Source organism: Squalius cephalus (assembly GCF_949319135.1).
Source record: "Squalius cephalus genome assembly, chromosome: 4".
Taxonomy (NCBI): domain Eukaryota; kingdom Metazoa; phylum Chordata; class Actinopteri; order Cypriniformes; family Leuciscidae; genus Squalius; species Squalius cephalus.
The window spans coordinates 9511296-9655474 of record NC_137125.1 but is presented as its reverse complement, the minus strand read 5'-3'; the positions used below and the strand labels follow the sequence as shown (position 1 = coordinate 9655474).

At 39.1% G+C, this 144179-nt stretch overlaps 1 protein-coding gene across 3 annotated transcripts; it reads left to right on the top strand.

Moving 5' to 3' along the window:
* Positions 1–93707: 93707 nt before the first annotated feature.
* On the top strand, positions 93708–141110 carry LOC307157242 (NLR family CARD domain-containing protein 3-like; the record flags this gene model as incomplete). Of its 3 annotated transcripts, XM_079869100.1 has the most annotated exons (7): positions 93708–93907; positions 95711–95995; positions 96104–96196; positions 96983–98798; positions 99041–99214; positions 108838–109011; positions 140686–141110. In XM_079869100.1, exons 2-7 carry the CDS (start codon positions 95731–95733, stop codon positions 140750–140752), a joined length of 2589 nt encoding a protein of 862 aa, XP_079725226.1. In that variant the 5' UTR covers positions 93708–93907; positions 95711–95730. The 3 variants fall into 3 exon arrangements, with proteins under 3 accessions (XP_079725226.1, XP_079725225.1, XP_079725227.1); XM_079869099.1 differs by lacking the exon at positions 140686–141110 and having other exon boundaries at positions 108838–111464; XM_079869101.1 differs by lacking the exons at positions 108838–109011; positions 140686–141110 and having other exon boundaries at positions 99041–99218.
* Between the last annotated feature and the right edge of the window lie 3069 nt (positions 141111–144179).

Genomic DNA, 144179 nt, shown 5'->3' with positions numbered 1-144179 from the left:
TGCATGCACGCCTGTGTTAAGTGCGCTTGTTTCTCCATGCGCGCTGATGCACTCATCCTGTTGACATTTCTGAATGCCTTCCAGTTGCTTAATAAAAGCGGGCTTTCCACACAAACAAACGTACATGTGTCATTAGTATGAGAAAAAAAATGGGATTTTAACTTTCGGTCTCGGGTCTGGCTCGGACATAAATATCTTTATGCCTGTTGGGCTCGGGTCGGGTTCGGTTACTGCTCTGTCTGACGCGGACCTGGCTCGGACAGAAAAATTCGGCCCGATCCGCACTCTATTGTGTCACAGTTGATGTGCACATCAAGACATTTAAAAGAATATAAATAATAATAGAAGTTGGTAAATAAACAAGTAGCCTATATACATGTAAAAAGTATAAATATAGGCTATAAAATATGAAGAAGAATTATACAGGACTATGGATATGCAGCCTACAAGATTTACAGTACTAGTAAATAATTAGAAGCAGAACTGCAGCAAACTATATTCACACTGAATATTAAAACAGAGAATATTGCACAGAATGTGAAGTATTGCACTACAGGGTCCAGTTTAATAACAAAAGGTCCATGTGTCAGACACTTTACTATCTTGAGGCCACGAGTTACTATCTTGAGGCCACGAGTTACTATCTTGAGGCCACAAGATACTATCTTGAGGCCACGAGATACTATCGTGAGGCCACGAGTTACTATCTAGAGGCCACGGGTTACTATCTTGAGCCCACGAGATACTATCTTGAGGCCACGAGATACTATCTTGAGGACACGAGTTACTATCTTGAGGCCACGAGATACTATCTTGAGGCCACGAGTTACTATCTTGAGGCCACGAGTTACTATCTAGAGGCCACGAGATACTATCTTGAGGCCACGCGTTACTGTCTTGAGGCCACGAGATACTATCGTGAGGCCACGAGTTACTATCTTGAGGCCATGAGTTACTATCTTGAGGCCACGAGATACTATCTTGAGGCCACGAGTTACTATCTTGAGGCCACGAGATACTATCGTGAGGCCACGAGTTACTATCTAGAGGCCACGAGTTGCCACAAGTTACTATCTTGAGTGTTGCGTCTGTCGTCATGAAATGATGAATGATCATCGTTACCAATCAAAATGCGTGTTCATTTAAATGCAATGTGTGTGTTTTTTTTACATGGTCCCTTACCTTACATTTGTCCTATTTCCATTTAACAAAACTCATTTACATTTATGCATTTGTCAGACGGAAAAAGTTTTTTATAGTGCATACAGTTTATGAGCACATGTGTTCCCTCGGATCAAAGCCACGATCGCATGATCACATCATTGCATATCACTGAACAATACAATGATCTACCAATTGAGCTACATGAAACATGAATTATGAAGCAGATAAAAGGGTAAAATGCACTAAAATGAATGTGTCCTCTTGTCAATAGGGGCGCAACTTTAGTTAACGCTCCCATGGGTTGTATTTCAAGAAAGTGACAAATTACCTATTTGGTAATTTACACAATTACATAATCATTCAAAGGCGCAATAAAAATAAATAAACAAAATGCTATAGAAGAAAACATTTTTAATGTGTTTAATGAGTGTTTTCAGCTTGTTTATATACATTTAAAAATATGGCATGCAGTTAGTTCAAACAATGGTATAAAGCTAATCAAGTATTTATAGTGATTGGAGGTATTTATGATTAGAATCTTTTTGTGTCACTTTTTCTTTTTCTTAATTGATGCTTTGCTTTTTCTGTTGCAGATGGAGATGCAGCAGTGGAGGTGGATGGTGGGGACACAATTAAAGTCACCCTACAGAGTGTCCTTGTGTTTGCTTCTGGGGCATCTGCCATACCCGTATTTGGATTCAAAGAGAATCCAAATATCACATTTCTACATGAGAACATAAATGGCAACCGGCGGATGTTCCCAGAAGCAAACACATGCACCATTACTTTGAAGTTGCCGATTGGACAGGAATATGAAGAGTTTTGCCATTTCATGACATCCGGTGTTATTCAATCGCCAATGTTTGGGGTAGCGTAAAAACCCGTTCTACCAACTCTTATCACTATTGCCATGTGGCTGATAGCTCTCCTGCTGGATGGCTGTTATTTTTAACTTGAAATTGTAATTTTTTTGTTAAACATTAAAGTTTTGTTAAACTTAATTTCCCTGAATTTAAACTTGACGTGCTGCATGTTTTGGATGGAGTACATCATAGCTTTCAGTTTCTCAGTAAATGTTTTTCTGCAAGTGCTATAGCCTATCGTCCCCTTTTGTCAAAATTGAGTTATTCACATATTCCAAGGTGGCGATATGTTTGAGTCGATTACAATTATCATTTGGGAACACAACACGTGTCAAACATCTTCCCAAATTCATAATGAGAATAATTTATAAATCTGTTGTTGTCAACAAAATTAAGCACTTCAAGGTCTTCCTGCGTGTTTCCGCCAAAATAAAAGCTCTGTTTAATGTTTGAAAGAAATCAACATTTATTGTTTTTAAAAGAAGTCTCTTCTGCTTACCAAGGCTGCATTTATTTGATCAAAAATACAGTAAAAACTGTTATATTGTGAAATATTATTCCAGTGTAAAGCAGCTGTTTTCTATGTGAAAATAGCTTTATTGCCAAGTGTGCTTGCACAGTGAACACAAGGAATTTTTCTTGGTACTGAAGCTTCCAGTGCACATACAAATACAACAAGAAACATAATAATACAAATTCCAAGAATAAAATATGAATATCGTATAAAAAGGTTTAGTCAGAATAAACATTTGCAGATTATGAACACATTACAGTATTTTGAATAGTATGAATAAATATAAATATCACCTGAGTTTAGAGGTATTGCACTAAACAGTGGGAGTATTGCACTTACAGGAATATGCCTTGGGGGGTATTTAACTGTTCAGAAGGGAAATGGCCTGTGGAAAGAAGCTGTTCCTGTGCCTAGATGTTCTTGTGGCCAGTCATCGGAGACGGTAACAGTTCAAACAGGAGGTGACCAGGGTAAGTGGAGTCTGTGAGGATTATACCTGCTCTCTTCCTCACTCTGGAAGAGTACAGGTCCTGGAGGGTTGGCAGGGGGGCACCAATAATCCTCTCTGCAGTCCGGACTGTCCACTGCAGTCTCCTGATGTCTGATTCGGTAGCTGAACCAAACCAGACAGTGATAGAAGTGGATAAAACAGACTCAATGATGGCTGAGCAGAACTGAATCTGCAGCTCATGTGGCAGGTTGTGGCATTTATTCCTGTGATCAAAGCTGAATTTTGAAAACAGTGTAAACATTATTTTTTAGGATTCTTTGAAAGCTTTCTATTTAAGGTAAATGCTGTTCTTTTTAACTATTCATCAAATAATCCTGGGAAAAAGTGAGCATATTCAGCATAAGAGACTACTTAAAAAATAATGAAAAATTGTACATATCCCAGTGTGAACTGCAGTACTGTAAGACTTTGAATATGAACACCTGACCAATCTAGTGGGTTTGCTACTGTTACAATTAGAAACCTTAGAAGGGAAAAAACATGACAGGCAGACATTGGTATGATGTAAGCAACACAGCTACAACTAATACAAATTATAATGGGTGTCCGAATTATCAAGAATTGACAATAGTCAATCGTGTATTGGTGACACCGAGGGGCCCACAAATAAATAAGGGCTTTGGCCGGCCCTGATCATGAGCATTGTAATATTTTAACTGGATGTCATAACATGTCAGACCTATAAAACCATAGGATAGTACCTTTATGATGGCGAGAGCTAAAGAAAAATACAAACCGGAAAACAGAAGAGAACAAGCTCAGCCAACAGTCCAGCATCTATTTATATAGAGACATATACAGGCATCTAGTGGCTACAAATTGGTATTACAGATAATTTACCTTTACTTCTTTCCAACAGACTATGGTCATATTCACACATCACTGCAGTTTTTAAACAAAGAACATATTTTTATAACCTTTTTCAGTTTACTATAATTTTTACTTAATTTTGTTGATTTCATTTTTAGAAATAAAAATCGAGCTACATGCCTTTAAGACTCATGACTCAGAAAACCTCAACAGGCACAAATCAATCTTTGGACAGGACCTAACTCTGACTCTTCTTTCGGACTCTGGCGAACACCAGGTGGTTCATGCCACAATACTTGTATCATTAAGGTCAACTCTCGTCCTTTAAATACTTTAATGTTTCTTCTTGTTATTTCATCTGTCTACAGCTCTGTATTTTCATGGCAAGTTTAAATATTTTGGTTCTGATGTTGTACTGACAAGCACAACGACAGACAAACACATTTGAACCAATATCAAACATGCAACAGTACTATCACAATGTTTTTACACAGCTAAGATGGCTTTGTGACCAATCTAAATTATGCATAAATATGCAATGCCGCATAAAAGGCAGAAAGAATAATGTCTGCTCTGACCCGTGGAAAATGATTTATAAAGCCCACACTTTATTCATGAACTGGCAGCCTGTCTATAATAATGAAAGCACCACCCTAGTAACATTTTACTTTGTTTTCTAGATATTGGTGTTTTGTTTTTGTCTTTTGCTGCCCACCTTGACAGTCTCTCCTTGGTAGAAGTCACACTGTATCTCAAAGGGTCATTCCAGGTTACATAAATTGACAAATAAATACATATTGTTACATCACTAACAAGCCCAATTAAAGACTGCTACCTGTTATTTTGCCTTGTTACATTTTGGGCATTCACTATGCCATGTTTGTTTGTTCCTGGAGGTGTTCCCTCTCAACACACTGTCAGCTTATGAGAGTTTATAATTACATTTACTTGACTTCAGCTTGTTTTTTTGTGTGTCTTCATTGCTTGGTTTGTAAATTAAAACAATTGCAACCAATACATTTAAAAAAAAAAAAAAAAAAAGGTTCTAATTGAATGTAAATATTGTCAGTGCACTGAACGTGAAAAGTCTTTACATGACTATAATAATAACAACAACAATAACATACTGGTTAATGCAAAATTTTAGCCAAATAATCCAACGATTAATATTTGTGTAAACAAATGTATTGGTCAAAACTACTAACACAACAACATATAGCAATAGGTCAGTGATATTCACACATCACTGGGTTAGCTTCAGGGTAATTTTTAACACCTTTTTTAAACTAGGCATTTCATTTAGCCATGTTTACTAAATGTATAGTTTTATAAAATTGCTGTAGGCTACATTAAAATCTGTCAAATACCAACTGCAAGATTTAATTAATTGATTTACCTTTTTCTAACTGGCAGCCTTAAGTAATATATAGCTAGCTAACACTTTTTGCAGTCCCGGGGCCCGTTCTTCGTACGTTGCTTATTACATCCGAGATCAAATGACACATCCAAGATGATATCATCGTGCGAATCATGATCTGGCTAACTCGGTTCTTCGAACACACTTTCCGGATATGATTAGTATCGCTGGATTGAGTTATCTGAGATAATTGCGCGCTCATGCGCTGGTTTAAACAGAGGCGGACAGAGTACACAGCTACATTACTTGAGTAAAAGTACAGATACCCCTTGCTAAATTTTACTCAAGTACAAGTAAAAGTACTACAGTCAGATGTCTACTTAAGTAAAAGTACTAAAGTACTTGTTTTTAAAAGTACTTGAGTATCAAGAGTACAAGAGTACATTTTCTAAATATTGCATTACTACTGCCACAGTGCTTGCATTGGTAAACACAGCAAACACTTGAAGCGAAAACTATCATTAACTTGTTCAGAAAATTGTAATAGTCTGGCAAGGTGGGGCCACGGCTTGGCACGTTCGCGGGATGCGATTTTTTTTTTTTCCCAGGATGGTAGGGGAAGACTTATGAATATTCATTAGGGAAGTCATCCCTGATTGGTCTGATGACCTACCCCTAACCCCACCCCTAAACCTACCTGTCACTGGGGGTCTTATGACCTCCATAACCCCGCCCCTAAACCTACCCGTCACTGGGGTTAAGACCAATCAGGGATGACTTCCCTAATGAATATTCATGAGTCTTCCTCTACCATCCTGGGAAATTTTTTTTCGCTCCCGGGATGGACCTGCTGCGTCTTCATCCATTGTTTCGTCCATGGTTTCGTCTCTTATCTAACTCTGACCATGGAGTTGACTTTGGCGGAAAGCTGAAGGTGATTGCTGATAGGCTGTCCCAATCAGTGGCGCCTGCACAATCCAATCACATTTGAGAGGGTTTCCGAGATGTTTCTTTTTTCCTTTTTTTTTCAATTTTTTTGGGTAGGCCTACTCACAGTTATGGATAGAAATGTAGTGGAGTAAAGAGTACAATATTTGCCTCTCAAATGTACTTGAGTAAAGTCATGAGTACTCCCCAAAAATGATACTCGAGTAAAGTACAGATCCCGCAAAATTGTACTTAAGTACTGTACTCAAGTAAATGTACTCAGTTACTGTCCGGCTCTGGGTTTAAAAGGGGATATGTATCGATAGTAGAAACATTAATCAGCAACGCTGCTATTGGCTGCTCAGCGTGGCCAAAGAGCGCGCTCAGTTTTTCTCCTCAGCAGAGCAAGAACTAATAGTCGAAGTTTATTCTGAATTTTAATGTTTAAAGGTCCCATGACATGCTACTTTTTGTAGGCTTTAATATAGGCCTTAGAGGTCCCTAGTACTGTATCTGAAATCTCTTTTCAAAAATTCAGCCTCGGTGCAGAATTATAGCCACTACAAGCCAGTCCCAGAATGAGCTTCCTTCAGACAGGCCGTTTCGGTGTCTGTAGCTTTAAATGCTAATGAGGAGGAGAAAGGCGGCGCAAGGTGGAGGGTGGGTGTGGCCTTGACCATCTTGCGCAACGGTACCGGTCCGTGCATGTTTACGTTGGATATAGTAGGGATGGGGAAATGAAGCCTCATGAATCACTGAGGCTTTCCCCTGACTGTTCCGGGAAAAGATTCAAAGCTTCGAGAGTATCGAGAACAGCGCCATCTGGTGCTTATTTAAAATAAAGCAGCCAGAAGCCTGTGTTAGAAGCTCTGGCAGATGAAGCAACCACAACACACTCCATAGTTTCAGTGTTATGTGTACAAATAAAAGCCTTACATGTTTGTGTTTGATTTGTTCATTAAATAAATTAATTTTCCCATTAAAGTGTGACAATAAAATATAATAGCTTATATGATTCAATACGATTTAATGTAGGCCTACTCTCTTTCTCTCTCTCTTTCTACACACACACACAATGAATAAGGACAGTCTGATAGGATCATCTGTTATTAAATGTCAATATCAATAATTGTAAATATCAACCAGACTGAGGCAACAATGACTCGTTGAATACGATCTGAAGTTCGAGCCTTCTGACACCCAAAGCGAAACGCGCACGTGACTGGACAGAAAGTGAGGCTTCATTTGTCATCGATCACGTGACTCTAGTAAACCAATACACGCCTCGATATGGGGCTTCACTACAAATTGTGTCGCTTATGTGATACGCGCATCGAAGCTTCAGTGTCATATGTAACATCACTAGGATATTGAAAGTGAGGAGTCACGTGCCGACTTGGGTTGATTTGGGCGGGGTCTGAGCCTGTCGGCCATGATGGAAGGAGACGCTATCGGTTGCCAGGGGCAACGCCTTCAGAACTTCACAGAAGCGCGACTAAACATTCCAGAGCTCTTTAATTTTTGCGCATTTATTAGGCTATTATTATTAGGCTATTTAGTATTTCGGCGGGACACAGACTGATCTACGAATACGAAAAAGAAAAGGAAGAAATTAAAGCAATGCAAAAAGATAAGGCGAAAGAAAAGGGACCTTACATGAACAAGCTCACACCAAGCGCAAAACAGCGGTATTTGGAGAAGATATAACATGAGATATAATTCGTCTTGTGTTGACCTAACGGGCGATCTTTGGTCTTGTGAATCTTGTTCCCTGGCCAAACTGAGGGCTAAGTGAAATTTCATAACTTTATATTTAGGCTATTTAACTTTACCATTGTTGTAACGTTAGACTAGAGCGCTGACTTTGTATGTTTTGACTGAATTGTTTGCTTTATTTCGTATTGTATAGTTTCTTGTACTTTTTACTTATAGGCTACTTTTATAATGGCTATTGATAAAACTGCAATTTAACAAAAAGAGACAGGGTTTAGTTTTGTATTTTTTTAATTTTATTACAGTGATGATCAGAGTACAAATGCACATAATATATTGCCTGAACCAGGGGCGATTCTAGGATTTTCATTTATGGGTGCTCAGCCCCCAATGAGGGTATGATTAAAAAATCTTTAGTTTATGGTCTAATGCTCATTATTAACTAGTTTCATTCATTCATCCAGTAACATGCATATGGCAGGGTTTTATAATCACCGAGGTCCCGGATGTGAGGTATTTAGGGGGGTTCGGGGCATGCTCCCCCGCGAAAATTTTGATTTCTCTGATCTAGTACATATGTGCATTTTAAGATGTTTTTGAAGGCCAAAAAAATTGGATAACAGTAGCTTTAAAACCATGCGTGGGTAGCTGTTTTTTTCTCACCTCATCAGCATCACACTCTTTGGGGGCTAGGCAGAACTTAAAAAAGGGCCTAGTGACGCCTATGGTTCTCACTCTGCGTGTGTGTCGATCTGGATGACGGTCGTGCTGAGCGGTGCAGGTACAGAGGAGAAAAGGAAGAAGAGAAGAGGATGACACCATTTGCTAAGCGGGGATGTTTTCATTTTCATCCATAACACATACATTTTAAACCGCAAACTACGGAGTATGTTTTGGACATTATTATTTGACCTTGTCAAAGACGAATACATTTTTTAGAATAACAACATTTCTTACTCCAAGTTTTAGGGGTGCTGAGCTGTTTTTTTGTCAGGTGTGCAACCCTCAGAATTTTCAGACACTGAAATCTTCCCTTTAGTTAGCCAAAGTTCATTTCATTGTGTGCCCTTGTCCTGGCTAGAGCTGCATTGTAACTGGTTTGGGTCAGGGAATGGGGTCATAAAACACCTGTCTGCAGGCAGGAACATGTCATAATCACCTATGAAAAAATGCAGTTCTGTTAGGATCAGCATAAGTGTAGGTCTATGTAATACAGTGAGCTTGATATTTAATTGTGGAACTTTTCTTACCACTTTCAACTAATGTGCATAAATGTGAATCTCTGAAATTACTTAAGTCATGCACAGATCCTGGCCATTTTGCTTTCACATTTGTGATATGGAAGATTTTAGTCAACTGTTTTTTTTTTATTATCTGATATAACATTACTAATCTGGAATATTAAGAATCACAATAGTAACTGGGCTGCACATTTACATTGTGAATCCCCTTTCTGTTCACATAATCCCCTTCATTGAGGCCTTGATGGCAGTCTATGGTAGCCTATAGTCTATGGTACCAATCTTGTTAGTGAAGCCTGAGTGACATATCTGTAATCGGCCTGGTCATGATTGTATGATCTTCATAAAAAATTATGATAGCCTAAAAAAAAAAAAAAAAACTGCTTTACAACATTGGGTCTTAAATGGCTTGGAAATGCCACAAAAAACAAAAAAAAAACTAAAACTGTTTTTTAAACATAAAAGCGACAAAAAACGACAATCTCACGAATCACGAGAAAAAATATATATCTCAGAAAGAAAGTGCACTATCGCGCTGCGCTGGACTTCCCGTATCAGCTCCGCTTATGAAGCCGGGATCTAATCCTGTTAACATGAAATAAGCCTGCTCCCGAGCAGGTTTAAAAGCTTATTATTAGGCTATACTGATTACTAATAGTGTCTACACTGTTTCCCAACCCACAAAAAAATGAAAACGTGTGTGTTATGATCATATCCAAAATTAAAAAGGTATAATAGTTAAGATAAAATAATATAGCCTAAGTATTAATCCAGGCGTTTATCCACACGTACAATATCACACGTCATTGGTCACGGCAAGGTAGGCGACGTTCGACACGATGATTGCTTAGCTTAGACGAGACGCTCGGCAGACGCAGACTGCCATTCATTGAGACGAGTGCATGTTGCAAAGTCTGTATGAATTTCTTTCTTCTGCTGAACAGAAAGGAAGATATTTAGAAGAATATCAGTAACCAGGCAGTTTTTGGGTCCCATTGACTTCCATAGTATATTTTTTTCCTACTATGGAAAAGTCAATGGGACCAGAAACTGTCTGGTTACTGACATTCTTCTAAATATCTTCCTTTCTGTTCAGCAGAAGAAAGAAACTCATACAGGTTTGAAACAACATGAGGGCGAGTATATGATGACATAATTTTCATTTTAAAGTGGAGTAACTTATCCCTTTAATGTTTGAACAATTGCAACAGGTAGGCTATTTTTTTTTTTATATATATATATTTTAAAATCGGCCTGTCGAAAATCCTTATACGTCATTGACCCAAATCAGTTTTTTAAGTATATCTATTTTTTATGAGTAATATAATTTAATCTAAAAATACTTTAAATAATTAAAAAAATACATTTGTCTAGTCATGTGATCTCAACATGTCTGTCCACATGAGGCAACCCACACCATGTCAAATAAAACCACTTTAACTTTAATTTAGACTCACTTCAAAAATATATCACTCATTTCTGTAGAGCTGGACATTTTAATAAGGATCAGATGACTTGAGTCATCTTGAGTTCTCCTCTTTAATAAACGCCATCTTTATGTCTTCACTCTCCTCTTTTATAAAAGCCATCTTTATAATAGTGTCACATGGTTCTCAGTCACTTCACCAGGAGTTTTTCTGTTTGTCCTATTTAAGATGAGAATTATTAACAGAAAGAAAAACACTCAAAACTAATTATCTGTGTGTGTCTCAATCAGATCTAATTCAGTAGTTCAGTTCACTGGTAAGAGTCAGTCAGAGAGAGAGAGTTAATGAACTTAATGATCTGATTAGACTAAAAACACTCTAAACTAGCATTAGAAGCTGATTAGTAGAAGTTATCATTATTGTTAGATAAAGCTTTAAAAAAATTGTTACATTCAACAATCAAACATTCATTTAACCGTTAAAGCTATGAAATTGCGTGAATAGTTTGCACACAAACCTTTCTTCTTCAGCCGAATCACAACAGATGCAGCGCAGCCTTATGACGTCATACACACAGACCAAAATAAAAGTCCTGTTCACAAGCTGAAATTACAGAAGTATAAAACCTTTGTTTGCATGTAAACTGAACAAACAAAAATTGAATCAAATTTTTTATTGCGCTATATTTTTGTGCTGAAATCGTATCGCTTTCTTAGGCTTTTGAGACAATAAAAGAGAGAAATTCAAATGCCTTTCATTTCCCTAAAAAATCTAACCAAAACTGGAAGTCCATCCCCAGTCGAAATTCACTCCCTGAACTTCGGTCCAATGTCCAGTGTAGCAGCTCACCGATGCTCACATTTGTCTATTTGACAAAACTGAGATAATACTCTCGAAAACAAAAAAGTTTGAAGAGAACATGGGGAGACTTTGTGGTCCAGGTTCACTTGCAGGCCAGTATCTGGTGGTCACTAAAAAATCAATAAATCAAGCTGACATCTGTGAGCTGTAACGTTGTAGTCCGATGAAGACAATGAAGATCCCAAAAGGCTCAAATAACTGTAGAATTTATTAAAGGGGTGGTATAATGCCCTTTTCACAAGATGTAAAATAAGTCTCTGATGCCCCCAGAGTGTGTATGTGAAGTTTTAGCTCAAAATAGCCCACAGATACTTTTATATAGCATGTTAAAATTGTCACTTTTTGAGGGTGAGCAAAAACAATAGAGAGTATATAAAATGGACAATGCGACCCCATAGACTTCAACGGAGAAAAGTGAAGCAAATTAGAAGCATCGCTTCCTGATGGCTGAGCGTACTGCGCAGACTCAAACTGAGCTTGACGACGTAGATGTGATGTGAGCAACCCGTCTGTCTTCTAGTAGCTGTGCCGAGAGAAATCTGAATCATTCCCTTCCGAAACTTGCAGAGACGGAGAACGTGAGTATGAGCAACTTTATGACTCTCTATGGGCTTCTCCCTTGACTTTATCGGACTTTATGCCTCCACGTCCCATCGATTGCCTGCGAGCTTCTCCGCCTGTCTATACGGTAATATCTCGACTGTGCAACAGAGAGTCGAGTGGTTATGACGTTAGCCTATTATAATCGATAGCCTATTTTTACAAAAACTGCTTCTACAGGGCCATAACGTAAGATACAAAGTAATGGAGCCTTTTATACATTGTCGTGTTTCTTTAGAAATAAATAATGGACAAATGCAGTCTTTAAACACCTCAGATGTAAAGTTATTCGCTGTCAAAGTGACGCCAAAATGAATGGGAGTCAATGGAATGCTAACAGCAGGTGATGGTCTACTACTGTACATTGGCGGCCCCCAAGGGAAGCTTCAGTTTCCGGCGGATGGATTACCCCCTCTGTCCCTTTAAATGCAAATGAGCCGCTGCTCCCAGCACAGGGGGCGGAGCTTCAACAGTTTGTGTCCTTTTACCTCACACAGACATGCACTGAAAATTTCAATGTTTAAGTTGAAACCGGAGTCAGACAATGATGTAGAGACCCAAGAAGAAGTGACAACATGTAGAATCCAACGGGACATTTCTGAATGGTTAGTTGATGAATTTATGTAGCTTATGTGTAGTTATCTTCTAGGGCCAGTTGTTCAAAACATTTAAAGTCCCTGTAAAGGCAATTCGAAAAAAAAATCTAAACACATTAAAAAATGTTAGAAATGTATTGCTAAAACATATTACAAAGACTGTGAAGTGCTGAATTGTGGAGTTAGACCATTAAACAGTTTTTCACCATTGCTGTGTTACGGATTTTCTGGGCGGGGCTAAAACGGGGGCTCGATGACTATTGGACACGCCCCTGAGCTATTGGACACGCCCCTACTTGATGACACACTGGAGCCCCTGAGCTATTGGACACGCCCCTACTTGATGACACACTGGAGCCCCTGAGCTATTGGACACGCCCCTACTTGATGACACACTGGAGCCCCTGAGCTATTGGACACGCCCCTACTTGATGACACACTGGAGCCCCTGAGCTATTGGACACGCCCCTACTTGATGACGCACTGGAGCCCCTGAGCTATTGGACACGCCCCTACTTGATGACGCACTGGAGCCCCTGAGCTATTGGACACGCCCCTACTTGATGACGCACTGGAGCCCCTGAGCTATTGGACACGCCCCTACTTGATGACGCACTGGAGCCCCTGAGCTATTGGACACGCCCCTACTTGATGACGCACTGGAGCCCCTGAGCAATTGGACACGCCCCTACTTGATGACACACTGGAGCCCCTGAGCTATTGGACACGCCCCTACTTGATGACACACTGGAGCCCCTGAGCTATTGGACACGCCCCTACTTGATGACGCACTGGAGCCCCTGAGCTATTGGACACGCCCCTACTTGATGACGCACTGGAGCCCCTGAGCTATTGGACACGCCCCTACTTGATGACACACTGGAGCCCCTGAGCTATTGGACACGCCCCTACTTGATGACGCACTGGAGCCCCTGAGCTATTGGACACGCCCCTACTTGATGACACACTGGAGCCCCTGACGCTGGCCCCTCCCCTAACAATATAAATAGAGCACATTCACATAATTTTGCCGCTCAATCGCGAGTTACTGTCAGTACTATTAGTTACTACAGCCTACAGTTTGCTAGCTAGCTATGCCTTCATCACAGAAATGCGTACTACCTGGATGCGATCACGTACAAAACAGATCGGTGTCCTTATTTAAATTTCCGAAAAACGATCACATCAAGAAGAAGTGGATTAATTTTGTGAAGAGCCATCTTGATGGAGAGCTGAGGATCACCGCCAATACCCGCCTCTGTAGTGATCATTTTACACGGGATAGTTAAAAGGAAACTTTAGTCGGAGACAACTGGGATTCACTGATAATCCGCTGTTACTGGTAAATGGGAGGACTTCATCCTCCCGTCGCGCCGACAACTGGTGCCATTATCACCACGCAGTGCGTGCCCACCAATGAGTGTAAGTTGCCTTGTGTGCTTATGTTATAATTATAGTTGGTAGTCCACAGTAACTACTAAATTGTGAAACTCTCTAACGTGATTTTATTTGTTTATGCATTAATGATTCCTTAGAATAGTAAATTCAACTATTATCTCTTCACAAAGCAGTCGCTTCCAACCACAAGAGAGACAGAGTTCCAGTGTGACAACATGCAGAAAGTCACCCGAGAAGTTGAATGTCAGACAGATTACTTTGTGTACAGGTATGAATACAGGTATGTTGAGAGGTAAAGTGCCTAGTTTGTCTTTTTGAAATTTGCATTTGTTTTGTCTTGCTTGTTTTCACATTCAATAGATTTTAAACTATTTCATCGCTAAAAGAGGAAAAAGATACGCGCACACCCGAGGAACGTTTCAGAGAGCGTGTGAACTCCGAATTGTATATATATATTTTTTAGATTTAATTATTAGATTTTTGTACCTGAAATAAAGAGTTAAACCTTACTTTATTTGTAACTTCGATATACTATATTGTATTTATCTATGCTTGTAATTAATGCATTTTTTTACTGATTACTTGCTTTGATAATGTTTAATAAAGCTAGGCTAGTAGTTTTTGCTGTTCTATCAGAGTAAAGCTTTAAGTATGAATTTTTTTCTTGTTAATCCGAAAAATTATGATTTGTGGCTCATAAAAAGTAATATGTGACCCTGGACCACAAAACCAGTCTTATGTGTAATTTTTTTTAAATTGAGATTTATACATCATCTGAAAGCTGAATACATAATCTTTCCATTGATGTATGGTTTGTTAGTGTAACCAAATGAATGAGATTGACATTAGTGAGCACCTATCAGCTGGGAGTCCCTCCTATTTAAGAGCTGGTTGGCTGTAGCCTGGGATGCATCACGTCCGACTCCGCCTCCGTCCGTTGTTTGCAGTGACTCCTGTCTCTTCTCTCCGCCTGGTCCTTGGCATTGTCTTGATCGGGACATTTGTGCGCTGCTTTACAATCAGTGTCCCTGTACTCCAGCTGAACAGCTGATCACACGAAATCAGAGCGTCTGTGTGACGAAAGGGAAACGCACTGTGCGTTTGTATCATCCTCTTTCGATTCACTTCTCGTCCGTGGTGTCGCTTTCTATACTGTCGCTCCAGTTAACATTACAGCCTGGTTGTTTCTCTGCTGCTGTACGGCGAAAACATCGTATCTTCCCAGTATACGGAGGGAATTGTTGCTGTCTGGTTTGCCTGTTCTTTTCTGATAGTTTAACTCTGTCAAATTGAGTTAAATTGTTTTCATTTATTTAAAGACTGTGTATTTCAACTTGCACCGGATGCCATCAAACTGTGGCTGCTTGTATTTTTATGAGTATCTGTTTCATGATTACACCATGACAAACTGTGAGTTGAATGTATGTTTTTAAAAGTCTGTTTATAAATTTAGATTTACTTTCAGGCGCTGGGGTCCCACGGTTGTAGGATCTTCTATGGTGGTGGTGCTCCTCTGAACCTTTGCCGTGTGATACTTTTGAAGTGTTGTGGTGTGATCTGAAGTGCACAGTGTTGTGTGTGTGTGAGTGTGCTTTTGGTTGCTCAGCTTAGTGATCTCTCCTATGGTGGACCTCAGCCCTGTAAGTTGTGTGTGTTTTGTGTCTTTGTAAATTGTGTATCAGCCAAGTAAATGTTTGAGTGTGGTTGGGATTTTGTTCATTTTTAAACTGTCGGCCTAATGGCTTTTTGAGTCTTCGGATGCTGTCCTGTACAATCATTGCTCATTATTGTGATTTATCATCTTGCTCTAAATTTTGTATTAATAAATATTTTGTACGTTTTCATATCCACGTTTCTGCCTACTTCATTAAAGAGAGTCGAACCTGAGTGACCTAAGAATTATTTGAGTCTAATCTATATTTCCCGGGGCGAAATTCCCCGGGTGGCGTAGTCGCAAATTTTTCCTGTAATAGGATAGGACAATATTTGGCCGAGATACAACTATTTGAAAATCTGGAATCTGAGGGTACAGAAAAATCGAAATATTGAGAAAATCGCCTTTAAAGTTGTCCATTTCTATTGGCGATAGTGCTGCATCCATTCACAAAAATAAATGTTTTATATATTTAAGGTGGGAAATTTACCAAATATCTTCATGGGACATGATCTTTACTTAATATCCTAATGATTTTTGGCATAAAAGAAAAATCTATAATTTTGACCCATACAATGTTTTGTTGGCTATTGCCACAAATATACCTGTGCAACATAAGACTGGTTTTGTGATCCAGGGTCACATATGATCCGAACTGTGAGTTTTGTGATTCGTTGGACCACTATCTCACACCAATGGACACAGACAGTACGGTTATCGTTAATTTTTACTTCCAGTAACATTCTGATGAATGGCATGCGTCCTGTATGAAATCTTGTAAGTACAGAGATGTTTTTTAAAAAATCTGTTCTATTTACATAGCTTTACCTCTCTTACAAATATAAACGCCATACATAACTCTTATTACTATCCTTATATTTTCCAGGTTCTCAAGCTACGGTGGCCACAAAGAGTATTGCTGTTGGCAACACCACAGCCAAGCTTCTTCCGCTCTGCTCTTCAGCTCCACTTAAGCGGAAAGCAGGATCACCTGATAGACCACCAAAGCGTTCTTTCTTGGAGTTTCCCTCTTTTCAGGAATCTGTAAACAGTTTCAACATGGCAGATCCTGATGACTCCACCGACCTCCCCAGCATGTCTGAATTGGTTGACACCACCAGTGAACAGTAAGTTAACTTTTTGTTGTAGATCCTTGTTAATCGAATATAATATGAACAATCTTTTCCTCAGCATAATTTTAATTGATGCTGATGTGATTGTTTTGTAATTTTACTATGAAGTTGAGAAATTAGAAAAAATACAAACAAGTTAAACAAGTTGTAACAAGTTGTTACAAACAAGTCTTTTTTTGTGGTTTCCTTTGTCAATAGAGCACCAACCAAGCCACCACAGGACATAGTGAAATACTTGATATATGAGGAGTGTCTGCTTGAGCTTTTTAAAATCTACCCCACCTGCTCAAGAGTCTGCAAGGTGATCAAGTTTGTAAAAGGAACATTCCTTTCTGTGACCCAGAAGTGCCTCCACCAGAGTTGTTCATACACCAGAGAGTGGAAGAGTCAACCACTTCTGGGCAGCTCTCCAGCAGGGAATCTGCACCTATCAGCCGCTGTCTACTACACTGGCTCTTCTTTCATCCAGACTAACAAGGTTTGTAAAAAATAGTGACCTTATTTTTTAAAAGTTTATAAGGCCAGTGCATAGCACAATGCCACGGTGAGATGTAGTACATGCTATTTCTGATTTTACTTTACAGGTGCTCAATGCAATGCATGTGAGAACCTTCAGCAGAATGACACATCGAAATCATGTGCACAACTACATTCTGCATTCTGTGCTGCATAAATGGTGATCACACCAGAGCGACCTGCTTGAGGGACTTAAACAGAGCCAAACTGTATCTCTTGGTGGTGATATGAGAGCTGACAGTCCAGGCCATTGCGCAAAGTATGGCTCATACTCACAAACAAAATTGTTGATATCCAGCTCATACAGGTAAATAGATTATAAAAACCAAGTAGGCAGTATTTGCAAGGGAAACTCTTGGGACATTTTGAGAAATTAATAAAATTTCAGACTTTAGAAGTCTGTATTTAAAGAAATGTTATGTCTATGATCCACAGAGAAATGAAGTGGGAAGCAGTGTCCGTATGGAAAAGGAAGGGCTTATCCGGAGTCTGGAATTTCTTGAAAAAGCTGGTGTCAAAGTAGCTTCCCTGGTGACAGACCGACACACCCAGGTTCAAAAGTTTGTCCGGGAACAGAAACCAGACATTGACCACTTTTATGATGTATGGCATTTATGTAAAGGTAGGATGATTTTAAAAATGTAGTTAATTTTAGATTAATTATTTGTAGCACAGCTAATCCTGTGCAACATTAACACCCACTGTAGAACAAATGTATTACATCTTTTTAAACTGTTCTCAGCACTCATCAAGAGGGTGGATGCCATGTCCAAAGAGAAAGACTGCAACACGGTCAAAATGTGGCAGAAGAGCATAAAAAATCACCTCTACTGGTCCGCATCCGGTTCATCAAATGGAGAGGAAACCATGGCAAAATGGACATCTCTTCTCAACCACGTCCAGAATGTACATGTCCATGAAAATCCACTCTTTCCCAAGTGCCTCCACCCTCCTTCCATTGACAAAAACAAGTGGCTGAAACCCGGTACACCAATATTCAATAGCAATTATGCTAATCCTGTAGTATACTCGCAGCTGCATTGCACTCATCATCTTTTATGTATTGGGTTATTCTGTGTCCTCTTCTAGCAACAAAGGCCATCTACAAGCTGGAGAAGGTGCTGATGAACAAGTGTGTTCTTGGTGATGTGAAAAAGCTGAGCCCTCTCTATCAAACATCTGCCTTGGAGGGGTTATACAGTGTGATTCTGAGGTTCGCACCAAAAACGTGGTCTTCTCATACTTGGGGATGCTTTGCAGGTAAATTGTATAGTAATCATGTTGTCAATATTGTATAGTAACAACACTTTGCCAACAGCCAAGTCATACTGTCTACATGAGCGGTGTGTGTGTGCGTAGTGGAAGCTTTTCATTTTGGTGTCCATGTTAACAGATTAGAGCAGCCACACAGCTAGAGAGAGAGGGGCAGTGTGGCCATGACGTCATTATGTTGGAGGAATCCCATACAAATCCTCATTTCAGACTTTACCTGGCTGCTTTGCATTTCAATGAAAATGCTGGCTGTACCCAAGCGAGGACTGCAGCCGGAGAACTGCGGTTTAAAATTAATTTTCCCAAGGCCAAGAGAGGGGAACATGTGGTGTCCATGGCGAAGACCAAATATGCTACTGTTAAATTAATTCTCAATTGTCTTTTGATATCTCCATACTAACATATACATAATTTTGAATTTTTGCATTTACCCCGCTGGCAAGATTTTGGCACCACCTGATAGAGAAAAGGTGTAGCATGTTTGCCAGTGTGACAAGCAGTAAAAACACAATTTCTATTGCAGTTACTTTGTTAACATTTCGTCAACAGTTACCATATGAATGTTACCATATGAATGACTCAAACTGTATGCTATGTGCTCTCGCCTGTGTTTTAGAATATGTGACTGAGCTGATGGACATCCTCTTTGACAAGGTCATCCAGGACCCTGCACCGTTTGTGGCTAATATGAAAGCGGTGGCTGTTCATGGATTCCTGTGTTCAAAGTATGAGCGACCTGGGAAACCCGACGCAATTGCTAGCCATGTATCCAGGTTCAGCTGTCCCAGTTGTGAGGAAACAGCTCTAACAACACCCATCTAAGTCCACAATCCCTTTCTGTTTTCTGCCAACATATAAGTCGCCATCTCCACAGTACTATTCTTGCCCTTACTCAATTTTTGTTATTTTGGTAATATATACAGTACATTAGATCTGTCACAATTACATTATCAACTTGTTGCACAATATATATGGACATGATAGTCCAGATTTGACAGTTAGTTGTGACGCATACAAACATGTCATTACTCAAAAACTGGTTGATAGTTGTCCAAAATGGCTATGAAATTTGTGTATTGAATAATTGTGTACATGGCACATTCCCAAACAAGTACAATATATACAGATTTTTTTACATTTAAACGGGAGGCCTAAAGCCTGTGTACTCCCCATCTTCATCCGAGTACTCCTGGTGAATACGGAGCACAACACAAGAGGGTATGACAACCCTGTTGTGCTTTCCCAAGTATCCCCAGCACCAGGAAACAAAACGTCTGTAGGCCAGGTAGCGAGCACGACTGTAATGACAAAATAAAAACAAAATGTCATGTCACATAATAATATAATATTTATATAGGTTTGTATTTGGTTGGTGGTCTTCTGTCTGATAATTGCAATAAAAACTGACATTGTGAAGTTATCAATATCTGGGGTCTTTGTACAACAAAAACAGCCTTTGTCTTATTTTTCCTCTTTTTGGTCAGGTCTAACAGAATGGGACCCCAGAAGATGACCGTTTGATTCATCAACCTGCAGTCTGCCTCATATCATTCATGTATACATTAATAAACATTTCCTAATACAGTGCTATGCATAAGTTTAGACACCCATGCTAAAGTTGACTAAAAAGAGGAATAAAAAATCATCTTTTGGAAATTGACCTTATTGCCTTAATTAAAAAAATTAGGAAAAATCCAACCTTTAAGGACACCAATTTTCTTTGTGAATGAATAATGTATCGTAAATAAATAAATGTTCTTCCTTAAAATACAGGGTGCATAAGTCTGGACACCCCTATGTTAAATTCCCATAGAGGCAGGCAGATTTTTATTTTTAAAGGCCAGTTACTTCATGGATCCAGGATACTATGCATCCTGATAAAGTTCCCTTGGCCTTTGGAATTAAAATAGCCCCACATTATCACATAGCCTTCACCATACCTAGAGATTGGCATGGTTTTATTTCAGTTAGCCTAATAGCTAGTTTGATTTGCATTGAGAGATGATCTTATGGAAAGTACTCCATGCCAATCTCTAGGTATGGTGAAGGCTATGTGATGGCAACATAATTGCTATGAGAGACTACTGCTCATTTTTTCATGATTTTGATAGCTTATTTTATGTACTTGCCAGCTTTTTTATCATTCAAATTTGGCTGGGTGGCTAATAACACATTTTTCTGTGGTGTGACAAACACGTACTTACTTTTGACTTTACAGGGACTTTAAGGACTACTTTTTACTTTTTACTTTTCTGAAATTTTTTTTTCTTTTCTGCTTCATTCTAACACAAAAACTATACCTAAAGTTTTAGGGCTGGACGATATGATATATATATAACAAGTGATCACCCGGACTTAGACCTACCTATTAGGGTTGGGCGATATGCTCCATTTTCATATCGTCCTATCGTCAGCCTGTGAGATCGGCGATACACGATATTATCGTGAGGGGGGCGGGGCTTACTTATTTGATTATTAACTTGCTTATTTACTCATCAATTTGCTTGTTTTATTACTTCGTTTTAAATGAGAATGTTTTACTATTTTGCTAGCAAAGGTGGAGTGTTTATTAATAGGCTAAATCAGGTTATTTCCTAGTATAGTGAGGTAAAAAAAGATCCTAATCATTCTTGTATCTGACTTGGAGTATTTCAACATGTCAGCGGGAAATTTACGGACACACATTATCCTCTCATGCCGTTACAGATGCAGCATTTTGACTGTAGGCTACTTCTGCACGAGATGAGAACACGTTTTAATTTCTTGGGTCAAGAAAGAGTCGGAGTCTGCGATATATGTCCTCCTACCAGTGCTCTCTCTGTCTGGATACACTTCACATATGCGCACCGCACCGCACCGCACTTCAATAACGCGGGTTAATGTGTTTTAAATGCCGGGAGAAATCAGAGGCAAAAATCTAAAAGTCGATCGGTTATACGCCTACTTAAACTTATGACTTTACTCTGATAAAGGAAAACGGGTTAATGCGTTTACATGACCACATGCATTGTCAGTTGATTCGGCATAATCGAGTTAATAACGTGCATGTAAACGCGCTTATTCCCTGAAATGAAAGCAGAAACGGACTGAGCTTTCACTGCATTAACGGCGCGTTCTCTCAGAGACGACGGTGGATATAAGCAACTATCTTAATTTACTGGCTTAATATTTCTCTTGTGGACTTACATTATTGACAGCGAAAAAATTAGAAGAATATTTCTTGTTAAACAATTTTGAAGTTGCTTGTGATTTTCACAGATGGCAGAGTTTCACAGATGCTTCGTGAACTAAAGACTTTTATTAGGCCTAGGCGGCCTATATAATTTTATTGATATTATTATTTTAACGAGTTTGCTTGCCCATAAAATCTTTCAGATATTAGGTTAAACTTATTTGGCTTGCTGTCCACTGAAGAGGGGCTCGATGAAGCAGCTTCAACTCGAGATCTGATATACCCCCCAGTGGCTAAATGTAGGATATGATAATTGAAGGGCAAGGTACCGGAGATGAAGGTGGAGTTTGGGGAGGTGGAGGGATACTGGAACAGCTTGATGCTAGAGAGAGGTAAGCGGCTGCTTGTATACTCAGGCTGTTGATTGAAAGATTAGATGGGCTCACTCCTCCCTAACTTGCGTTTAGGAACTTCATATAATTAATATTTTGTAATTGTATTGTTTTTAGTGTTATTAGTGTCATTAAATATTTTGTTAATGTGCTATGGAAACAAAATACTGACGAACAACGATGCCGCGTCTTCATCTTGGCTCTGTATAAGAATGATGCGTCTGTTAAAACAAGCACTCTTGACAATTTGTGAATGGATCACCTTGCAATTAAATTTCGTTGTGGGATGTAGTTTTTTTTTTTGTCTGTTTTAAAAACATTTTCTTTGAGGAGTCCTCATACGCATGTGATGTCGCAAGTGTGGTTATGTGGTGATGTCGCAAGTGTGGTTATGTGGTGATGTCGTTATGAATTTAGGCAAGGCAAATATAATTGTAGTTCCTAATTAATTTAATAACTATACTAGCTTCATAATAATAATAATAATGATTTAATACATTAATGGGAAAACGAGCCAATTATCGTATTGATATCGTCAAAGGCATCTGCCATCGGCGATATCTCTGTCGTCGATACACGATACTATCGTCTATCGGCACAACCCTACTACCTATATTGTAGTTATATAAAGCGTTCACAGGCAAAACATTTTTTTATTTCCCCGGTGTTGAAATCAGGCTCATATAAATGTCAGGAAACATGATTCCTGGCTGCATGTCAATATCCACGATCACTGGATCTTTGGTAAGTTGTAAGGAACACTATATCGAGTCGAACCTTTAGTTTAAACTGATAATTGTTTGTTTTACTCGTGTTTTCGCAGTTTCCGCTATTAAATCCAGTCACACAGCAGCTCTACCTTTCTGGGGATTAAAAGTGATAGTTGTGTAGCTGTCAATGGAGGGACAGAAATCTCTCATACTCATCTAAAAGATCTTTATTTGTGTTCTGAAGGATGAACGAAAGTCTTACAGGTTTGGAACGACATGAGGGCGAGTAATTAACATTTGTGGGTGAACTAACCCTTTAACAGCAGGTGTAATGACTAATTAGAGTGACCATAATTTAATTCAATAAAGCACTGCTTTGATGTAACTTTTTCATAATTTAACACTGTTGATGTTGTCACAGTGCATGCCCAGCTGAACTTTATTTATTCTTTTAAGGTCGGAACTTACATGGTGCATTACCTGAACAGTGAGACAAGCCGGATCCGCATGACTTGATGCTTGGGGATGAAGAGAACTCGCAAGTTTTTATCATATTCATATTCTTCTCATATTCAGTGTGGAAGCAGTTGAACAGAAGACTTTATTTCAAGCAGTGGATGTGTTTAAAAAATGTTTTACATCTATGACATAAACTATTTCAAGACCTCTACACCCATTTTGGGAGTTTTTGTAGCATGCAAACTTTGTTTTAAATTTAGTGTTCATTTTGAATTTTTGCGTGCTGTATGTATATATTTGATGTATTTGTACTCTATGTACATTTTTGTGTAGGTTTTGAATGTATTATGTGTGTTGTATATACACGAGTATTTTGAATTTGTACACAATTATGTATATTTACATTAAATGCTAGACTCCCTGATATATAGTTTAATTTAAAAATATATTTGTTGAAACATATGTATTGTTTTATACAAATAAACAATCTGTATTTGAAAACTATGTATTTTATTTATTAAAATAAGGTCAAAAATAAAAATAAATATTTAACTCAAAATAACCCACAGTTGGGAAGGTGCTATACCAACCCATAGTTGGGTTATTCGTTGGGTTATTTTTAACCCAACATTTTTAAGTGAGCACACATGCATAAACAGCTTATTTTTGTCTCTCACAAAAGTCTATAAGCAAGCCAACTTTATTTTTGTTTTCAATGGTGCTTTGCAGTGGCTCCTGTCTGCATAATTCTGCACCGCTCTGCAAAATCACACAGTTTCTGTCCTCTTTGGAAGATGCCTCACAAATTTTTGTAGGCCTCTGTCACAAGCGTGGAGCTCCGCGATTGCAGCAGTATCAGACTTTCTGCACGGCACATTTGAAGAGTGCCTGGGTTTTGTTGTCCCACCTTTGAAGTAGTCCAAGACCTTGTTGTACCTCTTGATGTCTTGCTCTGGAAGAAAGACTGACAAAGAACGGAGAATAAACCATGTGTGTTATGCTAATGGGATGTATATTTTATAAATGATTTGAAGTCAGAAGTCTGCTACAGGGAATTACAGCCTAAAGGTCTTTGCTGAGTTTGGTGGTTGTAGGTTGAAGGCTCTAGGACAGGGGTGGGGAACGTCGGTCCTGGAGAGCCACTGTCCTGCAGAGTTTAGTTCCAACCCTAATCAAACACACCTGAACCAGCTAATCAATGTTTTTATGATCATTAAGTCTACAATCAGATGAGTTTTTATCAGAGTTGGAGCTAAACTCTGCAGGACAGTGGCTCTCCAGGACCGACGTTCCCCACCCCTGCTCTAGGAGGAGTTTCTCTTGCAAAATGTGAGTTTCGAAAGAAGAATAACCATAATAATAATAATAATCAAGTGCCCCTATTATGCTATTTTAAATATTCATAAATTGGTTTTGGAGGTTGGGTTTACATGCAACCAAGGTAAAAAAAAAAAGAAAACACTGTAATTTTCATTGCAGTATTGTCTCTCTTCTCATACATGACTCAGTCTCTCTAAACCCCTCTTTTCTGAGTAATTGGTCAGATGGCCCAGTCTGTTGTGATCGACAGTGCATATCAGAAATTAAATTACATTACATTACACAGTAACGATGGCATCAGTTTAACCATCTAAGTCCTTTGCCAGAAGTAGCTGATCAACTACTATCGCAAGCACGACTTGAGCATGTTACTAAGTGTTACGTTTTTATTAAGTTTGTCAAACACTGTCGCTGCAGTTTGAGGGCCGGTCAAAGTAGACATTGTTCACGAGCAGCCAATATACAAATCTGTTACAGACCTACGTAGAGTCGAGCAGGAAGAGAGACTGGAATTACTGAAGTATTAAAAAAAGCTGAATAGCAGCACTTTAAATGGTAGAAGAGTATGTTGGCTTACTCAGCATAATACTACGTTTAAATTAAATATCACTATATTGTTGTGACATGTATGGTCAGCACACATTGTTTAAAATAATTTTAACCTTGCCAAGTTAAACATTCAACCGTAAGACGAGAACGAGAACTCGCGTGCGCTATGAGATGTGAGTGTGTGAGGAGATGTGTGTGTGTGTGTGTGTGTACTCATCCGAAGCGCACACATGGAGAGCCGCGTCACAGCGTGCAAATTCTCTTTCAAGTCTTGCACCTGAACGGACAAATTCACATAAAACGATGTCAACATGCACGTCTTAGCAATTATCCTTGCAAACATAGAGGTTATGTCTTAAGTGAGAAAGACAACGCATGTGTTCAGTAACAGTAAACTGGCTCTGTGAATTGTCTTAAAATGACAGAAGACTAATTCCTGCATGCTCTCTGTGTTTTTAATGTTCATCTAACAACAAAAAGACAAAGAAATCACTCACTGCTCTTGACTGAATAACTTTTGTAACTTCAATAATGTTTAATCTTTATTTAATTTATACAATGAAGTTTATATGCAGTGTTATTTTCTATATTTGATTCCTTTATTACATTTCTGTACCTGAAAACTACAGTTAGACACTTGATCAACCCGAAAAGCATTGCTTATTTTATTTGTATCTTTGCGCTATTGTGTTCATTTGTGCTCTTTTTTGTAGTTTGATTATTTGTTCTTATTTTCTTTGTTTTTATTTGTCAACTGACCAATATGCATAGAACGTTCGTAAGAATAAGCCAGCCGGAAAACGTCCGGTGAAATGTCACTTGTTGATGTGTAGGTATCTTCAATGTTCTGAGGAAGCTTTAACAGCATCAATAGTGTAATACTTAGTTTATAAACAGAATATAGCCACTTAAATAGTCAGACCTAGCATTAATTTAGTTATTCAAACGAATAAAAAGCCTCAATTGTCCTATGTTTTACTGAACATACCACATACCGTAATGTACCGAAACCGTGACCCTAAAACCGTGATAAAAACCCGAACGGTGAGTAATCTGAACCATTACATCCCTACTAGGGTGGCCCAAAAAAACTTTTTTCTCTTTTCTCCCAATTTGAACCCTGCATTTTGGTCTACCACCAGTTTAAGTTATCACATAAAAAATTGGCTAAATTAAATGATATTTAGGGGTTGCACAAGACAAAAGAAAAATCACCTATATCACTTGATTAGCGATATATAAATATATTTGCTAAAATGTCAATCTCTATGTTGTTTATTCCTTAAACTTAACATGGAGCTACATAAAGGACATATAAGCATAAACTGCAACTTATTTGGTACATATTATTGTGAACTTACTATTTTAATAGTGAATATTATTACACAACAATCTTATACTAATGTATTTCTACAAGTCTGTTCAATTTGCTAATTCAGAAGGAGAACTGGCAAGACCTTTGACAATTGTGCTTTTGTTTGAGTCAGGATAGCTTTCTCTGTGGCGTTTAACCACCTGTAGTAAGAATTGTTTCTGTTCTTCTGATTTGGTTAATATAGCATTAAAGTCCTGTATCAACTTGATGCCCCTTTCTGCAGTGTCATTCACAACTTTTAGGGATTGAAAAAAAAAAGACTTCTCTGCACATGTGAATTCCTCATTTTCCTTCCATGTCTCAGGCTGTGTTTGTAAGAACGACTCTCCAATTCAAATTCTACAATTTATAAAAAATACACCAAAATATACATGCCAGTAATATCAGTATTTTATTAATATCAAGTTGACTCACCACTTCACTGCGACTTCAGCTAGCAAGGAATGTCCCCCTTGACCAATCTGCGTCTAATTGTGCAAAGCCTTCTCTGATTCTTCATTTCTTGGCTTTCCATGGCTTTCTGTTCTTCCAGAGTATTTCCTCAGCAGTCATATACTTTTGACTGAGGTAACAAGTTCATCTTTGCTTAGGCAGCGGTCAGCATTTGGTACACTATTCTGCCTTTTGCTGCCTTGTTACAGCTGTTGTTTAAATCATTCAATGGCACATTGTACATTTTTCATGAATATATACCAGATTACAGGGACAAGCAATGTAATAATCTGACACGGCTTTACCATTTAACAGTGTTTAAGTGAAAATTCTCAAAACTTCAAGGGGCTTGTGCAACCTCTTAATCATCTTCAATTTAGCTGAAATTTAAACCCTATTCCTTTTGTCTTTATGGTCCATGTTTGCAAGGTTCAAATCATAGAATTTATCACTTTTTTTTTTTTTATGGGCCACCCTAACCCCTACTGTACACAACGGTTACTGTAAGGACATCTAAAATACACACCTCTTGTGAATTTCTGCTTTTTGTTTGCATTCCTTCTCTTGGTTTTATCCTTGTTTTTACTGGATTTACGGGGTGGAGATGAAGAGAACTGAGATGAGGATGAGGATGATGATTCACAGGAGGACGAGGAGTCAACTTTGCAATGTTTTTTTTTTCCTCTGCGCTTTTCCTCTTCTCTTTGCCTTTTTCCCCCTTTCCGTGTGAAGGTCATCTTCCGTACTGGAAGACTGTGATCTCTCCCATCATGCCTTCCTTTGCTGATAAGGAAAACAAACCAAATCATATTAAGATTACATTTCATTTCTTCCACATTTACCAGCTTTAGTTTTCATTGTTAAATGTAAATATTCAGCTACCTTTGTTAACGAACACCACAAGATCTAACTTTAAAACAACAACAAGAACAGATAGGCCAGGGTTCGAAATGACTTAGGACTCTTTGGGGGTCCCCTAAAATTGAATTATTAAATATTAAAAATTCTGAAGACTACCTTGCTACACTATATACTGTAGGCAAAATTATATGGACCAATGTTGAAGGTGGGATAATGGTCTTGGGATGTTTTTCATGGTTTGGGCTAGGCCCAGTATTGTAGTGGTGTCTGGAGAAGTGGCTATAATCTAACAGGTAAAACTCTAACTCTGGAGCAACAAAGTTACAAGTTATTTTTCCTCTTTTTCTCTCCATGATGCAGGATTCTAAATAAAGAAAAATAATATTAGCTTCCTAGATAGCTAACCAAGCTCTCATACTTATTCATGCCCAAATCACATTCACTTTAATCAACTCACAGACTTGAATTAAGTCCTGGTTATCTTTCGTAATCACTGACTGGACAAGTAGGTTGTTAAGCTAGCTTTGAATAACTAGTCTAGCTGCTAGGTCTTCTATGGAAGCTTGTTTTCGCCAATAAAACATTTTAAAAGATAACTGCGACTTTTTATCTCACAATTGCTAGTTTACATCTCACAATTCTGACTTTATTTCTCAGAATTGCGTGACATAAAGTCAGAATTGTGAGAAATAAAGTCGCAATTGCGTCTTATAAAGTCAGAATTCTGACTTTATATCACGCAATTCTGACTTTATAACACATAATTGCAAGTTTATATCTCGCAAATCTGACATCTTTTCTCATATATAATTTAATATAATGTCCAATTCTAAAGGAAAAATATATATTATTATTATAATATATATTATAAAGTCAGAATTGCGAGATATAAACATGCAATTCTGAGAAAAAAAGTCAGAATTTCAAGTATATTTCTCGCAATTGCGAGTTTATATCTCGTAATTTTGACTTAATAACACACAATTGTGACTTTATAACCTGCAATTGCGAATTTATATCACGTATTTCTGAGATAAAAAGTCAGAATTGTAAGATTATAAAGTCTCACTTTTTTATTTTTCACTCTGTGGCGGAAACAAGCTTCTGCTTTTAGCTGGCAGATGATTTGGCTTCATACACATAAGTTACAGCTTGCAAGAAACGTTGACAAACGCACTCTTCTAATCATTACACTGGGTATCTAGTTAATGCAACTTTTGATATGGAAACTTGAACTCCTAATATTTTACTATAAGCGATTATGGAGATATAAACATAATCGAAGCACTTACAGGATTTCCACTCAGGATTTCACTCTTTGTGAGGTTTCGTTTTGCCGCGTTCAGCTACAGTGCGTGTCTGCGGGAGCACCACAACAACAATCTGTGACGCTCTAGCAACTCACACGGCTAATAGCTGCCCTGACTGCTGCCTCGCGCTAGGAAATAAATAAATTACTGTTATAAATATAAATCGTCACTAAAGACCTATAATTTTCACAATCATTTTTAATGTTATATATATTTGTAGGGGACCCCCCAAAATCCAAAAATAAATTTTTATGGGGGGTCCCTAATGACTTATGGAGGGTCCAGGACCCCCCCAGACCCCCCTCATTTCGAACCCTGAGATAGGCCTCACACTACAGTACACTGTACCCTTTTATGCCAGGATATGTTATAATGTAGACTATGGAAACTTGCCACAGTAAAAAGTTCATTAATATCACTTTTTAAACACTTGTAAGAGATGAAGATTCCTATCACGCCAGTGGCTTGACATGTCAAAAGCTATTCTTAATGTGCAAGAGGCGAATGTGCGATGACCATTTACTGTACAGTAGCAATTATGAGCAGACTAAATTAAAAAGCAAATTAAAAATGAGGAACATCAAGCAATTTCTCATAAGAGCCAACAGTATTTGTAGTACACATTACTGAGTATAACTTATAATGGGTTGTAAGGTATAGTTGCTTTTAGAGATACAGCGATGTACCATTGGTCAGACTGCGACATAGGAAATCTCTCTCAGTTTTGATGTCCTTGCATTTATCCTCAAGGAACTTAATTTTAGCTTTTGAAAAAGCATTTTCTTCCTTCATTTTTTGTAGGGACACCTGCTGAGTTGGTGCTGTTGCTGATGCTCCTGGTGGAATATATAAAATAAAGAAAAACACTGTAAACACCGTTGCACTTTAACACTCCATCTATCTAAATAGCTATATTATATCTATATTAGTCTTGTGAGTAAACTAGAACGTTTTCTAGCCAATGGCGATGCTATTGCCAAGGTGTGAGATAATGCATGACGCATGATTGACTCTAAAGTCAAGATCATAATACAGTAATGACTCAAGTATTACCAAATAATTTAGAAGGAATTACTAAGAAATGTATTTTTGTTTAATAACACAAAATAATAAAAAAAATAAAAAAATAAAGAATGAGAAAGCTTTGATTAAGGAGATCCCATTAATGTAGTAACAATGAATATTGGGGGGTGTGACGAGATCGCATGCCACGAGATCTCGCGATATTAAAACGTGACATTAAAACGTAATATTTCTTGTTGAGGTGAAAATCTGTCCCGTCACACCCCCTAATATTTATAATATCATATTTTTAAATATGATGGTTTCATTATAAATATGGTGATTATCTCTATGATGGACATCCAACTTAAATTATATTAAACATCTGAATCTAGTCATGCCAACAAATGGAAATTCATTTTTAATGACCTTTAACCCTCAGGGGTCTGAGATCACGCCGGCGTGATCTGCTCGATTTTTTTCCTTATGAGTTGATTGAGACCCGAAATTCTCTTTTGACTTTGAAAAGTCATCAACTAAGATGTTAGCTGTTCCAATGTTGGCTATATTCAAAGTAATGAATACAGATAAAATGTAGGCCTATAATCTTTTTTTTACAAAGAAAGAGTACACTTGAAATATTGTTGAAATTGTAATTATTGTTGTAATTGTAACCTTTTTAATAAAATAGCAAAACATATTTACAAGATAGATGTAAGCAAAATCTTAAATGGTCCTTGCATTGTGGCTCAGTCAGTTGTCACACCTGTGTGAATGGCTCATCATTATGCAGAGTGGGTGGTAATTCAGGTGAAAACCACTCCTCGTTCACGCCCCCCTCGCATATTGGCTTTCCAAGCAAAACCTGTTTTACATCAATTTAAATCAATGTATGGTTTTATGTGAACGATAAAGCAAGACTATTTTCACATAATTTTGAAGAAAAAAACACTAGGCGATGATATCCTTTAGTCAAAAGTCTTATTGACACATATTTACTATGTGTTTTGTGGCCTTATTTCTGCAACTTTCATTTTTATTTTTTCCAATAACCACGCATAAACATTATTCTCTTAAAAATTCAAACATATACATGCATGTTGATCAGATATTTTGGTAGCCCTGTTTGTGCTATATAGAGTGAATTTACACCTTTGCCATTAACATGTTTATAAACAACTGAAAAAAGCACAAATGTCAGAGCATGTCAGAACACCTCCAGGGCCCAGAAAACAGCTCAGACTCCAGAGGGTTAACAAAATATTAACAAGCCTTTGACTCAAAATATCACGTGAAACACGGATGTTTAGGAAAGTGCAGCAGAATGGTTTTGTGGTTTAGAGGAGAATGAAATAAAATATGCAATTCAGACCTTTCCTTGATTTCAAACATTTCATTAACAAACATTTAATTAACAGGTAGGCCTACCTTCATTACTTAAATAACAAATCTGAATATTGCTGAATGAAATATTGACCCAGTTTTGCTAATGAACTATAAATTGCCTCGCCAATTGACCCAGCTTGTCAACTTGCATTTGCTAATTATAGACCTACTATATGCTGCTAATCATGTGATAATATGCATAGAACTTAAAATACACAAATTACTGGCAGTATCATCATCATTTTCCTATACTAGGCGATTGGGTGGTGGCCTTTTACGCAGAATTCTTCGATCAGCCATGCTTTCTCCTGCTTAACTGTGGTGTAGTGTTTACAGTTTTTTTCAATTGTTTACACGCAATTTTGAAAACCGGGTTCTTTTTTTCAAAACAGAATCACAATTATCCAAATACCACACTCAATTTGCATAATTCCTAGATTGTTTTCAAAATGACACACTTCAGTCAAAACATATACACATATTTGTGAAAATGCTATTAGTTTTCATTTAACCAACACAGTCCTCAATGATCAGACACTATTGCAGCCAGTTACACACAGCTGTGATAAATATAAAACACATTTGTAAAAAAAACTAATTTTAGGAAATAGCATGTGCTAGATTTTTGGCCAGACATTGTTATGTAAGGGATAATTTAGATGACAAAAAAAAAAAAAAATAGTGACATACCCACAACATTCTTCATGATTAGTTTGAGATATAGTCAGTCAAGTCAAGTCAAGTCATCTTCATTTATATAGCGCTTTTAACAATGTAGATTGTCTCAAAGCAGCTTTACAGAGATAAGCGTATAATTTAAGGTAACAGAGATTGTTTCGGCTTTACAGCAGAGTTAAGTTATTTCCATCTAAAGTTAGTTTTAATTGATTTGCTTCCGTCGCAATGATCATTTGTTATTAAATTAGGGGTCGCTAAGACGACACCATTCCCTCTACACAGACTTTAAACGCGAACCTGTGAGAAACACTGATGGCGTTCACATGCGCATTTAGAATGGGTTCTATAGTTATGTGCGTTTGAATATACGTAGGTTTGGAATTCCCTACAAGCCAAGCCTAAACAAAATACTTGTCTTTCCTTATAAATTTTGATAAGGAATTTTATTTTATTTGTTGCTTTGGGGTAGGACCGCGAGACGAATTTTCCCGACAACGCCTTATCTGTAGAGTGGTAGTGGGATCCTCCATAGGGAGAGACTAGTTGGCACTTCAGCACTGCGTTGTCATCGGTCCAGGCGAAGGTCCTTCGTCAGATCTGGATACGGCCTGGATCCGGCAGGCTGCAGGAAAACCTCGGGATAAACACAGACACTAAAATTAGCGTAGATGCCATTCTTCTCATGATGTAACGAGTACATCTGGATTTTTGGGAAGTGTTCCCGGTTCCGGCTGACCTACTATATGCAGCCTAACATTAAATTATAGAAGTCTATAATGTATTATGTGAAAGCTAGGTCAAAGAGATGTGTCTTTAATCTGGCTTTGAACTGACAGAGTGTGTCTGCTTCCCGGACAATGGTAGGAAGACTGTTCCAGAGTTTTGGTGCTAAATAGGAAAAGGATCTACCGCCAGCAGTCGATTTTGATATTCTAGGTATTATCAACTGGCCGGAATTTTGAGATCGCAGTAGACGTGACGGACTATAATGCGTTAAGAGCTCGCTCAAGTACTGCGGAGCTAAACCATTCAGTGCTTTGTAAGTAATCAGCAATATTTTAAAATTGATGCGATGTTTAATAGGGAGCCAATGCAGTTTTGACAGAACTGGGCTAATATGGTCATACTTCCTGGTTCTGGTAAGAACTCGAGCTGCTGCGTTTTGAACCAGCTGTAGTTTGTTTATTAAGCGTGCAGGGCAACCACCCAGTAGAGCATTACAATAATCTAGCCTTGAGGTCATGAACGCATGAACCAATTGTTCCGCATTTGTCAATGAGAGCATATGGCGTAATTTAGATATATTTTTAAGATGGAAAAATGCAGTTTTACAGATACTAGACACGTGACTTTCAAATGAAAGATTGGTATCAAAGAGCACACCCAGGTTCCTAACCGACGACGAAGACTTAACAGAGCAGCCATCAAGTGTTAGACAGTATTCTAGATTATTACGTGAAGAAGTTTTTTGTCCAATAATTAGAAACTCTGTTTTTTCAGAATTTAGAAGTAGGAAATTACAAGTCATCCAATTTTTTATATCCGCTATGCATTCCGTTAATTTTGTGAATTGATAAGTTTCGTTAGGTTTTGAAGAAATATAGAGCTGAGTATCATCGGCATAACAGTGAAAGCTAATGCCATGTTTCCTAATGATATCTCCTAAGGGTAGCATGTACAGAGTGAACAGCAGCGGTCCTAGTACTGAGCCTTGTGGTACGCCATACTGAACTTGTGATCGATGAGACATCTCATCATTTACTGCTACAAATTGATAACGGTCAGATAAGTATGATTTAAACCATGCTAGTGCATTTCCCGTAATGCCAACATAATGTTCTAATCTATTTAAAAGAACGTTGTGGTCGATGGTGTCAAATGCAGCACTAAGATCGAGTAACACTAATAGCGAGATACAACCACGATCGGATGATAAGAGCAAATCATTTGTGACTCTAACGAGAGCTGTCTCGGTACTATGGTACGGTCTAAATCCTGACTGGAAATCCTCGCAGATATCATTTCTTTCAAGAAAGGAACACAGTTGTGAGGATACTGCCTTTTCTAATATCTTTGACAGAAAAGGTAGATTCGAGATCGGCCTGTAATTGACTAATTCTGAAGGATCAAGTTGCGTTTTTTTAACAAGCGGTTTAATCATAGCCAGCTTAAAGTTTTTTGGTACGTATCCTAGAGACAAAGACGAATTAATGATACTAAGAAGAGGATCTATGACCTCTGGAAGTATTTCTTTCAGTAGCTTAGTCGGTATAGGGTCTAACATACATGTTGTAGATTTAGATGATTTAATGAGTTTAGTAAATTCTTCCTCTCCTATAGCAACGAATGAATCAAATTTTTCCTCAGGGAGACTACAATGCACTGCCTGATGTGATACTGTAGTGGACGGTTGCATAGTTATAATTTTGTCCCTGATATTATCAATCTTATAAGTGAAGAAGTTCATAAAGTCATTACTGCTGTGTTGCTTGGAAACTTCGGTGCTTGAAGCTTTATTTTTCGTTAGTTTAGCCACCGTTTCAAATAAATACCTAGGATTATGTTTATTTTCTTCTAATAGGGTTGAAAAATAAGCAGATCTAGCAGCTTTTAAAGCCTCTCTGTAAGTAATTGAGCTCTCTTTCCATGAAATGCGAAATACCTCTAGTTTTGTTTTCTTCCAGTTGCGCTCCATTTTTCTGGCTGCTCTCTTAAGGGCCCGAGTGTGCTCGTTGTACCACGGCGTTGGACTATTTTCTTTAATCTTCTTTAAGCGCAACGGGGCAACTGTGTCTAAAGTGCTGGAAAAGAGAGTGTTAAACGTTTCTGTTGTAATATCTAGTTCTTCTAAGCTATCTGAGATGCTGAGATGATGAAACTGATTAGGAAGATTATTAATAAAGCAATCTTTAGTAGCAGAAGTGATAGGTCTCACATATTTGTAACACGGAGTCGGCTTTGCAGCCTTGGCTAAATGAAGTTTACACGAGACTAGGTAATGATCTGAGATGTCATCGCTCTGCTGCAGAATTTCAACGGCATCCACATCTATTCCGTGTGATAATATTAGATCTAGAGTATGATTACGACGATGAGTAGGTCCTGACACGTGTTGTCTAACTCCAATTGAATTTACAATGTCTTTAAATGCCAATCCCAATGCATCTTTTTCATTATCGATGTGTATATTAAAATCACCAACAATTAGTACTTTATCTGCAGTCAATATTAATTCTGATAGAAAGTCCGCAAATTCTTTGATAAAGTCTGTATGGTGCCCTGGTGGCCTGTATACAGTAGCCAGCACAAATCTCAAACGTGATTTATCTTTTACACTATATATTTTTACATTAAGCACCAATGCTTCAAAAGAATTATATTTAAAACTTGATTTCTTAGTGGTTTTGAAACTATTACTATAAATTACAGCAACACCACCCCCTTTGCTTTTCAGACGAGGCTCATGTTTATAACAGTAATCTTGCGGGGTGGACTCATTTAAAGTAATGTAATCGTTTGGTTTTAGCCAGGTTTCTGTCAAACACAGCACATCTAGGTTATTATCTGAAATCATATCATTAACAATGAGTGCTTTTGAAGTAAGCGATCGAATATTCAGCAACCCAAGCTTTAGCATTTGCTCATCTGTATTATAGCTGTTTTTTATTTGTTGAACATCAATTAAATTTTTAACCTTAGTTGGGTTTAAACGTTTTTTGGATTTCCAAATTCGGGGAACAGACACAGTCTCTATATGATGATAGCTAGTTGAAAGAGGCTCTATGTGATAGGATTTATCTGATAGGATTTATCTGACCTTGGTGAAGCGAGGCCGCTAGCAGACGGTCGGTTTAGCCAGTCTGTCTGCTTCCTGACCTGAGCCCCAGATTGTCATGTTTGAGCTCTAAGACTATGAGCCATATTACTAGAGAGAAGAGCAGCACCATCCCAGGAGGGATGAATACCATCTCTTTTCAACAGGTCAGGTTTGCCCCAAAAACTTTTCCAATTGTCTATGAATTCTATATTATTAAGCGGACACCACCGAGACAGCCAACCGTTAAGCGAAAACAATCTACTGACTATCTCATCACTCCTGCGAACAGGAAGGGGGCCAGAGCAAATTACAGTCCTTGACATCGTACTTGCAAGTTCACACACCTCTTTAATATTAATTTTGGTGATCTCCGACTGGCGGAGTCGAACATCATTAGTGCCGACATGAATAATGATCTTAGAGAATTTACGATTAGCATTAGCCAGCACTTTTAAATTTGCTTTGATGTCAGGCGCTCTGGCTCCCGGCAAACATGTGACTATGGTGGTTGGTGTCTCTATTTTCACGTTCCGTGTAATAGAATCGCCAATAACTAGGGCACAATCATTCTCAGTGGGTGTTTCACTGAGCGGGGCAAATCGATTTGTTATGGTAATCGGAACGGAAGAGTGGTTTTTAGATCCGCGACTAGAGCGATCCCTCACTGTCACCCATTTGCCCGGCTGCACGGGCTCTACTTCAGCCGGAACCACGCCATGTAAAGTGTTCACTAGATGCGCATCCAAAACATCTAAAGCACTAGCACTCTTACTATCCTCAATTAAAGTTTGGATGCGTGTTTCTAATTCTGAAATCTTCTCTGTCAACCTAACTGTCTCCTTACATTTATCACATATAAATCCTATATTGTCGACAGAGAAGGCTATACTAAACATGTGACATGAAGTGCAAGTGACAATAACAGGACAAGACATTACTCACTGTGTTTGTTGACTGATTCTTACTCACCTGAGCTTTTTATGAACTCAAAGGCGCGGACGCGCGAGAGAAAAATAAATAAATAAAATAGCTAAGCGCATGGGTGGCGCGTTAACAGGCTAGCGAATTACTAGCGTTTTGTGCTAGTAGTACTAATAACAAAAGCTAGCGATGTCAGGTTAATCTGAGATGTTGGGTAAAATGTAGTAGTATAAACAACTAGAAATAGTAGTAAAATGATGGTTCAAAACAAAGAAATATAAGGCTAAGACGGAGCTTACCGCACCGAAGCACACAAACACACTCACAGCAGGCAGCGAGGCAGACAGGAGCAATCGATCAGCGATTCAGCGATTCAGGCAGGAATTCCCTATATAGGGAATATAGGGAGAATGTACACAAATAGGCCTACTATAAACTTACCAAGCACTGCACAACACTGATGCTGCAGACTGAATATTTCAAGTATTTATTTCAATACTTACACAGTATTTCTTACCATAATCAGTTACAGTAATCAACTGTGGCGAGCACGACGAGGTCGAGGGCCGTGGGAGGACGGCGCGAGGCCGGTGGCGCGATTGATAATGAGCGACACGTGCGCGACGCACCGGTCTCGCATCTCTCACGGAGGAGCGGAAGCATAAAGGAGGAGCGACGACAGTGAAGAGCGAGAGAGGACAGGCCTGTGTTTTAGTTGATGTTTTGTTTTTGGTTTGTGTTGCCAGCAGTCGTCCGTGAGGGGCTGCTGGCTTTTACTTTCATTTTGTATTTGTGTCATTTTATTTATTAAATATTGTTGAATGTTCGCCGGTTCCCGCCTCCTTCTTCCCATAACATCTAAACCTCGTTACATCAACCAACAATGAAATCAATGAAACAAATAAAATCTGTAGAGAAATAAAAATTACTGCATGAAGTACATACACTTTGACTCTGAAGAAAAACTACTGTAAAAGCAGTGGTGTGCCGTCAGAGCCAGCAGGGCCTTCTCTGCTGGCCCTGTCAAAATAGAAAAAAAAAATTTTTTCTAAAATTAAATTAATGTGTGTCTGAACATGTCTAAATTCAATTACTGTCTATCAGTACGTTACGATTATATTTCCAGAAAGAATATGGTTATTTTTTGTGAGTCTGAGCTAAACGCAGCTCCGTGGACCAGCACTAATAGTATAGCTAGCCTTCCGTTGAAGCTGCCGTTTTCCAATTGATCATAACTTTGACTGACGTGTTTTATCAGCCAATCAAATTGTGATGCGTATGACAGAACGCCCCAGAGGCCCAGCGATGTGTCGACGGCTAGCCCGCGCTGATGTCATCGACATGGGTGGGCAGATACAATACATGTTTGTGTACAATAACAATTTTCAGGAAAAATAACATTACGATGTCCAGAAATAAGTTTCATTAGTACATTGGGTCATTTTGGGCACATTTGTCATTCTAGATTTACTAATTTTGTTAGTACCGAGAATTTCCACGTGACTAAATCCTATATGTAAATTTGTAAATATATTAATTTTGTATTCTACGATGATCTAGTGGTAGAACTTTTGCCAAGCGTGTCAGAGGTTATGGGTTCGAATCCACGCTCGTATAGTTTTTTTATTTTTATTTTACCGAATATGTTCATCAGTGGTTGTATATCAAGCAGGGCGTTTGTGTGCATTTTGTTTTGTAAGATTTCAACGAATAGAAAGTCTCCGCAACGGCGATAGATTGAAGCGCGCATCTGAGTGAAAACTGTGCGCGAGCCACAAGAGAACACTCTATCCGCGCCACTGAATAACAGCGGCAACGAGCACTCAGCTTGAACAACACATTTCAGCGCTAGAATGCATCTAATTCAACAAACGAAAATGAATGTCCTGCTAGTTAACCGGAGATGTTTTATTTATTTGTATTAGGTAACTTACATCCGTGCGCGAGATGTTTCAGCTCAGCTTTTATAATGTACAGTGGTGTGCGTGTGCGCTGAGGTTGAAGATCAGCTGTCTCGTCGTTGATGTTACGCAGTGCATACAGTGCATGATTGTATTTTGCATTTGGGGGGGGGGGGGAATTAGATCGTTACTGAAGGCCCTGACTGAAACCCCACGGTACGCTACTGTGTAAAAGCAACATCATCTCTCCGTCTGGCTGGATCAGGCCATAAGATTTCATCCACATCACAGGCTATGTCTTCAATGGCATAAGTCCTTCCCTACCTCTTCCTCTACCTAGGCCTCTTCCTCTACCTCCTTCTCCTCTTCCTCTACCTAGGCCTCTTCCTCTATCTCCTTCTCCTCTTCCTCTACCTAGGCCTCTTCCTCTCCCTCTTTCTCCTCTTCCTCTACCTAGGCCTCTTCCTCTATCTCCTCCTTCTCCTCTTCCTCTATCTCCTTCTTCTCCTCTTCCTCTATCTCCTTCTTCTACTCTTCCTCTACCTGGGCCTCTTCCTCTACCTCCTTCTCCTCTTCCTCTACCTCCTTCATCTCCTCTTTGAGCTCCCCCTCACATTCTCACTCTTCTTCTTTTTCTTCTAGCTCTTTCCATCTTTGTTGAAGACAGGTGAACTCACCTGCTGCCTTTTATAGCACACCTGAGTGCTGCGTTTTCAAATTAGCACATGTGTGCTTCCACACCTGGTGGTTGTGTTTATCCAATTCGTTCATTAGTGTTGTCATTGGCAATCCGGGGCTTTGTAATGACAAGGAAGTAACCTCACAATCCTTAACTGTGTCTAAGGTGTGAAAATGTGTGTAGAGTTTTACAAATTACTGTGTGTAATGTTTTGCAAAAAGGGTGAAGCAGACATTGTGTGTAATGTTGTGCAAATCTGTGGAGATGTTTTGCTCCTTGGAGTAGAATTTTGCAAATTGTGTGGAAATTTTTATTTTAGTGTGTAAACAATCGTAAAAAACTGTAATGCATTTATGATGTAATTACATATTGACTCCACTAGAGGGCCACCGAGGGTTACGGGGGTTGGAGTTAGACGGTGAAGTAGACATGTTTGAGTGCGTAGAGTAGCTGATCTGTTCTGTATTAATAAACATTCAGTTCTGAGATATAACTCTCCGTGTATGTAGTTTATGGGATACACTGCACGAAAAGAAACACTACATGAACTTTCTGCCGAATCAGGTCGCCGTTGATCCAACGTCTTGTAAAATCTTAACGTCTAGTAGAAGCAATTTCCGTCCCTACAGACGAACTACTGCCGTAAATGAATAACAAATCTATCTTTATGTTTTTGCTTAAACAAGACAGAATCACTCTTGTGGTTGGTTAGTAAGCACATTCGGTTAAATTTGAATTACTTACTATTACATATTTACTTATAAAGGATTAATACAATATTTTTCAGTTCAATTATTTAATATGCTTCCTGACCATTTTAAGATGTAAAAAAATACAAATGTATCAATAAGCGCACATTTAAAGTCCCTGTAAAGGCAATAAAAAAAAAAAAATTCTAAACACATTATAAATGTTAGAAATGTATTGCTAAAACATATTACAAAGACTGTGAAGTGCTGAATTGTGGAGTTAGACCATTAAACAGTTTTTCACCATTGCTGTGTTACGGATTTTCTGGGCGGGGCTAAAACGGGGGCTCGATGACTATTGGACACGCCCCTGAGCTATTGGACACGCCCCTACTTGATGACACACTGGAGCCCCTGAGCTATTGGACACGCCCCTACTTGATGACACACTGGAGCCCCTGAGCTATTGGACACGCCCCTACTTGATGACACACTGGAGCCCCTGAGCTATTGGACACGCCCCTACTTGATGACACACTGGAGCCCCTGAGCTATTGGACACGCCCCTACTTGATGACGCACTGGAGCCCCTGAGCTATTGGACACGCCCCTACTTGATGACGCACTGGAGCCCCTGAGCTCCTGGACACGCCCCTACTTGATGACGCACTGGAGCCCCTGAGCTCCTGGACACGCCCCTACTTGATGACGCACTGGAGCCCCTGAGCTCCTGGACACGCTCCTACTTGATGACGCACTGGAGCCCCTGAGCTATTGGACACGCCCCTACTTGATGACGCACTGGAGCCCCTGAGCTCCTGGACACGCCCCTACTTGATGACGCACTGGAGCCCCTGAGCTATTGGACACGCCCCTACTTGATGACGCACTGGAGCCCCTGAGCTATTGGACATGCCCCTACTTGATGACGCACTGGAGCCCCTGAGCTCCTGGACACGCCCCTACTTGATGACGCACTGGAGCCCCTGAGCTCCTGGACACGCCCCTACTTGATGACGCACTGGTGCCCCTGAGCTCCTGAACACGCCCCTACTTGATGACGCACTGGAGCCCCTGAGCTCCTGGACACGCTCCTACTTGATGACGCACTGGAGCCCCTGAGCTATTGGACACGCCCCTACTTGATGACGCACTGGAGCCCCTGAGCTCCTGGACACGCCCCTACTTGATGACGCACTGGAGCCCCTGAGCTATTGGACACGCCCCTACTTGATGACGCACTGGAGCCCCTGAGCTCCTGGACACGCCCCTACTTGATGACGCACTGGAGCCCCTGAGCTATTGGACACGCCCCTACTTGATGACGCACTGGAGCCCCTGAGCTCCTGGACACGCCCCTACTTGATGACGCACTGGAGCCCCTGAGCTCCTGGACACGCCCCTACTTGATGACGCACTGGAGCCCCTGAGCTCCTGGACACGCCCCTACTTGATGACGCACTGGAGCCCCTGAGCTATTGGACACGCCCCTACTTGATGACGCACTGGAGCCCCTGAGCTCCTGGACACGCCCCTACTTGATGACGCACTGGAGCCCCTGAGCTCCTGGACACGCCCCTACTTGATGACGCACTGGAGCCTCTGAGCTATTGGACACGCCCCTACTTGATGACGCACTGGAGCCCCTGAGCTCCTGGGGCCGGTTGCACCAGCTGTGCGTAAGTTATAACTTAGCCTAGTTTTGGACACCAAGTTATGACTTACGCACTTCTAAATATTTTTACGTTGCACCATTAAACTTAGTTGAAACGTAACTCTATGCATAAACTAAATATTTATGGCAGCCTCCGATCAGGAGTAACGAATGGAATAAAATATCAGACAGACTGAACTGCGTCAATAAGCTCTCTTTTACCTGACAGACTTCAATTCTTTAGACATATATGATTATGCTGACATTTACACTCGCTTACATTTTAAGAGAGAGAACATCATGTGAAAAGATTACTTTGTTAGCGGCTATCTTTAACATGAACCCATCCTAAACAGCACGCCGCTGTGTGCATCGGTCCATGTGCATGTCAAATATCAGTCATAATCAATAAACGTAATTTCTTATGTTTTTTTGTATCAATATTTATTTATTGATCCTTATTCATTTAATTTCAAATACAGTTTATGAATGTTATTTACATATAAAAACACTTATGCTATTCATGATCAAGTATCGTATTTAATGGAAACTTATTTTTACCGTTAGTAACGTGAGGCAAAAGAATGAAGGATAAACTGAAATTCACAGCATTTCAACACAACATCTGCTCACGTATTTGAAGGCTGCTATTGGATCATTGAGGCTAAACGTCATATTATGCGACTACGCATTACTTTACGGAGAGCTTACGACCTACTAGCTACGTTCTGCCTTACGAACAAATGGTGCAACGGAATAAAGTTCAGATTTAGTTACAAACTAGCTAGTAGTTACTAAGCCTCTAGTGTGGACTTTACGTTCCAATTTAAGAAAGAACTTACGAACGGCTGGTGCAACCCTACCCTGGACACGCCCCTACTTGATGACGTACTGGAGCCCCTGAGGCTGCCCCCTCCCCTATCAGTTCGCCGCTCAATGGCGAGTTACAGTCATAGACATAATAAATACATAGACGCCCTATTGGCCGCTTTGGAACATTGCTGCGATACGTCAACGCACATTTTGCGGAGGGCAATACTGCGCTGCAATCAAATGCAAATAAACAGGTGAGCTGCGGTTTTTCTGGATTAAAAAAAAAAAAACATTTATAAACAGTATACAGCAAATAAAATAGTAATGAAAAGTATAATTACATAATATCATAAGGACTATAATATAATATTATATTGATAATAGCATATAGTTTATGTATAATACTATAATAATAGCAAAAGAATATGAAATATCAATTACAGAATATAGACAATAAAAAATAATAAGTTAAATAGTTACTATGAATAGTACAATAATTTAACAGCATAACTATAATAGATTGATAATCGCAAGTTGTATATTATTATAATAACAATAATAAATAATGTAAATTTATATATTTTAAAATATTCTTACATAGGCTATATAAAATAAAATGATGCAACCCTGTCTCTTTTTGTTAAATTTCAGTTTTTAAAAGGTATAAGAAGCTATACAAGTCAAGAAATAAAGTAAACGATTCAGTCAAACATACAGCAGGCTACAACGTTAAAGTTAAATAGCCTAAATATATAAAGTTATGAAACTTCACTTTGCCCTCAGCCAAAACGATCTGCCAAGGAACAAATTATAGATTAATGAGACCAAAGATCGCCCGTTAGATATACACAAGATGAATTATTCTCATGTTTAACCACTAAAGACATCAGATCCAGTGGCGAACGTCAGAAGCACTAGCCGAGGTAATGCTGCGTTCACACCAAACGCGAATATGCGTCAAAATTTGCGCCTGCCGCGTCTAGTTATACGCGTGACCACTTTGTGTGCATTTGACGTGCGTAAATTTCGCTTCAAACTTTTGATTTTACGCTCGTCAAGAGCGAAATTGACGCGCGTAAAATCAAAAGTTTGAAGCGAAATTTACGCACGTCACGCGCGTCGGAGGCGAAAGTTTCGAAACCCATTGGCGGCCATCTTTTTTAGATGTTTATCGAGCATTAGCATTAATCGAGAGAGTCACCGCTAGGGATGGGTACCGAAACCCGGTATTAAACGGGCCCCGGTGCTGAATTTTGAAAGACCGCTGGATCGATAAGCTCGGACGTTATCGGTTCTGCTGTCGGTACTGGAGAAATTAAGAAAGTACACGTGCTATATATTATTGCTATAAAGAAATTATTATCTTGCAAATTTAATCTCGCCAGCCACTTCTATATATAATAACATTGAACCCTTTGTCTGTGATGCCTTTTTTCTAAAGAGAGAGAGTGTGTGAGAGAGAGAGCGATCTTTCACGCGGAGCCACAGCGCACACATCACAACAGCCCTGCTTAATGAGTGACGATGAGGACAGAACTAAACATTAAAACGGTTACACTTTAGATCTTTGATATTAAACTAATTTTATTTTAGATTTTGTCTTCCAATGATTATAAAAAAGAAGATACTTGAGGTATAACCATTAAAAACTAAAGTAGGGGTGGGAGATATTGACAAAAATGAATATCTCGATTTTTTTTCAATATCTCGATATCGATATTCCGACGATATTTTTGCAGTCCTTCAAAGAAATGTGTGCAAACTGGCAAAGAAGGTCCAGTTGGTCATTTGACTTGCTGCATTTGACCTAATATTGTATATATTACTAGTAGATATGTCTACATAAAGATATGAGACATTATTGATTTAAACATGAACCAAGTTACTGTACTAAATATTTATTGTAATACAAGAACAGTGCTTTTACAGTAAAATATATGTACGTAAAAAAAATACTCTGTGCTTTGCAAACAGTACTCTATTAGTAAAAGAGTTTGTAATCGTTTTCCACTTTTCGCTTTTTTTGTCATATGGTGTTTTCTATGTGAATGTTTCTGCCAAGGTCTGTTGTGGGTTTTTTTTTGTACCGTGTTTGTAGCAGCAGTGCTGTTTTGTTCAGCACAAAGCCTTTCATACTCTTCAAACTGTGTTTTGTGTGTGGTACGGAGATGATGGAAGAAGTGGCGCTCTGCTTTACGGCGATCTGCTTGCGACAAATTCCACAGATGGGCGACGTTTGTTGCTCGTCTTTTTTGTCAAAACCAAACCATCTCCAGGCTAAAGAAGCTGACCCACGTCTCGCTGTTAGCTCTTCTGGCACTGGTTCTGAGGATGACTATGTATTTTCGCTTTCTTCGCTCATTTTTGTGTTGTTGCGCTCGAAGCTAGATAACAAGTGATTGATGAGTAACATACGCAGAGCACGCTGTAATGACGTAAGACATCAGGGGCACTGAGGCATTATGGGCAGTTCCCCATATTAATAAAAATGTTTTAGTTTGTACTAAAAAAAAGTTTTTTCTAGAAGTTAAAAGAAGCCCTGTTCGGAGGCTATTCCGGTGGATCTCTTGGGAAAATGTATTCCATCTTTTGGACTCATTATACAACGCAATTTTCTAATGATGCAATCATGAAGCTCACCACTTGAGGACGCCACAGACTATTTTGCCTTTTCTAGCAGCTATTTTATTAATCGTACATCGGCTTTACTCTTTACGTTTTTGGATTGCTCAACCTACAGTAAGAAACGTCATAACACACAGGTAAGAACTCCGTAGTGGTATTGCAAATTAGTAGCAGCTTACTCTAGTCTAGCGCAATTGAGGAACGATCGTGATTTTGTACAAAAAAAAAACAACAACATAAAATACAGTCAAACAAACCCCTACAGTATTAAAATAGCTACATATAATTGTTTAGAAGGTTATAGTGTGCGTTATTTGTTTTCTCTTTAAACGGGCACGCCGGAAGTCGGATGCCATCAGTTTTTTTTTTTTTTTTAACATTGCTCACAACAAAATACAAACAATAACAGATAATAACAAAGAGAAACAAACAAGACAGGAGGAAAGAGATGCCAGTTTTCATGTGAGTTTCACAAGCTTCACAATGTGTTTCACAACGTGCTTACATTTACATCAAACGTGAACTAGACTCTCATGCACACACTGGTGACAGTCTGTAGGAAGCGAAAAGTAAATTATGTAAAAGATTTCTGGGTATACTGCATTTTCTTTTAATATTTAATACAGAATAGCAAAAGACATGGAATTCCTTCTTAAGATTCATCAGTGGAAATATTGAAAAAGGGGAAGAGGAACAAGAGGAGGAAGACGCCAAGCAAGAAAAATAAACAAAGGGCAAAACGTGCTTCTCTCTATATTTAAAATAAAAATGTTATTTAAAAAAATGTTTTAGATGAATAAGAAGTGTTGCAAGTCTGTTTTGAAATGTTGTTTTTCAAACAAAGGTTTCTGAATCAGTGATATTAGACTGTGTATGTATTTTTATTGTACTTAGCCTGTAACTACTGTACATGGAACAAGAGGTTAACAAGCACCACTTACCCTGTAACTACATGGAACAAGAGTATTTCCCCAGTATTAAAAACAAATGCAATAGTTTTAGTTTTACTTCCCTTGAAACATGTAAGCCAAATCTAAAACATCTGGGGCCTCATTTATAAACGTTGCGTACGCACAAAAGAAGGCGTACGCAGCTCTCTACGTAATAATTGGTATTTATAAAAAGCAAACTTGACGGGAAAATGTGCGGTCCTTCTCGCATACTCTGACCCAGGCGTACGCACAAAAACGGGTGAAATGAGAAATGGCGACACCGTCGGCAGATGAAGAAACATGTGAAAGTGTGTGAAACTGTAGACCGTTGTGTAAAAGAAATGTCAATTCTGCCTCTCATAAATAACACGAAGACTTCACAAAGCAGGTCTTACAATTAACAGCCACGAACACCCGTTTGATCGATCTGCAGTCTAAAACAAACAAAATCAAACGAAAATTACAGCAGAAATGCAAATTAACACATATTTGCAAAAAGAAAAGTGAAATATGTTCTGCAATAATATTGGCATGTTATGCAATTCATCCTCGTAGCTTGTCAGACGCAATCAAATGGATGGTAATAAAACGCTCCCGTATCCCCTTTCCTCCACCCGTGGCAGACACACACTGGCGATGGAGCGCTAGACTCTTTTTTTTTGTCCGACGACTTTGATGTCCGACCATTTCTTTTTTATTTCGGCCACGGTCCGAGGTTGTGAGGCTGCAGCATTATCGGCGTCTGCAACCTTTTGCCACTCAAGTGCCTTTTTGGCATTAGTAATGCCCACACTGTGCCCTCCAAACAACATTTTACTTCTCTTTTCCACCTCGCCAACGATAATTTCTACTTCACATTGAGTGAAGTTACGTTTCTTGGTTTTCCTCTCTGTGTTTGCCATGATTTCGCAATCGATCACGCCCATAGTTGCCCATAAATAGTCCGTGAAACGCCCAAAAGTTAATATTCATCGTAGATTAATATTAACTTTTGGGCGTTTCACGGACTATTTATGGGCAACTATGGGCGTGACATAAAGCCGCAAAAGCTGCGCTATATTTAGAATTGATTGTGATTTATTAAGGGAAAACTGCGTAGGATGTGCGTGCGCACAGTTTTATAAATCCGAATATTTCTGTGCGTACGCACGTCCTATGTTTCATCCGTACGCCACTTCTGACGCAAATCCTACGCAAAGTTTTATAAATGAGGCCCCTGCTCTTTTGCACTTTTACATCTGTGCTTTTTATCAAAAAAAAAAAAAAAAAAAAAAGTATAAATGCACAGACATGTACCCTGTAAATTTTAAATAGCCTTTATGTATTGGTACACTATTATTTAAAAAAAGTATGCATTGTATGTTCTCGCTAAATTGCTCCCAAATATAATAGTAGAAAAAGTACCCCTTAGTTCTATAATACTTACAGTATAATAATTTTTTCATTCTCCATGTTTTTACCCCTTTATACCCCAAACTTTACATATTGTTCCCTTATACTTACATGTACGTACTTTATAGGTACACTATTATTATCGAAAGTTACACTGTAAATTTGTCTTAATTGCGTAGTACTTTCTGGGCTGTAATCTAAAGTGTTAAACGTAAGATACTGTTAATTACATTTTGGATACTAAGTAGGCCTATCAGCTAACCTGAAAATAGTTATTTTGAGGCTAGTGCTTTTGACTTTTAGAAAACAGGAGAGTCTGACATTAATTTCTTTAATTCTTTTTTCAGTATGCCAGAGGGCGTTATGGAGGTGCATGGAGAAGGAAAAGCTGGGTATTCGGAATGGTTGAGATTTTGCCTTCCCGAAAACCAGTGTTGCGGTTGGTGGACAAAAGGGACAAGACGACCCTTTTACCAATAATAGAAGCATGTGAAAAGAGGCAGCATCATTCATAGTGATGAGTGGCGTGCATACTCAACACTTTCAGAGAGAGGATACCAACACCACACAGTGAACCATAGCATTAATTTTGTCAATCCATTGACAGGGGTACATACACAAACCATTGAAAGGGCATGGGCAAACTTCAAAACGGAAGTGTGGAGGTTGCGTGCAAACCGGTCGGAGAAGGCTCTCAAAAAACATCTAATATATATAGAATGGACTTATTGGTTAGGAAGGAGACACAGACAGGGAATTCTCGGAAGGCTTTTGCATGATATCAGTCAGTTCTATCACTGACTAAATGTTTTTCTTTCTTTTTTGTTGTTGCTTAAATTCATGTGTGTAGCCCTAAAAAGGTTTTATGTTAACTTGGTAATACAAAAATTTCATGTGACTTTCTCACACATGCACACACATAATACAATGGAAATGTTTCATTACATGTTGTCCACAGCAGTTAATTTAATTTTTTAATTTTTAATTTTTATTTACAGCATTTCATTAAAAGCAGTTGGCTGGACAAACTAATGGCTCTGGTATTTATTTCCCATTTGGATAATATGTACTTTTACTGTGGTACTGTTATTTTCTTAATCTTAAACCAAATACTCATCAGTGTCGGTACTTACTATCTATTGACTGTCTGCTGAAAATCAACTGACTTTAACCTGTGATGCTGGCCTTTAAGAGTCATTCAACAGCATTTCTTAGATTTTCACTTCATTTTGATGGGCCAAATGTGGCAACAGATGAATATATGAATTTACCTCAACGTAAAATGACAGTTTACTGAAAGGTAATTTATATGCAACAAACAGTTAGTAGAGCACTTCTGAAAATCCTTGCAAAAGCAAAAGATCAAGTATAACTAACCAGATTTATACTTAAGGTTCATTTGAAATGATCTTGTGTTGCTACTTATAGACAACTGCATGTTAACTGAAAGTCTGTTGATACATTGGTTAACAGCTACATGCTGACTATTTAAAGTACTATTGAGAACCTGTTGAGGATTTGTTGCATGTCTACAAATACGCTGTGGAACATCTACAACCTAAATTGATAACACATTGGTAACACTTTACTGACAGAATGTTTAATAGCAGTTTACATGTTACATACAGTTTAATGATTGCTACAAACATTTAATAGACAATCTACAGATACTACACTGATGAGAGTAAGTAGATAAGTACTTGTGAAGTAAGTTATAATCAGCAGTTATCAATAGACTATCTATAGGGGGACCATCAAAATAAAGTGTTACCGTATTTGGTTATGTAAAGTTCCCCCCACAGCGGAGCCTGCCGTGAACGCGCAGGCTAGTAAACATGCAGGGTCACCGATGACGACGGATAAACAGTTATGGCACATTCACTGGTAGGGACGAAATGCTTTACATTGACTGGCCTGCCCATACTTTGACTACAAACTTGGTCCTCAAATCATTACGTATTATGCAATACATGTAATGTAACTTTATAACGTTGCACTCTTTCTATGAGTTATAAATATCTAGTAAGATAATATAATGGTAACTAACGTTGCAGTAGGCTTTGTAAATAATTATTCTAGCGATATGTAATGCTAAAGTTTGCTAGTACATTATTTTAGCAACATGACAAGCCAGTGAATTAGCAGGTTTCAATTGTTGCTTTGCACAGTGCGTGACATTTTATCTGTATGTAGCGCCCCTAGGCCTATCTCCTGGTACTAAAGGGCGTTCCTGGGTTCTTATATTAATCCTAGTTAACTGTATAATATATGGAATTCTTGCTGACCTCCTGTTTAAATGTCTGTTTGTATAACTTTACATGTGCTTTAAATAAATAATAAACTTTTAAACCACAACCCTGTGTACTTACTTTTGTGTAACTGACTTAAACCATTTTCACATGAAATATCATTCACATATTCAATCTATTACTCAACGATATCTTACACTAAATGAATACTCAGGACTCAGTTATTAAAATGTTAAATAAAAATAGGGTTTACTGAATAAATAAAATATTAAATTCACCAAAAGAGTGAATTCTCACTATAAACAAAAAAAATAAGATACAAAATGTACCAATGAAGAAAAGTATTCAACAAATAGTCACTTAGCTTATTGAATAAAATTAAAATCACCTCAAACCTCAAGTTTGAATTATCCTCAAAATGTAAAAGAAATCAAAAGGTTACACGTACCTAAATAGCCTCAAAATGTAGTAAGTGCTTAGAAACTTGTAGGCTACATTAGCCTCGCTTTAGATAACATTCAACAGTAGGCTAAAATACAGTACATAACGCATCAACATGAAACACACATGCGGGCCCATGCGCGCACACACACACACTCACACGTGATTCACCCACCCCAGTCCTAGCCGGCAAAGGAGCTAAAATATAACAGTTAAAGGGTACATAACATGCACAGTTTCACCTAATCTCATGTTAATCTTGAGTACCTATAGAGTAGTAGTGCATCCTTAATATCTCCAAAAAGTGTTTAGTTTTATTATATTTATAAAAGAAAAATACAGCTTTCCGATTCTCTCCGGAAAAAGCCGAGCTCCTGGAGGCGGAGCTAGTCAAGTGGTAGCTTTCCAACAAAAGACAGAAATCCGATCCAGTTGTACTTACATGAATGGGGTCTTTTATCACTGGGACCGCTCCACGTTTTAATAGCAAACGATTTGCAAATCCAGCGTCGACCTGGGCCTTGTTAATAAAACATTCGTCACTGAAATGACCAGAACACACAACCGCACTTCCTACACTCAGTTGCTGCCCCGGAAAAACAAACTGCATCCACTGTTCCTGTAACGCTGGGTTCTTTGGAAAGCTGGACACGGTAAGCTTTCCCTCACATCCAAATACACACTTTTTGGGAGACATTCTTGAACAAATCCTATGCAGCGCTGCAGATGATTTCCTGTTGAAGCGCGTTGATGTGCGCGGTCTCGCTCTCCTCTGGTCGACGTGTGCGCGGGCGAGCTTTTCCGAGAGAAATGCTCATATAAGGAGTTCCACTCTGATCTACGTCATTAGATCCACGATAAAAAAAAAACAGCCGAAACTTGCACCAACCCGGAAGTAAGATTTTCGGCACAGAAATTCTCCGTTATTCGTCCAAAATATTTTTTTTAAACTTTGCCCATGTTTAGCATGAGAATCCATCTCTTTAACAGTGTAAACAACTCTGAATACATGAAACACCATTGTACCCCCCCTTTAACCGTTGCAGGCCTGGAGCGTCGCTTGTGTTCGGCGTGGCCAATAAACAAAATGACCCCTTCACTCCCTTTGGAGCAAGAAAAAAAAACAATGAAAGATACCTTAATCCCAAATGATAGTTCTTCTGTCGATTACCACACCGTCACAGATAGGCAGTCTCTCACACGCGATGTCCATGGACTGGAAATCACTCACTCGACAGGCATCCTCTCGGCGGCGAAATGTTAGCTTTGGCAAAACATCAATAACTACAAAGTCTTCGGGTTTCCAAGTTCACAATTCAGTCCGATTGTGTGCACAAAACATAAACAAAATCCAACTGGCAAATATACAACGTTTGTCACGTTCTATTTTACAGTTTAAACACTAAAACACGGAGCGAGTCCTCGATGCAACTTCTCCTCAGCTATTCCAAAGAATGTCTAATATGGCGAGAAGTTTCACTCTCAGTAAACTTCCGGCTTCTGAACTGGTTGCTTGCTTGGCGTGTCCAGAGCTTCACTCTGATTCCATATGAGGGCGCTCACAGGACGAGTGCAGAATGAATGGAGGTCAATGGCAGTATACCCCTCAAAATCCACTTTTCTCAGGATATAATTTTTTGTCTAGTAATTTGAATGTTGTATTCGAAAGGAGATGCAAAGAAATTACACATTGCTGGGTGTTAGATTTTTTAGAGTCACTTATTTGCTTTAAAAAGTCTTTCAAAATGTCAATGACGTCAGAATGCTGACGTCATTAGCAGAATGCTAGCGTGTTATGGGCAACAACAACTCAACCTGTAAGAAATAAAAACGACATAAGTACTCGTTCATTCAACTTTCGACCTATAACCCATGTTGAACTTGCAAAATCTACAATCAGATCTGAGATTTCTCAACGGCAATCGGGTGAAAGAGACACATTTAGCCGTCTAGCTCCATTGACTCCCATTCATTTTGCACTCATGGCGACTGCCCCCAGTGGAACTCTGGTGGTACTACAACCAAAATTCGGTACAATAGGACTTAAAGGTCCCATTCCATGGATTATTTTTATTATTTTATAATGTTTCCTGGGGTGCCCTTATAATGTTAGTATGTTTTTTAGATCAAAAATTGTTATAATTTAGAAATAAAAGGCATATTTCCTAGCCTGATTTCATTGCCTGGTTTGAACACTCTGTTTGAAGGGGCGTGTCTACTGTGAGACTTCAATGTAAACACCCACTGCTGTGATTGGCTGACATGCTTGCATATGAAATATCTGGCATTACATGTGGAACTATCTGGAAAACTTTTACTATTACAGCTATCATACGTTTTTACTATCACAGCTATCGGGATTAACGAATCATGAGAAGTTTTTTAAGTATTTAGATCTATTACCATCACATAAAAGGTTGCAGTGATGAGCATTGAGCAGATGACAGTCTGTTGATCGCGTGAAAGATCTTATCATTTCAACGCAGTTTCTGCACTCTCACTAATGATTTCACCAATGCAAACATGAGGTATATAAATACAGTAAGAGCTTCGTTGTGCAGTGTAACAGCGTCATTGATTTCATAACGAGTTTTGGCAAGTGTCCAGATAAACTCGCGCTGTGTCACCGACAGCAGCTTGGCCGATTGGAAAGGGATTGTTCTTTGATCGCTTTCTGTATATTAATCACAGTTTAAGTAAGATTATTTTCATCCTACTAAGAGAAACGAACGATGTGAAGAGTGATCGCTACTTCCATTTTAAATCACTACTTACCGCTTGCTGGAATATAGTTGAAATTGCGCCCTTCGTCAGTATGAAACGCTGAGAGAAGCCTGCTTGATATTATCCCAGGTTAGAAAAACAGTCCGTGGTGAAATGGACAGAGCAAACTAACAACTTCGAATTAAACTTTTGCGGAATCCAATTATAGATAAACATCAACCACGTCTGTTGACATTTCGCCATCAATACGCCTGTGTTCCTGTGGGCGGAGCTTAGTCTAAACACGGTTCTGGTGATGTCACTAAAGCAGGATGTAGAGGGGTGTAGTCCAATCGAGCCGTTTTTTGTAGTCAACTTCTGTTAAATAAAATATCTCGCTTGGCATTGAACTTTGAGCTTTATAATTTTACAGATATTATTTATACTCTAACAACAACATTACACACTAACTAAAGTTTGAAACATGGGATCACATAGAACGGGACCTTTAATAGGGAGTGGGCAGGCTCTCCGTAGACGGGCTCTGGCTATTCAGTCTCTCTCTCCTCCCGCGGTTGTCGACCTTTCACCTTTTTTTTTTTACCACCAAACATCAAAATATTACATGTTACTTTACACATTTCACTTTACCAATGAAATTCTTTAAACAAAAACCCTTAGAATAAATTTAGACACATACTTGAAACAAACAATTGTATAACAAACTACAACTCCCATAATCCCTTTCACTTACCCAAAATTAATAGAATGGAGATGAACTACAATAAATTTGTTTCTTGAGCTTACTTCTAAATTCTAATTTTTGTATATCTTTAAGATAATTTCTTTAGTTCTAACGTATAATTATGAACCTTAATTAATCTAAATTATTTGGCACTTAGATAACTTAAATGCTTTTTAACACTGGGCTACATGTATGTTATGCGGCTAGAGTTTTAACACTGAGTCAATGGGCTCCGACGGGCTTGTTTATCGTCATCGGTCTTTTTCCGTTTACCTGTCTTTGTTGTATGAGCAGGTTCCACTCGAGAAATTGGCAGTTTTGGTTGTTTGTCCGCCATTAGCACAGCTGCTCGGCACACCGGCAATCTTGATTTTGAATGACAGTACGCGCTGTGCAAGAGAGGGGCGATCAGCGCGTACGCGAACTTGATTGACACTGCTTAGACACTCCTCCTGGCTTTGAAGGTATCTGATTGGTTCTTTACACTCGGACCGAGTGGCAGTGATTGGTCAGAGTTTTTACTGTCCTGCAGCTGCTACAGAGGTCTGATTGTTTTCATTCCTTTTTCTTTTTTTTTTGTGATCAAATTTTTTATTTATTTTATCTTCCCTTTTAGAAAGACAATACATACAGGTATATACAAGCCACAAAAAGAGAGTAAATATATATATATATATATATATATATATATATATATATATATATATTAACATACATACCTATACATAAGCGTATATAATGAGCATATGATTAATATAAAAATAAAATAAAAAAATACAAAAAATAAAAATACACTAAAAAAATAAAGAAAAATAGGAAATAAACCCCCAGGTATAACCCAACCACCCACCCCCTCACCCCCTGGATCCAGATCTCCAAATCTCAGTTACAAATTAGATCTGAAGCCCACTAAGAGTGGTTAGCAGTGAATGCCAAGCCTCTATTGCTGACTCTTTTGCACCGTGGACTCTAGCTGTCGACAACTCCAAATAAACAATATCCATATATGTTAAAACCCAAGCTCGAAAAGTGAGTGAATGTGGAGGTTTCCAATGTGTGGCAATTAGTCTTTTTTGCAGCCGTAAGTCCAGCCAGCAGTGCTCTTCTTTTATCCAGTTTCAAACCAAAACTTGAAAGATCATTCAAAATGAGTGTAGCAGGCATACAGGGCAGTCTAACCTTAAACAACCTAGAAAGGTTAAAGGCAATCATCTTCCAAAAGTCGGCCACTGGGGTACATTCCCAAAACATATGAAAGTAACTACCAATCGTTTGGAAGAACATAAAGTACACGTAGGATCGTCAATAACCTTCATCATATGAAGCTTTCTAGGAGTTAAATAAACCCTATGTACATAATTATAATGTATTTGCTGATGATCGGGGTTCCTAGACGCTAAACCAATACTGCTCCACACTTTATCCCAATGAAATGTGGATGCCAAATCTGGAACATCTCTCCTCCACACCGTGTCCAACGCCAGAGGTCTATAAGCATACCGCAGCAATAACCAGTAGAGTCTCGACACAAAACCCCTTGTACTCCCAACAGAAAGAAACAATTTTCGAAGTGGGTGTGATGTGAGAGGGGCCTGTAAAGGGGCACCATTGCTTTTTAAAGCCGATCTCAATTGTAAATAAAAGAAAAAGGAGGTACGTGGTATACCATGCTTAATACAAATGTTTTGAAAAGTGAGTAACCCCTCCTCCCCATAAATATCACCAAGTGTACAAACGTTTTTATTTTCCCAATCAGGAAATTGAATAGGACTACCACCAATCAACAATCTCTCATTGTTAAATATTGGAAAGTGTGGGTCCCAAACAGAAGAGCAACCAGCCAATTTTTCCACCCTCCTCCATACCAATAACAAATATGAAATCATAGGGCCAAATCTCGAACGGCAGTGATGGGGAGAGATTTTGGCATGCAGAATGTTAGTAAAAGAGTATGGAGCTATCGCCCGTTCCTCCAAAGTTCGCCAAGACACTTGAGCATCAGATTGAAACCAGGATAGGAGAGGTCTAAGTGTAAAGGCCCAACCATAGAACTTAAAATTTGGGAGAGACAAGCCACCGGCCTGCCTTTCTCGATGCATAGTGGTGAGCTTAATACGAGGTCGTTTGCCATGCCACAAAATTTTTGTTATTGCTGACTGTAATTTGCTCCAATAATTAGGGGGCGGAGGAAGGGGGAGCATTGAGCTGACGAAATTGACCCTGGGCAGAATATTCATTTTAATTATGGCTACCCTGCCACGAAGCGAATTTGGCAGGTCAGACCACCTGTCCAGGTCCGCCACAACTTTGTTAAGTGTTTTACCAAAATTGTTTTTAATAATTGTCTGTATGGAAGAAGATATATCTATCCCCAGATAAGTGAAGTTTTTAGTGACTGGAATAGATGCAGGGATGGGAACACTACACATTGCCTGATTTAAAGGTAGCAAAGCTGATTTCTGCCAGTTTATTTTGAAACCAGAAAGCTTGCCATAAAGATCAAAGGTTGACAAAACATGTGGGATACATTGCACTGGGTTGTTTATATACAATAAAACATCATCAGCATACAGTGAGACATGATGATGTGTTCCTCTGATGGAAATTGGAGAGATTGTGGGTGAGACGCGGATAGCTTGGGCCAGTGGTTCAAGGGAAAGGGCGAATAACAGGGGGCTAAGAGGGCAGCCTTGTCTTGATCCTCTTGAGACAGCAAAGGGAGAAGAACTAATTTTGCCCGTAAGTACTACAGCTGTTGGGTTTTTATACAGGACCTTAATCATATTAATAAACGGTAAACCGACCCCCATGAACTCTAACACTGACCACAGAAATGGCCACTCCAGGCGGTCAAAGGCCTTCATTGCATCTAGTGAAAGGACAGCAGCAGGGGAACTTAAGCCTTGAGCACCATCTATAATGTGTAATAGTCTTCTAACATTATCTGTAGCAAGTCTAGACTTTATAAACCCTGTCTGGTCACTATGAACCAGTTCTGTCATATGACCTTGAAGCCGTCGGGCCAGTACTTTCGCGTAAATCTTTAAATCTGCATTTAAAAGCGAAAGAGGCCTATAGCTGGAGCACTCAACTGGGTCCTTTCCTTTTTTAAGAAGCAGAGAAATTAATGCAGAGTTAACATCCCTAGAAAATGATCCCACTCTGATTGAGTAAAGGATCATATCCAATAAAAGCGGACCGATCAGGGGCCAAAAGGTAAGATAAAATTCAGGTGGGATTCCATCTGGCCCTGGTGATCTCCCTTTACGCATGTCCCTAGCAGCTGCCTCGCACTCCTGCAATGTGATAGGGCAATCTAGCTTTATGGAATCATCAGTGCTAAGGCGGGATAGTTTAACGTCATTCAAGAAATTATCACAGACACGTTTATCAAAATTACTTTCCGAATTATATAACTCCTGATAAAAGGAGGCAAAAGAAGCATTTACTTTCTTTGGGTCACATTGTATAGTACTGTCTTTGTCTCTGATGCAGAAAATATCAGCAAAGTGCTCATCCGTCCGGAGTTTCATTGCTAGTAAACGACTGGGTTTAGAGGAGTTAAAATAGTAAGTTTGTCTTGTTTTGTGCATGAGGAATTCTGAGCGACGCCTCAGAAGGGAGTTAATCTCTTTTTTGATCAGTTCTTTCTGTAGGGCTGTGTGATTGTTAAAATTAAGTTGCAGGGAAGCATCAAGGGTGGCATATTTTAATTCTAAAGCTTCCAATTTGGCTGCACGTGCTTTGTTTCGTGTTGAAGCATATAAAGTGGTGTTACTCCTTATAAAGCCTTTTACTGCCTCCCAAAGTATCCTTGGATCAGTGACAGAGCCGACATTAAATTCCAGAAATTTGCTAAGATTTGTTTCAAACTGAGATTTGAATGATTCATCTCGCAGTAAGGAAGCGTTAAAGCGCCACCTGGGGGCTTTAGTGGAAGATGGGCGAACAGTGACTGAACAATATATGGGTTTGTGATCAGACCAGGTAACCGGAATGTAGTGCGCATTTTGAATATTTTGAAAAAAATCTTTTGAGGCAAAGATAAAATCTAGCCTCGAGAAGGATTTATGTCTCGCTGAGTAAAACGAGAAGTCTTTTAAAGAAGGGTTTAACAAACGCCAAATGTCGACCATGCCTGTATCAGATGCCCAGTGGCGCAACGCTTCAGATGCAAGATGTTGGTCTCTAGACTCGCTGCCACCTGTTCTGTCCATTCCGCTGTCCCACACCGCATTGAAATCCGCCCCAAGAACTCAAATGTATTAGGGGCATAAGCAGAAATAAGTGCAATGTTTTTCCCATCCATGCAAATCTTTGCAATGGCTATCCGACCTGCATCATCTGCCCAAGAGTCAATCACATCAAATTTTAGTTTGCGTTTACACAAAACCATTACCCCTTTACATTTTGTAGCTGCAGATGAAGTTGCAATAGGGTGGTAAAACTTTTTGGCTAATCGACACACATCTTTGCACAGTAAATGTGACTCCTGAATCATAGCAAAATCTATATTTTCCTTCCGGAGAAATTCTAGTACAGTGGTCCTTTTGTGTGGAACGTTAAGACCCCTGGCGTTGACTGAAATAATATTAAGAGCTGTCATATACTAGAGAAATTTGTGAAAAAGGAAGAAAGAAAAATGGAGTTGCCCCCACAACCACAGAAGAGAAGTCTGGATCCATAAAAGAAAAACACCCCGCAAATAGGAAAAGACAAAAAAAAAAAAAAAAACATCAAAAACACCCAAAAAGAAAAAGGAAGGTGAAGAAGCGATGAACTGTCGAACCTTCCTGATAAATCCACAGCTGGATAACTAACTCAAGGAACTAAGAGTTTCTGGCCACTCAAGAGAGGCAGCGGCACCACCAATAATCAAAGAACGAAATAGCAGCAGTGTGAACATTTTCTTCAACATTAAAACATCTGCCATATAACAATGTGGTATACTCTTAACAGACCACGGCACACCCCCCACCCAACATACATACATGACCTACAACCCAGCGGTAATGAAAAAGCCTACCTGTTTATAATGTGCCCACAGTCTACAGAATGTAAAAAAATAATAATAATAATTAAAAAAAAAAAAAAAAAAAAATGCATGAAACAACACTGAGGACAATAAAATGAACATAGAATGGTAGACCTATGCTATGAAGTAAATTACAGGTAGTAATGCAAGACAGTGCAAAATAAATAAATTATTAATAAACAACAAAAAGAAAAAAAAAACATTAAAAAAGTAAAAAAAAAATAAACATCTCTAAGCTCCAGTAATATGAAACCGAAACGCTAGTTTAAATGTATATCAGAGAGAGATGGAGAACGGAAAATAGATTGCATTGTCTTACCCGAGTCACTCTGCAACGTTAAAAATAAATAAAAATAACCATTAGGGAGAGGTAAACCACCGCGGCTGACAATCAAAGGTTTTTAATGCATATCAAGGCCTTCTTAGGATCTTCAAAGCGATGCTTTATCCCACCTGGCGTTGTGAATGAAAGCACTGCAGGATAGCCGATGCCAAACGGGATCTTAGCTGAGTGAAGCAGACATTTACACTCCAGAAAAGAGTGTCGACGCTCCTGTGTGGTCTTAGAGAAGTCTTGATAGAAGCTTATCTTATGATTCTGCCAACGAACTTCCCCGATTTGTCTAGCAAGTTGTCTCACCCGCTCCTTCTGTTGAAACCTCAGGAACCGCACGATGAAAGGCCTTGGAGGGGCTCCGGGTTTAGCTGGTAGTAGCGACCGATGAGCGCGCTCCAAATCTAAGCCCCCTTGGAAGTCAGCCTGGAGGATTTCGGGGAGAGTGACCCTCAAAAACGATATGGCATCTTTATCCTCAACACGTTCCGGAAACCCATAAATGCGTAGATTAACTCGCCTTTCCCGATCCTCGTACTCCGTTAGTTTGGCGCTCAATTTTTCAACCTCCGAAGCCGAAGCCGGGGGGGAATCGCAGCGCTGCCTCTCCACCTCCTCCAGCATATCAAGACGAACCTCCGCGCTGGTTATCCTGGTTAACATGTCGGCTAGCTTACCCTCAATCGCCTCAACAGCTCTTCTCGTTTCTGAAACGTCTTTGCGAATGTCAGCAAAATGCTTGGTTTGTTCATCTGATAGTTTCTGAAGAAGCTCGTGAATTTTAGCAGTAGAGATGGACTCATCGGCCTCTTCACGTGCTGGCGATGCAGGAGAGGCGTGAGCAGCTTTTGAGCTAGCGGTAGCCCGAGCACTTTGCTGGTGTTGAGATGCATTTTCGTTTTTCCGTGGGTTTGGCATATCGGTAGTGGTTGACACGTATTATAGGCAACTTATGAAAAAAAGAACAATGCAATTAGATGCGAATGCCTGTATATTCACACAAAATGTAAACTCGTGGCGCCGCAGCACTCAACCTAAGCAGCCATCTTGCTCGGCGTCATCACGTGACCCTTCATTCCTTTTTCTGAACACATAATGTATTGACTACTCTCAGGATGGAAGGACCATTTCACCCAGTATAAAAAAAGTGTTTCTGAACAGGATTACCTACCCTAGCTTTAACTGTAATTTTCTTGTCTTTTTTCACACAAATATTTCAATATTGCTGACAGATTCTGTCAAGGATTATGTTTACGGCAGGTCAATATGGTCCAGGATGGCATTGCTGGAAGCTCTACAACCCTTACTAACATGATGTGTAAACTGAGATTAGTCTGCAGGAAAGCCTTGAAGAAGTTCAGAGGAAAGACAGGACAACACATGGGGGGAAGAACGGGATTTGTTGTGATAGATGAAAGCAACTTCCGCCATAAAAGGAAGGTGGGATATCCTTTTAACTAGTTTTAAAGTGAAAACAAATAAGGTGGAACAACTATATAATATATATACACAGTGATGAATGGTAGAATGGTAAGATTTTTTTATGTTTTAAAAGAAGTCTCTTCTGCTCACCAAGGCATTTTTTTTATCCAAAATACAGAAAAAACTGTAATATTGTGACATTTTTACAATTTAAAATTACTTTTCTATTTGATTACATATTAAAATGTAATTTATTCCTGTGATCAAAGCTGAATTTTCAGCATCATTACTCTTTAGTCTTTAGTGTCACATGATCCTTCAGAAATCAGTATAATATGATGATTTGATGCTCAAGAAATATTTATGATTATTTTCAGTGTTGAAAACAATTGTGTACAATTTTTTTTCACGATTATTTGAGGAATAGAACGTTCAAAAGAACAGCACTGATCTGAAATTGAAAGCTTTTGTAACATTATCACTACCGTTCAAAAGTTTGGGGTCAGTTTGAATTTTACTTTTTTATTTAAGAAAGAAATTAAAGAAATTCATTCTTTTATTCAGCAAGGATCCATTAAATTGATCAAAAGTGACAGTAAAGACATTTATAATGTTGTAAAAGATTTCTATTTCAGATAAATGATGTTCATTTGAACTTTCTATTCATCAAATAGTCCTGAAAAAAATTGTACACAACTGTTTTCAACATTGATAATAATCATAAAAGTTTCTTGAGCAGTAAAACATCATATTATACTGATTTCTGAAGGATCATGTGACACTGAAGACTGGAGTAATGATGCTGAAAATTCAGCTTTGATAACAGGAATAAATTACATTTTAAAATATATTGAAATAGAAAAGTTATTTTAAATTGAAAAAATATTTCACAATATTACTGTTTGGTGTATTTTGGATCAAATGAATGAAGCCTTGGTGAGCAGAGGAGACTTCTTTTAAAATATTAAAAAATCTTACCGTTCTAAAAATATGTATTCAAATTTCGAAATAAACTCTTGTCGTTTCCCAAATCAACCGTAACCTAAATAGCACTTGAATGTAGTGATGTTCGGTTCGTGAACAAATCATCCCTTTGAACTGGTTATTTTTATTGAACTAATCAGGGGTGCGTTTCCCGAAAGCATCGTTAGCCAACTATGGTCGCAAGTTCCGTCGTTATCAGCATAGTTCAACGATTTGGTGTTTCCCGAAACCATCGTTCCAACGAACGTTCACAAACAGCATCGCAAACTTGTGTGGTTGGAACGACAGCTCTCGAGCTGTCGTTAGAAGCATAGTTCCTTGTTAGTTTGTTGTGTCGACGTCATTGATTTCGCAGCAGCTGGGATGTGTTCTATTCAGAGCTATCGACCCTATAGCCTATTTCTTTCGAAGCTTTCACCATTCACTTTAAGTGATTTGGATGACTTAAAGTCGAGGTGCTCAGGTTTTACACAATTTGATTTCTTCATTACAAATGATTTGAAACGATATAATAGAGTAACAATTGGAATTATTCTCCCTTCGAAGTGCCCTCCGAAAGGATTATTAATGCCGGTTGGGACGCAGTCTTGGTTTCGTTTGTGCGAAGAAACGGTGAGTGTGCAAGTGAGTAGCTTTGTTAAATTCCCAAAGACAAATAATCATATAACAATATTTTACAAAAGTTATTTTAGGGGTTTACCCTTAAATATTAAATTGTATCTGTAGGCCTACTGTAGCCTACACATACGCAACATATGGAAACGTAGGCTAATTTACATACGATAACATAGGCTATTTAAAATATTACACACTCAAACCACAGTATTTTTTATATATAGTTAAAGAATGAAGTAAAATTTGTGTAGTAGAATATAATATTCTCATGGCGTTATAAGAAACAAATACATATTTATTGTTTGCAAAAGTATTTTTGTGAAGTCTGCTGGGGGGAAACATAGGCAAATAAACAACATTATTTATTAACACAAGTTATGTCAGATTAAATTAAACAAATAATAGAAAACACAGTATCCAAACTGTAAAATATTAGCCTACCATCCAAACATATTCTGAATTAAAAGTTCTCTGACTTCTGCTCCTGCAGGATGCATTCTGCCTTGATGTGGGTTCAAAGGATCATCATCATCATCATCATCATCAGAAACAGCATCTTCCTCACCATCGGCTCCAACAGCACCAACTTCCTCCTCAGGAAGCTGGACATTTTCCCTTACTGCAATGTTGTGGAGAATTGCAGTAACCACAATAACAGAACAGCTTTTGGTGGGGTTTAGCTTCAGGCCACCACTGGACTTGCTGATGCAGCGAAAACGTTGTTTCCACAGTCCTATAGTCCTCTCCACTATAGAGCGTGTCCTTCCATGGGCCTGATTAAACCTTTCCTCTGCAATGATGGCTGGATGCTGCACAGGTGTCAAGAGGTAGGGGCGAAGAGGATATCCACTGTCTCCCAGGAGCCAGCTATCACCAAAGCCACCTTCTTCAGCCATCTGGCAAATTGCAGAATTGGCCCATGCAAAAGAGTCATGTGTGCTTCCAGGCCATTTTGCCACAATGTCAGTGAACATTCCCTGGTGATCACACACTACTTGAACATTAATGGCTGGATAGCCCTTCCTGCGAATGTACAAGGGCTCATTTACCTTAGGGCTTAATACTGGGATTAGGGTGCCATCAATGATGCCAATCACTCTGGGGATGTTGTCAATATCATAGAATTGTTGATTGGCCAGCTGTATTTCCTCAGGAGTTTTGGGGAAAACCAGGATGCTCTTCATCAGCTGTAATAGCAAAGGTGTTACTGTTGTCACAGTTTTGCTGACTGAAGACTTGCTGAGCCCCAGGCCATCACCCACCACCTCCATAAAACTTCCAACAGCAAAATAACGCAGTGTAGCTAACAACTGCACCTCTGGACTTAAGGCGTAGTTTCTTCTTGTTGCCCTCTGAAGGTGTGGTTTCACTATCTGAAATAATTCAAGGATCTTGGTCCTTGGAAGACGGAATTTTCTTAAAATTGCATCATCAGATAGTGAGTCAAGAGGGGTAAAATTTGTCCTTATGTGGGCATTTATATAAACTGATTTACTTCTCAGTCGCCTTTTGTGCTCCAGCTGTAAGAATCTTTGTAAAGCTGCCATTGTTGAGCACTTGAAACACACATACACACTGTTTTATTAGGAGAGGCATTAGTACACCTGCTTTTGAGTTAATAGAAACACCTTAGCTAATAATCATTCTAAATTAATTGAATTACTACAATTAATTATTACCATCTTCTACCATCTAAAATAGGCTGTTGTCATTCTGTTATTTCATATTTTTTCATTCTTCTCTTAAGAAAGCACTTAAGAGTGTTTTGTGTTATGTTTGGCTTATATTGCCATTGATGATATTAATGTTGTGAATTAACAAAATTTTCATTTACTTTATGGTTTATGTGATAGTGGCTCACCACTTCAAAATAAAAGTTCCATTCCATATGTTTCATTATCAGGCTTGGTCACATTATTCAGGTATTTAATAAAGGATGACATGGCATGGTAAACATGCTTCAGCTTTACTCAGTAATGCCTGCATTTTTATATGGCATTAATATACTACTTTGAGTCAAGTCACAATAGTATGCTCTTTTCCTCATTAAACTGAATGTCCAGTGTATTAGAAAAGCACTTGAAATACATATTACAAAAGAGTATATTTGGCCATAACATTTTTTATTTGTATTTCAGTTCAACTGGTGAAGGTTTTTAACTCACTGAAAAACAAATTGAATGTCATGCACCACACAGCTTCACCAGAGCCCCATTTGCCAGAAGGGAGGCATGATGGCCAACAATGTAGCCAAAAAAAAAAAAAAAAAAAGAGGGTTACATCTGTGGATCTGAAAAAAAAGAAAAAAAGATTACATGGCTGTCATCCACACATGATTTGACTTTCCATACTGAGTAAATAACACAATTTTCACTTACTGTCGGTTGGTAGAAACATGGTTAAAGAGGGCTTGCTGGCTTGTTGTTGCAGGAGTTCCAATTTAGCCCTCCTATAGGCCATAACCTCCTGATGGTGTTGGTCTTGCTGCTCCTTCAGGGCTCTCAGTTCTCTCCTGATTCCCTGGAGTTCAGATATCTTCTTCTTCTCCGACTGAAGCAGCTTCTCACTGCAGCCACAACGTCCCCTGTTTCTCCTTTGGCGGGAGATTAATGGCTGGGTTTGCCCGTACTGTGTTGCCGACTGTGTTGCCGAACGACGTTGCCCAGCACATGAGGAGGCCTCAGACTGAGGGGAGTCAGAAGAAGGGAGCAATAGCCCAAGACCAGGACTCATTGCTGATGTTCCAGGGGCAGGTGGAAGGGGTTCTGATGTTCCAGGGGCAGGTGGAAGGGGTTCTGATGTTCCAGGGCCAGGGTGGAGGGGGCCTGATGTTCCAGGGTGGAGGGGGCCTGATGTTCCAGGGCCAGGGTGGAGGGGGCCTGATGTTCCAGGGCCAGGGTGGAGGGGGCCTGATGTTCCAGGGCTCAGCTTTGAATTCAAAGGCCTGGTTGACGCACATACATCTATGCCTCCAGGGATCCCTTCCAAGGCCTCAGGCCCCAGGATGGCCAAAAATCTCTCTTCCTCTGCAGTCAGAGGAGGAACGGAGTTGATACCCCCACCAGTCTTTTTTGCTTCCCTTTTACGTGCTGCAGCCCTCCGTTTGGTCACACTTGCGAAATCCGCCCACTTTTTTCTAACTTCTTCTGGGCTTCGCTCATAACCATAGCCAGCAGCATTTATTTTTTGGGTGATTTCTGCCCAGGATTTTTTTTTATCAGCATTTGTAACACAATTTTTCAGCTTTGAAAATAGCAGTATTTTTTTACTCTCCACCTCCTCCAAAAGAACTGTGACTTCATTTTTTGAAAATTGTGGTTTTCGCGTCATTTTCAGACAGGTCATATGAACACATAGCTGTATGGCAAGGGGACTTAAATAGGAAGGCTAATGATCTTAAGCAAAATATGCAACAGGTGTACACAATAGTATAACAATCACAGTGTTTTTAAAACCCATCATTTATTTTCATTTTAATTGTGCTGATCTATCAATATTCAATTAGAAATTAATAAATATGAAATTGTGAAATTAATAGTTATAGATTTTGGGATCAGAGAAGACAACATTGTGTTTATATATGTATATATTTTATTGTGCAAAGAATGAATGTTGAGTTGTTAACGTAATTACTCCACATCGTCACTAAGAAAGCGCAGTCGAAAAGAGAAAAGAACCAAATTTACAGCAGGTGGCGATATGTGCCCATAGCACCAGTCCGCCATTAGAACGAAGAAGAAGAAGAAGAACGTCATAACGACAGCTCCAACCAATGTGGTTCAAACCATGGATCTGCGACACAGGTACCATGGTTTCGGGAAACAGTAGTGACTAGCTAGTTGATTTCTTTAAAGATGCATCGTACTATGATGGTTAAACCAGCGAGTTGCATCGTTGTATGGGAAACGCACCCCAGAACAGTTCTGAACTAAACTGTATCCTCGGAAACAGTTCGCAGCTCGTGTCAGCACTGATCCACTAATTTAATCAAATCTAACTTTTTGGACGTGTCTGAAAGTCACTTCTACTTGAAATGGTCAAATATTTTTCCCCTCTCTCTTCTAGCAGCAGTCCAGTTACTCCAACAATTTACACTTACAGGGACAGGGACATCCAAAAATGAAAATTCTGTCATCATTTACTCTCAGGTTGTTCCAAACCTGTATAAATGTCTTTTTTCTGTTGAACACAAGGAAGAAATGTTGAAGAATGTGGGAAGCTGACCAGTTCTGGGGCACCATTAACTTCCATAGTATTTTTTCCCTATTATTTTTAAGGTTTCCAACATTCTTCAACATATAGTATATTTCTTTGTGTTTAGCAGAACAGAGATATTCATACAGGTTTGGAACAACTTGAGGTCAAATAAATGACAGAATTTTCATTTTGGGGTCAAGTATCCCTTTAATATCAAAATACTTTTTAGGAAACGTTTTATTTGTAATCAATATTTGAAAAAACACGAAAGGCATTAAATAGACACATTAGTGAATTGATAAATGAATTAATTAAAGTAGCCCACATTGACTATGGTATGATTGTTGTAGACAACATATACATTAGTTCTACAGTTGTCCAGCTGATAAAAACAAAAAAATGTTTTACCCTACTGGCATAAAAAAGCGAAATGTGACAACCATACTGTAGGTGGGGCACTTTGTAACATGACAGCTTAAAATGTTATCTTAACTAAACAAATAACTGACAAGACAAACTAAAATATTTTGTCAATAAAATACAATTAACTTTTTCATATAAAATAATGTCATTATTTTAATAATAAAAAACATTTTTTTTTTTTAGTTTGACAACAAACACACCAGAAAACAAAGCTATACAGCATAGTTCAAAACATAACTATTCATAATTTCTGAACATTTACTCTCAGTCTTTATTCACCTTCTTCTCATGATTTCTAAATATAATAATTATTAAAAAAAGTTGTTAAATGTGAATTATATGAATTATCATAGTTCTAATAGGGGCACATTGTAACGCAGTGTAACAACTGGGATTTAAACCAGGCCTGTGTCTTCAAAACAGCAATCTAACAAATTGGAGATTTAAATAATAGCAGATTTGTCTCATTTTATATAAACACTAAAAACTGAGAAGAAAAAAATATTGAATTAAAAAGAAAAGTAAAAAAAATAAATAAAAAATGAATGTTCAGTGATATCTTCAAAAGATTTTTAAATGTTGGCGCTTTATATATATATATATATATATATATATATATATGAAACCATATATATATATATATATATATATATATATATATATATATATATATATATATGAAACCATATGATTTTATATAAATGTTCAACCATAGTTGGCTAGTGATGTTTCTGGGAAACAAACCTCTGAACTGTAGAGCCACAAATAGAGAATAAATAATAAATAAATAAATAATATAATATAATATATATGTCAATGCCATTGATTTGTTTTGTTTAAGATGTGAAGTTATTGAAGTTGTTTTTGTAATTGTAGGATGGATAAGGAAGAGCTGGTCAGACATGGAGGAGAAAGAAGTGGGTCTTTGGCAGGCTGGCCATAAATGGTCAAAGAAGACGACCAATTTTGCGGCTTGTAGAGCGGCGCTCCAGAAATCATCTGCTTCCCATCATTAGAAGACATGTTCGCCAAGGCTCAACCATTTTAAGCGACGAGTGGAGACCCTACAGAGCTCTATCAAGTCTTGGTTATACTCACTACTCAGTAAACCACAGCAGAGGGTTTGTTGATCCAAACCATGGTGGACACACGCAAAATATTGAAAGAGCTTGGTTAACCTACAAAAGCCAAATGTGCCGACTGAGGGGAAATAGGACAGAGCAGCTTCTAAAAGAACATTTGTCTTTTATTGAGAGGGCTTAAGCACACAGATGGTCCTCTAGGTCGTCTTCTGAAAGACATTAGAAGGCATTACAGCAATCAAATACTGTATGCTAGAAGGCAATAAATAGTTTTTTTTTTCCAGTTCAGGCATCACATGGTTTTATGTTTACGTGAAGCTGTTGTATATGGTATTTGGATGGCTGATGACTCAATATGTTCCAGTAGTCTCCATGACTCTAGTGATTCAATGCCAGTCCAGAGGAATGCCGGAAAATTGGCCAGAGGACGAGTAAGGTCCCGACAACTGTATTTAAAAATCCATTTCTTTAAAATTATTCAGTTGATAAATAGTTCTCTAGGAGACAGCATAGGCTAATTATTGGCAGCTTTCTCAAATCATAAGTCTGCTATGCCATTACATATTGATAATGTAAACAACCTTGTGTATTCGTTTACAGTAGCAGTTAAAATGTTCATGTAGTGCTAGTCATTTGTCCTGCATTAGTTATTGATTAGTTTTGCATGAATTATGAAACTTGTTTAGTAGTTCTCTGGGAAGCATTAAAAAATAGTAGTTACTGATTAGTTAATAGGGAACTACCACTTTCATCTGTGTGCTATTACTTACTAATTCGTTAATCAGAGTTTCTTGTTAGTTAATAGTAGTTACTAGATTGTTAATATTGTGTTACTCATTTGTTCCTGTGTAGTTATTCATTAACGAAGGAACCTTAAAGTGTTACCCAAGCACAGTACAACGGCTGACAGGACAGGAAAGTTTTACTGACAACATCTCATCTTACCGCCGATAGCCACTGATTCAGGACAATGTGTTTCTCTCAGCATATGACAGAAGTGTCACCAGCTTTCACACACATCTTTCAAAATAAAAGTGTCATCAGATAAACAGAGAATTACGTGTGTTGTTGTTTCTTTGACTGCACACTATGTGACTCATTCAAACCAGTCTTGCAACCCACCAGTCGAGAAACAAGTTCACAAGACCGAAAGTGCCATCTGGGACAGGGCCTGACTCTATATCTACTGTTGGCCGTTCACTGTGGTTCTGCTGAAGCTCATTCGGCACCTGTAGCTTTTCCTCACTCGTGTGACTTGTGTCTGGAGCTGAGGCGAAGTTGGAGAGCGCATCTGAAAAGTCTCCCGTTTGTTGTGGCCGTAAAGAGACAGTTCTGCGTTCAAATAAACACAATTTTGTTTATAAAAAGAGACAGAAACAGCAGTTGTGAGAGCTTAGGCCAAGCTCCGCCCCTGTGTGCTGATAATATATCCTCCTGGGACCCAGGAATAGACTTTTGTCCACTGTAGTGGACATTATATTTTAGTGAATTTCTCTGACGCCATACATGTCACATGTCAAAACCTGGGTGTCCTGGGCACATTCAGGGCTTTTCAGAGACACCAAGGCTGGTGGAGGCTTCACTATGAAAACAACTTATCTTTGGTCTTTAAAAATGTCTGACATTAATTTATTGATCAAATGTAGCACTCTTATGGGAATATGATAATATATTGTAATTATAATTTAAATCAGACTACTTTTCACATCTCATGAAAATGTTATGGGGTTTCAAATCAAAAAATGACTTTCTGTTCCAGAACTGGGCATTGATTTCATGCATGTGCACTATAGAGGACATCAGGACTCAAATCATGTTTATCAGGCATTTTGGGAGACACAACATGTGAATATGGAAATAAATTATACATCAATATTCCTATGAAATATTAGATATGATTATTAAAATGTAAACAACTGAGTCCTGGTGTCCACTACAGACGACATGGCATAACATATGCATAAAACAGAATTTAAAAAAATATGTACTAAGTATGTAGTTTTCCTCAACATCAATGTCTCCATCCCAGTAGGTGGCGGAATATGCAGCAAAGCTGGTTTGCCAACCGCCATTAAAGGTCCCATTCCATGGATTATTTTATTATTTTATAATGTTTCCTGGGGTGCCCTTATAATGTTAGTATGTTTTTTAGATCAATTTTTTTTTATAATTTAGAAATAAAAGGAATTTTTCTTAGCCTGATTTCATCACCTGATTTGAACACTCTGTTTGAAGGGGCGTGTCTACTGTGAGACTTCAATGTAAACACCCTCTGCTGTGATTGGCTGACATGCTTGCATATGAAATATCTGGCATTACATGTGGAACTATCTGTAAAACTTTTACTATTACAGCTATTATACGTTTTTACTATTACAGCTATCGGGATTAACAAATCGTGAGAAGTTTTTTAAGTATTTAGATCTATTTCAATCACATAAAAGGTTGCAGTGATGAGCATTGAGCAGATGACAGTCTGTTGATCGCGTGAAAGATCTTATCATTGCAGCGCAGTTTCTGCACTCTCACTAATGATTTCACCAATGCAAACATGAGGCATATAAATACAGTAAGAGCTTCGTTGTGCAGTGTAACAGCGTCATTGATTTCATAACGAGTTTTGGCAAGAGTCCAGATAAACTCGCGCTGTGTGATTAACAGCTTGGGCGATTGGAAAAGGATTGTTCTTTGATCGCTTTCTGTATATTAATCACAGTTTAAGTAAGATTATTTTCATCCTACTAAGTGAAACGATGTGAAGTTGATCGCTACTTCCATATTAAATCACTACTTACCGCTTGCTGGAATATAGTTGAAATTGCCCCCTTCGTCAGGATGAAACGCTGAGAGAAGCCTGCTTGATATTGTCCCAGGTTAGAAAAACAGTCCGTGGTGAAATGGACAGAGCAAACTAACAACTTCGAATTAAACTTTTGCGGTATCCGATTATAGATAAACATCAATCACGCCTGTTGACATTTCGCCATCAATACGCCTGTATTCCTGTGGGCGGAGGTTAGTGAAAAAACGGTTTTAGTGACGTCATTAAAGAAGGAAGTAGAGGGATGTAGTCCAATCGAGCCGTTCGTTGTAGTCAACTTCTGTTAAATAAAATATCTCGCTTGGCATTGAACTTTGAGCTTTATAATTTTACAGATATTATTTATACTCTAACAACAACATTACACACTAACTAAAGTTTGAAACATGGAATCACGAAGAACGGGACCTTTAAATGTGAAAGCAGCAGCAGCAGCATGAGGTAGGATGTTAAACACATAGATATCCGCATAGATATCATATACTGTATAAACGCTAGATGTCTTGTGCTCACTGCTGGCCAATAGAGGTCGACGTCCGCACATCCGCGGGAGCTCGCTCACTCGAAACATTGTGTTTTAATGGTGCATCATGCATGTACTTTTAAAATAACCATAACTTGCTAAATTTTCTACAGATTTTCAAACGGTTTGGTTTGTTATAAACGTCAGAGATGACACTGCATGTATATGAATAATTATAACATACATGTTCAAGCATTCGGAATTATAGCTACGTTAATAACGTTTGTAAGAAACCAAACCTTTTGTAAATCCATCAAGATTTCAGCGAGAAAAAAGTATTTGTGTTCGTGCTGATCACTCACCTTAATTCACAGCTTCACTGTGACAAGATGGCCGAACGGTGATGCCGGAAGTGACTGCGCCATAAGACATCTAGCGTTTAATATGATATCTATGGATATCCATATAAGGCTAGATGTCTTAAGGCGGAGTCTCTTTTGACATCACCGGTGGCCATCTTGCCACAGGGAAGCTTTCTGGCGAGCTCTGTGGTATCTGAAGTAAGATGAGTGATCAGCACGAACACAAATCCTCTTATCTCACTGAAATCTTGACTGATTTACAAGCGGTTTGGTTTCTTACAAATGTTATTAATGTGGCTATAATTCTGAACGCTGGAACATGCTGAAATTGCAGATTTTCTTAAAGGTCCCGTTCTATGCCCCTTTTCACAAGAAGTAAAATAAGTCTCTGATGTCCCCAGAGTGTGTATGTGAAGTTTGAGCTCAAAATACCCAACAGATCGTTTTTTACAGCATGTTTAAATTGACATTTTTTGGGGCTCAGAAAAACGAGCCGTTTCAGTGTGTCCCCTTTAAATGCAAATGAGCTGCTGCTGCACGACACAGGGGGCGGAGCTTCATGAGCTCGTGCTCAGTCTGTCAGGAAAAATTCATCTCACGGAATGATGATAATATCAGAAACTCTCAGTAACAGCGTTCATTTCGAGTCGGACAATAATGCCTACAGAGTCAGAGTGCTGTATAGAGATGAAACAGGTATGGTTTAGTAGTTTAATTACGATTATTATAACGTATTTGTCATCTGCTTGTAGGCTATGTATCCATTATTTATTAATAGCCTACAAGTCTGCTGTCTGAATGATGATCAAACATATACTGATGAGTTTAATAAAGTTTATTGTACATCACACAAAAGATGAAGCGTCAGTTTTACTTCAGAAAATCACCGTAAGAGCTGAGTAAACACAGTAGGCTAAGTTATAAGAAGTGCGCAAGTAGCCAGTAGAGTTGAGGGAGCATTCCTGTGGGCGGAGGTTAGTCAAGAAACGGTTCTGGTGATGTCACTAATGCAGGATGTAGAGGTGTGTAGTCCAATCGAGCCGTTTTTTGTAGTCAACTTCTGTTAAATAAAATATCTCGCTTGGCATTGAACTTTGAGCTTTATAATTTTACAGATATTATTTATGCTCTAACAGCAACATTACACACTAACTAAAGTTTGAAACATGGAATCGCATGCAACGGGACCTTTAATTATTCGTATGTATGCAGTGTCATAACTACATCTCTGACGTTTATAACAAACCAAACCGTTTGAAAATCGGTAGAAAATTTTGCAAGTTATGGTTATTTAAAAGTACATGCACCATTAAAACACAATGTTACGAGTGAGCGAGCTCCCTGTGGCAAGATGGCCACAATGTGCGGACGTCGACCTCATTGGCCAGCAGCGTGGACGAGACATCTAGCCTTTATTATATGATATCTATGGTTAAACACATGAAGAAGATTTCTCACGGTGCTATCCTGGTTTGAGGAACTTCCAGCTTCCGGAACTCAAATGTAAGTACTATTGTTAGTACTTTGTTTGCATGTATGATGTTTGGTAAGGTTTATGTAAATATGCTATGGATAAATATGTTAATGCGCACCTCTAAGCGCATTATTTGATGCTGAGGGTTCATCATGTAAGCACAAGGAAACAGCTCAACTTTAAATATGACATTTACCAAAAAAAGGATCAATTGTCTTCATTCTGCCAACAACACCCTTTGAACGGCTGTATATGTTTGTGTTTGCTGACTGTATGTTGATTTGATGTATAAACTTAATAATTATGGCTCATTTAAAGGTGGAAGTCTCTGGTCCCTTCATTCTTTATGCAGCTCAAAAATGTTTTTAAAACAGGTGTTGCAACCTAAGAGGAAAGACAAAGTCAAGTCATTTGTTTTCATTGAAGTCTTTGAATATGTGATGATAAATTAGGGAATCGATTGACTGGATACATTTAAAGATGATGAGCACATGACTGACTGAAATCACTGTGGACGGACTGAAATCACTGTGGACGGACTGAAATCACTGCAGACTGACTGAAATCACTGCGGTCTGACTGAAATCACTGCGGTCTGACTGAAATCACTGCAGACTGACTGAAATCACTGCAGACTGACTGAAATCACTGCGGACTGACTGAAATCACTGCAGACTGACTGAAATCACTGCGGTCTGACTGAAATCACTGCAGACTGACTGAAATCACTGCAGACTGACTGAAATCACTACGACTGACTGAAATCACTGCGACTGACTGAAATCACTGCAGACTGACTGAAATCACTGCGGACTGACTGAAATCACTGCGGACTGACTGAAATCACTGCGGTCTGACTGAAATCACTGCAGACTGACTGAAATCACTGCAGACTGACTGAAATCACTACGACTGACTGAAATCACTGCGACTGACTGAAATCACTGCAGACTGACTGAAATCACTGCGGACTGACTGAAATCACTGCGGTCTGACTGAAATCACTGCAGACTGACTGAAATCACTGCAGACTGACTGAAATCACTGCGGACTGACTGAAATCACTGCGGTCTGACTGAAATCACTGCAGACTGACTGAAATCACTGCGGACTGACTGAAATCACTGCGGTCTGACTGAAATCACTGCGGTCTGACTGAAATCACTGCGGTCTGACTGAAATCACTGCGGACTGACTGAAATCACTGCGGACTGACTGAAATCACTGCGGACTGACTGAAATCACTGCAGACTGACTGAAATCACTGTGGACGGACTGGAATCACTGCAGACTGACTGAAATCACTGTGGACTGACTGAAATCACTGTAGACTGACTGAAATCACTGCGGACTGACTGAAATCACTGCAGACTGACTGAAATCACTGTGGACGGACTGAAATCACTGTAGACTGACTGAAATCACTGCGGACTGACTGAAATCACTGCGGACGGACTGAAATCACTGTAGACTGACTGAAATCACTGCAGACTGACTGAAATCACTGTAGACTGACTGAAATCACTGCGGACTGACTGAAATCACTGCGGACGGACTGAAATCACTGTAGACTGACTGAAATCACTGCGGACTGACTGAAATCACTGTAGACTGACTGAAATCACTGCGGACTGACTGAAATCACTGCGGACGGACTGAAATCACTGTGGACGGACTGAAATCACTGTAGACTGACTGAAATCACTGCAGACTGACTGAAATCACTGTGGACGGACTGAAATCACTGCAGACTGACTGAAATCACTGTGGACGGACTGAAATCACTGTGGACTAACTGAAATCACTGCAGACTGACTGAAATCACTGTGGACGGACTGAAATCACTGTGGACTGACTGAAATCACTGCAGACTGACTGAAATCACTGTGGACTAACTGAAATCACTGCAGACTAACTGAAATCACTGCAGACTGACTGAAATCACTGTGGACGGACTGAAATCACTGTGGACGGACTGAAATCACTGTAGACTGACTGAAATCACTGCAGACTGACTGAAATCACTGTGGATGGACTGAAATCACTGCGGACTGAATGAAATCACTGCAGACTGACTGCGGACTGACTGAAATCACTGCGGACTGACTGAAATCACTGCAGACTGACTGAAATCACTGCGGACTGACTGAAATCACTGCAGACTGACTGAAATCACTGCGGTCTGACTGAAATCACTGCAGACTGACTGAAATCACTGCAGACTGACTGAAATCACTGCGGACTGACTGAAATCACTGCGGTCTGACTGAAATCGCTGCAGACTGACTGAAATCACTGTGGACGGACTGGAATCACTGCAGACTGACTGAAATCACTGTGGACTGACTGAAATCACTGTAGACTGACTGAAATCACTGCGGACGGACTGAAATCACTGTAGACTGACTGAAATCACTGCGGACGGACTGAAATCACTGCAGACGGACTGAAATCACTGTGGACGGACTGAAATCACTGTGGACTGACTGAAATCACTGTGGACTGACTGAAATCACTGTGGACTGACTGAAATCACTGCGGACTGACTGAAATCACTGCAGACTGACTGAAATCACTGCGGACTGACTGAAATCACTGTGGACTGCCATAATCACTGTGGACTGACTGAAATCACTGCGGACTGACTGAAATCACTGCAGACTGACTGAAATCACTGCGGACTGACTGAAATCTGCGGACTGACTGAAATCACTGCGGACTGACTGAAATCACTGTGGACTGACTGAAATCACTGTGGACTGACTGAAATCACTGCAGACTGCCAGAATCACTGCGAACTGACTGAAATCACTGCGGACTGACTGAAATCTGCGGACTGACTGAAATCACTGCGGACTGACTGAAATCTGCGGACTAACTGAAATCACTGCAGACTAACTGAAATCACTGCAGACTGCCAGAATCACTGCGAACTGACTGAAATCACTGCGGACTGACTGAAATCTGCGGACTGACTGAAATCACTGCGGACTGACTGAAATCTGCGGACTGACTGAAATCACTGCGAACTGACTGAAATCACTGTGGACTGACTGAAATCACTGCGGACTGACTGAAATCACTGCAGACTGACTGAAATCACTGTGGACGGACTGAAATCACTGTAGACTGACTGAAATCACTGTGGACTGACTGAAATCACTGTGGACTGACTGAAATCACTGCGGACTGACTGAAATCACTGCAGACTGACTGAAATCACTGCGGACTGACTGAAATCACTGTGGACTGCCATAATCACTGTGGACTGACTGAAATCACTGCGGACTGACTGAAATCACTGCAGACTGACTGCGGACTGACTGAAATCACTGCGGACTGACTGAAATCACTGCAGACTGACTGAAATCACTGCGGACTGACTGAAATCTGCGGACTGACTGAAATCACTGCGGACTGACTGAAATCACTGTGGACTGACTGAAATCACTGTGGACTGACTGAAATCACTGCAGACTGCCAGAATCACTGCGAACTGACTGAAATCACTGCGGACTGACTGAAATCTGCGGACTGACTGAAATCACTGCGGACTGACTGAAATCTGCGGACTAACTGAAATCACTGCAGACTAACTGAAATCACTGCAGACTGCCAGAATCACTGCGAACTGACTGAAATCACTGCGGACTGACTGAAATCTGCGGACTGACTGAAATCACTGCGGACTGACTGAAATCTGCGGACTGACTGAAATCACTGCGGACTGACTGAAATCACTGTGGACTGACTGAAATCACTGCGGACGGACTGAAATCACTGTGGACTGACTGAAATCTGCGGACTGACTGAAATCACTGCGGACTGACTGAAATCACTGTGGACTGACTGAAATCACTGCGGACTGACTGAAATCACTGCGGACTGCCTGACTGAAATCACTGCGGACTGACTGACTGAAATCACTGCGGACTGACTGAAATCACTGTGGACTGACTGAAACCGTTGTGGAACTTTAAAACCTGTCCGTTTTTGCCCCAGATGAATCTGTCTATCAGATTGCAGGCTGGTATACATGTCAGATTGACTGTTTCTTTCTCCTGCATCAGTTGTGGAGCCTGGACCTGAGGAAACTAATCTTTCTTGCCAGTTCCTAAATCTAAATAAATAATGAAAATGAAGGATGGAAGTAGATTACCAGAAACTTTGTTGAATTGCTTTTTGACCAACCCATTTTTGTTTATCAGTTGCAGTTATTAATCTGAAACAATACTCTTGCTCATCGTTTTCAGTCTGAGGACGGCAGTTTTGTTTTATCTGTCTTCAATGTGCACGGATCTCAAGCTGTCTGGCGGACATCTCGGCATGGATGACGGAACATCACCTGCAGCTCAACCTGGCAAAGACTGAGCTTCTCGTCCTCCCTGCCAATCCGTCTCTACAGCACGACTTCACTATCCAGCTAAATTCATCATCAATCACCCCATCAAGGTCGGTCAGAAATCTTGAAGTAATATTTGATGACCAGCTGACCTTCACAGACCACATTTCAAAGACAGCTTGATCATGCAGGTTTGCACTGCACAACATCAGGAAGATCAGGCCTTTCCTTACTGAGCATGCAACGCAACTTCTAGTCCAGGCCCTGGTTATATCTTGGCTTGATTACTGCAATGCTCTTCTGGCTGGACTTCCTTCATGTGCAACTAAACATCTACAGATGATTCAGAATGCCGCAGCTCGTCTTGTCTTCAACAAACCCAAAAGGGCACACGTCACTCCTCTGTTCATCTCTCTGCACTGGCTACCACTCGCTGCTCGCATCAAGTTCAAGGCATTGACGCTTGCTTACAGATCTATCACTGGCTCAGCTCCCTCCTACTTTCACTCATTCCTACGAGTCTACATCTCTACCAGAAGCCTATGATCGGTTAACGAACGACGTCTCGTGGTTCCATCACAGAGAGCCTCAAAATCACTTTCCAGAACATTCTCATTCACAGTTCCATGCTGGTGGAACGCTCTCCCCACCCTCATCCGGAATGCAGAATCCCTGACAACATTCAGAAGACAACTGAAAACTCATCTCTCCCATGAGCACTTAACCTCATTAATTTTTTTTTTTTTTTAAGTCTTTCCTTTTCCTTTTAATCCTCCCTTATCGGGCTTACGCTACTCTGAGCAATACCTGAACTTCTTATTTGAGCACTTCATGCATTGTTTTTCTTTGGACAAAAGCATCTGCTAAATGACTAAATGTAAATTTAAAATGTGCAGTCTGAGGACGGCAGTTTTGTTTTGTATTTCTTCAATGTATTCAACCCTGTCTTTATACTCTTTATACTATATATATCAACCAATCCAATGTCAGTGAAATTGATTGACAGTCTCAGAGTGTTTCGTTTTTGATTGGCGGACAGCAGCTTTAAAAAACAAAAAAAGCTTACAGCTCTAAAACAACTGTTAGTCACCAGAAGTCAAGAGCAGAAAGATAAGAGGAAGAGGAAGAGTCATTCTGGCACTCACCACCACAGCTCTATAAACAAGCATAAATACACACATCCACTTCATACTCTTCCCTCTGTATGCCTGCGCCTCATCCATTAATTGTATATAGCGGGACAAGTTATCCCTTACTTCTCAGCGTGAGAAACACAAGGTGTGAACTGGTGGAAATGTGTGTGTCTCGCGGTGAATGTGTGGGACTTGAGAGCCCAGTCTCACAGTTTAAGGGACATCAGTTTACTGACTACATCCAATCTGTGATCAGTTATTATTTAAAATAAATAAATAAATTACATGGTTAAGTTCTTCTTTATATTAGTCAAGAGGAGGGGGTTGAAAACCTGAATAGGTTCCAGTATTGTCTGTGAACTTCTCTCTGATGCGGGTAACAGCACCACCGGACAACACCAGGTAAGATTGTTACTGTCCTATTGAGGACTGTGTCTTCCACGTCACCCAAGAGCTGGAGATATGTGCCATAAACAGCTTTCAAAACAACTGGGTTTAGGGTGACAGGTTCAAAACCTGGATGAGCAGTTTTACACGCGGCCCAACAACATGCTCACATCTGTGCGTCACTTACATGTCTGGAGGTCAAATTAATAATAAAAATTATGTGTATAAGAACTTGGGTATAGTGGATAACATGATAGTGGCTCTATAAACAATGAAATACATTTGGTTTATTAATATGTACTGTATATAATGCAACAATACAGTTAGCCCACGGTTCAATACATACCTCGGTTTTTTAACCACGGTTTTCAGTTCAGTTCTGATGGCTTGACGTGTGTTTTTTTTTTTTTTTTGTTATTCTATGCTTAGGTAATAGGAACAGTAAGAGGTTAAGGAGAAAAAAAAAAAAAAAAGATTTATTGCAATACTCCTTTATTTTACTTAAAAGCTAAGAAAAGTCCACTAGTTCCTAGTGTATTGTATAATATAAAAATTAACACTGACATCTCACAGCTGCTGGTAGCCCATGTACAAACTGGGGAACACATAAATTCCTAAATTTTGAAAATAAACATACATGTGAAGTTAGTAAACATAAATTGACTATTTCAAATAATCTTGAGTACCTATAGAGTAGTATTGCATCCTTCATATCTCCAAAAAGTCTTTAGTTTTATTATATTTATAAAAGAAAGATAGGCTGTACCGAGTCTTTCCGGAAAAAAACGAGCGGCTGAAGGCAGGCCGTGTGGGCGGAGCTAAAGCGCCGAGCTAGTAACAACACACAGAGACATTTGAAGCAGTTTTACTCACCGCCCGGTTCCAACGCACGACCGCGAACCTTTATCATTGTGACTGCTCGATCCTTAAAGGAAGACTCCACCGTTTTTTGAAATAGGGCTTATTCACCTTCTTTCCTACATTTAGATAGGTGGGCAAATGCATTTTTGTCTCAGTGCATGCGTTGTTTTAGTTTGACAGGGTCGGCGCTAGCTTAGCTTAGCACAATGAATGGAATCCTTTGTTGCCAGCTAGCATGTCCTGAGTAAAAGTGCTAAAAAAAATTTTTTAAAACCCACCTAATTACTTCTTGTGGCCTGCGTATTCACAACAAGTACAAATAGCGATGCAGATTAACACTAGGCGATTTCCTAGGCAGATATTGACTTGGGACTATATTAGGGGGAAGCACAGGCGAATCACTGCTGCTTAGGCGAAGCACTGCTACTTGGGCGCAGAGATATCACGCAACACATGAAATGTCAACATACCGGCGTGAATAGTAGCTGGCTATTTTTCCTACAGTACATGAATGGCAATGAACATGGCTAATTTTGTGAGAGATGAAGAGGGTGACTTCTCAGACAGTCAAGAGCCAGAGCTCGAACCATACCATAGAGTTTTCAGAAGATGAGCTGCGTGCTTTGGAAATAGAATGACAGGAGGAGGAGGTTGCGATCACTCAACAGCCTGAGGACATGAGGATGAGAGCCAACACGAACTGGTGGTGTGAGTGTGGGGGAATATGCCAATCTATCCCGACTGAAATAGAGTGTCTGTGCTGTAGAGAGTGGAACAAGTGTCTGCCATCGATGACCAGTAGGGCGTCAAATGGTGGACAAAACAGCGCAAGCGCATAAACACAGTGCACAAGGGAATTACAACAGTGTGAGCAACGTGACAAAGCTCGCACGTAAAATGTAAACATGCAGAACTCTCAAATCCCAAACTGGAGCACAAAAAATATGATTGTGCGCACAAATTAACAAGTCGCAAGCAGAATTAACAGCCGCGAGTCCTGACAGGTTCTACACGCGCAAGTTCTTTTCTACATGCGTGCGCAGATTTGAACACACGTGCAAGTTCTTTTCTACACACGCGCAGCTGAAATCTTTACGCACACGAGTCAGTTTTAACACTTTAAGGGGTGGGGCTCAGACCTGAAAATCTTTTGATTGGTTGCCATGCCGTGAATGATGTCCTCCTGTTGCGATTGGCTGTTGGCTCTCTCCGAACGAAGACACTCAAAACAGAAAGCGGGATGACAGATCTTAATTAAGAAGGTACGTTTTCTTTCAAAGTTATACACACGTGTTTATATGTTAAATGTATCATTTAGGTAGAATTAACACAAAATTGTTCATTTACAAATGCTTGATGTCTTTTTTATGTGTTTTTTGTTTATGTTTTCGATACAAGGATGTCTTTTGACCTGATCTTCTAAAATGGCCGACCCAAGTTTGCATGTGGTTTAAATATTTAGGAGATTTTTACATAATTGACTTGTGTAACTTATAGATAAGGTAACACAGCCAACTCTTGATGTTATAAACTAAAAATAGCTAGACACATTTTTTCTCCGTGTAAATAATTAATAAATGTGTTAAAGATATTAACATTTTCCTTATGTCAGTTGTTTTCTCACAACATGTTACTTCTTGCGTAATAGCGATCTAAGAGTCACATGACCCCAGCATTTGCAGGAACCGAATTTTCAATAATTTTATCAGAAATGTGGCCCACTCACAGCTCCTTCCCTTAGCCTCTCATATGTTTGTGTGTGTGTGTGTGTGTGTGTGTGTGTGTGTGTGTGTGTGTGTGTGTATTTTTGGTATTCCCTGGATATATAACACTTTTATGGTTCAGGTAAAAGTAAAGTAAATGTGTCATTCATTCTATTAGTGGAATGTAGACTAACAGTATTATTTTAAAAGATTGCTTACCGATACTTATTTGTCTTTGTGTTCTTAGGAAATTCTGAGATTTCAGATTCTTTCAAGACTGCACAGACAGAAGTAACTACTCTCGCTGGCAGGACAGGGCGTCCGAAATATAACACTGAAATAGAGACTTTGTCTGAACTTTGCGAACTAAACTTCTCTGTACACTACATTGCAAAACTTCTGGGAGTTTCATGTCGCACTGTCAGTAGACGAATCAGAGAGTTTGGTCTTTCCACAAAAAAATACAGTAATCTCAGTGATCAAGACCTCAATAGATTGGTTGCCCAGATTAAAAATGAAATGCCCTCTGCTGGATTCCGAATGGTCAAAGGCAGGCTTCAGTCCATGGGGATTCACATTCAGTGGAGAAGAGTATCTGCTTCGATGCATGAAGTGGATTCGATAGGAGTCCTGTCCAGAATGTATGGATTGGGATGTGTGGTACGCCGCACATATTCTGTGAGAGGGCCCCTGTCTCTCTGGCATGTGGATACTAATCACAAGTTAATAAGGTTGAGCCATTGTCATATACTTTTATTAGTATTTCTTATTTATTAACATAAGATGTTAAGATATTTTGGTTATGAAACATTAATAGTTAAAGGCCTGGTTTCAGAGACAAGGCTTAGATTAAGTCAGGTTTATGCCTTAGTTCGATTATGGCATTTAAGTATAGCTTTTATAAACATTACTGGTGTGCATCTTGAGACAAAACAATGGCACTGACATATTTTAAGAGATATCAGTGCAGTTAAAACAGCTCAAACATGCACTTTAGTCTGTGGTTTAAGCCCTGTCTGTGAAACGGGGCAAAAATGTAATATAAACCCATGTTTACTTGCATAGTATTAGTAGAAATCCAGATACAAAATGCTCATTTTGTTTCAACTCCCTGCTTAATAGGTACAACATTGTCATTTTTGGAGCAGTGGATGGATACTCCAGGAAGGTAAGGACTCCTGTTATTTTTCTTCCATCATTGCAGTTATGCTAATTTTTATATGATGGATCGTTGTATCACCAAGTTCATATGTTACAGATAATGTGCTTGAATGCTGCAACAGATAACCGTGCATCGACAGCCCTTTGCTTCTTCAAAGAGGCAACTGAACGATATGGTGTACCCTCAAGGTCAGTTTTTGAAAGAACAACCACTTCATCAACCAGCATTTCTTCACATCAAAGTTGCATGAGCTATTCAGACACATTTTCAATCTTATAATAATAATAAACAAAAAACATTTAAGTCTCAAAATTCAGTTTGTTCTCCAATACATGGTCAGGAGAGTTTGTGTTTAAGTCTCCTCAAACAAACCATGGCAGCATATTATATACTGTTATACTATATGCAATTACTGGTTGGGTAAAACACATATATTTATCTTTAAAGGAGCTTGCAGACTAAGCAAGCATACTCGATAAAGTCTTAACGAGATTCACCAAAAATGAAAATTGTTTTATATTTATCAATCCTCATGTTGTTTTAAACCTTTATACTTTTTTTTTTTTTTTTTCAGAACATGAAAGAAGATATTTTGAAGAATGTTGATAACCAGACAGTTTCGGTTGCCATCGGCATCCATTGTATAAAAAATACAGTGAAAATCGATGGAAACAGAACGGTCTGGTTACCAACATTCTTCAAAATATCTTCCTTCATGTTCTGAATTTTTTTATTTATAAAGGTTTTAAACAACATGAGGATATGGAATGATAATATTGAGTATATATCTGATTTAACGATAAATCCAAAAGAACTCTCATCTACGTAATATAAGTTACATGGTTCAGTTAAGTAGCTGCTACATTGCATCCGTCTTATGTTTTAACCTCTAATTTAATCTATTATCCTACTTAAGGCTCTCACTCTATTTGTTCTTCTCTACTTTTCTGATATAGAGGTAGATTGTATTTTTCTCTTTGCCCTCATTCAATGTTCCTAATTCTCCAACTAATATTTAATAATTTCATTCATTACAGAGTCAGAGCAGACCAGGGGGTGGAGAATGTGGAAATAGCAAAATTCATGTTTTCAGTCCGTGGAACTGACCGTGGGAGCTTTGGAAAAAGTGTTCATAACCAGAGGTGCACCATATCACTTTAAAATATAAATGTAATGATGAATAGAAAAAAAATCAATTTTTTCTATGACTTCTCTTTAGTCATTTTAGCACGGTTGTTCTCACATTCATAGGATTGAACGTCTATGGCGTGATGTAAAGCGGGTCGCACACCGGACGCGCAGCTCAGCGCCACGCCGCGCCATGTCTAGGACAACTGTCACCTGAAAATCCGATAACATCAACAATTTTCTGATTTCTGTAAATAAATCTAAAACTAAATGTATATTGCAGCACAGGGTTAAGTCCATATATACATTAACTATGATTTGAGACACATAAATGTAAATTTAATATAAAACAATTTAAATGGCGCTCTGTGGCGCGGCAGGATTTTGAACACGGTCCTGAGCCGTTGCTGGGCGCCGCCGAAAGGCGCCGCCGGTGTGTGTACTCTCATAGAGAATAATGTGTTCGAATTTAAAAGACGTGGCGCTGCACGGCGCGGCGCTGAGCTGCCCGTCCGGTGTGCGACCCCCTTAAGGGTCTGTGTCACCTCCAAGTACTGTGATACACTACAAAGCCTGGAAAGAGATCACCAACTTGATTTGTCCTCTGCCACAGACCTTTTCTGTGTCCACTTCATATTTCTACCTAACCTAAAGGCAGACTTGGAGACTTTTGCTGCTGGCTGGAACCACCATCCACTCCGCACAGAGGGAAATTTGAGCCCAGAGCAGAAGTGGCACATTGGGTTGATGCAGACACAAATTGATCAGCCAGAGAATCTTGAGGTTGTTCTCTTGTTCTTTGACATAAATCTTTTTCATTTATAAATTAAGTGCAATGACGTGTCTCCTAATTTATTTTTTATTACTCTATTTTGCTGCGAAATAGAATATTCAAGAGCCAGATTGGGAAGTAGCAGCAGACCACGACGGAGAAAATGTGGATGGTGCAGTATTGGTCCCAGAGTTTGAGTGTCCCTTGAATGAGGAGGAACTGGCAGAACTTCTCTTATACACCAGACTGATCCCAACACTCCACTTACAGACCTTTATGTAATCTGCCGTGAGTATGTGGCTGGCAGATGCAACCTCTAGTCATTTTAGTGGAATCCTTGGCTTTAATGTAACCGTTCATTTCAGTTTGGACTCGCATATTTTTTTCACAAGTCAGTTAAAGGATTAGTTCACCCCAAAATGAAAATTTCCTAATAATTTACTCACCCCAATGCCATCCAAGATATCCATGTCTTTCTTTCCTCAGTGAGAGAGAAATTATATTATGATACGTCATCATGTTGAAAGGTCACGCCGGCAATACTATTTGAACTACTATTCATATTCATCAGAATGTTATTCATATACTATTCATATTCACTGAATACTATTAATATATATATATATAATAGCAAACAATACTATTTGAACCATCCTCCTACGTACGGTCGCATTGTGGGGCGGTACTTCTGCTGGTGCCCGTGTGACCTTTCAACGTGATGACGTAGTTCCCTGTCCGTTTGTTGATCAGCTCAATCCCAACTATTGAAGGTAAAAAGTCTATAAATTATAAATTTTTTTTGAAAATGACCTATCGTTTCGCTAGATAACAACCTCTTCTTCAGCTGTGATCGCGTACAGCCCGTTTAAACACTTCAAATACTTTTGAAACTGCATTGATTTGGACTTAAAAACGATGGTAACCAATGAAGTCCATTGTTAGACGAAAAATCCAGAAATGTTTTCCTCAAAAAACTTAATTTCTCTCCCACTGAAGAAAGAAAGACATGGATATCTTGGATGGCATTGGGGTGAGGAAATTATTAGGAAATTTTCATTATGCGGTTAACTAATCATTTAAGAGTATTACGATTACAGTTGTGAACTCTGATGACAATTCTTCTATAACACTGATTTGTGTAAGTTTGATAAGAGCAGTATTTCAACATAATATGCTGAACTGGTGCTAATCTCGTATTGTACATTAAATGACACAAAATGAAATGTCTATCAATAAAAACTTTTCAAAATTGTACTTGCAAATAGTTTATTTCATAAATGTCATCATAACAATTCAGTTAGTTAAATTAAATGTTAAATGCTGTCATAACAATCTTAAAACCTGTTACAGCTTTTACTACTATGTATCTAAATTATCAACAACAACCCTTTACAACAACCCTTTAATTATTTATTGCTTCTGTGACCTCATATTCTTGTTGTTTGAACCTAGTGGCGACCAAACTCTTGGCTATTATTTATTGCTTCTGAAAGGGTATCTTGAAACTCCTGATATGTGCCAAGGTGTTTTGTCGGGAAAGTAATGCAGACAGCACAAGCATTTACGACAGGGTAGCATGTGCTATGATGGCCATAACGGACGTCACAATCATGGTCAAACTCAATGCGGATTTTGAAGGCTTCTCTTTGTGCAGCAATCAGTGGGATGTGTGCTTGTCCCGTGAGCCACTGGAAGAAGCTGCTTACGGTGGTGGAATTTTGACTGATGTTTCCAACGCCCTCCTCTTTCTCTGCAGTGGCAAGTTCTTCTAAACAAAAAAAAAAAAAAAAAAAAAAAAATTACTTTCAGTAATAGAAATGAGAAATGACTTGATTTGTTGAGAAATGTTACTCAACTCACCATCATCCTCCAACTTTTGTATAAAGTCCTGTAAAAAGTTAATAATGCGGCACTCTCTGTGGCGCCGGAGAGATCCTTCCTCGCTGAATATGGGAGCCAGGGCAAGCTCTAAGAATTCTGCATCAACCTAAAGAGTTGAGGAGAGAAACTTGTATTTTATCAACAAGTGATACATCAAAAAGCTATCTTATACAATGGCGGTACATTTTAGGCCTGGGTAAAAGTTTTTGATTTCTCCATTTTAATCGATTCTGTTTTTTTTTATTATTCTTAAATCCCAAGAATCGATTAGTCATCCTGTTTTCAGTTGATGAATGAATGGAACATTGTGGCGCGCATCCCATCCAATAAATTGCAATAATCTTTGTGCTTTGTTATTATTGATATGAAACAAAGGGCCCTATCTTGCACCCAGCGCAATTGACTTTGTACACCGACGCATATATCATTCCTATTTTGCACCCGCGCAAAGCGCGTTTTTTCCTCCACAGAAGCACGTCGCTAAACTAGGGAATGAACTTGCGCTCCCTGGGCGGTTCAGCGCAAAAAAGGAGGCGTGTTCCAGCGCAAACGTTCCTTCGTGCTATTTTGCAGGTTTAGAAAACAGTTGCGCCACTAACCAGGAAAAAATGGTTTAAAGTCAGTTGCGCATGTTAGTCATATGCTATTTTAAGGGCGCATGCTTGGCCATAATCAATGTAGCGTGTGCACAACGCGCATACACTTTGATTCTCTCATCTACACAGAAGCAGCAGTTTTAATTTTTGCAAATTATACATTATTACGATAGATAGATAGATAGATAGATAGATAGATAGATAGATAGATAGATAGATAGATAGATATACAATTTATTATAAAAGCATACATCTAGCTTACACATTTACCCAAATTATCATACGCCTTTTTAACCGAAGTTAATTTGGGTGGGTTTCTCCATCACCAACGTCCCTGACGAGAGTGTTGCTCTCCTTGGCTGTGAATCGCTCCTGGCGCACGCCTGGCAAATCCGCCGTTATAATAGGAATTCCCTATTAAAGGGAATGTGAGATGACGCTCTGATTGGTTTATTTCACGTTACGCCCAAACCACACCTATGAATAATGAAGCTACTTCAGACCAACCCATTTTAGATTTGCGCCTGGCGCAAGAGTCATTTATCCCGCCGGGAAAATAGCAACAGCGCCAAGACCCGCCCACAAAGTTACTTGCGCTTTGCGCTTTGACACTTGCGTTTCAGATCGTTAAAATAGGGCCCAAAGTCTCAGATTTCAAATTACATCCATTTTCTTACGATATTCAAAAACATAATTACCATTTAGGCGCTGTGGCTTTAGATCGCTCTGGCGCAGCTGAGCTCAGCTTAAGAGAAGCAGCAGCACATCATCTTCTCTTCCATCTTAATAATACCATATTACATATTCATTATAATTTTTAATGTTCTTCAATATTTAATGCATGTTTGAATAAATCTGGAAAGTTTATGACAGCCACCATTTAAATTTGTATATAATTTCATATAACTTTATTATTATTTTTATAAAAAATAAAAATAATTTTTTATACAAACAATTTTAATTGTTTGTATATAAATCAGTTAATTTGTACCTTCAATATTATAGTAGGCTTATGATGCCTATAGGCTACAACTGACTCCTATAGTTTACAATAATAGTTAAGAAATTTGAATTTAAAGCCAAATGTTTAGGGACACCCCCTTTTAATTAACATGTTTGTCTATTCTATTAATTACAGAGAACACATCTTGATGCAGACCGCCAGCCTGAGTCCATCACCCTACATCAGTGTCTTAACTCACTAATGCTCACATCTAAATATAAGTATATCCATGCAGTTACAAAAAAGCAAGTAAAAAATATAGCCACAAAAGATGTTATAGCAGCAACAAGTACTAGATTCATTATTCTGACTGGAACATATGAATGTTGGTGTTCAGATGTGTATCTTGAAGGAATACTCCACTTTAAAATGAAAATTCTGTCATCATATACTCACCCACATGTTGTTTCAAACCTGTATGCATTTCTGTCTTCTGCTGAACAGAAAGGAAGATATTTAGAAGAATGTCAGTAACCAGACAGTTTCTGGGTCCCATTGACTTCCATAGTAGGAAAAAAATATACTATGGAAGTCAATGAGACCAGAAACTGCCACATTTGTTTTGCTTAACCTATTTATGTACAATTTAATTCTAAAAAAAAAATTCAAATCAATGTATTGTGTTATGTGAATGATAAGGCAGGGTGATTTTCACATCATTTTGAAGAAAAAACACTAGGCGATGACATCTTTTAGACAAAAGTCTTATTGGCACATGTTTAGAATGTGTTTTATGGCCTTATTTCAGAAACTTTAGTTTTTAGTTTTTTCAATAACCACGCATAAACATTATTCTCTCAAAAATGCAGACATGTACATTCTTGTTGCTCACATTTCATGGTAGCCCTGTTTGTGCTAAATAGTGTGTATTTTTTTTTTTTCATTAATATGTTTATAAGCAACTGAAAAAAGCAAAAATGTCAGGGCATGTCAGAACATCTCAAGGACCCCAAAAACACCTTAGACCCCAGAGGGTTAATTAAACTTAACAGTACTCCAGTACAGTATCCCTCATTCAGAATGTAAAGTGCAATTTCACTTAGGTCATCTATCTATTCCTGTATTTTGAGGTTCTTCTGTAAAAAGATAAGCCTGTCAACATTCTCTGCAGCAAGGCGAGGTTGCATGTCTTTTCATAGAGGTCGGGAATTATCTCGGTGCTGAAAAAAGTGTGAGACAGTAGTCTGTAACGCAGATCGAGTGCTTTTAAAAGATGACAAAAGCCTGCATCTCCAATCACCGAAAACGGCTGCAAATCTTTGGCAATGAACACCCCCACTGCCTTTGTTATTTTTATGTCTCTCGGAACCAGTTGGGTATGTATGCTGGAAGGATTCAGCGAGGGACTGTTGTTTTTTGGAGGACTTTATTACCTGCTCTGCTATCCTGCCTTCAGACAGTGATATTGCTGGGTCATGGTGCCGCAGATGTGCAGTCATGTTGGAAGTGTTTCCGTTTGAGTAGGCTACACATGTAAAACAATGCTTGCACACAGTTTACCGTTTTTTTTCTTCCTCTGCATTATACTCAACGGCAAAACCGGAATGTCCCCACACCACGGATTTGAAAGACGCCGGCGCTTCCTCATACTGTAGCCTCACTTCACCGCCGCTCGCCATGTTAAAGTGTGGAATGATGGTTAAGCGCCCCCTAACTTTAGAGCATAGTAATTGAATATTTACTCGCGGGGAGGAGTTTCCTCATCTCAGCTTGTAGACTTACAGGCACACACAAACAGTCAATTCGGAGAGAAATAAAATGCACATAAATTATTTCAACGTAAAACTGAAAATATATATATACATATTTCTAAGGGTTGCCAACTTCAGAAAAGAAAAATGCGGGACAATCGTGGTTCTTTACAGGAAAATAAGAGACACTCAGAATATCTCACACATTTCAGGTTCGTATGTGTTTAAAATTTTCTCAGATATAAACACATTTGTTTTGCTTAACCTATTTATGTACAATTTAATTCTAAAATGAATTTTAAGGTCACACAAAAAAGTCACATTACACACAAACCATAGTTCAAAATAATAGCATTTATCTGAAATAGAAAGCTTTTGTAACATTATACACTAGGTTACATTTTAAAGAAATTAAAGAAAGTAATAGCATACTTTTCCCTCAGGAAGTTTTCATGTTTTCTTGCATGGCTGGATGTTGGATTCATGAACAATAATCACGTTTTTTGTATTCACCAAAACTGATTTGCCGAAAACGAAACCCGGCCGGCAGGGGCAGAGTGGCAATCGGGAGAGTTGGGACTTTTCCCGGTGGGCCGGTAGTGTTTTGAGGCCACGAGGGTCTGATAATAGTTATGCAATACATTGCAAGTTCTTAGCAACACCATCCGGTCAAACTGTGCAGCCTCTCTGCTCAACCCGTTCGGCGGGCCGCAGCAGCCTCTTATTTCAATAGAAACACAGGCTAATCAGAAAGCACTAACGAAGGGCAGGTCCAACCATGTCTAGGATTTTCAGAAATATAGGGGGATCAGTGAGCGGCCCCTCCCCAAATGGCATAGCCTGTCGATGTAATCGAACACCTCCTTTTTTCTTTTCTTTTTCTCGTAACGTTTTGGAAGTCTAACGTTAACAGACAGTGTATGAGTGAGTGGGCTGTTTACACCTGGCCATTTAATGTGTTTTCTGTGATCGAATAGCTATCCGATCGTGAAAAAACAGGTGTAAATGCCCTCCGAAACGCATTCTAGATGGATTTGAATCCGAATCCGATTGCAGCTGAGCATCAAGCCAACATGCAAACTAAGTGAATCAAAGTGAAAGTAAGTCGCAGACGCTTAACACAATCATCTTCATTAAAAGTAAAGAACTGAAATGATCTTACAAGGACTATTGCCACTCTCTCTTATTGCGGTCTTTGATTTTGAAATTTTAGCTGATGATCAATAAAATGCAGTTAATATCTGTTGCTTTCGTTGATGTGCACTCCATTAAATCTGCATGTAGCGCGGGAATTGAAGATCGGATTTAAATCCGTTTTGCAAAAACACATTTATGTGACCAGGTGTAAATGGAATCGTTTTGATAAATCAGACAGCTATCTGATCTGAGAAAACAAATGAAGTGGCCAGGTGTAAACAGCCCCAAATGATGGAAAGACAAAAAAAAAAGGAAAGGTGGCGCTGAGAAGGTCAGACTCAAAAGGCGAAAAATTATGGAGGAGGAGGCAGCAAAATGCTCCAAAATAACGGACATGTTCCGGCCATCAACGAGCAAAGTGTCACAGCTAGGCACAGATGGGAAAGAGCACCAGCAACCAGCCAGCCAAAAGCCTGTGAAATTTGAAAGTAGCTTGGTGGTAAATATGAGACAAAAATAAATGGTTTACTATTGAGCAGCTCTCTTTTTCTGTTATTATTGTGTAGCGGATCTCACCCAGCACCACAAATAAACCACTGACACCAGGCTCTTCGGGGGATCACGTCTGCAGTTTATTAAAGACAGGACAAGAATTATTCATCAATAACACACTTTCAGGTCTGTGGTCTCTGTCTCACTCAAATCCAAAGCTGTTCTAAACAACATTTACTAATAAAACTTTTTTTACAATGTCTCTTTTCGTTCGTTTCCTTTCACAACATGCATCACAAATAAACACATCTTAGACACACATTCAATCAGATAAATAGATATAATAAATGTTCAATATATATGTATATACTATTTGACACTTTGAAAATATATAAAAGTATGTTTCAATCTAGCATTACAATGACATATGATCGTATAGTGGTAATCATTTTATTGCAATGTGACATACCTGCAGTTTATTAAAGACAGGACAGGAATTATTCATCAATAACACACTCTCAGTTCTGTGGTCTCTGTGAGGAGTGTGAGAAGATAGAAAAGTGAACCCCTGCCCCCATTAACACTGTAAGTGCATCTGCTTCACTATTTCAAGTACACACGTGACTACAAATACACCATTTTTGACATATAAAGACAATATACTTTAAGAGCGTAATCCACCCTTTTAATTATATTTAAGAACCATATTAATAGAAACCCAATGTTCAAAATGGCGCGGACGCCAACTTGAACCAACACATCAAGTAACTCATTAACACAAAACCCAGAATACACATCAAGTAACTCAGTCCAGCATTAAAACATGTCATCCACCGATATTGATCAAAATCTTGACTTAATCTATTATATTTACACATTTTACTTCGGAGCTCATTTGCAACACACCTGTCTCGCTCAAATCCAAAGCTGTTCTAAGCTTTGAGCGAGACGCGATTGGACGATTGGAAATGACGTCACTCAGCCATAAAACTCATTACAATATTTTAAAACAAAAATTATAAAACATTTTTCCTATATTCTATATAGGATATGAACAACAATATGTGCGCAGACACACAAAATTAAATAGAAATAGATTCAATTTATTTCTGGATGGGATGACAAAGTTTGCTGGAATGATCACAAAACTCAAAACACTACAATTGTATGTTGTTGTTGTTGACTTCAAGATCTTTTAAATAATAATAATTACACTTGGCATTTCACGTTGTACAGTCATTTTATTGTAATTTTAGATTTCGCTTAAATCTGCCCAGAGGGCCGGTGGTCTACGAAATTTCCCGGTAGATTTTTTGGTCCCACTCCGCCCCTGCCGGCTGGACAGTGAAAGGGATTTGCCGTTAGCGCGAGTCCGAAATCTCTGGATCGAACCGGGAGCGACCAGACAGCAGAGGATTCTGTTCGCAAATCAAACAATAATTTGTCCCAAAAGAATAATTAATTCTCAATTTAGAGTTTGTTATTCATATGGTCTGATGCGCGTGAGCTGTGATTGGATGATGCGGTGTCGTGCTCATTCTCAAGTGTCGTGTTGCTGTTGTATCAGTCAGTGGTTAGATCAGCGTAGCAGTCTATTTAATCGGGACCAGTACGGGACAAATAAATTAAACGTAAATAAAACGGGACGTCCCGACTGATTCGGGACAGCTGGCAACCCTAATATATATATTATTTATATATATATATATATATATATATATATATATATATATATATATATAATTTATTATTTTTGTATGGAGACATGCCTAAACACCTTCATATGGTAAAACACGTATTGTTTTGACAATGATTAGATACTGAAATACAATACAGTGAAAGAGTGTAAGCTTCGTTTACCTGTGCCTCCTCTCTACTGCACAAGTTTTTTAAGCACATTTTATCAAACTAAGTGTTGTAGTATGACCATGTGTAAACTGAATTTGGTGACACTACAGTTTGTAACATTGAAGTTAATGACTAATATTTGCACTTTGCAGACGGTCTCATGGAGATCGATTTAAGTCCAAGTTCAAAATAAAACTTGAACCGCTCCATTGTTAACGTACAGAGCTGTCTGAAACACTGACTTAACAGGAAAAGTTTTTCTGAACTCGCAAAAGTTTTGAAAAATAAGGTAAGACTCAAGTTTTTAGAAGTAATAAAACAGAGTTGAGTGGCTCCTCACTTTTGTTGTGCAAAGTGTCAGGGGAAAATAAAGAGGATTCCCCAGTTGACAAATGCCACCTTAGCATGAAATCTGCCGCTGGTTACAGCAATGCCACCCTGACTGAAGATGCCATTGAGAACAATGACATCTGTCAAGCTGACACTGCTGTAACAGTGGAGATCAATAATGAGGATCAGGAAGATCTCCAAGGGCTTTGAAATCAGGCCACAGAGAAAAAAAGAAAAAAAAGAGAAAAAAAATACCGGGAAAAGCTTAGAAGGCAATGTCACAAGTCCAGGCGTGTAAAGAACGTCTACTGAAAAAGTTCTGGTTTAACAGGTTTGAGTTCAGGAGAAAACAACTCCACAGTCCTTTATGAAAATGCACGTATAAAGGAGTTTCAAAGTAACTTCTGCTCAAGACAGTTCAAGTTCAGTGGAGGAACAAGCAACACCACATCGTCATTATTCATGGTTAGTAAATATTACTTTCTAAAATACTGATAGATATAGATTTAAAAGTGTCATGTATCCATTCACATTGATCTAGACTTAATAAACAGCATTGACACGTTGTTTATACAATTTTTTTATTGCTTAGCACTTGCAGGGCTGCCAACTTTTGAGTTTAGCTTGGTGTGAGAATTATAGAGCGGTATTTATTGTTTGACAGATGATTTATTAAATTGACAGAATTTGAAAGCTGAGACTTTTTCATATCATAGTAATCTGCTCTTGTATGTCAGAATCAGTGTCTTTGCTCTGTGATTTTTCACTGCATGAGAATATGGTTGTGTAATGTGAGTAAGTGTGAGAACAGTGTCAATAGCGTGAGTCTCACACTGAATGTCTGAGAGTTGGCAGCACTGGCCCTAGTCTAGACTTGGAATTAAGCTTTTCTCCCTGAATCACAGAAGCGAACACCATGAGATGCCATGAGATCTCTTATTTATTATTTTATTTCAAGACATAGTAGAGAAAAACTATTTACTGGAGAGATGGTCTTCATTCATCAATACACAAAGGTTGGGCATTTATATCCTGACCAAAGGAACTTACATTATCTTTACAAGGTAGAGAAACATGTTCATGTTTTAAATTGAATGTATATTTCATGCTACACAATCCTCATTCCTTAAAGAGAATACTTCAGTCAACATATGCATCAGTGGAAACTATGCTAGATTGCATTCACATTCCTCTGTGGTTAAAACTAACTCCTCTCACTCCTCTCCTTGTCCTTGGTATGTGATCCTCACACACACTTGCTGTGCGGATATATGAATGTTCATAAAAATGTTATAGCCATGAATAAAGGCTTTTATTTTTTCTAAATTCTCGAGTGCCTTGGCCTTATATGATTTTTGCAAGTTGAACTATCCCGCATCAAAGAGCACCGAGATACTGACTTTATACTCCAGTTTGGATCTTGTTCAATCAAATGTTTGTCTTCACTAGTGATGGCCGCTTTCGTCACGTGAATTCTGTAAAAAAAAAAAAAGGCTTTGTTACGTCACTACTGTTTCCAAATGTTTCGACATTTCAAAGGTTCGCTGTTGGGGGCCAATCCCAGTAAACCAGTGTTTAGGGTTTTTACCTGATCTCAGATCAGTTTTATAGTTTTGTAGACATTTTAATGAGATGTTTGTGTAATTTGGTGATGGACAGCCCTGCCAATTCACAATAAGTGAATTCTTCCTGGTGCCTTGAAGGGAAGAATGTAGTGAGCAAGACTAAGCCAGATGTGTGAATTTTCCAGATGTGACAAAACTCTAACAATGAGAAATCGAAACACTCATTGTTGATGACACACACTTTGTTTGTGGTAACAAAGCTTATCTATTCCTTGTAAGGGATTTTAAGGATGTTATTTGGCTTCTATTACTGGCAATGTGAGTAATGTCAGAGGAGAGGATTATGTCAAACATCTTTGACATAGACTGCCTTAATGTTGAGACAACAAATGGCAAAAGTGTAAAAGGGAAAAATTTTAAACAGAGAATATGAAGTGGTAAAGAAATAGATTTTCACAATGACTTTTGGAAATTACATGGTGAAACTTGTGCTAAATATTTTGTTGCTAGGGTATTCATTGCCAGCATGTTTCAGATAGATGCCATGCATAAAGGAGCATTATAGGACCCCTTTAACAGATGAGTTTGGATGAGAGTCCTGATCCGATCACAGCTTCATTTCATAATCCATATAACATTTGAGCACTTAGGTCAACATGTTAAGAGTGAAACTACTTTAGATCTTTTTCTTTTTATCCCGCAGCTGTGAATCTGTGAAGGGCGATGGCATCTGTTAAAGTTGAAGATCTGCTTGAGAAATCACTAAATGAACTAGTAGAAGCTGAATGGAAGAAGTTTAAGTGGCACTTAGGGAAAGATCATGAGTGTATATCAAAGTCTGAAATGGAGAATGCAGATATCTTAGACACAGTGGATAAGATGGTAGCATGTTTTGGACCAGAAGAAGCTGTGAATAACATGGTAAAGATCCTGAGGAAGATGAACCAGAACGATCTGGCTGATCAGCTGGAGAACAGTCACAAGCAAGGTAACATTTAGTTCACTGTGACTGTAATGTGATTGATCGTTTACCAATGTAATTGTTTGACATAAACTTTGCTCTTGCTGATGTGTTTGTGTGACTCATGTTTCCCAGTGAGTGATCCTCTCTCTCACACACACTCAAGTCAGGCTGAAGGCAATATGAAGACATCTGCAGCTGGTGGAGCTCATTCAGAAGAGATTAGGGGTAAATAATCCCTGTCTGTACATCGAAACAAGAGAAAATATAACAGCAAGCAACAATTACAGGTCCAAGAAGAACAGCAGCAGATCTTATTCAAGTACATTTATTATAACAGACTGCCTAGTCATTTTTTACAAATGGTTAAATGGTTTACATAAGCCTTAAACCCTTAATTAAAACTTCTACAAGCAACTTCTACATATGCAGCTAACTCTAATACAATCTCATGTCTTGTTTGGTGTGCTAGATGTCAATGGTTTGATCAAAAATCTTAAATAAATAAGATAATTTTGGTCAGCATGGCCTTAAAGGAATAGTTTACTTAAAAAGGATAATTCTGTCATTTATTCACCCTCAAGTGGTTTCAAACCTGTATGAATTTCTTTCTTCTCCTGAACACAAAGGAAGATATTTTGAAGAATGTCGGTAACCAAACAGTTGATGACCCAAACCCATTGACTTCCATAGTAGAAAAAAATACATTCATACAGGTTTGAAACAATTTGAGGGTGAGTAAAGGTTGACAGAATTTTCATTTTTAAGTGAACTATTCCTTTAAGTTGGTCTGAGTCCAATAGTGAAAATCCGATAAATCCAATTCCAATTGCATTCAAGTATTAATCAAGGCATTTCCATCATTTATGTTGTCAACTTCAGCATAATCAGTGTAAGATGTTCATGTAAACACTACTGCAGTGAGAGTGTGATTCATTTGAATATAGTCGAAGCAGGAATTTATGAAAAACACAATATCTTAGTCTTTGCTGACTTTTCTCCTCTTTCTTAAAGGCTCAACTGCAGACGATAGAGAAGCTACTCTTCATGATTACACAGAGACCAGCTGTAGACTGAAGAACAAATTAAAACGGGACTACGAGCGGATATTGGTTGGTGATTCAGAGACGGGTCATAAGGAATACCTGAACAATATTTACACTGATTTATATGTGGTGGGGAATGAGACTGGAGGAAGAGTGAACGACCATGAGGTGATACAGATCGAATCAAATCACAACCAACTGACTGCCAAGGAGAAGCCAATTGTGTGTAATGACATGTTTAAAGTCCAGTGTGACACAGATTGTCGAAACAGAAAAGTGCTGACAACGGGAATTGCAGGAGTGGGAAAAACTGTCTCTGTCAATAAATTCATCTTTGACTGGGCTAAAGGAACAGAAAATCAGGATATAGTCTTCATATTTCCACTTCCATTCCGTAGACTGAATTTGATTAAAGGAGAGTACAGTCTCATGGGACTGCTCAACAAATACTTCTTTAGTAGTCCTGAAGAATTGCCCTCTCTTCCTGAAGGTGATGGTAAAGTTATGTTCATCTTTGATGGGCTGGATGAATGTCGCTTTACTTTGAACTTTAAAGAAGACGACATATTTACAAATGTAAATGAAAAAACAACAGTGAGTAAGATAATAATAAACCTTATCAAGACACATCTGGTTCCCTCTGCTCTCATCTGGATCACATCCAGACCAGCAGCAGCCAGTCTGATACCCCGTGACTACATTGATCAAGTGACAGAGGTGCGAGGATTTAACGATGAGCAGAAAGAGCAATACTTCAAAAATAACAGCAGTCCTGAGGTTGCTGGAAACGTCATCAGTCACATCAAGAAATCCAGGAGTCTGTACATCATGTGCCACATCCCCGTCTTCTGCTGGATCTCTCTCATTGTTCTTCAGCCTCTACTGGCTCGAGAGAGCAATGACAAAACTCCCACAACTCTCACAGGGATGTACACAAGCTTCTTAATTTCTCAGAAGAAACAGATGGAAGAAAAATACTGTGATGAGCCCGAACCTAATTCCTATGCAGTGTCTTTTGATCAGATTATTCTGAAGCTTGGGAAACTGGCCTTTCAACAGCTGGAGAAAGGAAACCTGATTTTCTACAAAGAAGATCTTGAGAAATGTGGACTAGATGTCAATGAAGGATCGTTGTACTCTGGGTTATGCACTCAAATGTTTCAGGAGGAAAAGGTAGCAGCAAGAAATGTTTACAGCTTCGTACATCTCAGCGTACAGGAATTCCTTGCTGCTCTTTATGTGTTTATGATGGACAAAGATGAGAAAGCTGACCTATTTCTTCAATCCTGGAGAGAAAAACTGACATGGAAACTGTCCAAAAAGCCACTCTTTCAGCTTTATAATGCTGCAGTCAAGAAAGCTTTACAGAGTGAGAATGGACACCTGGACCTTTTTCTCCGGTTCCTCCTGGGTCTCTCACTGGAGTCTGATCAGAGTGACCTGAAGGGACTACTGCTAGGACTGGAACAGAAAACAGGGGACATGACAAAAACTGTTGACTATATCAAAAAGAAAATAGAGAAGGAGGAATCAGTAGAGAGGACCATCAATCTCTTCCACTGTCTGAGTGAACTGAAAGATGACTTTGTGGAGGACATCCAGAAGAATCTGAGCTCAGGAAAACTTTCAGCACAGAATCTGTCCTCTGCTCAATGGTCTGGTCTGGTGTTTGTGCTCTTAGTGTCAGAAGAGACTCAAGAGATGTTTGAGCTACAGAAATACAGAAGATCTGATGAAGCACTGATGAGACTGCTGCCAGTGATCAAAAACACCAGAAGAGCACTGTAAGAGTATCCTTTACATTAATTTATGAACATTGTAAGTCTTTTGTAATTGCCTTCAATTTAAATGAGTGACTTGCTGGCCTAGACAGTTCAGAAAAATTAATAAAAGTAATGTGTGTGAAATTATGAAGAGATAATTGTTTTAGCTTTGCTTAATTCACTACAGTTAAAGGTTTTTTCAAGCTCCAGATTATAAATGCTAATAAACATTACCACTGCTCTTTGTTTTGTTCTCTACACAGGCTACACAGCTGTAATCTCACAGCTCAGTCCTGTGAGAGTTTATCATCAGCTCTACAATCCTCAAACTCCTTTCTGAGAGAGCTGGACCTGAGTAACAATGACCTGCAGGATTCTGGAGTGAAGCTTCTTTCTGATGGACTGAAGAGACCAAACTGTCAGCTGGAGATACTGAGGTGAATGGTTTTAAAATGATTAACGATGCTATAATCAGAGGCTGACTTAACCAATAAGAAAGGTGTTGGAAAGTTTTCTTTCATCGAAGCAGAGACCAGGAGATAGTTGGGATCGCGTTCAACAGAAGTTATTCTTTATTGAGAACTCCGCTGTACGTTGCTGCAGTACTTCCAACATTATCTAAAGTATATAACTGTACATGGTGTCTTATAGGCATTTTAGGAGGAGGGACTTTTGAAGGTGGAGACAAATTCAAACAAAGCATGTAACAGGTTTAGGTAACACCCTAGACTGAGGGTCTGGCCAATCATAATTCAATCAGCATAAGGCTCCAAGAGCCATTTGGGTCCGAAAGCCATTTGCAGAACAAAAGGTGAGATTCTCAGTGAATCATTCGTGTGCTAATCCAATCAGCCTGACGGTATTACCCATACCTTCACATGATCACAGAGACAAAAGCACAGCTGTACATTGAGCTTACTGGTCAGGAAATGCATAAGGACAAAGGGTGAAGGTGAGAGTCTCAGGAATTGACTCATTTAGAGAAACAGGACTGGCCAGAATCTCTTGATATAATCACCATAAACGCTGCTAAACTTTCTCAGTCTATATTGGAATCTAAATTAAAACCTCAAATGCTAAAATCAGAATTCTTCACCATGATGTTTATGTAAGGAAGCATATCTGAAATAGATTCTTTAAATTTGTTATTCCACAAAGGTAAGCGACCACTTAGCACCCCAAAAGACAAAACATTTGCAGGAATGCAATATTTGTCCATATTTATACAGACGTATGACCCACATGGACTGCATAAATTTAAGAAAAATATTGTTTGGGGTGAGGGGAAGGGAATGGACTGTATGAAGATTGAATTTGCAACAGTTACTAAAACTGTAAAATGCTTCTATTTCATGCATGATTTGCTTCTGACAGCACTGAACAAGCTAGCAGCGCCATCTAGTGGCTATGTGCAGGACACAGTTAGCATCTCATGCTGGGTACACACCAAAATATGTTTTACAACTTATACAATTTTCTTGGAGCTGCTCCGTAAATTTAATTTATTTTCAGTAGTCAACGGGAACATTTAACCCTCTGGGGTCTGAGCTTTTTTCTGGGTCCTGGAGGTGTTCTGACATGCTCTGACATTTGTGCTTATTTCTAGCCTGGGTTTCCCCATACTGCCTTGCTCGCAGCGTGATTTTATTCATGCTGCTAGGCAGTCTGGACACCATGGACCAAATTTTCCCCTGAAAAAGAGAACCAATCACAGAACGGGGAGGGAGCAGCAAGACGATGATGACACCGAAGCAGTTTGTTTATATCAGACTCGACGTTACCTTCTACCCTTATGTTTATCTTGCACAATCGGTAATATTCGCTAAACGCCATCGTGTACAAATTAATCTTTGACCCATCGTCTTTTTCCTCGTCGAATTTCTGTCACTCTACATACGTCATCTGGTATATCTGAAGCGATTGGCTATGAGCTACATACAGGCACATTTGATAGACATTCATAGCGCCCAATAAACGGCTCTGGGCATTCGTAAACCACGCCTCAAATACGAGAACATGAACACGTGGTTCCCAGACCAAGTCTCAAATGAGACTTGGTCTGACGTTAGCCAGGCTAGCTTATTTCTGTTACTTGTGACATTTTCATGGCTAAAGTCTGATTACACTGTATTCAGCACAAACTCTGCTACAATAATATATCAGCAGCATGTATGTAAAAGTTTGTAGTTTTGAGATAATGACATTTATGCGTGATTTGTGAAAATACAAAAATAAATTGTCATTGAAATAAGGTCATGAAACCCCTACTGATTATTTCTTCACAAGAGTTTTGAAAATTGTATCACGTAGCCTAGAATATTTGTCATCCTGACTGCTCATTCAGAGAAGACAATATATTGATTTAAAATTTCTAAGACGTGTTTTGTGTGCGAAATCTTTATGCGAAGGGGCGTGATCACCTCATTAATATGTAAGCTTTTCACACCTGAGAAAGACACTCCCTAATGGCCCTATTTTAGGAGCTATCAGGCCCTGTCATTCTGAGCAACCTTGCACAAAGAATGAGGAGATTTAAAAAAGAATGGCTTTTTGATTGTTTGGATTTATTTACAACACAACATAATCCAAATATACACAACAAATGACAAAAAAGCACTTATTGAAAACAATGATCCAAAGACAGAGACCTTTGTGCCATTCCTAAAAACATTGTACATACCTTTCATTTCCAAGGTGTTTGATTTTCACTTTACCATGTTCATATACAGAGACTCATGTGAATGTTGAAGTCAGCAGGACTCAGTGGCATCTGGTCCCTGAAAGAAAAAAAAAAAGTGAACATACTGATATCAAGAGAAACTATAGGGAATATAGTTCTAAAATTTATTGGGAATAAATTTTAGATTTTTCTGGTTAAAATTGCTTTTTAAAATTCACATAATACACACACACACATAATGTTTCCAACAATATATAATATAATGAACACCAGGTTTGTTGTGCTTTGTAAGCATAGGCTATGCACAGTGCTGCATAAAATAATAATAACAATAACCTATAGCAGCATATCGTCGCTGTCGGGCGGAAACCTCGTATGTCCAAATTTTGTCAATTTCATATTTTTTCACAAATCGATGCTATTGGTCAGTCCCCACGGGGTTCTGTTATTTTTACAAATTATTAACCAATCTAAAGTGTTGAAAATAGCTTGAGAGCAAATCTCTTAACTCCACTGGACACTTCAACTGTCTGAGAATCCTCGTAACTCCACCTCTTCTTCACTCTGCGGCGGCAGGAGCCTCGCTGCATTTTGTCTCCTCAGGATTTAAAGTCGCACCGATTAAGAAATCCTCGTCGAGCAACACGTAAAGCAAGCCTTAACTCTGATTTTATCTGTGTTAAAATATGATATCAGTTATTGATGTATTTTAAATGTCTACTTATTACTAGGCTTATTATTACTAGACTTATTATACGTGTGCATTGAAGTTTCTAAAATGTATCTAATGGAATACTTGAATTGAATTAAATGTTTTGGATACCAGCATTAAATTATTGTTTCTATTATTACTTTACTGACTCGAAGTTGGCACTGTGCATGTAAAATACGCCAAGTAGCAAGGTTTTATTTATGGGAGAAAAAAGGGCTGTCTACTGGCATCAAGTAAGCCTATCTTTGGATAACTTTGGATAACTGTTTTTTAGACAATAACGAGTGAAAATAGTTAGGTTAGATACATTTGAGTAGACTTGTTTTGTTAAAAATCGATAGCTGTAAGTTAATACTTCGGTGAAGAAGGAAGCCCGTGAGCCAGAAGGTAAATTTGCGTGCAGATTAGGCAAATTTCCGCCTATTAGACAGCCTAACTGTAGTTACCTCATCGTTTTTTGTTCTGCTTCACTTATAGCTCTTAAAGCTTTAAAATGGAGTTTTGGAAGATGTATGTAAGCACAGTCGTTAGCTTTGGTTAACTATTAAAGCCTTTTCTCTTGTCAAAAGGCTCAACGCGACCGCTGACTTTGTTTGCGTGCAGATTAATTTCCGCCTATTTTAGACAGCCTAATATTTTGGTATTGCATCACTCATATCTCTTAAACGTTTAAAATGGAGTTTAGGAAGATGTATGTAACCACAATCATTAGATTTTAATGGCTCTTAAAGCCTTATCTCTTGTCAAAAGGCTCAACGCGACCTCAGACTTTGATGAACACTGCCGTCTGTGTCCGTACTATTCTAATCAATGACAGCGTAACCTCGTATCTCCCTGCTCCCAAGTCATAAATCTCGTATCTCCGATTATACATGATTTGGGGGAAATGTTGTGTTAATGTTGGTATAAAACAGTATATGATAGCAATATAAGGAATAATACCAACTTTAACGATACAATGTTTAATAACTCAAAAAATATACAGTTTTTTTTATTTCCTGAAAAATAATGGTTTTGGAGATACGAGGATTCCGCCCGACAGCGACGATATAAATTTTCCAAAAGATTTCAGTAACAACTACGCTTGTTAAAAATATTAAAAATATAAAAAAAATATCTTTTTTTTTTAATATAAAAAAATATATTGATTATCATGTTACTTCAAATGTTTCCATTCGTTATGATGATATGAAATTGGATAATAGTAAAAACAATGAAGCCTTTGTTTGGTGCGTTTTGCTTTTCAAACGTGATCGCGCTAAAAATATGATACATTCAAAACCAGAGCTCGCTCCAAAATAAGAAACATTATGGTTACCATATTATACATATCTACGTTTGAGCAGATATCCACAAACACAGTAACAGTAAACACGGGTCCAAATATTATAATATTCACCATATATCTAGCAACAGTTCAACTGCAATGTGAAGTTTATGCAACAATAACATGAACTAATAATTAAGAATTTCTTACCTTACATCTTTTGTCTTCAAATCGCGTTCTTCTTCTTCTGAGGAAAATCCAATGTAAGCTCACGGCACGTCTTTCAAACTCGACGAAAAGCAGAGACTTGTGAAGTTTGTTGCTGCTTTGTTTTTGAGGTAACGAGCGCGTTCGAGTTCCATGTGGAGATTTGCATGTGAATCTGTTTTGCGCACGTGGGCGTGGTCGAATTAAAAATAATTAGCAAGCGCATGAGAAGCTGGACATCTTGTTGGTTTTATACAAATTACTTAAACAGAGAATATTTGTTTTCAGTTTGAATCCGATCATTTAAAAGTACACACTTAAATGTTTATAAAGGTATATGGCTCATAAATGTGTGACAAGTATTCGCTGAGTTTTGTTTCAGTTTATAGACGTGCTCAAGAAAAAAAAGTTCACCGCGACAGGGAGGCAGAAAGCACACCCTGTTTATTTTCTTTATTTTAAAAAAGCACAATGTTTTGATTCGATTGTAAGTGGACACATACAAAAGTAGAAATATCACAGATTCTTTTTTCATATTTCTTTTTTCTGTATGACCATAAATGATGGAGAAATTTAAGTTTATTGTGCTACAATGTGAAGAAAATCCAGCAAAACGCGCTGGTGCGTTTGTCGACCCCAGAGGGTTAATATCCTTAGTACTTTAAGATGACGTCTACAACGATAGAGAACCTTTGAATGATAGCTGGAGCTTGTCATTATTGCTGCTATGCCTAAATCTAAATGTGCTTCTCCTGCTCCTGATGAATCTGACAACGCCGGTAACATGGCTGTGGCTGCTTTGGGGTTAACACCAGCTCTTTTAAAAGAGATGCTTACCACAACAATTTGTGAGGAAATCACGTCTCTAAGGTCTGAATTCCTCGCTGAAATACTTATTTGGCTCGATTCAGCTTATGCAGCTTCTCTAGATCCTGAAATTTACAAAAAAAGACTCAAATTTCAATCTGATTTTAATATTATCAACTAATCAGGCTGAAAAGTTATTGCTGAAGACTAAAGATGCATTTTTTTGAGTATGGTGACAAGCCAAGTAAGCTTCTTGCGCTTCAATTAGAGGAAAGTCAGCTAAAAAAAAATTTAAAAACTTTTGCCCATACCTACAATAATGGACACAATGAGAGAAGAGCTAGAATTACCGTTTTCCACAGAGGAGATAGTGCTAGCAATCCACAGTATGCAGAATGGCAAGACCCCTGGGCCCGATGGGTTCCCGCCCGGTGCAGAAAGATGTTTTCTCAAACACTTAAAACACCTCTCCTAAACATGTTATTAGATTCCATTAATAATGGCTGCCTGCCTCCAACCCTTCCTCAGTCTTATATTTCTTTGATTTTGAAAAAAGACAAAGACACACACAAATGTGGTTTGTACAGGCCAGTCAGTCTTTTGAATGTAGATGTAAAGATACTGGGTAAAATGCTTGCAAAGCGTCTTGAATTGATTTTTCTGGCAATCATACACAATGACCAAACTGTTTTTTTTCAAAACAGACTACGGTCTCATAATATAAGAAGGGCATTGAAAATCATTTATTCCTCTAATTCTCACCCATCAAAGCCTCTTCTGGACGCAGAGAAAAGCTTTGATCGGGTGGAATGGGCTTACCTTTTCTGTCTGCTACAGAAATTCGGTTTTGGCAACACGTTCATATCCTAGATAAAACTGTTATATTCCTCCTCATTATGTTCAGTCTGGACCAATGGAGTATGGTCCTCTATTTTCCCCTTAAAAAGTGGCACTAGACAAGGCTGCTCACTTGCACCTTTTTGCATTGGTAATTGAACCATTGGCAATTGCCATTCGTAGTGAGCCGGCCATACAGGGAATTAGGAGAGCTGGTGCTGTTCACAAAATGTATTTATACGCAGATGATGTGTTGCTCTATATCTCTGATCCGGATGTTTCTTGACCTGAAGCTTTGAGAATGATTAATTCCTTAATATTCCTTTCCTATAAATAAAAGTGAGTTACATCCAATAAATTTTCCAATGTCTGATTTACCAACGAGTGCTTCAACGTTTAAAGTTGCTTCCCATAGTTTTAAATATTTAGGAGTAATATTTACACGTTAGTGCTTAGATCTCTTCAAGGCTAATTTTACGCGTGAATTCGGTGAAGATGAACGTTTTACCTAGATTTTACCTCAATCAGATTCTTGAAGTAGCCTTAGATAAAAGGGGTGAATTGTCTACAATATACAGGCTGATTTCCTCCATCTCCACTTCCTTTCTCTCTTTTATTAGACAAAAGTGGGAGTCGGATCTATGCCTCACATATTTTGAGACTTGGAACCAAATCCTGTCCCATGTTCATACCTCTTCTATTTGTGCTCGTCACAGTCTTATCCAATTAAAATCTATTCATTGAATTAACTGGACAAAAGTGAGGTTGGCAAAAATTAAGCCTGGTGTTGATCCTCTCTGTGATCGTTGCCATCAGGCCCCTGCTGATTTATTACATATGTTTTGGTTATGCCCATTCTTAACTTGGACAATAACAATATGTTTCAATATTCTCCTGTATCTGTATCCTTGTATTATTGTAAAAGTTCAATAAACAGATTTAAAAAAAATTTTTTTAAAGATATTTAAGACAAATTAAGAATTTTTTAGCAACTGTAATGTAAGTTTGTCTTTAGTGACAAAGAGACAGATTGAGCCTTGCCCTTTGGTTGCACTTTTTGGACTTTCTCCAAATGTCACTGGCTTGTCTGGAAATGCTGCAAAGGCTTTTGCCTTTTCAACATTATTAGCTAGACGGTGCATTCTTCTGCTATGGAAACAAAATCTCCCTCCATCTTTTGATGACTGGCTGAGAGATGTTATGAGCTTCATATATTTTTCATAAAAAGATTTAAAGATATTAAAGAGAAATTAAGATTTTTTTTAGAATTCATTGTAAATTAATGCATTTTAACCCCCTGAGGTCGGCGGTATCGCCGGCGATACCAGCTCGCTTTTTTTATCAGTGTAAAAGAAACTCATGAATACTCTGTTGACTTTGATTTTCCATAGGAGTTTCATACATCAATCGATTCTGTTAAATGTGTATTATTTTTGTGTATACTCACAATAAAAACAAAGTGTTGTGCTTTTCGCCAAATAAAGAAAAATAAACACGAAGCGAGTTCTGCCTTCTCTCTCTCCGTGTAGTCCATTCTGAAACGCGTCCGAAAATGAATCATAACTCAGCGAATACTTCTCACACAGGCACGTGAGATATGTCTTTATGAAGCTTGAAATCTCTTCTTTTGAATGAAGTAATTTATATAAAAAACAAATGTTTTAAACTCATGTAATCCGTTTGAAAGCAAGGAGAGGTACCGTTTTTCCTTCTGCCTCATTATCTTTATAATCAGCTGCGTCCGCCCCGCCCCCGGCGCGATTCACATGTAAATAGTTTAGGTGATCATCGCATACGCCCCCCATCAATGCCATAAAAACACAGTTTCTATCAGACTTACTGATAGTTCATCGCGTTTTGAGTATGGCACGCTTCTCCGGTAATAAAGACGCCCTTCAGATGATTCTGGACAGCGAGGAAGAATGCACGATACCGGGTTGTTTCCTCAGAGGAAGATTATAACAGACGACGAACGGCAGCATTTTGAAGAGCGAATTCCGCCGAGGACACAATTTCGGAGTAAGTTTTACTTAAAAGTCTTTTGTCTTTTATTTTTCGTGTTCGCATTTATGAGGAAAAAAACAATATTACGTGACAGTTCTCCATTATGGACGCAAGCTCTCTAAGCACTAAAAGACTTTCAAACATTCACAGAGACCTCAAAACAGAAAGTACAAATCCTTTCTTTAAAACGAATTTCGTTTTGTATCAATTGTATCTTAATTTTAATAATTTTTTCATTAACAAATTTCCTGGATTTTAAATATATATATGCTAGCAATCACAACATAAGGTCTGAACTGGAGATCATCATGAACCCGTAGCCTACTCGCCTCACATGTCTAAAAAAAATTGAAATATATTTACAGAAAGCTGGTTCTAAACAAAACCATCCAAAACAAAAAAACTATGTAGCCTAATAAATGTGCATTTCTCCGGTGCGTTCACTAGCCTACTGCGAAGATCGCGAGTCAGAAGCCTATCATCAACTTCATCTTTGCCAGAAGTTAAATTTAAATCGCGTGTGTGAATGAATGATGATGTTTTAGCAAACTGTATTGCTACTGAGATGAGTAAAATCGACTGAAATATGAATACATGGATAAAATGTAGGCCTATAATCTTTTTTTTTTTACAAAGAAAGAGTACACTTGAAATATTGTTGAAATTGTAATTATTGTTGTAATTGTAACCTTTTTAATAAAAAAGACAAAACATATTTACAAGATAGGTGTAAGCAAAATCTTAAATGGTCAATATAAGTCTTCTTCTAAATATATATTTTGTCTTTGCATTGTGGCTCAGTCAGTTTCACACCTGAATGAATGGCTAATTATGCAGAGTCATTATGCAGAGTAGGTGGGACAATGTAATCTAAGGTGAAAACCACTCCCCCTCGCATATTGGCTTTCCAAGCAAAACCTGTTTTACATCAATTTAAATCAATGTTTGGTTTTATGTGAACGATAAAGCAAGACTATTTTCACATAATTTTGAAGAAAAAATTCTAGGGAACGTCATCCATTAGTCAAAAGTCTTATTTACATATATTTAGAATGTGTTTTATGGCCTTATTTCAGAAACTTTAGTTTTTTGTTTTTGAAAAAAACATGCATAAACATTATTCTATCAAAAATACAAACATGTACATGCAAGTTGTTCACATATTATGGTAGCCCTGTTTGTGCTAAATAGAGTGAATTTACACCTTTGCCATTAATATGTTTATAAGCAACTGAAAAAAGCACAAATGTCAGAGCATGTCAGAACACCTCCAGGGCCCAGAAAACAGCTCAGACTCCAGAGGGTTAAATACTTTCAAATAATGATTTATTTTGAAATATGCACACATTCACTGTTATTTGTATGACTGTTAATGTTTCTTGTCTAAATATAAACCATATATTTTCAATTTAAAACAATGTAATTTTGAAAAAAATTATAATTTATTCTTAGATTCTTTTGGGAAACGCAGCCAAGATCAGTGTGTGATAGTAACGTCTGATTGCCAAACTAATGTCATGTGCACTGTTGCTGTATGTCTTTGTAGATTGTCTGGCTGTATGGTGACAGAAGGCGGCTGTGGTTATGTGTCTTCAGCTCTGAGTTCAAACCCCTCACACCTGAGAGAGCTGGATCTGAGCTACAATCACCCAGGAGATTCAGGAGTCAAGCTGCTCACTGATAAACTGGAGGATCCAAAATACAGACTGGAAAAACTCAAGTATGTAGAGCATAAAGAGTTGATTAAACAAATCCAAAAACAGCATTTCAATCTTCACTTATTACTCACATTAACCCCTGGAAAACTGTCTCTCCATAAATCAGTAAAACTATGATAATTAATTAAAGACCTAAGTGCTTAAGCTGAACAAGCATGAGGTTCCTCATGATTCCTATCCACAGCTTGATCTAAAGTATAGTTAAAATCTAGCCTGGCTAACGTCAGCTAACATGTGAACCACATGTTCATTTTCTCGTATTTGAGGCGTGGTTTACGAATGCCCAGAGCCGTTTATTGGGCGCTACGAATGTCTATCAAATGCGCCTGTACGTAGCTCATAGCCAATCGCTTTAATTATACCAGATGACGTATATAGAGCGACAGAAATTCGACGAGGAAGAAGACGATGGGTCAGAGATTTATGTGTACACGATGGCGTTTAGCGACTATTGCTGTTTGTGCAAGACAAACATGAGGGTAGAAGGTATATATGGACACTCTGCAGACATGTTTTTATCGAAAAAAACACCGATATAAACAAGCTGTTTCGGTGTGTCGCATAGACATCGTCATCGTCTTGCTGCTCCCTCCCCATTCTGTGATTTGTTCCCTCGCTGAGGCAAAAATCTGGTCCATGGTGTCCAGGCTGCCTAGCAGCGTGAATAAAAGGCAACATGGGGAAACCCAGGCTAGTTAAAATAGCTACCCCCCCCCCCCCCCCATCATAGGTACTAAACCTATGCGCATGAACTCGACTACTGTGGACTTCGACCGAAAACAGGATGTAAATACAGGTATGTGCGCTGGCTGAATAAACAATTTTTTTCATATCTTTCACATCTACTGCAGTCAGATTCACCCGCGTTCACTCCGAAGGAATCACTCACATGACCTGTGCACTTGTAATGACACATCAAGGATGTTAAGAGGCTAAAAGCAGGTTTAAAACTTGCCCCATTGAAGTCAACAGGGTGCAAATTTTAAAAAGAGGATAACACGGTGTAGGCAACACCGATTTTTGTCGTTGTTCTCTGTACTGACAGCACTCCAAATGTACAAAAAAATGAGCTCAATGTTAAAATTGACCGGAGTTCTCCTTTAAGAGCCAACATTCAGACTTCAAAAAGGAAATTCAGAATTCTGACATCATAATACTGCAAGAAACATGGAATGTAAGAGATTTGTCCACTGGCTGCCCAATTGGATTTAGGGAAATAGTTCTACCATCAACGAAACTAAGAGGGGTGACTCAGGGCAGAGAGTCAGGGGGAATGCTGATATGGTATAGAGCAAATCTCATAGACTCAATCAAAACCATACAAATCGGAAAATTTTACATTTGGTTAAAAATCCAAAAAGACATCGTCTCCACAGACCGTCACATATTCTTGTGTGCTATATACCTCCCCCCAGCCGAGTCTCCCTATTACAGTGAAGAAACCTTCTCCATCCTGCAAGAGGAGATTAGCCATTTCCAGACCAAAGGGAATGTGTTAATGTGTGGCGATTTAAACGCCAGAACTGGAAATGAACCAGACTTTGTCAGCACACAGGGAGACAAGTATACAAACACCAGCCACCCTCTGCCCTCATACCAGCTCAGAAATAATTATGACCAATTTACAAACAGAAGTGGGAGAAGTCTACTTGAGCTCTGGCGATCACTGGGCCTGTATATAGTGAACGGTCGCATATGGGGAGACTCTTTTGGTTGTTATACCTTTAATTCTTTCCTGGGCAACAGTACTGTCGATTATTTCATCACAGACATTGACCCAGTGCATCTCAGAGCATTCACAGTCAGTCCTCAAACACCTCTGTCAGACCACTATACAATTACACTATATTTAAGACGAACTCATAACAATGAATCACACAGACAGCCCTCTCATTTACTGAAGCTGCAACAACCCTACAAGTGGACAAAAAACAGCACAGAAAATTATCAAAATGCAATAGAAAGCCAAACTATCAAATTATTATTAGACAAATTTATAACTAAAACATATTCACAAAATAAATTAGGCATAAATCTGGCACTAAGTGACATTACCAACATATTCCACCAAACAGCATCCATGTGCAATTTGAAAAAGAAATCATCAAAAAGAAAACCAAAAAACACCAACGAAATGTGGTTTGACAGTGAGTGCAAACATATCCGGACAACAGAACAAAATCTCTAAAATCAAAAACACAGAGATCCTGACAATGAAGAACTCCGCCATCAATACTGTAGTGGCCGTTTGTCAACGAAGTAACAAAAATCTCAAGTCAAAGTTCAAATCAAACAAAATCAAAATTTATTTTTTGACTGAAGTCGAGCAAACACAGAACAAAGCAAATTTCCTGTGCCTCTCCCGCTCCGGTAAAAAACCATATGCCTAACCTGGTGCATACTAGTCCCTGCCGTGCGCTTACCTAAATAACCTATAGTACCCCTAGCGTGCATGAAACAAACAAAACAAATAATAAACTAACAAAACACTAACAGAAATTTAATCATAATTAAATCAAAAAATGAATACATTTATCATAATGAAATCTAAACACAACACTAAATAGCTCCAACACTCCAGCCCCTAATTGTGCATTAAATCACAATTACGTCGATCTCCCAAAGGAGCTATTTACTCAACCCTAACCTACAACTATATATAGCATATCACCCATCAGCTTCGGTTTCCGGTCTTCCTTGTGGTGAACCTAAAACAAAACCAAAGATATATAGAGACAAAAAGGGAGAGAAAAAGCAAGAAAGAGAGAGAGTCCATGGAGTCACACCCCTGCTTCCAGCAGCAGGCAGAGCTTGGTCACTGGCCTCTCCAGAATGCTGGTTCTTGTCCGAAGGCGCACAGAACGCACCAGGCCCCTTGCATCTGCCCTCACGTCCAAAATTTTCCCCATCAGCCAAGATCCTCTTGGGGCGGTGGCATCTGCAATGAGGACGATGTCTCCAGGAGTGAGACTTCTCCTTGGTCTTATCCACTTTTGTCTCTCTTGCATCATTGGTAAGTATTCAGCAATCCATCTTTTCCAAAAAAGTTCTGCCATATATTGTGCTTGCCTCCACCTCTTCCTGATGTACAGGTCACTGTGGTCAAATAATCCTGGTGGCATGACTGGCTTGCCTTTTAACGTCAGAATGTGACTAGGTGTGTGTGCCTCCAGGTCATCTGGGTCATCAGAGACCTTTGTAATTGGTCTGTCATTTAATATGGCCTCAGCCTCACAGAACACAGTATGGAGTCCTTCATCGTCCAGAATTTGTTGTTTGAGAACTGAAGTGAGAACACTCTTCACTGAACGAATCAAGCGCTCCCACACACCGCCGTGATGGGAAGCTGCAGCTGTGTTGAAGTTCCACTTTATGCCATCCTCAACAAAAGCTCTCTGAATGTTTCCATGATTTAACCCAGCCAGACTTTCTTTCAACTCCCTATTGGCTCCGACAAAGTTTGTACCATTGTCAGACCTGATGGAGGAAACTGGGCCTCGTCTACAGATGAACCTCCGGGCAGCATTTATACAGGAATCTGTATCCAGCATATGTGCCACCTCCAAATGCACAGCACGGCTGGTGAAACGTGAATAACACTCCATACCTTTTAAGAAGACTCCTGCCTCTTTTAACGTCGATAGGCCCAAAATAGTCGACTCCTACGTCCGTAAAAGAGGCTCTATCAGGCAACACCCTTTCCTCAGGCAAGTCTGCCATCTTCTGTTCAAGAAGCTTTCCTCTATTGCGTCTGCAGACCACACATTCAGATATCACCTTCCTGGCAGCGGAATTTGCATTAATAATCCAATACCTCTGACGCAGCTTAGCCAGTATGTGATTTCTTCCTGCATGCCCCAGTTGATGATGAATATGGCGCAGAATCAGTATGGATACATGCAGATCTTTGGACAGAATGACAGGATGTTTGGATTCTGCTGGCATTGCTGCTCGACCCAGCCGACCACCTACTCTGAGGATTCCATCATCCATCACAGGATCTAGTCTGTACAGCGGACTTCCCTTGGAAACACTTCTGCAGCCACTCTTCAATAATGCAATTTCAGCTTTAAACTTATGTTCTTGTACATACTGAATAATTGCATGTTCTGCTTTCACAAAATCTTCAGGAATCAGACTCTGTCCTTTGAGCATGGCTTTAAAGCTCTGAACTTTCCTTTCCACTGCAGGTCCTTGAGTCTCCAGCTCGTCCTTGTTGAAGTCTGCAGAGGCACACAACTCCTTCCTCTTATGTCCCAATAACACAAGAGCTCTCTTAACCCTCAGCAACCAAGCAACAGACCTTTTTAGTTTTTTCCAAGATGAAAAGTAACAAAGCAGGCGATCTGTGGCACACTCAAAATCCACAACAACAGAGTTTGCTGTCAAATCCCTTTTGACCTCTGGGTCATTACAGGAATCGCATCGAGCTCAGCATCCAACTTAGGCCAAACCTCCTCTGGCTCAAAAAGAAACTCTGGACCATTTATCCATCTCCTGCCTTTCAGGAAAGTCTCTGCCCTCATTCCTCTTGATGCATCATCTGCGGGATTCTCCTTTGATCCAACATATCTCCACTGATGAACACTTGCTGCATCTCTGATGAAGGAAACTCTGTTTGCGACAAAAGTGTGAAATCTCCTGGTTTCATTACAGATGTATTTAAGGACAGTTGCGCTGTCGGTCCAGAAAACTGACTTCTCCAGTTTCAGTTGCAACTCCTTTTGAAGCATTTTATCAACTCGGACTGCAAGAACCGCCGCTGTGAGTTCCAGTCGAGGAATCGTTGTCTGTTTTAGTGGAGCAACTCTGGCCTTTCCCAACAGAAATGCAACCTGAACTCTGTCGTTCTTTTTCAGTTTCAAATACGACACTGTTCCATATCCGACTTGGCTGGCGTCAGAAAAGTGGTGAAGCTGTGCTGTGTCAGGGTCTTTAAAATCTCCGGATTTAATACAGCGATCCACATTGAACTCAGCCATCTTCTGGAGATCCTCCAACCATTCAAACCACCTTTTAGAGAGGGAATGAGGAATGGCTTCATCCCACCCCAAGCCTCTTCTACAAAGCTCCTGTAACAACAGTTTGGCTGGAATAGTAAATGGGGCTAAAAATCCTAAGGGGTCATACAGTGAGCTGACCACCGACAAAATACCTCTTCTGGTCTGTGGCTGTTCCTGTAATGAGGTCCTAAACTTGAATTTGTCGGTTTCAATGCACCACTGTAGTCCCAATGCTCGCTCCATTGGAAGTTGGTCCGTGTCCAAATCCAGCTCCATCACTTCCTTTGCTCTACAGTCTTCAGCAATTGACAGCAACACTGTTCGGCTGTTGCTGATCCATTTGGAAAGATTAAATCCTCCTTTGTGACAAAGTGTAGTCAGATCCTTAACCAGTTGCACTGCTTCCTCCTCTGAGGCAACTGATTTCAAACAGTCGTCAACATAAAAATTGCTTTTGACTGTATTTACCACTTCATGAGGGAAATGTTGGGCATTATCAACTGCAGTTCTCCTCAATGCATAATTTGCACAACTTGGTGAAGATACTGCTCCAAACAAATGTACTTTCATGCGATGTTCCTCTGGAGAATGTGAAGTATCTCCACCAGGCCACCAGAGAAAGCAGAGAAAGTTGATATGCTTTCCAGAAACATGAACTTGGTGATACATTGCTTGAATGTCGGCCATCACTGCAACAGGCTCTTGTCTGAATCGAACAAGGACCCCGATTAAAGAGTTTGTTAAATCAGGGCCCTGCAACAACTGACAGTTCAGTGATGTCCCTCTGTATGCTGCTCCACAGTCAAAAACGACTCGCAGCTTGCCCTTTCTGGGATGATAAACCCCATGATGAGGAAGATACCAAACATTTCCATCACTCTGCTTTACTTGATCAGAAGGCACAAGCTCAGCATATCCTTGCTTCACCATGTCATTTACAAATGTGATGTATTGTTCCTTGAACTGACCATTCTTGACAAACTTTCTTTTCAAGCTCTGGAGGCGCTGTTCTGCAACGCGACGATTGTTTGGCAGCAGGGGATTTTCCTCCTTGAAAGGTAAGTCAATGCAATAATGCTCTCCAATTAACTTTGTGGTGTTGTTCATGACGTTCATAAACTTTACATCCTCTCTGGACATTTCAAGCTGCTCATCTGATGACCTCTCATTAAAGTCATAGTTAAACTGTTTAACCAGCATTTCCTGAAGATGTTCAACAGAGATTCTGTTTGATGTTACAGCAGAGTAGTCACTTTTATTCCTGTTGCTCCCACCACGAAGTGGACCATTAATGACCCAACCAACTCTGGTTCTGACAGCATAAGGTCCCTCATCCTGGCTGTTGATTAGCTCCCAGGGCTCCATCACTTTTGGTGCATCCGTTCCAATGAGCAAATCAATGCCTTCATCAATGTCATGAAGCTTAACAGCCTTGAGATAAGACCACTGTTCCAAATCTTCTTGTCGTGTAATATTGAGTGTGGAAACAGGCATATCCTTTTGCGTTAAGACGTTACCTGGCGTCTTAACGAAAAAGGATATGCCTGTTTCCACACTCAATAAAATCATTCATATTTATCCCAGACACTTCAAGACCGGACAGCATATGAACATTTACAATGTTCTTTTGACCCATTGTTCTTAACAGAATACTTGTCCTTTTACCCTTTACATTCAATCTTCTTGCCAAACTATCTGTCCAAAACGTTCCTGAACTCCCGGGATCCAAGAAAGCATATGTCTGCACAGTTTTGTTGCTCCTCTGGCTCTTGACTTTGACTGCAACAATAGAAAAAATTGAGGCATCTTTGTGACCAGCCCCAATATGGCCACAAGTCTGAGACACTGAAGGTGAAGCATTGGTTGAGCTCACAGACTGTTGATTGGAGGATGTTCCTTTATCCTGCCGCTCTATATGAAGGACACTTGGGTGATTCTGGTGACAAGCATTGCAGTCCAAACGTTATCTACAATCTTTACTCATGTGGCCCACTTTCAGACATCCAAAGCAGATTCCTTTTTCTTTAATGAAATTAATCTTATCCCTGTGTACTTTCATTTTGAACTGTGGACATTGATCCAATGAATGATTACCTTGTGTACAAAACAGGCAATTAAGAGGAAAGTGTCTGGCATTGTTTCCTGTATGTTGAGTTATAACTCCTTCTTTGACTGCAGTGACATTGGTGGCAAAACTGCTCCCTCTTTTCCTTTGTTTGAAGTGACTGGCATTGGATGTTTTGGAGTTGGTGAGCTGTAGGTCTTGGATGTTACCAAAGACTGGATCAGAAGCAATCTTGACTTGTCTTTCTATAAATCCTACCAGATCAGTGAACGTTGCTCTATCACCTCTTCGTTCTTGCAGATCACAAGCAACATTTCTCCACTTTTCCCTTAATTTGTAGGGAAGTTTCAAGATGATACTCCTCATGTTTGATGGAAAATCCAGCTCTTTCATGTGCATCAAGTGTTCTGTTAAATTTGCACATCCACGCAGAAACAAAGAAAATGATTGCAACCCTTTAATATACTCGCTTTTAACAGGTGTCCAGTTAAGTATCTTTTCCATATATGCAGCAGCAATTTTGTGTTCATTTCCAAAGTGCTCTGCAAGAAGACTTTTGGCTCTGTGGTATCCCTGCTCTGATGGTAAATGCTGACAACTGTGCACCAGGTCCTGTGGCTGCCCCCTGGTGTACTGTTCAAGAAAATGTAAACAATCACTCCATTTATCTGTTTTAGCCTCCACCCCATTTTCAAAAGCTCTGATAAAAGATCTGTATTGGAGAGGGTCTCCATCAAACACAGAGATGTTCCTAGATGTGAGGACAGCACACAGATTTTGTTGGACAAGCAAAGCAGCGATGTCATTTTGTTTTTGCATAATGTTTAAAACATCATTGTGATAGTTGCCAGTCAAAGCTTGGGTCTGATGGTGAGCATGTCCCATGTGCACTCCGTTTACAGTTTGCATCACATGAACTGGAGCATCAGCCTTTAATGTCATTTCATCCATTTGTTTACTTTGTCTTTGTTTAGGCTTAACAACTGGTGGTTGGAGTCCAGAAGTAGACAAACCAAGAGCATGATCATTGCCATTCATGATATCTGGGACAAAAGTGTTGGCGTCGGCATTTAAATCACTCACTCCTCGTGGCTTATTCCTTTTATAATAAGAATTCATGCCGTCTAAACATTTTGAGCCACACTGTGACCTGGTTTCCAAAACATGAAGCTTTGCGTTTGTTGCTGCCAATTCCGTTTCAAGCTCAAGTTGCTCCATTTCTCTCCTTAGTTTTTCCTGTTGCGCTTCAATTTGATGTTTCCTTTTCTGCGCAGCGATGCGCTCCTCGAGAGCTGCCTTGTCGGCCTCCGCTTTAATGCGCGCAGATGACGTCGAAGAAGTCCGTGAAAGTTGAGAGTGTACCTTTTCAAAGCTCGCTTTTACACTTGAAACGTTGGAGACACTATCTTCAGGATTTATTTCATCAGCATTACATTGATCATCAGGAGTATCTTTATTTTGCTCAGCACGTGAATCAGAGAGCCATTTTTTTACCTTCTCAGTGAAATCACGATATTCTGTCATTTTGTCCGTGAAATATTTACTTTGTCTTTCAACTTCATCTTTGGGCAAAGGTAGACTCATAAAAGATTTATGGATATCATGTGCGTCTTCGCAACACCTTACAAACACAGAAAGCTCATTCTTTATTGAATCAACATTTTCCTTTGATGTCATTAACTCATTCATGTGTTTCATACACTTTTTGGCCTGTTTGCATTTTTCACTCCTTTTTTCCTGGAGTGTCATCACACTATATTCTATACCTTTAGCAGACATTTTAACAGTTCTTTTAGGCTTTTCAGTATCGTTTGCACCAACGTCGGACATTTCCATTTCTTTTATTTATTTTCCTTTTTTGTTTGCAAACAAATCACACAGTTCATTGACGCACAAGAGAGCAGGTTTGCAAAACACACAATGATTATTGATCATCAGATCCTCTTCGTTAAACAAACACACACACTGCCGGACTTTTTATGCATGAATGAAAGCACATGGCCATGCGTAAAGGTAGACGTGTGACATTCAACCAATTCCTTGTGAAATACTGTCAAACTCCACTCGTTTGGCCGTTTTCCATTACGGCTCTAAACAGTTGTATCACTGACTTACCGGTGTCTTTGAGAAGGTTGAACGTCTTGTGTGATCTGGGCCAGAATGCGCCTTGTCGCCACCTCGGCTGAATCTTAGACTGCTTAATGTCTTTTGTCCATAAATCCACATCCAAGCGATCCGATAAGTCCAATTTTGAAGAGTTCAAAGGCGGGTTTTTTACTTGAATGTAGTGGCCGTTTGTCAACGAAGTAACAAAAATCTCAAGTCAAAGTTCAAATCAAAGAAAATCAAAAAGCCACTGATGCACAGTGGGTTTTGGTTTACGCGGGTGGGAAAAACATCAGGTCCAAACAAGTATTAAAATTCAACAAAACGTGGTTTATTTTTTGACTGAAGTCGAGCAAACACAGAACAAAGCAAATTTCCTGTGCCTCTCCCGCTCCGGTAAAAAACCATATGCCTAACCTGGTGCATACTAGTCCCTGCCGTGCGCTTACCTAAATAACCTATAGTGCCCCCTAGCGTGCATGAAACAAACAAAACAAATAATAAACTAACAAAACACTAACAGAAATTTAATCATAATTAAATCAAAAAATGAATAAATTTATCATAATGAAATCTAAACACAACACTAAATAGCTCCAACAAATACCATGAAGCTCTTAGACTGTACAGACAAACTCTAAGAGTAAAAAAGGAAGAACACACAGAACAATTATTTTAAGAAATGGAGGAGTCAATAAATACCAGTAACTTCTGGAACAAGTGGAACAATCTCTATAGACCACAGCAGGAAGAACTGGCCATTCAAAACGGGAACATATGGAGGACAAACTTTGAAAATCTGTACAAAACAAATGAAACAAATCCTGCTCGAAATGTATTAAAAACCAAATTAGAAATCCTGAAAGAAAAAATTAAAGACAATCAGAACCCCCTAGATTTCCAATCACTGTAGATGAGCTTACAGAGAGACTACATGCTTTAAAACCCAACAAGGCATGTGGCATTGATGGAATATTAAACGAAATGATCAAATACACAGATGACAAATTCAAAACCGCAATAATCAAATTATTCAACATTGTTTTGAGTGTAGGATATTTCCCCGACTCCTGGAACCAAGGCCTGATTACACCGATCTTTAAACAAGGAGACAAATATGAGCCAAACAATTACAGAGGCGTATGTGTCAATAGCAACCTGGGGAAAATATTCTGTTCGATTATTAATGTAAGATTGCAGAACTTTCTCAAAACCCACAAAATTCTGGACAAAAGTCAAATTGGTTTTCTGCCCAAACACAGAACATCTGACCACATCTGACCACATCTACACCCTTCACACCATCATTGATAAACATGTATACCAGAATAAATCCAAAGTCTTCGCTTGCTTTATTGACTTTGAGAAGGCTTTCGATTCGATCTGGCACGAAGGACTCTTCCTGAAACTACTGGAAAATGGGATTGGAGGGAAAACATTTGATCTGATAAACACCATGTATAAAAACAACACATGTGCTGTAAAAATAGGGAATAATCGAACAGAATTTTTCCCCCAAAATCAAGGAGTCAGACAAGGTTGCCCATTGAGCCCCACTCTATTTAACATCTATATAAACGAATTAGCCAAAGCCTTAAATAATTACACTGCCCCCGGCCCAACCCTGACGGACTCAGAGATCAGATGTCTGCTCTTTGCAGATGATTTAGTCATTCTGTCAGAAACAAAAGAGGGACTACAACAGCTCCTCGACGTCGTAGATTCAGTCGAACGTGGGCTCTCAAAATTAACTTAGCTAAAACAAAAATAATGATTTTTCAAAATAGATCCAGGTGTAGGGAAAATAAATACGTCTTCAGAGCAGGAAACCAAGTCCTCCAACACCCACGAATACACATATCTGGGACTAAAACTGAGTTCAACAGGGAACTTTAATCTGGCTGTGAATGAACTGAAAGCAAAAGCAATGAGAGTCTTCTACATGATTAAAAACACTATTCGACATGAAATTCCCATTTAGCCAGGTCTGGCTAAAAATCCTAAAAGCAATAATTGAACCCATTGCTCTGTATGGCAGTGAGATATGGGGACCTCTCAAAACCCAAGATTTCTCAAAATGGTAAAAAGAGGAAATCGAAACTCTGCATACCCAAATTTGTAAAAGCATCCTAAAAGTTAACAGAGCGACACCAAACAACTCGTGCAGAGCTGAATTAGGACAATACCCCTTATTGATCACTATCCAGAAAAGAGCTGTGAAATTCTACCAGCACCTGAAGAACAGTGACCTGAGCTCATACCAGCTGAAGACCTGCGGTGTCAGGAGCAGAACCGGCACCGGAGCGCAGTGACCCAAGCTCATATCAGCTGAAGCCCTGCTGTCTGGCTGTAGTGTGTGTGTGTGTGTGTGTGTGTGTGTGTGTGTGTGTGTGTGTGTGTGTGTGTGTGTGTGTGTGTGTGTGACCATAGTCTGGCTGTAGAGAGAGGCCGGCACAGGCAGAGATGGCAGCCGAGAGAGCAGAGACTGTGTTCACTGTGCTCTCAGAGAGAGGTGGAGACAGAAGAACACTTCCTGATACACTGTGATCACTATCACAGCATTAGATCAGACTATTTCACTAGATTCCAACAACTAGAACCAAATTTTATGGCACTACCAAATTCAGAAAAATTAAATCATATTCTGGGAGAGAACTCCAGCTCAATCACAACAGCAGCAAAATATGTGACAGCCTTCCACAAAATACGAGAGTCAGCCAGTGGACAAAACTAAAGTCAGAATCATCCTTATCTTGTCTGAATGTTGGTACTAATGTACATAGGTGTGTGTTTTTTTCTTTTTTCTTGTTTATATAAATGTATTCATACATCTGTTTACTGATTGATTTATCGAATTTATTGATTATTTGTGTATGTAATGTCCATTTATGTAATGGCCAATGCTTTGGCAATACTGTACAAGTCATGCCAATAAAGCTCATTTGAATTTGAGAGAGAGAGAGAGAGAGAGAGAGAGAGAGAGAGAGAGAGAGAGAGAGAGAGAAAGTGTGTGTGTGTGTGTGTGTGTGTGTGTGTGTGTGTGTGAGTGAAAGAGAGAGAGAGAGAGAGAGAGAGTGTGTGTGTGTGTGTGTGTGTGTGTGTGTGTGTTTGTGTGTGAGTGAAAGAGAGAGAGAGAGAGAGAGAGAGACTTGACTTGACAAAAACCTTTAATTACAGTTTAAAAATAGAATTTCATAATTCCACAATTATACACTCACACACAATAATAAAAATATATAATATATATATATATATATATAAAAAATAAAAAATTATAACATCTTTTCTAAACAACCATCACTTATCTTGCATAAGATTCCATTTAAACACCAAAAATCCTCAAACATTACCAATTTTCCAACAAGTTCATAGTAGGCAAATTCAACCGTTAAACGAGCAGACATCAAACCTTTGTATGTTAAAACAATATTGGTGGAACCTTTCCCCACAATCTTAGCTTTTCTTGTCAACCATATGCTTAATTTAGCTTGTCCATACAAATAATTCAAAAAGACATCAACATTCCTTGTTTTATATCGATACTTTGAGAGAGAGAGAGAGAGAGAGAGAGAGAGAGAGAGAGAGAGAGAGAGAGAGATAATGACCACATCCTCAATGACACCATGTTTCATTCCTCATCGAATATCACACCAAGAAACAGCTATGATACTTAAGTGAACATTAATGGAAAACAAATGTTAAAACTCTGTAAAGGTTTAGGATTATACATCATTAACGGCAGAACTCGTGGAGATACATTAGGTAGATTCACTTACTGATCCAGACTCCAGATTAGGAACCAGTGTGGTTGATTATTCAATAACAGATATTGATCAAAGCTTTATTAATGCCTTCACAGTCAGACCTCAGCTCCCGATTTCCGATCTCTGCCAAACTGTGCTCTATCTGAAGCCCCAGGTCAAATAACTAAAACTTCTCCACTTGAATCTGAAAAACTCTTTCCTTTGAAACATAAACTCAAATGTAATCAATCCAACTCGGACCAATTCAAAGAAAATATTAACAGTCCTACTATATTAAAAATGCTGGATGAATTTATGTCCACTGATGTCACTTTAGATAGTAAACACTAGAAGACTTAGAGAAAACAATTAAAAATTAAAGCTGCAAGCAGCATTTATCGGGGTTCAAGCATATAAGGCCTTTAAGGCCTTTAAGCTCACAAGCATCAAAAGACATTAAGTTTTATTTAGCAAGCATTTAACAACAGTCATCATAGATGAAAAAGTCAATTTACAGCCAATACAGGCAGTTTACCATAGGAAATATATGGTTTTAAAGCGTTTTTACAGTTATAGCACCTTTTTCTAGCAGTTATAGCAGTCTTCTTACAGTCTTGCCTGATCTCCACCACTTTTATTAGTAGTACTCAAAGTGTGCCTATATATATATATATATGTGTGTCAAATTTGTTGTAAATATGTAATTTTGATAAGGAGTTTAGACAATTATATTCAGTGGCGTAACCAGCCAACACTGGGCCCTTAAGTAGGATTATCAAGGCGGGCCCCTTGATGACGCAATTGATGATATTGATGATGCAATGTCTGCAAGTAGGCTACCATGAATAGGGCAGGATATGATCAAACACAGCATATAAGAGATGAGATGACTAACAAAATCAGGAGTAGCCTCACCAAAAAAAAAAAAAAAAACATGGTGTCAGCGCACAATAACACATTGTTAGGCCTAGGTCCAAATACATAAAAAAGATGCTCTCTTACATTATAGTGGGATTTTCCGGGCTTTCCTATGTGCAACTGCAAAGTTGTCATTAGATCAGGATTGTGAGCATGGGCATTCTCAATTGACCCTTCGCAGGGAGATTAATTGACAGGCGATCTGACTAATCATAATCCGCCATTTTGTCCAACAAAGCAGTCAGGAGAGTTAGTAGATTAACATTGGAGGATTTCAATTTGAAAAACAAAGTGTACTGACGTCTTAGCACTTTAAAACAACATTCCTTTTATGTTCATTCATGTTTATTTTAATGCTATAAATTAACTAGAAGGAAGAGATGATCGGTTCACGAGCAGCTTTAACTGAGCCTCGAGTCTACAGTGATCTGTCAGACACATTAAAGAGTCACAAAACGGTATTTATTGTTTAAATGTCTCTAAAAAATGACTACATTTGAAAGGTGAGACTTTGTTTCATATCAAAAGTACTTGTCAGTCAGCGCGCAGTCTCCTCTCTGATCCGCAATGTATTTTTCACTGCGTGAGAACTTGGTGTGGTGTGAGAGTGGCGTCGCTTGTCAGACATAGCAACAGTAACTAAAGTGGGCGGGTCTTTGCAAACGGTCATTGACAGTATAGAGCTGGTAAGTCCCGCCCCTTCCGCTAACCCCACTGGACCTCTAGGTTGAAAAATCGCCAATGCAAGTGAATGTGAGAAATTATCTCACGAGAAAATATGTGATAATTATTTTCTGGTCTCGTTTGAATTTTGCCATGAATGTGAACATATGTTGTCTCTGAATTTTTAATATAATTTTTCGTGTGAAGAATGCTACAATTTAGCGGGTAGAAGTTTGATACGGTTAGACTTTGTGTGAGAGCACTTTGTGGACTACAACTCTTCGCTGCTTTCAGACGGGAATCTGAAGAAAGAACAGCCCATTTGGTTTGAATGGTGACATTTGGGTACAAAACACACAGACATCTCGATCTGTCTCCATAGATTATCGCAGCATTAGCACCGTGATTTGACAAGTGGAAGTAAAAATGTGTTATCGGGTGACGTCACATAGGCGACATGTAGTCTTTCTCATTATGTCTTTTCCACAACTGCTAGCCAAAGAATCATACTGTACAATATACTGTCAAACTCGTAACATGAAAAATTATATAAAAAATTCACAGACAACGTATGTTCACATTCATGGCACAATTCAAACTGGACCGGAAAATAATTATTTTCTCACATTCACTTGCATTGACGATTTTTCAACCTAGAGGTCCAGTGGGGTTTTACGGATGGGCGGGACTTACTAGCTCTATGGACAGGGATTCGCCAGTCCCAATTCAAAACAAATTTCATCACAATCCATCAATTGTTCGTTTCAAACATGTGAGAGCATAAAAATGATCCATGGGTGAAATTGATTGGATTTTTTTTTTTTTTTTTGTCAGTCCCTATCATAATTTTAACATTTTGGTGTTATTGTTTAGCTTTTTTTTTTTTTTTTTTTTTGTCTCGATCGGACTAACGGCTTTGAAGATAACCACAATTTTTTAAAGCTCTAAATGACACTTACAAAAACCATAAGGCGAAACCAAGGGGCAACATTCTCATCTGAAAAATGAAGGCTACCCGGAAGTGCGAAAAACTGCAATACATCGAAAATCCGCTAGGGGAAGGTCCCAAAAGGGAGCAAATGTCCATAGCCCCCATGTTAAAATGTCCGTTTTCACAGCATAAATTCATGTTTTTACAGGTTGGTCCCATGGACTTTTATTGTATTTTTTGATAGGTTCCGAGTGCCTGACAACGGCGAGGGTAGTGAATTTTTTTCTAACTTGTTAGTTTAGATAGTATTTAGTTATAAAATGTATGACAAATAAGGGCGTGGTTAACTTTGATTGACAGCTTGATTGACAGCTTAGGCTGCGCCAAGGAGAATGACAACATAAGAAGCGCCATTTTTTAACACAGTTGAAATATAATACTACTGTTTCTGTATCATGAAATGTAGTTTTAAGAGTTTTTCAGGTGAGAATGTAGTTATTTAAAGCTCAAATCTGTGGTTTATTTATAAAGATTTATGAAAATTTTATCCAGTTGTGAGATCCAGCGATGATGTTCGGTGAGATCCGGGTGCTCGACGCATGTACCCTGCCTGGAACAGCTTTTCCTCGGCTAGTCGATCGCCGCTGACCCTGGGGTCTCTGTAGTGGTTACACATGAGATATAATTCGTCTTGTGTATATCTAACGAGCGATTTTTGGTTTTGTGAATCTATAACTTGTTCCCTGGCCAATCGTTTTTGCTGAGGGGAAGTTTCATAACTTTATAAGCTATTTAACTTTACCGTTGTATGGTTAGACTAGAGCGCTGATGTTTGACTGAATTGTTTGCTTTATTTGTATAGCTTCTTATACCTTTTACTTATACTTTTATAATGGCTAATATTGATAAAACTGAAATTTAACAAAAAGAGACTGGGTTGAGTTTTGTCATTTTAAATTTTAACACAACGAAGATGATCTATATGTTGTTTACTGCAAAATCTGTTGTTTAGTACAAATGCACATATTGCCTGGACCATATTAAAATGTTTAATATTTTTATATTATATTTAAAACGAAAAGAGGCAGGTTTGTGTTTTATATTTTGTTTTTTTTATAAATAGGCAAACTATGTGCAGTGAATATAATCAATATGCGTTGCCTGAACCACATTTGTGTGGCTATAATATTAAGATTTCTTTAAATGAAAACGAAAAGAGTTAGTATGGTGTTTTATAACATATTTCGTTGCCTAAAATATACACAGAGATAACCGGAGTAGCAGAGCGAGCTGAGTGACGCGCGCTGCGTCAGAAGGTGGGCGGGGTTAGGATTTCCCAAGATTTTCCAAGATGGCGCCGCCCATACCCCCCATAAAAGGCTTCAAAACCGTTCTGCAGAAAGTCTATGGGTGACGTCACAGACGCTTTGTCCATATTTTTTACAGTCTATGGGCGAAACCTGTCATGTTTGGTATTGTTGGACTCGGCAAGGATTCAGGAGTCTCAGGAGGTCACTCCTGTGAAAAAACACTGGCACAAGGCTCCTTCAAGGCTGTCACAGTGTCTGGTGGTTCCTTGGGTTAAACACTAGAGGTCCTCAGTTGTCACGGTGTCTATGCATTCTCACTACAATTCCCATGATCCTGTCTGTCACTGATTGTCCGCCCTGGCCGCCCGAGGGGTCGTCTCCGCCCTGGCCGCCCGAGGGGTCGTCTCCGCCCTGGCCGCCCGAGGGGTCGTCTCCGCCCTGGCCGCCCGAGGGGTCTCCACCGCCGTGGCCGCCCGAGGGGTCGTCTCCGCCCTGGCCGCCCGAGGGGTCGTCTCCGCCCTGGCCGCCCGAGGGGTCGTCTCCGCCCTGGCCGCCCGAGGGGTCGTGGCCGCCCGAGGGGTCTCCACCGCCGTGGCCGCCCGAGGGGTCGTCTCTGCCCTGGCCGCCCGAGGGGTCGTCTCCGCCCTGGCCGCCCGAGGGGTCGTCTCCGCCCTGGCCGCCCGAGGGGTCGTCTCCGCCCTGGCCGCCCGAGGGGTCGTCTCCGCCCTGGCCGCCCGAGGGGTCGTCTCCGCCGTGGCCGCCCGAGGGGTCGTCTCCGCCGTGGCCGCCCGAGGGGTCGTCTCCGCCGTGGCCGCCCGAGGGGTCGTCTCCGCCGTGGCCGCCCGAAGGGTCGTCTCCGCCGTGGCCGCCCGATGGGTCGTCTCCGCCGTGGTCGCCCGAGGGGAATTCTCCACCCTGGCCACCCGATGGACTACCTGCTCCACCCTGGCCACCTGAAGGGTCGTCTCCGCCCAGGCCGCCCGATGGACTATCTGTTCCGCCCTGGTCGCCTGAAGGGTCGTCTCCGCCCAGGCCGCCCGATGAACTGTCATCCCCTGTGTCCATTCCCTCCCATGGTCCTGGCCCTCCGTCCCTCCCCCTAATCCCCCACAGTTCCACCTCCCTCCTGGACTTTTGTCGAGTTTTGTTTTCTGTCGTGGAGCGTCTGGTAGCCGCTCCGTAGAGGGGTGGTTATGTCACAGTGTCTGGTGGTTCCTTGGGTTAAACACTAGAGGTCCTCAGTTGTCACGGTGTCTATGCATTCTCACTACAATTCCCATGATCCTGTCTGTCACTGATTGTTCATTGCCTTACAGCTGTTTCTCGTCACCTTGTTAGCACTTGTGTATATATACCCTGTCTGTTTCAGTGTTTGTCACGGAGTCCTTGTATTTTATCTCACCACTTCTGTTCCCTGTAGTTTCCTGGTTTATGTTTCTTGTTGTTTGGATGGATTTGATGACGACTTATGCCTGGACTGGATTATGCTTTTGGAATTCCCCATTAAACACTAAACTGCATTTGGATCTTTCTCGTTCCTTCGTGTGTGGTTCGTGACAAAGGCATTGTGCCAATGACGTATACTGAGTTTTTTTAGATACACCAATGTTCTCATAGATAATCATGGCACCCTGGACAAAGACACTGCGTGCCAATTTTCAGTAGACTAACAGTTGACTAACTTATAACGATTTTCATGATTTTTTTCACTGTTATAGCGCCACCAAGTGGCCAATTGTCACGATTTTTTTCATGTCAACTCAGATTGAGCTTATGAACATGTGTCCCAAGTTTAGCGAAAATATCTCTTTCCGCTCACCCGTTATAACCATTTTATAGTGCCACCAAATGGCCAATTGTCATGATTTTTTTCATGTGACCTCAGAATGAGCTCATGAACATGGGTGCTTCTCAATTCTTATTTGTGCATTCTCGTTTCCTCTCCTCGCTTCCTTTCCTCGCGTCTCAGCTCCGCCCCCTGTAGGATGCGAGGGAAGGAATTTTTTGGATGATTACTGATTGTCAGACTCCAGAGAATATTCTTGCAGTGGTTTGGTTCCGATCGGGCGAAAAACCAGGGACTAGTTCGCAAAAGTAGGTTTTGGACAAAATTCAACATAGCAGAAAATTTTCCCTGCCTACATCCAAATCGGAGATAGCCATTTTGTCCGCCTTGAGCCAAGGATTCCAACGATATAAGACACTTGATCCTGGGACAAACGGTCAAAGAGTTATGAGCGATTTTTAACTTTTGGTTGCTGTAGCGCCACCAATGGGCCAATCAGGGTCATACTCTGATAGGTTGTCCCCAAATTGAGGCCTACCATCTGGCCAGGTTTCAGGTCTCTAGGCCTTACGGTTTGTCCTGTGCGATGCGTTTTACGAATCCTTACAATTATAAGAGGGTTTCAGCATTTCATGCTTGAACCCCTAATTATAAAAATCCATTAGATAAATCTATAACAATATCTGGTTTAAATTATGGTCCGGACACTTCCCTGAGATCTGGTCTGAAGGACTCATCACCCCCATATTTAAGAGCGGTGAGCGATTCGACCCCGGTAATTACCGCGGCATAAGTGTGGGCAGTGCTTTAGGAAAACTGTTCTGCAGGATCATAAACAGACGTATTGTCTCACACATCTCAGCACACAACAGTTTAAATAAAGCACAGATTGGCTTCTTCCCAAAACAGCGCAAATCCGACCAGATCTATTCTCAAATGTTAACAAATGAGACCTTAATGACTCAAGATGGCATCTGTGTTGGCTGGCCGTCTGCTGTCTGCTTCGTCGTTGCCGTTGGCATGTTATTTTTTTTCTTATCTCCATTATTATCACAAATTGTAATTCCACCCTCTTGTATGACCGCCTAACACTGCTTAACATTCGTAGTGTGGTCATGGACTCTGCAAATGGTGATGTTAATGGACATAGAGTGTTCGCATCGTCTTTTGTGATCAATCTCCCTGTGCACCTGCGTAGGTGTCCTATGGATTTACCCAAAAGAAAGTGCCCGAGGAGGCGCGGCAAACGGGGTGGTGTCGCTGTTCGCCGGAAAACTGCGTTGGCTCAATAGAACGGCGCACAGCACCCACTCGTTCGTTGGGAGTTCAGGTTTACGACAGTTAATCTCCGTAACCTCCGGCCACTGTGTCGAGCAACACAGTCGGATAGTGACTCATTTGTACTGAAGATGGCCCTCATCAATGCACAATCCCTGGTAAATAAAACTTTCATTTTAAATGAACTTTTCACTGCACAAGCGCTGGACTTCCTTTGTGTCACCAAGACATGGGTTAAACCTGGCGAATCAAGCTTGCTTGCTGAATTACTACCGCAGGGTTGTGACTTTTTAAATACCCCGCGCTCATCTGGCCGCGGTGGGGGGTTAGTGACACTTTTTAAAAATACTTTTTCTTGTCAATTCTTATCTACATCGTCATATAGCAGTTTTGAGGTACAACTATTTCAAATACTATTAGCAACCCCTGTCACTATTGCATTGTTATATCATCCTCCCAAGCATAACTCAGAATTTATTAATTCATTTGCTGCATTTGTGGGGGATCTCGTTATTGCTTATGATAAAATACTGCTGCTTGGTGATTTTAATATTCATGTTTGTTGTGCATCTATAACTCTGTCCATGGAGTTTTTAAATCTTATTGAGTCTTTTGACCTTGTTCAGTGGGTATCTGGATTTTAACTCATGGACTATCTGTTTCAGATATCACAATTAGCAATGCATCCTTCTCTGATCATATGCCTGTACTTTTCTCTGTTCCATATTTTGGTCAAACACTAAAAACTCAGCCCATGGGGCGTATGTCTCGTACCTTAAGTGCACACTCCAGTGACAAATTGCATGGACAAAAGGACAAATTGCATGTCTCATACAAAATTATGAGAAACACCCTTTCCTCATTTCTGAGGGCTGCTAAAGCTGCTAAGGGTAAATATTTCTCTGATTTGATTACGCAAAATAGAAATAACCCTCGTGTCCTTTTTTCCACTAATGACTCTGTGTTAAATCCACCTGTTAATCTTTTCCCTAAGCCTCCTGTCTCGCTTTGTGAAAGTTTTGGAAACTTTTTCACAAATAAGGTATTGGCTATTAGATCTAAAATGTCTCAGACTGGATATACTTTGTCAGAGATTCCTTTATATTCTGCCACATGGTCTGTGTTTGAGCCACTCTGCTTCCACGCCTGTAAGGAAATCGTGGATCATCTTAAGCCTACATCATAACAACATGATATTGTTCCTTCACATTTCTTCAAACAAAATATGGGTGCAATTGGTTCAGGTCTGTTGTCAGTCATTAATAAGTGCTTATATACGGGCACTGTTCCTGTTTACCTTAAACAGGCTGTGATAACACCATATATTAAAAAACCTAACCTAGATCCCTCATCTCTCTCCAGTTTTCGACCCATTTCAAATCTTCCTTTTATCTCAAAGATCATGGAGAAAGCTGTATTGGCTCAATTACAAACTTTCCTGTCAAACAATTCAATCAATGAAGTTTTTCAATCTGGTTTCAAAGGTTTACATAGCACCGAATCTGCTCTTTAAAGAGTCCTAAATTATATATATCTCATCCAGTGTTCGAACTATACCATGTCTTTTGGGGGAGCCCTTTTTTGGGGGGGGGGGGGGGGTTGGGGTTGGGGTTGGGGGGGGTCGTGCGCTTGCGCGTGCCTCAAAGAAGGACTTACAACAGCTACAAGGGTTGCACTATTATACTTTATCGACACGAGTGCCTCAAAAAAAGGACTTACAATAACTTACAAAGACACATAACAGCTACAACTGTATATGCACTATTATACTTTATTACATGGCTTGGTTGAATTCCAATGTAGAATGCAGTCTGTTAAGAAATAACAGACTAGCTTGACCTGTACTAGTAGCAAGAGAAGTTCAGTTTTAACGCTAACCACTCTAAACGTTACTTTACTGAATGCATCTGATACGGAATCGGACATGGGCATTATCTCCTTCTTATCTTATGCTCGAAACACTCAGTTTCTAAAAAGTTTGAAATCTTCTTTGAATTGTTAAAACAAATAACAACAGCACATGAGGAGCTTGAACTCATTCTCTCGCTGCTAGTACAGGTCAAGCGCTACGAACGGAAGTAGGCAACCGGAGTCGTCGTCATGGCAGCGCGCATTGTTTAGACTGAGCAGAATAAGGTGGATAACACACCGTTGCCATGAAAAACAGAGCGTTGCTATGGACGCGAAACGGACTATTTTCTTTAGCGGAAGCAATACAATCGTTTTTAAATCAATAAACTCCTTTTTAAATCAATATTTTGTGTCAAATTATTTATTATCATGAAAACACATCACAGAGAACGATCAACTCGGTAACCATATTAAACCCTAGTTCATTTTGCTCCGGAATTGTCCTTTAAATTAACTTATTTGTCAAGCTATAGATTAGAATAATACCATAATTCTTCCGTTCAATTACGCCTAGACATCCAGAGTCACACGCAGACCCATAACAAACCAGCCGCATAATTGGGAATAACAAGCCTTACCTTAACACAAAATCGACCACAGAGGCCTGAAGTCAGCTTCCTTTGCTGTTCGTCCAGAAATCCAAGAAGTGGATGGGCGATGACCTGCCTTAATCCAAGATATGATAAAGGGCTTTGGGTCGAAACTCTGCAATGGGGGTCCATTAATGTCCAGAAAAAGAAGCGATGAGAGGCTGTTTTCACGCAACCTATTGCGGGTCTTGCTGTCAGTATCATTGACGGCAGAAAAACCCCTCTCACACTCAGCTGAAGTTGGAAGGTATGTTCTACTCGCTGTACAAATCTTTTCCAGCTTTCTGCCTGGTGCTTTGTCCTGTAACTTCCAGTCGCGAAACTCCTCGACCACCTCTCTGGCTGGTTCACCAAGCAGTTTAGCGAGTGCACGTACTTCGTTTTCTCCGTACAGGATCAAATCATTCCGATCCTGTGGCCAAAAACGCTTGTCCAGGGGTTTTAGCATTTGTATGAGGTCTGATTCTGGCATTCGCCTTGTGAGATTGTCGATCACAGATTGATAAAGCTGATTTTGATTAATCTTGCCTGTGCCCTCAACTAGTTGAACATCTTTAAACAGCCCCAGAGACGTGCGCTGTTCGGCCTTCTGTGTGGATTTCCCTCCACTCGCTTTCATTGCTTTCAGTATATCAATACACTGCAGAATGTGGACACTGGCATCAACTAGAGTGATATCTCTTTGCTGACATTTCAGTGACAGGCCCTGCAGCTCACGGAGAATGTCTTTCATGCAAGCTAAATCAAGTAAAAACCCTGAGTTTGTGAGGTGTTTGTATAGCGCCAGGAATTTCTTCCTCTCTGTGTCGAGATGCATCCTCACTTGCAATTTTGAAGTGGCGCGCTAAAGCAGGGTAGTTATTCCAGACCGCCTTTACAGTATTGAAACTACTCGCCACCCATCTGATGTTGAATATCTGTCCAATTCTCAAAATCTGCATATTTAGATCGGCAGCAGCTTCCTCAAGCAATCTCACATTCTTTGCAGACTGGTGGTACAGAGAATACAGCTTGGCAATGAAAAACTCAAAATGATTACATCCAGCAACCACTTTCAAAGAATCATGGACAGCCAATTCAAGGCGATGGGCCAAGCAATGTATGGACTGGATGTTTGGAAAGTCACGCTTAAGCCTTGCAATGACTCCAGTGGATTTGCCAGTGAGAACTGAAGCCCCGTCTGTAGCAATGCTGATGAGGTTTTCCCCTAAAAACGCATCATCTAGTCCCGCTGTATGAAGGCACTGTTTTAAGCTGTTGTAAATGGACTCCGCATTTGTGCCCTGCTTAAGCTCTAAAATGTCTAAAAAAACATTTTCTATATCTCCTTTGCCACTCACATCACATCTCACGTATACGATGAGATAGGCACGCCCGTGTACTGTGCTTTCGTCAATGGTGATGCTAATTTTTGAATTGAGCTCTCGAATATTTGAAACAAACTTCTTCCGCATTTGCTGTGCAATATGACCTACAATCTCAGCGCAGGAGTGATCTGATTTATGCGCAGTTCCCACCTTTGCACCATTAAGCTCCTGAAGCTTCATTAAAGGGGTAAGCTTTCTGTAAGACAGCCTTTCCTTAGCCACCATATAGGCGGACCTGAATGACTTTGCGGTCTCCTCCATTAATTTGGAATTCACCTCAATTACTTTATTTGGCAGAATCGCCTTTTGCTTAATCAGTGCCACTTCAATGGCCCTCTTGTGTGCAATGCTGTCCCTGTGTTTATATATCTTTTTTCGCAACTTGTTCTGAGCAGCGCTGTTTATTTCCCCATTAATCCACTCCTCAGACAAGTGCGTGCCAGGTACCTTTTCAGACAGAAGAAGGTTTTTTGCGTCCCTACAAGCGATGCACCCCAAGCTTCCATCCTTAACAAACAGCCATGTATATCGGCTCTTCCAGTCTCTCCACTGCTGGATGTTCCAGTATAACGGGAGAAAGGACTCGGAGCAAGAGGGGTTAGGATCGTGACCGGCCTCTGACGAGCTGTTACCATCTTCAACCAGAGAGGACTTTATTTCTTCAGCTTCTTGCGTTGTCACCGCGGGCGCGGCGGGAGGTCTAACAGTGCTTGCAGCAGGTGAATCGGTCGTGCTGCTATTAACGTCATCACTACACAATTTCTTAATAAACCCAAAATTAATTAAACTGCCTTGTTTTCTTTTTGCCATGGCTATGATGGTATTACTGCAGAATGAATTAAGGACTTCGCGCGCAGAAAAATGGCCTCCAATGTTTATTTTTTCTACAAATCTATGACGTACTAACATGGAATTTGCACCGCAGCGCCCCCACACATTGATGCTCATGACAAGAATAGCATGTATAGTAATATTTATTGAAGTAAATTAGGTTTTAATCGCCGTCATGCATGAATGAATAATATTTTTGCTATTTTACACATAATAATCCATCATGATCACATTACACAACTGAAATTGCATGTCAAAATATATACTTTGTCAATATTTTTTGAGACCCCCCAAAATTTCACATATCTCGTTTTCAGGGGAGCCCATGTCTTATTAAGGGGAGCCGAGCTCCCCCTAGCTCCCCCGTAGTTCGCACTATGATCTCATCACTGATTCTGGCAAACCATTGGCTCTGGTCCTCTTAGATCTAAGTGCTACTTTTGACTTAGTAGACCATAACATCCTTCTGTCACGTCTGGAGTCTTGTGTTGGACTTCGTGGTTCTGTTTTACAGTGGTTTCACGCTTACCTGTCAGATAGATGTTTTACTGTTCAGTTAGGACAATATTCATCCTCTAACAAACCGCTTGGATGTGATGTCCCTCAGGGATCAATCCTTGGGCCTGTGTTATTTTCTTTATATTTTCTCCCTCTGGCTGCTATTTTTAAAAAGCATGGTGTTTCTTTTCATTTTTATGCTGATGATACCCAACATATATTTAATTGACAGTAAAATATTCTATTTCAAATAAACGCTGTTCTTTTTGGGTGAAGCGGTCATAGCCGTGTTTTATTGTTAATATCAGAGTTGGAACTAACCGTTTTATATTAAAAAAAGAATAAATAAATAAATAATTATATACACTTCTGGTCAAAAGTTTTAGATCAGTACGATTTTTTGTGCTTTTAAAAGAAGCATTGATAAGCATTTATCATCGATATTATAAAATCTCTGTACACCAACAGCAAAAGTGTGGCGAAAATCAGTTCTTCCAGCAGGGACGTGGAGTGTGTGTGTGTGTGTGTGTGTGTGGACAGAGAGAGAGCAGAGGAGTGTGTGTGTGTGTGTGAGAGAGAGAGAGAGAGAGAGAGAGAGAGAGAGAGAGTGTGTGTGTGTGTGTGTGTGGACAGAGAGAGAGCAGAGGATCTGTAGACACTGTGATCTACAGCACATCGAGTGTGTGTGTGTGTGTGTGTGGAGACAGAGAGAGAGCAGAGGAGTGTGTGTGTGTGTGTGTGTGTGAGTGAGAGAGAGAGAGAGAGAGAGAGAGAGAGAGAGAGAGAGGCTTAAAACATATTTATTTATCATTATTCATTCCAATATGTCATCCAAAATCTACAAAACTATAAATAAATTAAAAATATAATAAGAAACAATTCAATCTATACAGTCGATTACAGCCCTTTCATTACATCTTCAAAACCAACATTTCATCCTCCCCAACCTCACACAAAACACTTCCCACCGACCACATTGCAGAAAAATCTATAACATTATTAACTAATTTGAAATAAGCAAACTCAATTTTAATTCGAGCAGCAACCATCCCCTTCAGAACTCTCTCTGCATCAATTGAACCAGTACCCAAGATCCTATTTTTCCGTGTCCTCCAAATTGCCATCTTGGCTGTTCCTAAAAGGTAATTTGACAAAACCACTTTTCTTCGATCACTGACTTTGTACTTCGGACCACTGATAAAAACTTTATAGGAAAAATCCTCACCCATACTTTCAAAACAAACCTCTAAAAAGTAAAAAAAGACCTCTTAACCTCTCACACTGTATAAACAAATGTTCAACCGTTTCTTCCGTTCCACAAAAAGGACATTCCCTCCCTACTTCTGGATTCAGATGCGCCACGTGTCTGTTCGTAGCTATTATACCATACATCAGTCTCCACTGTAAATCTGCTGTACGTTTCTCAATAGGAGGTTTGTACAGAGATCTCCAGCAGCCTCTGAAGTCTGGTACAAACACTTCTGTCCACCTCCATGTTTTAACTCTTCTCAAAACAGTTTGATGAGTCACTTTAACACACACAATGTATAATGCCTTTTTTCCAATGTCCTGAAATAATCCCAACTCTGGAGTTTTAAAGGACACAAAAGTGTCTTCATCATCCGGACTTTTCTGTGCAGCAGAGACCCGTATTGCTGGAAAACTGTAGCTCCATCCCTGTGAAGGCGTTCCCAATGCTTCTCTGCAGGCTCCAGGCAGCACTGAGCGTACTTCCTCCAACATCTGATCCACGAAACGTAAAGAACGTATTCCTGTCTTGTGCTGAATTGAATCTGCAGTCCTCCACCCATTGTCATCCCTTAGATGTTCGATCTTCGTAAATCCCGCTCTGACCAGACAGTTCCTCACACTGCTTGAAGACAAAATGTTTGTTTGTATCAAAGAATTGTGAAACAGCGGTTCTCCCATAAGCCAGTCCTGTGGTCGCGAAATCTCTCTGGTCACAGAGAAAGTCATGTTCCACACTTTTAGCATGGATTGATAGAATGAAGTCAAATGACTCAAATCCAGTTCATTAACTTTTAGTAAAAACAGCTGCTTGTCATATCCCAGATTCGATGTTCTTCTCAACAGAGAGCATGCCACATTTATCCACCCCACGTCCTCCTCATACAACAGTCTCTGCGCTGCCTGTAATCGAAAGGTGTGGATCCTGCTCCTTATGTCAATCAGACTCTGTCCCCCCTCTTGAGTTGGAAGATACAGAGCCGACGCAGGAATCCAATGCTGTCCAGACCAAAAGAACTCCACCAATTTTCTCTGGATGCTTTTAACAATGTTATCTGGTGGCTCTAAAACATTGAGTCTATGCCATAACATGGAGGCGGCCAGGTTATTTGTAACCAAAACTCTACCCCTGTAGGATTGCTCTGGCAATAGCCATTTCCATTTAGACAACTTAGCAGACACCTTCTCCAGCAAACCCTCCCAGTTCTTTTTCCTATAGCTTTCAACTCCTAAAAACACTCCGAGAATTTTTATACCTTCTTTTCCCCAATGCAATCCCCCAGGAAGTGGCGGTGGCCCACCATTTTCCCACTGGCCCACAATAAAACCATTACTTTTTTCCCAATTGACTTTGGCCGAAGATGCTTTTTCGTAAATATCTAAACTCTCACATAATACTTGCTTATCCTCTTGCCCAGTAACAAAAATGGTTACATCATCGGCATAAGCCGACACAAAACATCTCGACTCCCTTGGGTCACCTGGAACCATGAAACCCCCTAATCCATTTCTTAATTTGCATAACAGGGGCTCAATTGCTAAGCTATAAAGTTGCCCAGAGAGAGGACACCCCTGTCGAATACCTCTTTTCACCGGCAATGGATAAGTCAAACCATTCCCCATCTTAAGCATTATTGAAGCCCCCCATACAGAAGACACATATATTGAAATATATTAATAATAAATATATTTTCATATATTTAAATGTCTTAAATCTAAATAGATTAAAATATATGTTATATTTATATGTAAATATATTTTGAAATATATATTAAAAATATATTTAAATATTTGATTTTGGCCCCTTTTTAATATTTTTCACATATATTAAATATGTGTAAATATATTTTGATTGGAAATATTTACATATATTTCTTTATTTTATATGTAAATACATTTAGATATCAATCTATGTAAATATATTAATTTGCAAAATATGTACATATATTAATTTCTAATATATGTTAACATATTAGATTTCTTTATATGTAAATATATTTTAATTGGAAATATTTACATATATTAATTTCCGTTATATGTAAATATATTAATTTGCAATATATGTGCATATATTAATTTCTAATATATGTTAACATATTAGATTTCTTTATATGTAAATATATTGTAATTGGAAATATTTACATATATTAATTTCCATTAGATGTAAATATATTCATTTGCAATATATGTGCATATATTAACGTCTAATATTTGTTAACATTAGATTTCTGTATACTGTATGTAAATCTATTCTGAAACATACTCAAATATTCAGTGCTCCTTTTAGTATACTTCATATATATGTAAATAAACCTAAACATGTTTTCATATAATATATTCACATTTACTCCCACTTGATGCAAATAGTCTCCATATATGTAAATATTTACATTGCATTCAGGAACACACTACTACACAAAATTATGTTTTTATTGATGCTGACAAACAGGGTAAAGTAAGTACATATAATATTAACTGCACTTAAAACATCAATCATGAATTGATTCAAACATGAATCAAGCTAAATAAAGCCTGTGGTAAACAACTTGAGGATACTTTGAGTTATGTTCTACAACCTAAATTGCACACAACTATACTGAAAACACGAATTTAGTTGAAGTTATGTTAACTTTTGAAATCATAAGTTTTTAATAAGTATCTAGATGTTTGGGTGTGAATGTGTGCAGTGTACGTTGTAGAACAAAACATTTATAATAAAAAAAAGTTATTATAAAACTGTTTCTTTCTTCTTGTTTTGGAACCTCAGTTCTGCCAACTTGGAATTAATGGCCTGGCCCAACTGTCCAACAGTTGCCTTTTCGTGACGTTTTATGACAGCATCTGCAAAACAATACAAGATGTCAGTGGTTATGGTTAAAGGCTTAGTTTACCTACAAATGCAAATTCTGTCATTATTTAGTCATCCTCATGTCATTCCAAATCTGTAAGACATTCCGTTCACACAAATCAAGATCTTTTTAAAGAAATCTGAGAGCTATCTCTCCCTCCATTGACATTCTACGCAACTACCACTTTCAAGCACCAGAAAGTTAGTAAAGACAAGTCGAGTATTTTGTTTGTGAAAAAAAAAAAAGCTTACCACTTTATTTACAAAATATTCATCTCCACTAGAGCAGCAAGGGCAGACGTTGTGTGAACGTGCGTTTGTTATGAGGTTGAAGGATGAACCCAATAGCAGACAGTTTGCAGGACACACTAGGTTTATTATATACAAATAAAAGGGAAAACAAAACCCACGAGGGGGCAAAACAAGACTAGACAGGACAACGTGTGACTAAACTGGACTATGACTTTGACAATTAACTAGACAATAAACAAACAGCAAATACAAGATCAGAACTACACTAGACAATCCACTTGACAGGAACACTCACAGAGTGATCACACAATGTTTGACAATGTTTGACAAAGTTTGACATTGAATGACAATGAACCGACACAAGACAGCAGACATAGGGGATTAAATATGGAACAAATAATGAGGGCAACAGGTGATAATGGGTAAACAATAATGACTAAACAAGGATAACAAGGAGAGCGGGGCTAGATGACGAGACAACACAAGCACATGGCCCAGAAAAAGGAAATGTGTGTCCACATAAAACATGGGTCTGTCATGATCCTGCCTCAAGAATTAAAGAACATCAAGGACTAGATGGCAGGATCATGACAGCGTTGGAGATTATATGTAAATAAAGTGCCAAATTATGTTTTTTTCACAAAGCACTGATGTCTTTACTACCTTTTTGGTGAGTAATTAATGACAGAACAGGGTTTCAGCAGGTATCTTCAAATTAAATCTAATGCTTTTTAATGCCATTTTTTACATTTTTGACCAAATCAAGCTCAAATGGAGTTACAAGTTTTTCCACCAGTCAGAGATATGTGTTTTGTTGGTCATCAGAAATGGTTTAAACATGATGCGAGTTCTGCCATCTCTGTCAGTGAAGTCCATTCTAAAACGTGTCTGAAAATAAACTGTAACTCAGCGAATATTAGCCACACTTTCATGAGAGATGTCTTTATAAAGCTTGGAATGTCTACTTTTAAATTAAGTAATTCATATCAAAAACAAATATTCTCATTTTATGTAATCCGTTTGAAACCATGGAGATGTACAGTTTTTTCGTTCTCCTTTCATCTCTAATGAGCTGAGGCCGCCATACCCCAGGTGCTATTCACATGGTAAATAGTTTAGGTGATCTATATGCATCACACATGCCCCTGATCAATGATACAAAAACACGAAGTTCCTTCATCAGATTCACTGATAGTTCATCGCGTTTTGAGTATGGCACGCTACTCCGGTAAAGAGGCCCTTCAGAGGATTCTGGACAGCGAGGAAGAATTCACCTTTTCCTCAGAGCAAGATTGAAACTCAAGATGACGAACAGTTGTATTTTGAAGAGAGTTGATCCTGCCAAGGATACGGAGTAAGTTGTTTGGTGTTATATAATTCTTCTTCTGATAATATAGTTCTCGTATAAATTTCCAGACTATATTGTGCCTTGTTTTGGCTAGCTTTTGACATCTTATGGGAAATATTGCCTAACAGTGTCCCTTACTTTCTTGTAAGCTATGCTCAGGTGTAAACATTTGTAATGATAAGTTACTAAACATATTAATATACACAATATATTTAGCTCAGTTTTGTTTAGCTTCTGACACTGATTATCATGTTAAAATACTGCCTTATGCCTAATTTAGCTTTGCGGATATCTATGTAAATATAACCTATGTGATTTGGTCCAAATATATTTTAGCTTCAGTTAAAATGTGATACTGTTTAAATACTAGACAATATATTTTTATGTATAAAATGTTAGATTTTGAAAATGCCCAGCTTATCATGCTAAAATACTGCCTTATGCACAGAAGTTTGTGAATACAGGTGTACATGTTTGAAATGCTCTAAATGCGTGCGGTCTATAGCCTATGGCCCATCAACAGATACTCGCGGTGACGCGGTCTATGGCCCATCAATAGTTATTTCTCTGTCCTATGGCCCATCAACAGATATATACATACATTATGCGTCCATAACCATTAATCAGTTTATTTTGGACAATGCGTGTTTTTTATTTTTTTTTAGGAATGTGGCTGCATCAAGCTCTCCTTCTCCAGCACCTCGCAGAGGGGGAACGCAGGTGTCGTTCAGTTCTCAGTGTGATCGAGAATCATACTGAGTAAACAGACGTTATATTTTACTGATGAAATGCAATTGTTTACATCGTCATAATACAAAAGTACATGTTCTTGTATGAAATTACAACAACTGTTGTCTTTTTTAATCCATGGCCATTAGTGATTGATAATGATAATAATACCTACAGTTTATTTGATGTGTTTTTGATGTGTATGTGTTATGAGCATGCTCAAGTGTTTTGTTTTTTGTTTGTTTTTACAGATGTGACAATGAACATTTCCAAGCACCTGTTCCGAAGAAAACAGATAAACAAGCAACAGGCAGTTGACATGGTTCCACAAACTCTGAGATTCATGCCCGCACGGACCGCAACTGAGTTGTCAACTCTGTGCCAAAACACCAATGCTCAGTTAATTAAAATTAAGTTTAAAATAGCCTAACTGTTTGACTATTTGAATATAGTGTAACATTTTTAAATTTACTTATTTCCTGTGATCAAAGCTGAATTTGCATCATTACTTCAGTCTTGAGTGTCACATGATCCTTCAGTAATCATTAGTGCAGCACAATTAATCATATCGCAATCGCGATGTCAAGGCTATGTGATTATGCACAAAATGCTGAGATTATGGAATAAATACATTTGGGCTGTCAATGTTAACATGTTAAATTGATTAAATATTGATAAAATAATTAACGCATCAACACAGCATCCGTTCATTTTTGTCATCCTTTGGCTAGTGTTACTTTATATCAGGGGTTCCCAAACTTTTCCATGACAAGGCCCCCCAAATACCAAGGCCAACGCCACTAGGTTCTGGCCAAACCTATAAAAAATAGAGATGCACCGATTGATCGGCTGGTGACCGGAATTGGCCGATTTTCACGTGATCGGCCGTGACCGGCGACCGGCCGGTCAGTCTGACAAATGCCGATTTTATGCCGGTCAAATGCACTCGGGCGCCGCATGATTAACATCGCGCAACATCCGCATCACACGTACACACGGAACACACATGCAGAAAACCTTGTGAATAACGTCCGTTCAGACCGCAAGCGCGTATTTTTTTCGGCGTGCATGTTAATCGATGAGTGCTTTCACAACGGGAGCGGGAGCAGCGCGTGAGCGTCAAGCAGAAGCGTCGCGAGCAGTGAAGCGCGTGTTTCGGCGCCGAGTCTATTTGCTGCACTGCGTGAGCAGCGGGAATTAAAGGGAAAGCACACTTTTGATGGACAAAATATCCTAAATAGGGTTTCGCAAAAAAAGTGCCCAAAATGCACAGAATTTGCGTGTTTTAACAAGACCTGGAGTAGCCTATGTCAGAAAAGAAAACAAAGACTAATATTTATAGAAAATGTACCCATTTAAACTTGTTTTATTATTCAGTTTGTACAAGTGATTGCAATAGGCCTGTGTGTGTGTGTGCTTTGAGAAATATCTTTATACTGCAAGGCTATATTTATTTTATTTTTTATTTATATATTATTTTATTGCCATTCCCTGTTTTCATACAGATGTTTAGTTTGCTAAATACATATATATATATATATATATAAAAATATTGGATATTGGATGTGAAAAGGAAATGGTTCTTCCATAACACTGCACTTTAGATGTGTGTGAACCTGGAGTAATTTATATAATTCTATTTTATAGTGTTTATCTGTTCAAAAAAATATGTACTATGCAAATTGTAAAATGTTCTATTACAGAAAAGATATAAAATAAATATTTGTGTGTGCTGTAAAGTGGTTAGAAAAAATGAAATTGGAATCGGCTTAAATCGGTATCGGCAGGTCAAACTCAATGAAAAATCGGAATTGGCCCAGAAAATTGTAATCGGTGCATCTCTAATAAAAAACTATATAGTTTTACCCAAACTGAATAATTAAGACAAGTTTTTAAATGGGTACATTTTCTAGAAATATTTTTGAGTCTTCTTTTTCTTTTCTGACATCAAACACTTCTGTTAAAACTTAACACACTAGACATGCAAATTATGTGCAGTTTAGGCAGTTTTTGTGTGAAATCACATTTATTTTGTCCATCAAAAGTGTGCTTTCATTTTAATTGAGCGTGAGCTGCGCAGCAAAAATAGACTCAGCGCCGAAACCGCTTCACTGCTGCTCACACGACGCTCCTGCTCGCAGTGTAAATGCACTCATTGATTAACATGGATGCTGAAAAAATATGCACCGTTCACGCTTGCGGTGTGAAACGGCTGTAATTCACAAGGTTTCCTACATGTGTGTTCCGTGTGCACGTGTGATGCTGATGTTGCGCGATGTTAATCATGCGGCGCCACATTGCATTTCACCCCTTTCAATCCGATCGAAATTTCATTCGGATCGAGCTCAATCGGATCGATTAAGGTGTTTACATGAAGGTTTGAGCAGCATGAACCTGCTTAAGTTTTATCGATTAAATGAATTATCATCAATTAATCGATTAATCGTTAACATCCCTAGTAACAACTTACATTGTGAGAAAAGTTGTCTATTTTGAATAAATGCTGTTCTTTTTAACTTTTTATTCATTAATGAATCCTGAAAAAAGTATCACAGGTTATAAAAGAAAATATTAAGAAGCACAACCGTTTCCAACATTGAAAAATACCAAAGTATTTAGTAAAGTAGAGTATCAAATCAGGATATTAGAATGATTTCTGAAGGATGTGACACTGAAGACTGGAGTAATGATGCTGAAAATTCAGCTTTGATCACAGGAATAAATTATATTTGAAAGTATATTAAAATATAAAATAACTAAATATACAGTACCAGTCAAAAGTTTGGAAACATGACTATTTTTAATGTTTTTGAAAGAAGTCTCTTATGCTCATCAAGCCTGCAGTTAAAAACAAAACAAAACAAAAAACAGTAATATTATGAAATATTATTACAATTTAAAATAATGGTTCTCTTTTTTAATATATTTTAAAATGTAATTTATTTTTGTGATGCAAAGCTGAATTTTCATCAGCAAGTACTCCAGTCTTTGGTGTCTTATGATCCTTCAGAAATCATTCTAATATGATGATTTGATACTCAGTTATTATCAATTATGGAAACAGTTGTGCTGTTTAATATATTTTTTTGGAATACTTTTTTCAGGATTCATTGATGAGTAAAACGTTAACAGCATTTATTCATAAAAACAGCATTTATTCAAAATAAAAACATTTCTAACAATATAAATCGTTACCATCACCTTTTATCAATTTAACGCATCCTTGTTGAATTAAAGTACTAATTTCTTTAAAAAATAGTTATTGTTCCCAAACTTTTGAACGGTAGTGTATATTGTTACAAAAGATTTCTATTCTAAATAAATACAGTTCTTTTTAACTTTTTACTCATCAAATAATCCTGAAAAAAGTATCTCAGGTTATAAAAAAATATTAAGCAGCACAACTGTTTCCAACATTGATCATAAATCAGCATATTAGAGTGATTTCTGAAGGATCATAAGACACCAAAGACTGGAGTACTTGCTGATGAAAATTCAGCTTTGCATCACAAAAATAAATTACATTTTAAAGTATATTAAAAAAGAGAACAATTATTTTAAATTGTAATAATATTTAATAATATTACTGTTGATGTATATTACTGTACTTGATGAGCATAAGAGACTTTTCAAAAACATTAAAAATAGTCATGTTTCCAAACTTTTGACTGGTACTGTAAATATAACCTATTACATTTTTCCCCCCGTTTTTAACCCCTGGTCGGAATGCTAAAAAATTCTCGGG